Source organism: Megascapheus bottae, chromosome 13 (assembly GCF_031878675.1).
Source record: "Megascapheus bottae isolate mThoBot1 chromosome 13, mThoBot2.hap1, whole genome shotgun sequence".
Lineage (NCBI taxonomy): Eukaryota > Metazoa > Chordata > Mammalia > Rodentia > Geomyidae > Megascapheus > Megascapheus bottae.
The window spans coordinates 22099329-22225715 of record NC_143521.1 but is presented as its reverse complement, the minus strand read 5'-3'; the positions used below and the strand labels follow the sequence as shown (position 1 = coordinate 22225715).

At 36.4% G+C, this 126387-nt stretch overlaps 2 protein-coding genes and 1 pseudogene across 2 annotated transcripts; 2 read left to right on the top strand and 1 right to left on the bottom strand.

Annotated features, from left to right (window-relative positions):
• Positions 1-18305: 18305 nt before the first annotated feature.
• On the top strand, positions 18306-60507 carry Stap1 (signal transducing adaptor family member 1). Its single transcript, XM_090343501.1, has 9 exons — positions 18306-18497; positions 22095-22166; positions 28081-28194; positions 30313-30369; positions 41464-41636; positions 43937-44065; positions 52305-52374; positions 54476-54572; positions 60270-60507. Exons 1-9 carry the CDS (start codon positions 18378-18380, stop codon positions 60329-60331), a joined length of 894 nt encoding a protein of 297 aa, XP_090199627.1. The 5' UTR covers positions 18306-18377; the 3' UTR covers positions 60332-60507.
• Positions 60508-66926: 6419 nt separating this feature from the next.
• On the bottom strand, positions 66927-126122 carry Uba6 (ubiquitin like modifier activating enzyme 6). Its single transcript, XM_090343500.1, has 33 exons — positions 126024-126122; positions 123885-123947; positions 120268-120362; positions 119759-119787; positions 116967-117061; positions 116520-116631; positions 115761-115841; positions 113219-113341; positions 111751-111874; positions 107388-107491; positions 105795-105857; positions 104991-105067; positions 104178-104244; positions 101740-101883; positions 101030-101097; positions 99180-99258; positions 97685-97765; positions 96718-96795; positions 94517-94698; positions 93256-93361; positions 90602-90691; positions 90091-90171; positions 89249-89377; positions 87808-87859; positions 87654-87717; positions 86401-86470; positions 84459-84530; positions 82513-82630; positions 80989-81182; positions 80215-80342; positions 79050-79137; positions 76927-77021; positions 66927-68705 (listed from the first exon to the last, which is right to left on the bottom strand). The coding sequence occupies exons 1-33, from the start codon at positions 126092-126094 to the stop codon at positions 68570-68572; spliced, it is 3159 nt and encodes a 1052-aa protein (XP_090199626.1). The 5' UTR covers positions 126095-126122; the 3' UTR covers positions 66927-68569.
• Positions 73486-74278, top strand: LOC150055689 (prothymosin alpha pseudogene; annotated as a pseudogene).
• Positions 126123-126387: the final 265 nt, after the last annotated feature.

Genomic DNA, 126387 nt, shown 5'->3' with positions numbered 1-126387 from the left:
TCACAAAGAAACTTATGGGACACAGGCAAAGGCAGTTCTAAGGGGCAAATTCGTCACACTGGGAGCCCATATTAAAAGGATAGAAGAGCATGTAAATAACCTAAAAAAGAAACTAAAACACCTAGAGGAACAAGAAAGTTAATTCTAAAACAACTAGAAAGATAGAAATAACAAAAATAAAATCAGAAATATCAGAGACTGAAATAAGATCTACTGTACACAAAATTAATAAATCAAAAAGTTGGTTCTTTGACAGAGTCAACAAAATAGACAGACCCCTGGCAAGATTAATCAAAAAAAGGAGAAGAGACCCCACGGGAACAATCACAACTGGTATCCAAAAAATTCAGACCCTAATGAGTAAATACGACCAGGGCCTATATTCAAAGAAACAAGAAAATCTAGTAGAAATGGATGATTTCTTAAATAAATATAGGCTACCCACTCTGAACAACAAAGAGGTAAACATATTGAACAAACCAAACTCTTACATTGAAATTGTGGAAGCAATTAGGGAAATGTCAACCAAAAAGAGCCCAGGTCCAGATGGTTTCACTGAGAATTCTACAAGACGTTTAAAAATGAAGTAACACCTATACTCTTGAAACTCTTCCAAGAAATAGAAACAGAAGGAGCAATACCAAACTCATTTTATGAAACTATTACTCTCATCCCCAAACCAGGGAAAGACCCAAAGAAAAAAGAAAACTACATACCTATCTCTCTAATGAACACAGACGCAAAACTCCTCAATAAAATATTAGCCAACAGAATCCAGAAACAAATCTAAAAAATTATACACTATGATCAAGTAGGCTTCATCCCACAGATCCAAGGCTGGTTTAACATTCAAAAATCAATCAATGTAATACATCACATCAATAGAGCTAAGGATAAGAATCATATGATAATTTACCTGGACGCAGAGAAGGCATTTGACAAATTACAACAGCCATTCACTTTGAAAGCACTAGAAAAAATAGGAATAAGAGGTATATTCCTTCAAATAATCAAAGCTATATATGAAAAACCTACAGCCAGTATTATAGTAAATGGAGAAAGACTGGAACCATTCACCTTAAAATCAGGAACTAGACAGGGATGCCCACTCTCTCCACTTCTCTTCAATACAGAGTTGGAACCCTTAGCCAGAGCAATAAGGCAAGAAAAGGACATCAAAGGGATCCACATAGGGAAAGAAGAAATTAAACTATCCCTAATTGTAGATGACATGATCCTCTAACTGAGTGACCTAACAAACTCCACTCCCAAACTCCTAGAATTAATAAACTACTTTAGCAAAGTGGCAGGATACAAAATTAACCTTCAGAAGTCAGTAGCCTTCTTGTACACCAACAATATACAAACAGAAGACCAAATCAAGAAAATGATCCCATTCTCAATAGCCCCCAAAACAATGAAATATTTAGGAATATACTTAACCAAAGATGTAAAGGAATTATTCAATGAAAACTATAAAAGCCTAATGAAAGAAATTAAAGAGGACACTAGGAAATGGAAAGACATTCCATGCTCATGGCTAGGGAGAACCAACATAGTGAAAATAGCCATACTACCAAAATTGATATACAAATTTAATGCAATCCCCATCAAAATCCCAAAGACATTCTTTACAGAAATAGAAGATATAATCCAAAGGTTTATATGGAACAAGAAAAGACCTAGAATAGCCAAAACAATTCTAGGCAAAAAGAGCAATGCTGGTGGTATTACAATACCAGACTTCAAACTTTACTATAGAGCCATAAAAACAAAAACTGTTTGGTATTGTCACAAAAACAGACCAGAAGATGAGTGGAACAGAATAGAAGACCCAGAAATAAAACCACATACCTATAATCAACTTGTATTTGACAAAGAAGCCAATGATATACAGTGGAACACAGCCCACTCAATTATTGGTGCTGGCAAAACTGGGCAGCCACATGCAGAAAACTAAAAATTGACCCTAGCCTGTCGCCATGCAAAAGCATTACCTCCAAGTGGATCAAAGACCTCAATGTCAGACCGGAAACCGTGAAACTGCTACATGATAAAGTAGGAGAGACACTGGAACTCATAGGCACAGGATTCCTGAACAGAATCACAGGGTCACAATAGACTGGAGAGAGAATCAATAAATGGGACTACCTAAAAATAAAAAGTTTCTGCACAGATAAAAGCATAGCCACTAAAGTAGAAAGACAGCCAACCAACTGGGAAAAGATATTTACCAATAATACATCTGACACATGCTTAATATCTAGTATCTATAGGGAACTCAAGAAACTAATTCCCCCCAAACCCAACAAACCATTCACTAAATGGGCAAGGGAACTAAAGAGACACTTATCAGAAGAAGAGATTAAAATGGCAGAAAAGCATATGAGAAAATGCTCATCATCCATGGTCATAAAGAAAATGCAAATAAAAACAACCCTAATTTACCACCTTGCCCCAACAAGAATGGCCAAAATTTTGAACTCAATGACAATTGCTGGCAGGGTTGTAGAGAAAAAGGAACCTTACTGCACTGCTGGTGGGACTGTAAGCAAGTTCAGCCGCTCTGGAAAGCAGTGTGGAGCTTTCTTAAAGAACTGAAAATTGACCTTCCCTACGATCCCACCATACCACTTCTGGGCATCTACCCTGAACATCAGAACTCAAGACATGATAAGGACACCTGCTCAGCTATGTTTATCTCTGCCCTATTCACAATAGCCAGGCGATGGAAACAATCTAGATACCCTACTGCAGATGAATGGATACAGAAAATGTGGTATATATATACAATGGAATTCTATGTAGCCAACAGACAAGATAAAATAATGGCACTTGCAGGGAAGTGGATGAATCTAGAGTGAATCATGTTGAGTGAGACAAGACCAAAGGAACAAAAGGCACATGATATCCTTAATATGTGGCTATTAGACATGGTATTGGAAATATAAACATAACTGCATAGACATAAAAACCTATGACTCTATAGACATAATGTTTTATTTCATAAATTGATATGTATCTATGATATACAAACCCTTAGCCTAATTTTGATTATGTTCTAAATACTGAGTGCCAGTGAATGTATATAGATTCCCTTCTTGAACACGTTTGTTAAACATGTCATTTGAAATATGATGTAAAAATCAGTCTTAATAAATTCTTTTATAAAAAAAAACTAAGTGCCAGTGATTATATACAGAGATTCTCTTCTTGAACACTTGTTTGTTAGACATGTCATTTGAAATATGATGTAAAAATAAATGTTAATAAATTCTTTAATAAAAAAGCCAAAATTTTTTTATTTATTTATATATTCATGTTAGTCCTAGAGCTTGAACTCAGGGCCTGGGAACTGTCCTTGAGCTTTCTCAAGACTAGTGCTCTACCAATTGAGCCGCAGCACCACTTCTGGCTTTTTCTGTATATGTGGTACCAAGGAATCAAATCCAGGTCTTCGTGAATGCTAGGCAAGCACTGTACTACCAGGCCGTACTCCTGGCCCTTTTCTAGCTTTTTTTTTTTTTTTTTTTGGCTTAGGCTTGGGCTCAGGGCGCGAGCACTGTCCTTTGGATTTCTCAAGGCTAAAGCTCTAGCACTTGAGCCTCAGCATCACTTCAAGCTTTTTTCTGTGTGTATGTTGTACCAAGGAATCGATCCCAGGTCTTCGTACATTCTAGGCATGCACTCTACCACTAGGCCAAACTCCCGGCCCTTTCTAGCATTTTTATCTTATATTTTTGTCTACCCCAGCACTGAAGGTCAACTTTTTCAATCAGATAACTAGGCATCTTTTAAAAGAATATTTCTTATAAATCAGGAATTGTCTACTCCATACTCCACAAATGCTGTTCATATCACAGACTTACATCCTTCATTTTTACTTATCTATCATAAGTACTTGAAAGCTATGACTTCATAGTGATACCTACAATTCCAATCTGAAAATACAAGTCCATTCTATTTTTTTCCATTTCCATCATTTATAATTTCCTAGCCAAAGTATCAGAAACTGGTTTCCATAACTACACAGCTGGGCATTTTCCAGACCTATCAATCTATCTCTATTCACCTTGTTGATATCAAGCCACTGCCCTGTGAGTATGTCTTTGTAACCACTCAGGTTCCAACTCATCAAGTTGAAGCAATACTTCCCTTTCTGCGTAGATTTCTCCTCACTCCATACCAGATGGCTGCCTCTCCACTGGAATGCTTACTTTACCTCACTTGAACTAGAACATCTCATCTCCTACAGAAATGTATGTCTCCCCTCGAAGATACATTACAAGCTTCTGACTTATTACAAATACCACTCACACCACACCCCCAGTGTTGAAGATCAAACCCAAAAAGTCAGACATGCAGATACTATTCTGTATTGCCATGCCATACCTTAACCTTGCTATCATAGTATTTATAATCTCCCAATTTATTCATTTGATGAAAAATTTTAAATCAAGCATATAGGATATCTGTATCATGGTGAAATACTGAAACAACACTTAACTCTGAGCATATTTATTACACAAACTTCTGCCTCATTTATGATCATTCCTTAATTTAAGTAGTCAGAAATTTTGTATAGTGAAATGTCTTTGAACTTTAACAGGGAGTTTGGCCTAGTGGTAGAGTGCTTGCCTCGCATGCACTAAGACCAGGGTTCAATTCCTCAGTACCACATACATAGAAAAAGCCAGAAGTGGTGCTGTGGCTCAACAGCTAGAGTTCTAGCCTTGAGAAAGACCAAAGACAGTGCTCAGGCCCTGAGTTCAAGCCCCAGAAAAGAAATCTAACATCCATAAAGCACTATCTCTTCCTCTTTTAAAAAGTAGTTCAAAATGTCAAGAGGACTGAATCCTATGGTTTTGTTACTCAATGCAACTTTCTGCATTTACAACCTTAAGACAGATCTTTTTTTATGATGGAATTCCAGTGCACTCTGAAAATAATCTGTGCCCTTTATAGTCAATAGTAAGAACTGCCATAAAGAACAGAGGTCCACACTGACCATTCTCAATCCCAATCACATAATACCAAGGCCAGCATGGAGAAGCTGAATGCAATATTTGTCTTCTTCATGAGTATTGAATTCTATCTGGTCTGCCAAGTCCAGGTTCCTCTGGGGCTTTGATTCTGTTGACTGTGGGGACGGGTTGGACAACACAATAATTGCAAGCGAATATTTGTACAGCCAAATAACATCCTGGCAGGGCATTGTCCTACCATATTACATTTATTTTCCTTCATGTCTTAAAAAATAAAAGTAGTTCAAGCTGGAAAACAGTTCATTTTTTTTTCAACAAATATTAAGCACCTAGTAGAATGCCAAACACTATTTGGCACTCTAGAAAGGATGGCATGAACAAGACAAACAAGAATACTTCATTTTAAATTAAAAATCAGAAACATATCTATAGTTTTTAAAATATATACTCCAACTTCAGCGTAGTATTAAGCTGATTTCAGCTTCAGTTTCTTCCATTCATTCCGAGATTATGCTTCTCAAAGAAACACACAATACAGGTGAAATTAATGAATCCCAATCCTCTGGACCTATGGAGGGAATATTTTGTTGCTTTTGTTGTTGTGGATGTGGGGTCAGGGACCATGCAATGAGAAAATTTAGCAGCATTCTTGGTTTACTCACTGGGTGCCATGTAATACTCTTTCATCCTACCTCCCCTATCTCCATACCTTCGTTGGATAGCAAACTTTCCACCTTGAGAACCACTGAAGTACCGGAATAGTTGAGAATAAACTAACACCTTTTCCCCTCGGTTTTTAAATAGGTCACAAAAAAGTCAGTTATGAAAACTGAAAGGCTAAAAGCAGTTCTTGGGCAGGCATTTGAAATGAACTGCAGGCATTTGGTGAGTTTTATTCCTTATAGCTTCCTTAGGGCTTTTGATTCTGACTGAACATAACATAAATACACTTGGGCACCAAGTATCTCTCTGTGCACACTTTTTTCATCTTTTTATGCATCCAGACACACAAGCAATGTGCATATACACTTTTACATCTCTAGATCTAAACATACATGCATCTATTATATAAAAGCGGATCACTGAAGCTGAAGTTGTTTTGTTTTTTTAATGAGAAGGAAATGAGAGAAGAGCAGTTGAAGATGTCGATATAAATATATAGCAATGAGGGGAATGGGAAAGACAGATTAGTACATACCGAAGAGGCCAAAAGACACAGAAACAGAACTTGAGCTCTGGACCTCTCCAGTCATGCAAAGCTGACACTCAGGCTGCCTTAACTAAGACTTGGCCAGGAACAGATGGATGGCCCATGCACAGGAGCCTCCAACCCAGCCACAGAAAGCGACGGGAAGACGTCAGTGCTTTCCTGCGAGCCATTTGTTACATGTCAAGAATCTCTTCAGACCAGAAAAGTCTAAGGTTTACTGCTAGTATTCGCAGAAGAAAAAAAGAAAAAATATATATGTGTATATATATATTTAGAGCACATGAGAAAAATCGAGCTGAGTGAAAGGGTAGAAATCACCCATTTTCTGAAAAGGGCAACGAAAGAAATAAAAAGAAGAAGCTAGTGCAGCCGAAGTCCCGAGTAACTTCGTGAGGAAAACAAGGAACGGAAATAAACCCCGGTTAATTTCAAACAGATCTGCAGCGACTTCAGCTGACCGCCCCGCCCGCCCCCGCCGGCCCCTCGGAGACCCGAACGCCAACGGCCGCCGCTCCCCCGCCGCCTGCAGGGGCCGCGGCCCGCACCTACCAGCCCCGAGTCGGCCATGCTCCGGTCCGTCCTGCGCGAGCCAGGCACAGGAAGAAGCAGCAGCTCAACCCGCTAAGAGCTGAGGACTGCACACACGGACCGTCTCCTAACCCGTCGAGAAACGAAGTCGCACTCTTAAATCCGCCCCTCAGATGGCCAAGCCCTAGAAAAGAGGTTACAAGCGTCTGGCGAGCACTTCCGGTGCCCCCCCAATCCCCGAAAGGCTCCGCCCTCAAGAAACTCCGACGCCTGCGCGCCAGCCGATTTGAAACTCAAAATACAGGTCACGACATCCAATCGGAAGCCATCCTGACCCCGCCCTCTTCCCTGGACTCTCCAGTCCTACTCGCGTCATTCCACTCCTGTCCCCGCCCACCTCCCGCTGACGCTCACTCCTGACCCCGCCCACCTCCCGCCCGACTCTCCGGTCCCAGTCGCGTCATTCTCCTCCTTTCCCCGCCCATGCCCCTCCTGTCTCCGCCTACCTCCCTTTGGCGCTCCCTACTGTCCCCGCCCACCTCCCTCTGACGCTCCCTCCAGACCACGCCCACCCCCCTTCCGCCCCTGTTTTTCCTTCGGCCCGCTTAGCTCTCCACGTTCTGCTGAACCTTTTGCCTGTTATTTAAATAGGACTTTTATTTGGAAAGTACTGTCTTTATCCAATGTAAGATGCCTCCTTTAGTTCCATGGTGAAAGAAAAAGTAGTTCTGGAAAACATAAGAGGTAGGGGCTTCAGATTCACCAGCCACACAACTTACCTGTCCCTGCTCCTAAAAGTAATAGAAGTGACCATGGCTGAAATACTTTTTTTTTTGAAGCATGTGGATAGGGTTTGTGTGAAACATCGCCAACCAAACGGCCCGCTTAAAATATATATCATTAACCTGCTAACCCGCCCAAAGCTGACAAACATGACAAAATACAATTCTATCTTCACTTATTTCTGATGGGCAGAAGTTCACTTTGTATGATTACAATGTTATTTGTTAAGCAGAAATTCATCCTGTATATACCCTATATAGGATATAGGGTATATATAGGATATGTAGGATAGAGAGAGAATATCTACTCTCTCTATAGAGATAGATAGATAGATAGATAGATAGATAGATAGATAGATAGATAGATTAGATAAAATAGCCTGGAAAGTGCACTGTATCACTGCTTGAAGTCTCACCTAGAGCAATGTCAGATGTGGCTGTCCACAAGTAGTCATGACTCTTCAGACGCTCCTCCAGTTTGCCTCTCCTTTGCCTGGCAGTCAGTCCTTTCTGCAAAGGAATATGGGTATCACTGCAGTAGCATTTAATAAAGAATTCCATCCTGTACAAAGACTTCATGGACAGGATTAAGGAATACAAATCTAAAGCTGCGGGGTGACTCTCGCCTCTAATCCTAGCTACTCAGGAGGCTGAGATCTGAGGATCAAGGCTCAAAGACAACCCAGGCACTAAAGAATGTGAGACTTAATCTCCAATTAATCACTACAAAATTGGAAGTAGCCAGGAGTGGTGATGTGGCTCAGGTGGTAGGGCACTAGGTTTGAGAAAACTCAAAGACAGTGCCCAGGCCCTCCCTGAATTCAAGCCTCAGGACTGGCAAAAAACTTTTTTGTGGCTCATGGGCGGTAGCCTGGAGCTGAAAAGCTCAGGGACAGTGCTCATGCCCAGAGTTCCAAACCCCATGACCCAGAGGGAGGGAGGAAGGGAGAGAGAGAGAGAGAGAGAGAGAGAGAGAGAGAGAGAGAGAGAGAGAGAGAGAGAGAGAGAGAGAGAGAGAGAGAGAGAGAGAGAGAAAGAGAGAGACAGAGAGAGAGAGAGAGAGAGAGAGAAAGAGAGAGACAGAGAGAGAGACAGAGAGAGAGAGAGAGAGAGAGAGAGAGAGAAAGAGAGAGAGAGAGAGAGAGAGAGAGAGAGAGAGAGAGAGAGAGAGAGAGAGAGAGAGAGAAAGAGGCTAGTCCATACTTAAATCTATTTCCAAAGTTTAGCTAAAGTATATATCCTCCTGAGTAAATAAACAAATTATATTACTTTGGTACAGTGGAATATTACTCAACAACAAAAAAAGAAAAATGCAAAGATTTGGAGAAATTTCAAAAGCATTAAACTAGGGCCGGGAGTTTGGTCTAGTGGTAGAGTGCTTGCCTAGCATGCATGAAGACCTGGGTTCGATTCCTTGGTAACACATACATAGAAAAAAGCTGGAAGTGGTGCTGTGACTCAAGTGGTAGAACACTAGCCTTGAGAAAAGTCCAAGGACAGAGCACAGGCCCTGAGTTCAAGCCCCACGGCTGGCAAAAAAAAAAAAAGCATTGAACTATTACTTGAAAGAAATGAGTGATTCATCAGTGAGAAGATGAGAGTATATGAGAAGAGAAATGAGTATATGAGAAGAAAATAGATCAAGAGTCACCAAGGGATGGGAGAAGAAATGAACAGGCTATTGAGCATCATGAAAGAACGGTCTACAGCAGCAGAAATAGTTCATGTCACAATTATGGTGGGTAGTTTCAAGATTGCTTCTCAAAATACTTAGAACTGTGGTCCTAAGAAGAATGAGTTTTGCAGAGTATCCCAATAAATGTGGTGGGAAGGAAAGAGAATGACAAAGAGAGACAGGGAAAGAGGACAGAGAGATATGCAGATGCAGATATACTGTGTGAAAAGTAGATGCAATGTATGAATCCTCATCACAATCTGGTGCAGAAGAAAGTATAACAAAAACATTAAGCATTTGTCTAGATAGGCAGACATGAGTGTCTAATGATCACTGAGTGTTTATGGACAAATGGGTTAGTCAGACAAAGAATGGGCAAACTTGCTTTGTGGTAAACACATACAATGAAAACTTTAAACTGTGCAGCAGAGAACATTAAGCAGTAAGCAGACCAGAAAATGTGAATTACCATATGAATTTAGAGAATCATACTTTATTTTTGCCGGTCTTGGGGCTTGACCTCAAGGCTTGAGCTCAAGGCTAGAGCTCTACCACTTGAGCCACAGTACCACTTCCGGTTTTTCTGTGTATGTGGTACCTAAAAATCGAACCTGGGTCTTCGTGCATGCTAGCAAGCCCTCTACCACTAGGCCAAACTCCTGGCCTGAATCATACATTTTTTAAATATTATAATGTTACTGGGTATTGTGTAATGAATGTCCTTGTTCTTGAAAGACACACATTAAAATACTGAAGAATAAAATGTTTTGTGATGCCCAAAATTGCTCAGAAATAATCAAAAGATGATTGAGATAGAGAAATATGGTAGCAGGTGAATGAATATAGACAGCAAGTGTGTGGGTGGTAGTAATAACGCTATATCAACTTCTCTGTGTCTGGAATTTTTCTTAGTAAACCAAGAAGAAGAAGTGAGATTAATAAAATTTCTTAAGTTCCCTTAAAAAATTGTAAAACAAAACAAAATAGCTAAGAGATGGCTCAAGTGACAAAGTCCTACCTATAAAGTGTGAAGCTCTGATTTCAGACCTCATTTCTGTTAAAAAAAAAATACAAAATTGAAAGGGGAAGATTTAATAAGTTACTATCGTAATTTTGTCAAAATTTTGGTTTTTATTTTATGAATATAAAAGTTTAATTTGTTTTCTTAGTCTTTAATGCCAGATATTGGTCCCACACCAACTGAAATTTAAATAGGCTACTTTAGCCTTTTCTGAACAAATTATCCTCAAAAATGGTTGCTGTCCTTTATAGTGACTGACAAGTTAATAGAGTGTACTTGCAATGTACAGGTGATGGCGATAATGTTCATGAAACTCAATTGTTCTCTACACTTTGTTAGTCTTTAAGGGTTCCTTAACTGGGCTACAGTGTAGCCTAGTGGTAGAGTGCTCATCCAGCATGCATGAAGTTCTGGGTTCATTTCCTCAACACCACATTAACAGAAAAAGCCAGAAGTGGCTCAAGTGGCAGAACCCTACCTTTGAGCAAAAACTGTCTAAGGACAGTGCTCAGTCCGACTTCAAGCCACAGGAAGAATACCTTAACTCTAAGTCCAACACAGGTTAAATACATGATCTTTATAATTTGATGTCATCCATTCAATGCATAGGTGCAATTATCTTCTATTAGGTTCACATTTTTTTCTCTTAATGTAAGTACACTATTCCGTAAGTTTCCATTCTGTACCCTATTGTTGACTTGTAATTAAAATGAATTTTACAGAGAATTTTTGCCATCAAAAACATTTTAAGGGGGCTGGGAGTTTGGCCTAGTGGTAGAGTGCTTGCCTAGCATGCATGAAGACCCAGGTTTGATTCCTCGGTCCCACATACATAAAAAAAGGTGAATGTGGTGCTGAGGCTCAAGTGGTAGAGCTCTAGCCTTGAGAAAGTCCAAGGACAGTGCTCAGGCCCTGAGCTCAAGCCCAGGACTGGCAAAAAAAAAAACTTGAAGGGCCAGGCACAGTGGCTCATACCTGTAATCTTAGCTACTCAGAAAACTGAAATCTGAGAATTGTGGTTGAAAGCCAGCCCCAGCATGAAAGACCCTGAAACTTATCTCCAATTAACCGCTAGAAAATCAGAAGTGACACTGTGGCTCAAGGGGCACTGTGGCTCAAGGGGTAGGGCGGGAGCCTTGAGTGCCCAGACCCAGAGTTCAAGCACCATGACTGACAAATAATAAATAAATAAATAAATAAATAAATAAATAAGTTAGCCAGGCATCAGTGGCTTATGTCTATAATAGAATATATTATAAAGTATAATAAAATCTTAGCTATTCAGGAGGCTGAGATATGCAAATCTCAGTTCAAAGCCATCCCATATAAATCCTCCACATTCCAAGTAGCCACAAAAAGCCTTTAGTTTTTTTTGTTTTGTTTTGTTTTTTGCTTTAACCTTTACAGTGGCTGGAAGTACCTAAGCAGAAAAGATTTTTAATAGTAGAGGAATAAGGAAAATAAACTGGCTCCAAGACATAACAGAAATGATATGTTGTTGACACAGGAAAAAAAGGTCTGGTATTGAAAAGGGTTCCTATTCACAAAATGGAAAAAGAATAGGAGACACTTTCAATGTTAGAATAAATTCTATAATCTATAAGGAATGGTATTGATCAGCAGAGAATGCAACTTACAATCACTAGATCAAAAAAAAAAGGCATTATCACAAGGCATTTAACAACTTAAGAAGTATTGTGAGGGATAAAGAAACTTTACTTTGAGCTTTTAAGAATAGTTCCAAAAGATATACTGCAAAATGAAAACTATGGTTCAACAGTCAAATAGCAAATTGAATACTGGGAAATTGATGTTAATGCTGATAGACCTAAGACCACATTAACACTGCAATCAGGAAGCCACCACTATTACAAAACTGCCACGTCATGGAAAACACTACACATAAGAACTGTTCACTGAGCAGCAACCTTCTTCTTGTTTCTGAATCCAGAATCCACGATATCTAATGTGACAGGGTCCAGCAAACGAATGTCCCATGGTTTGGCTATTAACATTCTTCGAACTAGTGATCAGAACATTACCATGGGAAAAATATCAGATGTCTGAAAAACATTGTTGACTTTTCTTTGGTTAGAAAAACCAAAGGCTATGAAGGATGAATTCTACCTTGTGAGTCATATTGATATTTCCTAATCTCAAACAGAAAGACTTATGAAAATTTTAGTTTTTTGGTTGTTTAGCTTCTACAATAAAGGTAGATGCACTCAAAAGAATGCAAATGGATGTTAAGCACTAACCTGTTTCCTAAAGAAGCATTAAAAGACCTTAAAATGAATTCAAGTTCCAGCACTGGCAAAAAAAAAAAAGATGAAAAATACATACATATATATATACACATATATATATGTATGTATGTTAGTGCCTGATGATTTTGACGTTAACAAATTTCAAACACATTTCCTTGAAACAAAATATTTATATGAAATTGATTATCCTTCAACTCTCAAATTATATGCTTTTTTTTCCCCCAGTGTATGTGGTACTGAGGAACTGAACCCAGGCACACTGAATTTCCAGTTTCTATTAAAGCTAACATTTCCTTTTTCAATTTAGTCTGGAAGCTAGTATTCATCAGATATTTTTTGTTGTTGATGTGACAGAACACCTGGGGATATAATTTAAGAGGACGAAAAAGGTATTTTACACACAGATTTAGTTTCAATTCATCATGAGGGAGAGACTATGGCACAGTGTGCTGATCTGAGAGAAGAGACAGAGAATGTGTGAACAACCTGCCTTTATCTTTTCTTTCTTTATTTTTTTTTATTACATGTAGGCCCCTAGCCAATATGATGGTGTCATCGACATTCAGACAAAATATTTCCCCTTAATTAATTATCTCTGGAAATGCTTTCATTGATACACTCAAAGGTATATTTGACTGCTTCTGAGGTATTTTTTAATACAATCAAATTGACAATAAAGCTTACCTTTTACAATCCTCCCAAAGTACTTCCAAATACTATGAATAGAGCCCTTTACACAAAAATAAAAGGAATACATTACAAGGGAAGAAAAAATCCTCTGATCATCCCAGGAGCAACTCTTCATATTAGGTTGAAAATAATCATGTCAACAAGTTGAACTACTCCACAGGGCTTTTTGTGGATGTTTGGTGGAACTGGGTTTGAATCTGGGCCTTGAGCTTGCTTAGCATGTCATGTACTGCTTAGACTGTGTCCAGCCCTCTAATTCCCCATCTGTAGCAGTAATTCCATTTTTTTCTGACCGAAAAGCTATCAGGAAAACATATTTTGAGTAATAATGGCTCACCACATCCATAATTCTCAGGCAATGATGGCAAAAACGTTGATTAATGAAGGATTTCTGGGGTTCTGTTATTACATTTGAATTTTCTCTATTGAAAATACTATTTTCTTCTACCAATCATAATAAAAAGTTGACCTGTATTAAAAACTGTATAAGATACACAAGTCATCCATAGTTTATATGTTCTTAACATAAGAAGTAAACTAAAGCTTTTGCTTTACTTATGGGTTGTAAACATACTCCGTTCAAATGTCTCAAAAATCTATTGCAATCAACGTATATGCATATGGCAATATATCATCAATAAATATTAAGTAAGATAAGCATAAGGCTCACATGTAATTTTAGCTACTTAGGAGTCTGAGATCTGAGAATGATGGTTCTAAGCCAGCCCAGGCAGGAAAGTCCATGAAACTCTTGTTTCCAATTAAGCACCAAAAAATACTGTAAAAATCTAGAAGTGGAGCTGTGGCTCAAATGGTAGAAAGCTAGCTTTGAGCAAAAGGAGCTCAGCGACAATGCTTAAGCCCTGAATTCAAATCCCAAAACCAGCACACACACACACACACACACACACACACACACACACACACACACACACACAAGCCTAAGAAGTTAGGAAGCACTAGAAAAGGACTGGAATCTCTTTTCAGACATGTTGGCTGAAACAATCCTAGTCAAAGAGCCTTAATTGTTGCAGAAAACATGTAGTCATTTACATGAAAGACATTAAAACATAAATTATCTAAGAATGCTAAGATTGTTGCTTTATATATTAAGCTTATATTCCAGCCCAAAACACTGAATTTGCTGCATCACCTAATTTACAACAAATCTCTGTGACACAAGTGTTGCTGATTCACATAGGGTTCTCCTGTATTCCTAGTCATTTGGCAGCAACACAATTGCTCTCTGTGACAATTAAAGAACCATATGTCAGCCAGTGTCCACATATGTTAGGCAACAAGAAACTCCTGTCACAAGGTCAGTTAACTACTCTCCAAATGAAAATCATATTTTGTGAGCAAGGATTATTCATTAAACAAATTATATTGCAATCTACTTTTCATCAACCTCTACTTGGAACACAATCTGTTTCTCTGAACAGATTTCTTGTTGACACAGAATACAAACCAATAAGTGATACCTAAAAGGCAAATACTGTAATAGAGGCCTATGTAAAGGGCTATAAGAATGCAGAAGTAGGAACAATCAATTTAGAGATTAGGAATTCTTCATAGGCATCTTGAAGCATGAGTAGAATATCATCACATAAAGAAAGTGTACAGTAAGTGAAAACTATGAAAAGATAGGAGAGATCAGCAGTGTATTGAAACAACTTTGAGTAAGCAAAATTACTGGAACAAGGCTATTTGATTTTATTTACTTATTTTTTATTGTAATGTATAGAGGGGTTATAGTTATATTCACTGGATAGAAGGTGCATTACTTCTCACACATTGATACCCTTGATTTTAAAGGTCCTCTATGAAAGATGTGTGCACTATTATTATATGCATATTTGGTTCATCATACATACTTAATGTTCTCTGAGAAAAAAAGAAGGATTTTTCCAAAGAAATGAAAATCATTAAAGTGTATTAGAGAAGTATCTTGATTAGTGTGCATTTTTTATTCAAAATAAGGTGATTTATGAGACTTTCTGTAAGAGGATTTCTTTTATAATGATGTAGGCACATGATGTGATTGCTGACAGATCTGACTCATAAGGTTTACGCTAAATGTTTAATTTTGTAGTTTTGTTTTTGTTGGGAGCCAGAGTGGAATCAAACTGTATTTTGATTTGCATCAGATAATTGTTTTATTGTCTTATTGGTTTTTGGCCTTGTTCTGTTTAATTGATCTGAAGATTTACCATATGAATGTATCCCCCAACAGTTCCCTGATTTACCATCTGGATGTAACACCTGGCGGTTCCCTGGTTTCAAGAAAGGATATAAGCCTTGAGTTGGAAATAAACAGGGCTATAGTCTTTACCTGGGCTGCAGACCTCCTGGACCCCATCTGTTTGTCTCTTTTCTATTTTTTCCAGTCCCTTCCCCCCATTTCAGGAATCCTGGTTTGCTGCCCGCAGGCACCGGCATGTTTTAAATGGGGAAAGGACAAAAACAATTTGATACTTGATCTATAAAGACCAAGTGGAAATAGTACTGTTGCTCAAAGTGGTAGTGTACTAGCCTCAAGCAGAAAAGCTCAGAGATAGCACATGGCCCCAAGTTCAAGCCCTACAACTGACCAAAAAGGAAAAAGTAATTTACCGTGGCTGATTTACTGGCTGATTTGGTTATTTTAAGAAAAACATTTCTATCACCACTTCTCAGGAGGCAGTCTTTTTACCCTCCTGCAAACTCTGACCATAAAATCAGTGACTTCTTTTCTCATATTCCCACTTCCTGCATCTTTTTATTTCCTGTTCTCATGGCTTTTTCACTTCCCCCCTGTGTATTACAACAGCTGCCAGCTTCCTAAAAAAGAGGATAAGGTTATTTATTAAATCAGAAAGTTTTCCTATGTCATTCAACTCATTTTATTAGCATAATGAAAATTTAAACATAGCTGTCATTTTTTATTTTAATGTATAAAGGGGTTACAGTTATACTTGCCAAATAGAAGGTGCATTACTTCTCACACATTGATACCCCTTCTCATGTTTTTGTCCCCATTTCCCTCCTCCCACCCTCTCCCCTCATCTTTTTCTCCCTCTTATCTCAAATAAACAAATAAACATGTATATATATGCAAATATATACATATAATATACCAGGTAACAGAGTCAGATACTATAACAATATGTGATTAACCAAAAGGCAACACAAGAGAAGAGAAAAAAACATAGTACATTAAGAACAACAGTCACTCATAATTAACCTCTTGTTTCCATATCCTGGAGGTCCATTAATTTGGCCTCATCCTATATAGCCTTATGTATCTAGGGTTTGAGCTATTGTAACGCTCTCATATAGCTGTCATTTTTATCTTTTAAAAATTCACTTGGAGCCAGGCATCTGTAATCCTAGCTTACTCAGGAGGTTGAGGTCTGAGGAGCATAGCCCCAAGCCAGCCCTGGCAGGAAACTGATGAGATCCTTATCTCCAATAAACTATTCAAAAACAAAAAAAAGTAAGTGGTGCTGTGGCTCAAGAGCACTTGCCTTGAGCAAAAGAAGATCAGAGACATAACCCATACCCAGAGTTCAAATCCCAGGATAAGAGGGAAATCCACTTGGAATTTTGTGTTATCATTTGAAAGCTTGGGCAGTAAGCAGTTCTAGATACACAGGCAAATCTCTCTCCCTCCCTTCCCCTTCCTTTCCTTCCCATTCCCCTTTTCCTTCTCTTCCCCCTCTCCCTGACTCTGTCTCACACATTGCTGGAAATTAAATTCAGGACTTCATGCTTGCTAGGCAAATGATCTACACACTCCCATTTCCTTCTGGTTCAGTTTGTATTTCAGTTAGGGCCCCAGGATGCTTTTTTCCAGGCCAGCCTCCAGTATGAGCCTTTGGACTCTTTTTCCTGAGTAGCTAGGATTGAGGTGTGCTCCATCCTGTCCAGATTGTTTCTGAGACAGGATCTAGCTTTTTCCCAGACTGACCTCAAACTGAGTTCCTCCTATGCCTGCCTCCCAAGTATGTAAAGTTACAGGCACTTACCAGGCCTACCCAACGCTAGTAATTTTGGATCTTCAACTTTTAATTTCTGTTTCAAGCAGCTTTTTTCTTCATTAATGCACTAGAACACCCTTCTCTAATTTACTGATCCATTTGTATTGTTCCAGCCCAATTATAAACAAGTTGGCTTCCTATACCTAGAGCTATAACTTTTGTGGGACTCCCCAGTAAGAAAGGACGACAACCATGATTTGCTTTGAGTTCCTGGTTTACTTTGATTTCGAGAATAGTTGGCTCTTTCTGAGAATAGACTCAGGTTACCCTAAATTTAGAGCACTGTCAAATGCCAAGAGTATGATAGGGAGTGGTGAGAGTGTTCAGGACCCCTATAAAACAAATTAGAATTCTTCCAACCTTCCCTGATCTATACTTGGCCAAATGCAATCTCTCAAGGACCATTTGTCTCATGCATTTTGACCCAATGTTCTTCTATGACATTATCCAAATATTTTTGCCTCCACTCATGCATTACAGTGTCAGTGGTCCACGGCTTAGAAATCTGAAACAACAAATAAAAGTGAGAAAATTTACAACTTTATTTGTAATTAATTTTTTTGGTGGGGGAAATTACCCACTGCTCTTTCTCATACTTGACACATCTATTAACTAAGCAGCAAAAAATTCCATACTCACATAAATGATTTATATTTGGTGAGGCACGAAAATTGGCATGGGATAAATTAAAATCAAACATTTAAACAAAGCTTGAGCATGAACTATTCAACCAACAGAATTAGTACTAATCAACTTTACCCTCTGAAGTAATTTTCATGAGTTTATTATTTTTAACACTTTATTCAAATCATATCTTTTGGAAATAAAACTGAGCAGCAACAACAGCCCCCCCCCCAAAAAAAATGTGGGAAAAACAGGTGTGTCCTTCCTGTCTCCTCTAAAATCCCCATCTCTACACACCTGTGCTTTTGTCTTCAAGTGATGTTAATCTCTGTTTATATAGCTTATTGCATGTTTACTCAAGAGACTGACCTCTAAAAGTTGATCTATGCCTGTTCTTCACAGAAAGTAAAAGAAAAAAGTGTGTGTGTGTGTGTGTCCTGTTGGTGTTAGTGCTGAAGGTTTAAAAGCAAGTTGGGACTTCCTCTTTGAGCAGTTGCCTTTCCTCTCATACCAGGGAGATTTCATTTTGTTGAAACTGAATACAGTTGAAAGCAACCTACAAAGCAAAGAGAAGGTATGATGGCCCAGAAGCCCCCCAAACCAGCACCTCGAAGAATCTTCCAGGAAAGGCTGAAGATGACTGCTCTGCCCTTGTATTTTGAAGGTTTTTTACTAGTCAAACGGGAAAAATATCAGGTAAGTCCCTAGAAGATCATGTTAAACCTGCATCTTTTATCTTTTTTTTTTTAACTTTTGAAAATTTAATCTTAACATTTACCTCATGACAATGTGATGTGATAAAATCTTATTTTAACATTTTGATTATTCCTCTTTCTGTCCCCTGAGCCCAGAAATACTGTAGTTTCACCTAACTTAAATACAATGTGTAGCTTAAAGATATATACTATACATAATGTATAGTAAGCGTCTAAAAATATACCCCTAACATAAAATATTCAGTACATTTCTGAAGAATTTGTTTAAACATTAGGGAAGATTTGTCCAATTTTCAAGTAAGTTTCAATGAAGATATACACCACAGATAAATAAAATACTAATATTAAACCATCTACTAAAACTCCTCAGGTATATTGAAGTTTTTAATAATCACACTGTAAAAATGATAAATGTGCAAAAATTGTAAAAATAATAAAATTGATACTGATTACTATTGTCTTTAGTAATAAGAACATTTAATAATAAGAACACTTTTGAAAATAATGACTGTAAAAAGCTAATATTTAGAGGCTAATTTGAGTAGAAACACACTAGATTACGAAAGTACAGTTGATCTAAAATATTAACAAAGCACTTCTTGTACTTGAAATGTGAAATTTAAAACCTATCTTTAGTTAAAATTACTCCTCTAAAAATTGTAATTATTAATAACTTAAAACTAGAGAAATAAAGACAGACTTGCTTGCATTCTAAAAAGAAAGGGAATCATTAAGTCAAATTTCATGATATTTTAATATTGACTTGAAATTCCTCAAGTGTTTACTGATGATAATAAAATATAGTCTTAGGAGTTATTAATACTTATGGCAAAATTATGTATACAGAAACTATCCTAGAAAGAATAGATTCATATTATATATAGAGAGAGACCATTCATTATTTGAAAGTAAAAACATGCTAATTTCTATTGTTTTGGTATTAAGCATGCATTAGTCAGTGATATTGAAATTTTTGGTCACTTCTATATGCTCATAAATGTAATATTTTCATCACTATTTAGGGACATTGTGATACTTCAATGAAAATTTTAAAATGCAAAAAAGAATAATCTGTAATTTTAATTTGTTTATGCATTGAATGTTTGTCCAAAGTATCTGTAGTAACTGTTTCTGATAGCAACCTCTTCGTAATGTTTAAAACAGCCATCCCTTAGTGTGGTTAACACAGAGAACAAAAATCTTAGAGTATCAGTAAAACAACTCTACCTAATGGTTTTATCAAACATTAATTAATTTCCTTCAGACTCAGTTTCTTCAATTGTAAAATGAGGAGAATACAGACTATTTTCTCCAGTACAAATTATCACTTAAAATGTATTATTATGTTTGAGATAAATAAGTGCTGAGTCCATTTCTTCATTCCAGCAACATTTCTTGTTCATCTGTCTTAAATCAAATCTCACCTTCAGTTCTGGAAATGAATAAATAAAGCAAAAAGACCCTAGCATCAAGAAGAAGCTTACCCTGGTAGTGATGATGATGTTTACCCGATTCCTAGTTTGTTTTTTCTTACAAAGCATGCTCAGAAACAAAATACGTACACCACAGGAACAAGTAGTTCTTATGAGGATATGCAGCTCAATGATCCAGCACTTACCTACCACTTATGGAACCTACATTCTGTCTTCAGCACTGTAACACACATGTGCACACACACACACACACACACACACACACACACACACACAATTTCTGGCAAAATTAACTTGTTTTTCCTCTTGAATTCATAGCAAAGTACCTTCTCCTTGTATGTCAGGAAGGAAAGCCACAGGATGACAGTAAAGCCTAATTCATATTAAAGGTTAGATTCCCTTCCCATTTCATTTCTCATCATATTTCTGTTACAATAAGGTTGGAGTCCACACATAAAATGGTTCCAAGAAAACTATGGAGATGGAGAGGCTTGAAAATATAAACATCATGCTGAGGCTCTTTACTCTGGTTCTGACTACATTCTTTAAAAAATTTAAACTTAAAACATTGTATTTTTAGACATCCCACACTAATGTGAATATAAATAAATATTTACCACACAAATGAAACCTAATCTTCAAGTTAACTTTGATGGTATTCATTTTCTCAGTACCAATTTGTCACTTTCTTTAATCAATACCAATGCTCTACACTATTCATGGAGTCTGAACTGTGAGCCATTATACTCATCTAGGTAATTCAATCCTTGATCTGCTCTAGAAAGTAACTATCATACCCTTTCCTATACTAGGCCTTTATTTGGCCTCCTTACATATGTAATCTTCTACTGAAGTTGTGTAAGAAGTCCTAAATCATTCAGGAGAGTTTGGAAAATGATCAAATAATCAACTTATGAAAATCAGACACACTAAAGACCAATTTGAACAGGATTCAGTGAAGGATTACCTATAAAGGGAGGATTTTTGAAATTATGTAAATTGTTCAAGATACAGAAGAAGTTTACACAAACTATTAGGAAAGTTCAAAAGGAAAATTAAAAGAAAATGGTTGAATATGCACTAATAATGCTTATGATTTCTTTTACTTTGTGATCCTCTGTTAGGAGAATCCTAAATGTGTATTAATTATTACAAATGAGGGAAACCTTGTAGCCTATGCTCCTTTGAGACAGGCTTACTTCACTTAATATGATTTTTTTCTTTCTATTTCCTTACAAATGGGGTGATGTCACTCTTTCTGGTGGCAGCATAAAATTCCATTGTGTACAAATACCACATCTTCTTGATTTATTCATCTACTGAGGGACATCTGGCTTGATTCCATATCTTAGCTATAGTAAATAATGCTGCAATGAACATCGTTGTGCTAGTGGCTTTAGTATGTCCTTGCTTCTGGAAATTTGGGTAATTGCCAAGGAGTGGGATTGCTGGGTCATAGGGAGCTCTATGTTTAGTCTTTTGAGGAATCGCCATACTGCTTTCCCTCGTGGTTTACACTCCCACCAACAGTGTAGTATTGATCCCTCCTGGCCAATAATAGCCAATCTATAACAACAGTCTGTAGTTTGGTATTGATATTCTTCCTCCAGCACTGTTCTTTTTTTTTTTTTTTTTTTTTTGCCAGTCCTGGGCTTGAGCTCAGGGCCTGAGCACTGTCCTTGGACTTTCTCAAGGCTAGCGCTCTACCACATGAGCCTCAGCACCACTTCCGGCTTTTTTCTATGTATGTGGTACCGAGGAATCGAACCCGGGTCTTCATGCATGCTAGGCAAGCACTTTAACCACTAGGCCAAACTCCCGGCCCCTCCAGCACTGTTCTTTTTGCTAAGGATTGTTTTTGCAACTCAGGGACTTTTTTATTCCATATGAATTTTTGGATTGCTTCTCCCCTCATGGGATTTGAATTTTGGGCCTGGGCACCATCCCTGAGCTCTTCTGCTCAGGGCTAGTGTTCTACCACCTGAGTTATAGCGCCACTTCCAGTTTTCTGGTGGTTAATTGCAGGTAAGAGTCTCAAAGACTTTAGTGTCTCAGTGGATTTTGAACCTCGATTCTCCTGAATAGCTAGGATTACAGTTGTGAGCCACCGTGCCCAGCTAATACTTATGTTTTCTTTCCAACAGGAATATAAACATTATTGGACAGAGTTGAGAGGAACTACACTTTTCTTTTACACTGACAAAAAAATTACAACAGTAAGTGTTTGAATAAGTAAATAAGATGTTAGATAATTTAAAAAGTAGTTAAATACATTCAATTAATTCTTTTTTCCCAAAATGTCCTTTCACATCGTTTATTATTCAGTTTTTCATTTTCTGACATCCTGGAATAATGATGCTTTAGCAAAACCAATTCATATGAGAAAGTTTAAATCAGTGAAGGCCATTATTTATGACAGGACCAATAGTAAAATTAATTGGACAGTTCAGAAGCTTTCTTACTTAAATTTAGTTTAAAAGTAGAAGTCTTAGATAGCTGGATATACTACTTACTTACTTATTTGGGTCCTGGGCTTGTCCTTGAGCATCTTTTGCTTAAGGCTAGCACTCTACTAGTTGAGACACAGTGCTACTTCTGACTTTTTTGAGTAGTTTGTTGAGCATATCTCATAGAGCTTCCTCCCTGGAATCTTTAGGTTTCAGCCTCCTAAATGGCTAGGATTACAGGCATGAGCCATTGGTGCCCAGCTTATAGTATTTTGTTCTCAGTAATAAGTTTAATTTTCTCTACTTGTTATCAAGCTATAGTTTGCAGTGGTGGTGGTGGTGATGATGAAGATGATGATGATGATGATGACAATGACAACGACAACAATAATTTGAGTTGGTTTTACTATATAGCTCAGGATACCTTAAAACACATTGTCTAGTGTTCATGATATACCTGCCTCAGCCTTCTCAGTGATGTGATTATAGGTATATATACTCACTCCTGACCCAGGACGTGCTAAGTAACAGAAAAGAAGCTTTTTGATTAATTCTTTGTGTTTCTGGGAATCAAACCCAGAGCTTTAACTCACTAGGCATATTCACCACAATTGAGCTGTTATTTCCAGCCTAGCCTATATTTGTAATCTGAAGGGAATCTGAGCATCATAAGATATATCTATATCTATATATAATGTAACAATTTAATTTTCCAATAAAAATAAAAACATACTCCATGAAGGAGTTCTCCTTAGGAGCAATAACAGCAAAGTGATTCTGAGACATGTTTGCTTTAATTTAATTTGACTATGTATTTCATTTGTTTTCATAAATAAGAAATAATATTTCAGTGTAAATATTTGTGTTTCCTGGAAAACTTACAAGTGATTATGAGTCAGTAGTTTGTTTAAATGTAAACATTCTAGATCACGAAAACATTAACCTACACTTCTCTGAGCACCATTATTAGAATGACCATATTCAGCTCTAATGGACAAAAAGAATCTTGTGCCATATTGTACATGGAGATATCAAGCATATCAAGCAACATTCATGGTTAGCCATTAGAAAAAAATCAAAATTCCAATAATCATCTTTCACCAAAGTTCTGGGAAGACAACGACGTTTTTGAATAGTTAATAAATTAAAAAAAAAACTAAATTCTTTACTGTACATTCTAACTTCTCATGCAAATAAATTAGAATCAATTCTAAATCTTGTAAAGTAAATGAGAAAGACTGAGAGTTGCCATTCTATATGGAAAGATATTGGTGAGTGAAAGCCTGGTGTCTTCAGACTGATTGCTAGTTTTGCTGTGTTGATTTAATGCAGGTGCTGCCATTATAACTGGGATCTTGTATGAATTATCTCATCTATCTGTGTCGCTGTCGAAGTTTAGCACAGAATAGAGTGGTAGAAACTATAAAACATCTTTAATTTTTTTGCCAATCTTAAGCCTTGAACTCAGGGCCCAGAGACCATCCTTGAGTTTCTTTTGCTCCAGGCTATAGCTCTACCACTTGAGTCACAGTGCCACTTACAGCTGAGGAATGGAACCCAGGGCTTCATACATGCTAGGCAAGCACTCTACCACTAATCCATATTCCCAGCCCATAAAGCATCTTAAGCTGATAATTTGAAGAAAGTCTAACAAAGCTCAATAAACTGTACAGTGGAATGAATAGAAGTATGGTATTCAATCACAAGGATAGTCTTTAGTACTAATAAGAGTAACCTGTTGCCACATGTAGGCCTGAGAAGGAAGTGTGGGAGAGATAATACAGTTGATTGAGAGATCAACTAAACCCAATTTCACTTTCTTCACTCCTCTGTTCTGCCAGAGTTCCACAGTGGCCCAACCCAATAGGGAGGCAAAAGGTATGAAGAGGCCTAGATATTGTCCCTACAGGTCCCTCTCCTGGTGCACAATGTTGAGTGGTAAAATGATTAAAAAGGAAAAACAAAGGAATCTAGAGGAGCAGACAACACAAGCAGATGCTGAAGGAATCTTCAGTACTGTGTGCTTTCAAATTTCAAAATTTAGCATGCAGCTCATAGCTCATCTCATGAAACTACCAAAAATAAATGAAATACGGTCTGTAAAATCTCAAGAGAGTAGACTGTAGCACTCATATTCCCATTGATTCTCCTGTTCTAATCTCTGACTGTATAGATGATAATTGTGAAGGTTAAGGTCTGCAAAATTATACAAGATCTATGTTGTAAATAAGAAAGTTCTAATCCAGGTCCTGATGGTGGGTTAGCCTTTTCAGCCACTCTGCCATGAGAGGTTGTAACAAAGAAACATTGCAGAATTGCTCATCTATCCATTTTGATAAAAGAGGGTGAAGATCATTGGACAGTTTTGGGTGGTGGTTTTTTTATTAAGGGAGGAAGCAATTTTGGGAGGAAAGTTTAGCACAAGACCAAAACAGGTAAAAACTGAGATATTTAGTTTATAGCAGGGAGGAATTTAATGCTATCTTTATATATTTGAAAGACTATGGGGAAGTCATGTGAAAGAATAATTGAATTTTTTTGTGTGTTAGTTCAGAGAAAAGGAGCTAGGACCAGTGGATGGAAATTACTTGGTGGGGGTCGGGGGGAGCGGTGGGTGGAGGGGTGCAAACAGTGGTTCACTTTAAGAAAATAACACACACACCAAGACATGAGAAAGGGTATCAATGTATGTGAAGTAATGCACCTTCTATCTGGTGAATATAATGTAACCCTTCTATTAATTACAATTAAAATATATATATATAAAAGAAAATAACACACACACACACACACACACACACACACACACACACACACACACACCAAGGAAGCCCGAGTTCCACCTGTTTATAGATACTCAGGCATAAGCTGAAGTCTGTGAATGTCCTGGAGAAGACAGATGACCTTTAAAGTTCTTTATGACACTACAATTAGAAACATATAGCTTCCTTTTCCTCTAATCAATGGATCACCCACATTATCCTATCTAGCTTAGCCACCGCTTCCTCTGCTGCTTCCTCTTTGTTGCAGCAAAATTCACCGAGACTGATCTAGGCAGTCTATCAGACAAAAGATATGTGTTTCATTTAGAACTCTCTTAATTCTCTTGTACTTCTTCTATTTTTAGATAGTATATAGTTCATGGAAAACAAACAGCCAAGATAAAACAAACACTAAAGATCAATATAGAAATGACTACAGAAAAAGAACTATTTGCCCATTTTTGTATTGCCTATACTAAAAAATTTGTAAGACCTTTATGGTATTATACTTTCCACGTGGGTAACTGATTGTCCTCAGTATGAATTCCTTGATTTTTGCTGAATCCATCTCTTTGATCATCATTTTTGCATTGTTGAAGAATATTTTGTCATTTTCCCCCTCCTTAAAATAAAATAACTTCAAATGAAGTGAAGTTTGAAGTTCTGTCTGTGTTAACATTTTCTCCTTTATTTACTTAAGTCTAGACTGGGGGGCCATGGGCCAATCTGGCTTATTGTCTTTGAGTTAATTAATTTTATTTTTATTTTTTGCCAGGCCCATGGCTTGAGCTCAGGGCCTGAGCACTGTCCTTGGACTTTCCTCAAGGCTAGTGCCTTACCACTTGAGCCACAGCACCATCTTTGGATTTTCTATGTATGTGGTGCAGAGGAATCGAACCCAGGTCCTCGTGCATGCTAGGCAAGCACTTTATTACTAGGCCAAACTCCCAGCTGAGTTAATTTATTTTTAAAGTACTGGAAAAAAAAAAGGAAACAGCAATAAAGAAGCAATGGTAACTCCCTCCGTCCCTCCCTCCGTCCCTCCCTCCTCCCACTCTCTCTATATATATGCTTTATTATTTAGCATTATATAGGGAAAAGGGAAGTACTCCTAGGTCAATCATAAAAATAATAAATCATACCTTGATTAATAGAGCTCACCAGTTCCCATGATGTAAATATTCCTGCCATGGCTGATTCACCCTTTCCATGTGACCTCACTGAACATGGTATAGGAAGAAAACCATACTGGCACCATTATATAGTATTTTTTCCATATAAAACAAAGATATCAGCTGTTTAAAGAGCACAGAGAATGGTAAAATTTAGTAAATATAATTAGAAAGTGATAAAAACTAAAGTTTTTGGGGGCCGAGAGTGTAGCCTAGTGGTAGAGTGCTTGACTAGCATGCAGGAAGCTCTAGGTTTGATTCCACAGTACCACATACTCAGAAAAAGCCTCAAGTAGTTTGCCTCAAGTAACAGGTGCTAGCCTTGAGCAAAAAGTGTCCAAGGAAAAGACTTAGAAAAAAATCATATTAAGTGAAATAAGCCAGACTCAAAGGAACATAGGCTCAATGGTTTCCCTCATTTGTCATAATCAGTAGAAACCTTGGACTCTCCTAGCAGAGATTTACAATATAACAAAACCTAGATACATAAGGCCATATAGTATGAGGCTAAATGAAAGACCTCCAGGATATAGAAACAAAAGCCATATAATGAGTGATTGTTGTCCTTAATGTACTATGTTATCTCTCATCTCTTTTGCTGTCCCTTGGTTATCTCATATTGTTACAGTATTTCACCTTGTTATCTGATGTATTGTACATATGCCTATTTGGTTATTTAAAATTGGATAGGGAAGGGAGGAAAACAAGATGAGGGGTAGGGGTGGGGGGAGGGAAATGGGGACCAAGACATGTGAAAGGGTATCAATGTATGTGAAGTATAATGTAACCCTTCTATTAATTACAATAAAAAATATATGTGAAAAAAGTGTCCAAGGACACTGCGCAGGCCTTGAGTTTAAGCCCCAGGACTGGCAAAAAAAAAACGTTTAAATTTTCATTATAATTTTCTAATATCATTTATTTACTTCCATACTGATATGATTTAGTTGTTTGTTGTGCTGGTACTAAGGCTTTGGGGTCTTTTGTTCTTATTTGGCTTTTTCCTCGCAAAGTGGCTCTCTACCACTTGAGTCACACTCTCACCTTCATGGTTTAACTTTTTCTTTTGGTCAGTCATGGGGCTTGAACTCTGGGCCTGGACACTGTCCCGGAGCTCTTCAAAGCTAGTGCTCTACCACTTGAGGCACAGCGCTGCTTCCAATTTTCTGGTGGTTAATTGTAGATAAGAGTCTCATGAACTTCAATGCCCGGGCAGACTTTAAACTGCAATCCTCAGATCTCAGCCTCCTGAGAAGCTAGGATTACAGGGATGAGCCACCAGTGCTCCACATGATTTTTTTTTTTGAGATTGATTGATTGATTAATTTTGCCAGTCCTGGGCTCCAGCTTGGAGCCTGAACACTGTCCTTGGACTTTCTCAAGGCTAGAGCTCTACCACTTGAGCCTCAGCACCACTTTTGGCTTTTTTCTCTCTCTATATATGGTATACCGAGTGGTAGAACCCGGCTCTTCATGCATGCTAAGAAGGCATTCTACCACTAGGCCAAACTCCAGGCCTGATTTAATTTTTAATAATGGTTCTGTTCAACAATTAACTTGCAAAGTTCACGGAAACTTAACAATAAACTTTTGCTAGGCTGTCTGAGTCAGTTCTATCTACATTTCCTCACTGGAATTGAAATTGATGTCATGTAAAGTAAAAATGCATTGAAAATATCTTTGTTTTTGCTGGAACAAAGATATATCACTTATGAAAAAATTTGATGAGATTTTCCTTTACCTTTGCAGTATGTTGACAAATTAGACATAATAGAACTCATATGCCTTACTGATCAGATTTCAACTGAAAAGAATTGTGCAAAATTCACCCTTGTTTTGCCAAAAGAGGAAGTTCAGTTGAAGGTGAGTGAAGAGAATAATATTCCGTGAAGATTGTGATTGTAATTAGTATTTACTTCTTAAAACCTCGTAGTTGAAATAAAGAGGAATTACAGGAAGGTCTAAGTCTTTTATTTTGTTAATATTTATTGTTTCTTGCTATGACTTGGTTTTCTGAACTGGATTTTAGTTAAAACACATTCATTTATTTAGTATATAAGCACCATGAAACCACATATTTCCATTCTCTGACAAAAGCAGGGCTCCCACCTGGTGTTTTTGAAAAGTTGTTCCTTTATCAGTACACAAAGTGACTTAGTTAAATTCAATCAACAAACTACAGTAATAAACAAAAAAGACAATAATATGGACTTGATAAAGATGATATTGCAAACATTCCCAGATTACTCCACTTTTTTTTTTTCTAACTCAGGACTTTACTTGGCTGACATTCTACCGTTTGAACCATGCTCACAGCCCTGGTGTTTTGCTAGTTATTTGAAGGACATTTCTGCCCTTCCTGACTTCAAACCTCTATCCTCTGGATCTCAGTCACCTTGAATAGCCAGGGTTCAGGCATGAGTCAACAGTGTCAGGCTCAGAATCTATATTTTAAGCAAGTTCCACAGATGATTCCTCAATACACTGTTGACAAACACAGATTTCAATTTGGCTAATGTGTGCCTTAGCTGTGGGGTTGTAGGCAACTTATTTAACCTTTGTGCCTTTGTTTTTTTACTCAGAAAAAAAAAAGCCTTTGAATCCTCTTAAATCCCTCTAATGGGGACTACCCAGACCACTTTCTTAAAATTGCAAACATATCCCTTTTCTATCCTGTGGCAATACTACCAATCAGTCTTGCCCAGCTCTGTATATTATTTTCCAATTTATTTCCTTCTAGCACTATCAAATGTATTCATTATGTTTCATATACATTCTTACTTGCTAGACCCTAAACACCATGATAACATGAATTTTTGTCTTGTCAGCAACTTTGCATGATTGTTTTAAGTGAACAAATGTGTAAAAATAAAAATATCTCTTATAAGGACAAAATTATAAAAAGTTCATTTAAAAATCTTAATTGTCTTCATTTTCTATTTTAGAAAAAAGTAATTGTTTTAATGGGCTAAACAGAAAATTCTTGTCTATTTCACAGTGAGAGAAATGCAAAATGTGTCCAAGGACAGTGCCCAAGCACTCAGTTCAAACCCCAGGAATGGCAAAAAAAAAAAAAAAAAAAAAAAGTGAATAGGTTAGTAAGACAATAGAAAAATAACTAACTGGATAACATCAGATTATATCGGGTTCCTTTTCTGTGTAAAGATAAATTGTGCCAACTGAAGCTAGCCTATGTGAGAAATTTGACAGTTGTCTCTGGAGGTCTCAGGAAGGACTGATAGTTTTTCTTTAGTGATATGGAACTTTAACACTCATAGCTACATTCTGATTAGTAGTCCTGTCAGTTGGGCCTAAGTGTAGGAACTGGTGGCCTTCTATAATATTTAACCCTTTGCACAATATTGTTCTTTTTTTTCTTTCTTTTTTTTTGGCAGTCCTGGGCCTTGAACTCAGGGCTTGACCACTGTCCTTTGGCTTTCTCAAGGCTAGAGCTCTACCACTTGAGCCTCAGCACCATTTCTGGCTTTTTCTATGTATATGTGGTACTGAGGAATTGAACCCAGGTCTTCGTGCCTTCCAGGCAAGCACTCTACCACTGAGCAAAACTCCCAGCCCAACAATATTGTTCTTTGCACAGTATCTGTCATTATAAACTCTCAAAAGATGTTGGTTGACATTATTATTAGTAATAGTAATAATATTTAGAGCAAAGATTTGGAAGTTACGCCATAAAAGAAAAATATTATTAAATTGTTTCATAACAAATGTAATAGTCTGAGGCAAAGAAAGGAAAATGAATCCGTTTTTCCTTTCAGCCGATTTTAAGTAGTTTAAAAACTACATCTGACTTTTTAAAAGCAAGATTCTTCAAGAAGAATATATATTTTGTCAGTCTTGCTAGGTATAGATACTTTTCATGTCACGTTTTAAAATACCATATGAAATTCTAAAGTTATTTGAAGTTGATAGAAGTCTTGGGTCTTTTTTTCTTTGTCTTTGTCTGTTTTGTTTCATCTTTAGACAGAGAACACAGAAAGTGGAGAAGAATGGAGAGGCTTCATTCTTACAGTAAAAGAGGTAGGAGGATAATTACAGTTTAATTTTATGTTATAACAAAAGAAATTTTTTTATTGTATATACATTTATTTGTTCATTTGAATTAAGGAAGGGAAGGGTAAAAACAAGATGATGAGACAAAGAACAAAGGATGAACCAGTGTGACAGGGATATTCACAAGATAACATGTTGGAAGTAAACTTTACAACTTGGGAGGGGGCATGGGGAGGGAAAGTGGGAGAAAAAAATGGAAAGGAATAACAATGTTCCAGAAGTAATGTACTCACTGCCTTACAATTGTAACTGTAACCCCACTATACATCACTCTGATAACAAACTTTTAAAAATTTTCAGCAGGGTACTAGTATCTCATGCATGTATTCCTAACTGCTTAGGAATGAGATCAGAGGTTTGTGGTTCAAAGACAGCCCAGGCAGAAAAGTCCACAAGATTCTGCTCTCCAATTAACTATCAAAAAGAATGTTGAAAGTGGAGCCATGAGTCAAGTTGTAGAGCATCAGCCTTGAACAACTGAAAAAAAAAATCTAAGAAACAGTGCTCAGGCCCTGAATTCATTTTTTTAAAGAATTTATTAATGTTAATTTTTATATCATATTTTAAATGACAAGTTTAGCAAACGTGTTCAAGGAGGGAATCTCTATTTATAATCACTGGGACTTAGTATTTAGAACTTAATCAAAATTAGGCTAAGGGTTTGTATGTCATAGAAACATATTAATTTAAGAAATAAAACATTATGTCTATAGAGTCATAGGTTTTTATGTCTATATAGTTATGTTTATATTTCCATTACCATGTCCATAGCTTTGGGTATGCAGTTATTGAGTCCTCGCTCTTGTACTCTTTGGATTTAATAGTCACATATTAGGGATACCATGCGCCTTTTGTTCCTTAGGTCTTAACTTGTCTCACTCAACATGATTCGCTCTAGGTTCATCCATTTTCCTGCGAATGCCATTATTTTATCTTGTCTGTTGGCTATATAGAATTCCATTGTGTATATATACCACATTTTCTGTATCCATTCATCTGCAGTAGGGCATCTGCATTGTTTCCATCACCTGGCTATTGTGAATAGTGCAGAGATGAACATAGCTGAGCAGGTGTCCTTGTAATATCCTGGGTCATGCTGTTCAGGATAGATGCCCAGAAGTGGTATGGCGGGATCATAGGGAAGGTCTATTTTCAGTTCTTTAAGAAACCTCCACACTGCTTTCCAGAGTGGCTGAACTAGTCTGCATTCCCACCAGCAGTGTAGTAGGGTTCCTTTTTCTCCACAACCCCGCCAGTTACTGTCATTGTCTGAGTTCAAAATCTTGGCCATTCTTGTTGGGGTATCTTGGTGGTATCTTAAAGTTGTTTTTATTTGCATTTCCTTTATGACCGTGGATGATGAACATTTTCTCATATGTTTTCTGCCATTTTAATCTCTTCTTCTGATAAGTCTCTCTTTACTTCCCTTGCCCATTTAGTGAATGGTTTATTCACTAAATAAACCATTATTAGTTTATTAGCTTCTTGAGTTCCCTGTAGATACTGGATCTTAAGCATTTGTCAGATGTATTGTTGGTGAATATCTTTTCCCAGTTGGTTGGCTGTCTCTCTACTTTTGCAACTATGTTTTTATCTGTGCAGAAACTTTTTATTTTTAGGTAGTCCCATTTATCGAGTCTCTCTCCAATCTGTTGTGACCCTGGGATTCTGTTCAGGAATCTTTTGCCTATGCCTACGAGTTCCAGTGTCTCTCCTACTTTATCATGTAGCAGTTTCACGGTTTCTGGTCTGACATTGAGGTCTTTGATCCACTTTGAGTTAATGCTTGTGCATGGCGACAGGCTAGGGTCAATTTTTAGTTTTCTGCATGTGGCTGCCCAGTTTTGCCAGCACCAATAATTGAATAGGCTGTGTTTGTTCCGCTGTATATCTTTGGCTCCTTTGTCAAATACAAGTTGACTATAGGTATGTGGTTCTATTTCTGGGTCTTCTATCCTGTTCCACTCATCTTCTGGTCTGTTTTTGTGACAATACCAAGCAGTTTCTGTTATTATGGCTCTATAGTAGAGTTTGAAGTCTGGTATTGTAATACCACCAGCATTGCTCTTTTTGCCTAGAATTGTTTTAGCCATTCTAGGTCTTTTCTTGTTCCTTACAAATCTTTGGATTATATCTTTTATTTCCGTAAAGAATGTCTTTGGGATTTTGATGGGGATTGCATTGAAATTGTATATCAATTTTGGTAGTATGGCCATTTTCACTATAATAATTCGTTTACATCTTTGGGATCATTTTCTTGATTTGCCCTTCTATTTGTGTATTGTTGGTGTACAAGAAGGCTACTGACTTCTGAAGGTTAATTTTGTCTCCTGCCACTTTGCTAAAGTAGTTCATTAATTCTAGGAGTTTGGGAGTGGAGTTTGTTAGGTCACTCAAGTAGAGGATCATGTCGTCTGCGAATAGGGATAGTTTAATTTCTTCTTTCCCTATGTGGATCCCTTTGATGTCCTTTTCTTGTCTTATTGCTCTGGCTAAGGGTTCCAGCACTATATTGAAGAGAAGTGGAGAGAGTGGGCATAGGGATGCCCACTCTGGTTCCTGATTTTAAGGTAAATGGTTCCAGTCTTTCTCCATTTAGTATAATACTGGCTGTAGGTTTTTCATATATGGCTTTGATTATTTTAAGGAATGTACCTCTTATTCCTATTTTTTCTATTGCTTTCAACATGAATGGATGTTGTATTTTGTCAAATGCCTTCTCCGCATCCAGATAAATTATCATATGATTCTTATCCTTAGCTCTATTACATTGATTGATTTTTGAATGTTAAACCAGCCTTGGATCTGTGGGATGAAGCTACTTGATCACAGTGTATGATTTTTTAGATTTATTTCTGGATTCTGTTGGCCAATATTTTATTGAGGAGTTTTGCATCTATGTTCATTAGAGAGATAGGTCTGTAGTTTTCTTTTTTATTGGGTCTTTCCCTGGTTTGGGGTGAGAGTAATATTAGCTTCATAAAATGAGTTTGATATTGCTCCTTCTGTTTCTATTTCTCGGAAGAGTTTCAAGAGTATAGGTGTTATTTCATCTTTAAATGTCTTGTAGAATTCCGCAGTGAATCCATCTGGACCTGGGCTCTTTTTGGTTGGCATTTCCCTGATTGCTTCCACAATTTCGTTGTAAGAGATTGGTTTGTTCAATTTGTTTACCTCATCGTTGTTCAGTGTGGGTTGCCTATATTTATTTAAGAAACCATCCATTTCTACTAGATTTTCTTGTTTCTTTGAATATAGGTTCTGGTAGTACCTATTCATTATGGACTGAATTTCTTGGGAATCAGTTGTGATTGTTCCCGTGGGGTCTCTAATCTTGTTTATTTGAGTCTCCCCTTTCCTTTTTTTGATTAATCTTGCCAGGGGTCTGTCTATTTTGTTGACTCTTTCAAAGAACCAACTTTTTGATTTATCAATTTTTTGTATAGTAGATCTTATTTCAATCTCTGATATTTCTGATTTTATTTTTGTTATTTCTGTCCTTCTAGTTGTTTTAGAGTTAACTTTTTCTTGCTCCCCTAGGTGTTTCAGTTTTTTTTTTAGGTTATTTACATGCTCTTCTTCTGTCTTTTTAATATGCACTCGTACGGCGATAAATGTGCCTCTTAGAACTGCCTTTGCTGTGTCCCATAAGTTCCTTTGTGATGTTTCTTGATTGTCATTACATTCAAGGAAGTTTTTAATTTCATTTCTGATCTGATCTGTTACCCAGGAGTTATTCAGAAGTGTGTTGTTCAGTTTCCAAGTGATTGAATGTTTTTTTTTTTTTGCCTGTCCTGGGCTTGAGCTCAGGGCCTGAGCACTGTCCTTGGATTTTCTCAAGGCTAGAGCTCTACCACTTGAGCCTCAGCACCACTTCTGGCTTTTTTCTAGGTATGTGGTACTGAGGAATCGAACCCGGGTCTTTGTGCATGCTAGGCAAGCACTTTAACCACTAGGCCAAACTCCCGGCCCGTGATTGAATGTTTTTTAACTTTGACTGCATTGTTTAGAATTAGTCTGACTCCACTGCGGTCTGATAGAATGCATGGGATCATATCAGTCCTCTTGTATGTGCTTAAGTTTTCTGTATGAACTATATATGATCTATTTGGGAGTGTGTTCCATGTGCTGCTGAGAAAAATGTAAAAAGTTTCGCTGTTGAGTGAAAGACTGTGCATATCTGTTAAGCCCAACTGGGCTATGGTGTCGTTTAAGTCGATGGTATCTTTGCTTAACTTTTGTTGAGTTGACCTGTCGTTTGTTGAGAGTGGTGTATTGAGGTCTCCCACTATGATTGTGTTTGAGTCTATCTTGTTCTGTAATTCTAAGACCGTTTGTTTGATGAATTTGGGTGCTCCCGTGTTGGGGGAGTAATGTTTATAACTGTAATATTATGGGCATGGATTGTACCCTTTACTAATATGTAATGGCTGTCTCTATCTTTATGTACTGATTTTACTGAGAAGTTAATTTTATCGGAGATTAAAATTGCTACTCCTGCTTTTTTGCTTGGTGCATTGGAGTGGAAAATTCATTTCCATCTTTTCACTTGGAATTTGTTTCTGTCTTTGGCAGTGAGGTGGGTCTCTTGGATGCAACATATGGATGGGTGGTGTTTCTTAATCCAATCTGCTGCTCTGTGTCTTTTGATTGTGTGTCTTTTGATTGGATTGTTCAGCCCATTCACGTTTAGGGAAATTATAGAGAAGTGGTCAGTGTCCATTGTCATTATTTATTTTTACTTCTAAGTTTCTTTCTCTCTCTTTTTTTCCCCTTTTGTGTTTAGTGAATTATAGATATTCGCTTCTTGATGGGGGTTCTTGATGTTCTACAATTTGTTCTCGATTAATTAATAGTTTTTGTAACACTGGTTTAGTGTGCACGTATTCATAAAGCTTCTCTTTGGAGTGAAATATTCTTGTTTCTCCTTCAAATGTAAATGCTAGTTTTGCTGGATATATCAGCCTGGGTTGGCAGTTGTTGGTCTTCAGGACATTAATGATGTTTTTCCAAGCTTTTCTTGCATTTAGAGTTTGGGTGGAGAGATCTAATGTGATTCGATTTTTTTCCCCATTGTAGTATAGCTCTTTCTTTGTTTTTGCAGCATTTAAGATCAATTCCTTGGTATTCGGGTCTAGTGTCTTTACTATGATATGTCTAGATGAGTTCCTTCTAGGATCTTGCCTGTTTGGAGTCCTGAAACCTTCAATAATGTGAGTATTTTCCCTTTTGAGGTTGGAGAAGTTCTCTGCTATGATTTTGGTGAATAAGGGTTGCATTCCTTTGTCCTGAAATTCGGCCCCCTCATCAATCCCTATTATATGAAGATTAGATTTCTTTGCTGCATCTGCCAGTTCCTGGAGTTCTCTCTGGTGGATTCTGACTGATTTTTCCAAGGTGGCGATTCTTTGTTCCAGCTCTTGTGTTTTATCTTCCGTTCCTGATGTTCTATTCTCCATCTCCGTCAATCTGCTGCATAATGCCTCCATTTTTGCTTGAAGTGTGGACACTGAGCTGATCATGTCTGCTGAGAGGGTATTGAACTTTTCTTCCACTTCTCTTTTGAATTTGAAGAGTTCCTTGGAAATTTCTTGCTTTTGTTTTTGGAATTCAGCCTTTATTTCCAAAATCAGCTCATTGATTTGGGTCATGTTTTGTGTCTCTTCAGGTATCATTTCTTGGGATGGTGACATCTCTCTTGTCCCTTCGCTCTTGTTTCCCTTTGGGCTTTGTGTGGGACTTTGATTATTTATGTATGTCGTAATTCGTCTTTGTGCTCTTCTAGGCATCAAGAACTCTTGTTGTAGTTGGCTCTGTGGTCAGTAGGTGGCGGTCTTTACTTGGATTGGGACTGGTGGTTCTCAGCCAAATTGATTCCTCTGCTGACTAGGTCAGAGTTTGCCATTTTTGGAGGTGTTCGGCCTGTTCTCAGAGGCTGTGTACCACTGTACGACTAGGTCTCAGCCCAACCAATGGCCTCACAGTGGGCTGTGGGATGGGTCTGCACGCTTCAGTCTCAGCAGGCTGGGCGGATGGTTGGTTTTCCTGCGCTGCTTCCAGGGGCAGCCCCCGGCCAAGAGTCTGGAGTTTGGGAGTTTCCAGGGACTCTCAGGTAGGCCAGCTGGTGTCCTCTCTGTTCCCATGGGCGGGGCCCAGCTGAGGATGTGGGCTCCAAGGGTGGAGTCACGCCTTTCTGGTTCTCAGAAGGTGAGCTCGCTACTGCTCACCTGCTGTGTTTCCACCGCTTTGGCCAGGAGTCTGTGACTGTGGGGGGCCCCTCAGTGCTGTCTTGTTCAGGATTCCCAGCTGGAGGTGCCCAGCTCAAGATTTGAGTGGGACAGATGCTGGTTCCCAGACTCCCACAGACCCCACCCGCTGTTGTAAGGCAAGGTCTCAGCGCCCCCCACTCTCCAGACCCAGTGGCCTGGCAGAGGAACCTGTTGGGCAGGTGGGAGCTGGGACACCCATGCCCCCTTTGGTGGGGTGCTGGGTTTTTGTGTCCGCCCGCCTGTCAGTCTCTGGACAAAGGCCTGGGAGAGGATTCTGTTGGGCAGGTGCTAGCAGGGATAGCTCCACCCCCTTTGGTGGGGTGCTGGGTTTTTGCGCCTGCCCACCTGTCAGTCTCCAGTCCTACAGTCCGAGGCCTGGGGGAGGAGGCTGTTGGACAGGTGGAGGATGGGACACCTCCGCCTCCCTTGGTGGGGTGCTGGGTCTTAGGTAGCCTGCTTGTCAGTCTCCAGTCAATGGCCTGGGGGAGGGGGCTGTTGAGGGAAGGGACAGGATTCTAAATTCCTTGCCTCCCTGCTCCTGCCAGTCTTTCTCGGGCGGGGTGGAGGGGTCTGAGTTAAGTTCTGTAGCTTGGCACCAGCTCTGCTTTCCCGATTGGTTTGGGGACCTACTGGGCTACTCACTCCTCTGCGTTTGCTGTGGGTGCTGCACGGTGTTGGTGAATCATTCACTCCCCTCGGATCTCTGCCACCTCCTGTGGTCCTCTGGGTTCTGCTGCTTGCTGTCCTTGTTCGGAGTCTGGGTTCTGCTGCTTCTGTGGCTCGCTGGCCCAGTCCTATGCTGTTTTCTGAAGCGGTTGGGGCTGCCCAGCCCGGCGGCCTCCGCTGCTGCTTTTCGCGGCTTGGAGCATGCAGGGAGGGGCAGGGGAGGGGTCCTCGCATTCCGAATTCTTTGAGAAAGTTGGATGTAAGCTTTATCTGGATTTCTTTTCCGGTTTGAGTCCTCTGTTGCTTCTTGAGTTTGTTGTTGTGGATTTCTTAAGGTAGTTGGCTCATGGGACTCCCTGGTTCTCTCTTTTTGTGGGAGAGAGCTAGGCAGCGTCCCTATTGTCTCGGTGCCATCTTCCATCTCAACAAAAGAAATTTTTAAGACAGAGTCTTAGAAACTTGGCATGGTGGCTCATGCCTGTAATGCTAGCAACTCAGGAGGCTGAGATCTGAGGATCATGGTTCAAAGCCAGTCTGGGCACTAAAGACCCAAATTATCTTGAGCAATTAACCACTAGAAAACCAGAAGTGGCTCTGTGGCTTAAGGGGTAGGGCTGTATCCTTCAGCTGAAGAGCTAGGGACAATGCCCAGGCTAAGAGTTCCAGTCCCATGATTGACAAAAAAAAAAAAGACAGAATCTTAGTAGGTATTAGACCTAGCCTTGAAGTAGATTCCTTCTGAGCGTTATGATTTGAAGTATGTATCACCATGCCTGGCTGATCATTACATTTGATTATTATTCATTCAACAAACATTTGCTAAATACCATGTAGGGTAAATTTAGCTGAAGATACAACCATTGGAAAAATAAAAAATTAAGAAAACAACTTTAAACCGTTTTATTTTTTATCATGTGAGTGGAAATGGAAAAAGTAAATAAGTAAATGAATAAGATCATTTCAAATAGTGATGCATTCTATGCAGAAAATAAACTGGTGATATATACTCTGCTATCTGCACCTTATAAGGCATCTTCTAAAATAATTTCCAATCCTTTATTATTCATTTATACTTACAAAATGAACTTATGATGGGTTTTATGAAGAGCACAGACTATCCAAGGGAGAGACTATCAAAATGAAAACTCTCCTTTCAACATTTGTGTAGTGAGACTTAAAAGAGAGAGATTCATCTCTTTGACTAGGACACCTTAGCAGAAGCAGATAGCAAGATCTATTGCTTATGAGATAACTGCCATTGATTAATTAAAGTAAAGCTACTGGAACAACTGTCTTGGAAACATGAGATATGTTGACAACCAACACTCCCTGTTCTCTCATGCTTTTAAAGGATGTAAAATTTTTCCCATTTTGCTATGATCAGACTCTACACAAAGCTAATTCCTAAATAAAGCCTTCGAGGTTACATGAAATATACCCCACACTTTAACAATGATATTGAATGCTGGGTCTTTATTTTGACCAATAACAGGTAAAGATGACTGATTCAGTTTCCATAGGGAAATCATATGTAGGGAAGTCATTCGAGTCTTAGAAAGCAGCCCCCTGGAAGGTATGAAGGACATATTGTGTGTCGAGGGACAGGGGAAGAAGTTGTACTCTTTCCCTTTTTGTGGAGACATACCCTCATCTGCCATTTTGCTTCTCTACTGGGTTACAAATACTCCAATGGTATGACACTAGAATTCAAGAACATTAAATCCACTGCCTCTTTCTAGAATGCTAAGTATATGTGAAGTTTTGCCCAAACATTTTGTTCTTAGATATTTTCCTTGAGGTTAAGAAAAATAAGTCATTTCCAAGGGGGGGGGGTGGTTCTTAAAACATACAGATTCACCAGTCACTGGTGACTTATACCTATCCTAGCTATTCAGGAAATTGAGATTCCAGGATCCTGTTTTGAAGCCAGCCCAGACAGGGAAGTCTGTGAGTCTCTTCTCTCCAAGTAACCAGCAAAAAGCCAGAGGTGAAGGTATAGATGAAGTGGTAGAGTAGTAGACTTGATGAGGGGGGGAACCCCAAGTACAGTGCTGAGGCCCGGGACTGCTTCCAGAAAAAGAAAAGAAAAAGTAAAACAAAAACAAACTCACACATTTTATATTGAGTGTGAAATTAAAATCATGTGCATTTTCCAGACAGAAGTTGTCTCAAATTTTGACCTGTAAAAATGTGTAATGCTATGTTCCCAGAACACTCTGTCATGTTTGTTGCTGAAACTTCAGTAGAATGTAAGAAGCACAGACTGCTGTTTAAAGAGCTGAATCTTTGCTTACAAATCAAAGACTCTGAGTTGTTTTCTCAACAACCTATGCAACTAGGCACAACTTATTAGTCTTTTTGAGTATATTTGCTGGCTTTACTTAGATTGCTTTCATTTCCAAGGTGGAGAAATAATACCTCTCACATATCATTGCTATGCCTGTTTTCAATAACATGTATAAATGCTAGAGATAGTAATAGGTAATTCATAAGAAGTAGCTGAAAGAACAAATTACAATAAATAAAAGAGCAACTGCCTTACTAGATTTTCTACCATCATGTTATTTCCTCTGGTTTGGTGTATATTGGTGTACCTCTATTAGTAAATTTTTATTTATATTTCAACTCTATAGAAAATATATGAAATGAATACATATAAAATAAAACACAGGCCGGGAGTTTGTCCTAGTGGTTAAAGTGCTTGCCTAGCATGCATGAAGACCCGGGTTCAATTCCTCGGAACCACATACATAGAAAAAAGCCAGAAGTGGTGCTGAGGCTCAAGTGGTAGAGCTCTAGCCTTGAGAAAGCCCAAGGACAGTGCTCTGGCCCTGAGCTCAAGCCCAGGACTGGCAAAAAAAATAATAAAACATATAGGGCCATGAGTTTGGCCTAGTGGTAGAGTGCTTGTCTAGCATGCATGAAGACCCAGGTTCAATTTGTTGGTACTACATACATGGAAAAAAAAGCCAAAAGCGGTTCCGTGGCTCAAAGTAGAGCTCTAGGCTTAAGAAAGCCCAAGGATAGTGCTCAGGCCCTGAATTCGAGGCAGCATTGGCAAAATATAAAAATAAATACACAAATAAAACATTTAATAAAACTATATATAAAAACAATATAGGGCCAGTAGTTTGGCCTAATGGTATAATGCTTACCTAGCATGGACAAAGACTCGAGTTTGATTCCTCAGTACCACCTACATAGAAAAAGCTGGAAGTGGTCCTGTGGCTCAAGTGGTAGAGCTCTAGCTTTGAGAAAGCCCAAGGACAGTGCTCAGGCTCTGAGTGCAAGCCCCAGTACTGGCAAAAAAAAAGAGAAGAATGTGAAAATATATATATATATATATATATAATAAAACAAACAATATAATGAAATAGTAACTAACCAAAAAGTGAAATTGTATTGCTTACTTCCCATACTCAAATAAATTTTCTTATATAATCCTGTGAGGTATGCATTTACCGCTGGTTATAAACACTATCATAAGATATGGCTCCCTCCAATGTAGACTATCTAGTAGTGTGTCTAGAAAAATATTCTACCATTCAGACTACACCTGCCAAGAGAATATAGATGGTCAAACTGATGGATGAAGTTGGGATTCTGAAGACAATTCAAGAGGGCACAGACAGGCAATTCAGTCCAAAAGGCATTTCCAGAACACTAATGAGAGTAACAATAAATCTAATATGTAGGGAAGTGTCATGATTGCCAATGTAAATGAAATTTTCAAACACACTATAGACCTCTAATGATAGAACCTCTGCCATTGAGAATCCATGTTAATGAATCATAACTCATTTTACTGTGATAAAGTGAGTGGTAGTCCTCGTTTACTTGTGAATGAGACACCTTACAGGAACTGGTGAACAACTGAGCTCAGGATAAAAAGTGAGGGTTTTGCCATTCTTCCAGAGACCTGGGGGTACAAGGTGGGAACATATCAAAAGGAAGATTTGTTGGTTAAGAGGCATTCTAAGTCATCTATCATAGACTGAGATTTAGTTAAGACTCTACTCATCCATGTAGGTTAACACAAGCTCCTTACTGACCACTAACTGGCTCCTAAAATCACTACATTGTTTAGCTGTCTTTCTAGTCTGCCTACTGTCTTAACTGGTTTCAGCTATCAGTTCCTCAGCATGTGTCACTTCTTCCTGGGCAAGTAATTAGACTGCATGAAGTCCTAGAGAGAGAAAAGAAAAGGAGGACTGGCACAGTGCAACTGCCGATCACGTCTGTGGAAAGAGAGAAAGAACCGATTGAAGATTATGTGGATGTCCTGAGTCCTATGCCAGCGTAAGTGTGCAGTGAATGCGAGGGTACTCATTCAATTATGAAGATTTAATGTTGAGTAGCATTAGCACCTGACTTTATTAAATCAAGGACACTAAAACTTCTTGGGGAAAAACTTTGTATCTCTGAGTATCTGCCATCTTTCCTCTTCTGTGTCATCATCAACATATTAGAACCAGCTTGTACCACACAGGAAATCCTCTTCTACCCACACCTTTAGACCAAATATATATTCTTTCCGGAGCTTAGACCTAAGTAAGTTCCTATGAAGAAGGAAGTTAAAGTTTTTTTTTAAATATAGCTCTAAATTTGACTAATTTTCTTTTGATGCATTTTACCATTGAATGTTAAAAATGTAGAATGTTCTAGTCAATCATCCAATCAGTGGGCACTCATTGAAGTTATACTTTGAGAAAGATGTGGTATAAAGTCTATAAGAGGTACAGAACATGCTGAATTGAGCCACATCTTACACTTACTGCTATGCTATTGAAAGGATTACAGACTCTTTCCTCCTAGAATCTTGTATTCTTTCTCAGAAACTTGCCCTGGTACCATCTTTGACATTAGCTTCTGATTTAAAGTCTCTGTAATATAATCACAGAAACCTTGCAGGTCTTGACTCAGCTAAACAAACATAAATGACGGATCAACAGAATAAAACTCTCCCAGATTCCTTCCTTTTCCTTCCCTGAAGAATAAAGAACACATTTGCTACATGTAAATAAAAAGAACATGAAACTCATTCCTTGGCATGCCACACAGATAAATATTTGCCATTAATGTTTTGTATATTGCATATTCTGAAGAAATTGCACTTGCCTAAAACTATATATTTCATTGGCTACAATATTTATGATAAAAATAAGAAGCACTTATTTTATAAATTTTGTGCATAAAATATCACCAACAACATAGGAAGATGATACATCAAAAAAAGTAAGTTCAGACATATTCTTCATATCAGTTGTTTAAAATAGATCCCTCAAAGAGAGTATCTAGAAATATTTGTATGTATAGAGGAAAACCACCTACAAATATTTGTCCAAGATCCTATTTATCAGCTGATATCCTGGATACATTGTTAGTTGTCTTAGATGGTAATGGTAATCATACACTAAGTAGATAACCCCCTTCTCCTCCTCCTCCTCCTCCTCCTCCTCCTCCTCCTCCTCCTCCTCCTCCTCCTCCTCCTCTTCCTCCTCCTCCTGTCCTGAGGCTTGAATTCAGGGCCTGGGCACTGTCTTTGGAGACATTTCGCTCAAGGCTAGTGCTCTGTCACTTGAGCCACCGCACCACTTCCAGCTTCTTTTTTTTATGTGGTACCAAGAAATAGAAACCTGGGCTAGGCAAGCACTCTACGCTCCTGTCCCAGTAGATAAATTTGCTTAATAAGACATAAAGGGGCTGGGTGTGGTGCCCATGCCGCTGAATATATCCACTCAAGAGGCTAAAATCTGAGAGGGAAATTTCAAGCCAGCCTGGGTAGAAAAAGTATGAGGGAATCTTTTGTGTAGCTAAAATCTGGAGGTGGAGGTGTAGCTCAAGTCACAGGGTACCAGTCTTGAGTGAACAATCCATGCAGAGAGCTTGGGGGCACACCTGACATCCTAAGACTTGGGGTGAGGCTGAGACATGAGGTTTGACAACCTGGGCTACGCAGGGAAACTCAGTCTTAAAACAAGCATTCTAGGGGCCAGGAGTTTGGCCTAGTGGTTAAAGTGTTTGCCTAGCATGCATGAAGACCCGGGTTTGATTCCTCGGTACCACATGCATAGAAAAAAGCCAGAAGTGGTGCTGAGGCTCAAGTGGTAGAGCTCTAGCCTTGAGAAAGTCCAAGGACAGTGCTCAGGCTCTGAGCTTAAGCCCAGGACTGGCAAAAAAAAACAAAAAACAAAAAACAAAAAACAAAAAAAAAAAACCCAAGCATGCTAAAGGGAAACAGTCAAACAACAAGAGAAAAAACAGAAAAGGATGTTTGAGAGAATAAGGATGGAAAGGATTTCCTTGGAGTTAGCACAGTCATGATGTCTCAATCTTTATAATAGATGATTTCAATTATATAATTATTACCATAAAACTTGAAGTGCTAACAAAACAGTTATACTTCTCAAAGGTATTTTGTTTTTTGAGACAAGGTTTTGCTGTATAGCCGAGGCTGGCCTCAAACTCATGACTCTGCTACCTTCCCCTTACATGTGTGGGGCACCACACCTGGTTTGTCAAAGGTATTTTCCTTGTATTATTTTCAAGAAATTATCTTTATTAGTTAAATTATTTTTTTTGAAATCTTACCTCTATAGATGTTTTTATGAAGTTTCCCGGAAAGAAGCAACTGAGATGCTGGAGAAGAATCCTTCTTTGGGAAATATGATCCTGAGGCCTGGTAGTGACAGTAGAAACTATTCCATCACTGTCCGGCAGGAGATAGAGTATGTTTGATTAAGACATGTATAGAATTGTTAAAATCATTGTGTCACCTTAAAATCCAAGGCACAGACAATCACATCTGTGTCTGTATTTGTGATGTGTTTTATTGGGACCTATATATAAAAACAATATTAGGAAGGGAGTCCCATTATAAACATATAAACCTATATATGTATGTATGTATAATATATACATATGTGTATGTGTATATATATATATCACCAAAGGTGGTACTTACAGTAAGACAAAATTACTTCAGTCCTGGATATAGTTGTTTAGTCATTTAATTCAGCAAATATTTACTGAGAAGTTATTGTATGTCAAGTATTTCTCTAGGAACTGGAGATATAGAACTCAAAATAGTGTAATTCCTTAGGAAGGAAAAATCCAAATTCAGCTAAATAAAGCAACAGGTATTCAGAAGGGGTACCAGGGGGGTTAAGAGACAAAGTGTAGATAAATGGGAAGGGGAGAATGGAGTTAAGAATCCAATGTATAGCTTACCAAATTAAGAAGGGCGAGGGAGCCAAGCACGGTGGCTCGTCTGTAATCCTAGCTACTCTGGAGGCTGAGATCTGAGGATCAAGGTTCAAAGCCAGCCTAGGCACAAAAAGACCTGGGACTCATCTCCAATTAACCTCTAGAAAATGGGAAGTGGGGCTTGGCTCAAGGGTAAGGCAGTAGCCTTGAGCTGAAAAGCTCAGGGACAGCGCCCAGGCCAAGTTCAAACTTCGTGACCAACAACAAAAAAAAGAAAGGAAAAACAAAAGAGTGAGAGAATGGGTGGGTATGTTGTCAGGGGTGACACTGATCATGATATATTGCTTTCATATATGAATATATAAATATTTCATATATATTGTTAAATTGCAACTCTTTTGTACAACTACTTAAAGATAGTAATCAAAAAAGGAGAAAAAAAATCAGACAACCCCAATAGAGTTGACATTGAATTCACATGCTTATAAACCTACACAGGATAGAAGTAAATAAGTAAATATAGAACAGAATCAAATATATGTTGATTTTATGTCACAAAATAGAGCAGGATAAGAGGTACTTGTTATTATTTTAATACAGAGTGCTCATGGAAGACCTACTTCATTAAGTCATATTTTTTTCTTTATGAGACACTGTCTATGTAACCCAGCTGGTTTAGCCTCCCAAATGCTGAGATTACAAGAGTATACCACAATACTGGCTCATTAGTGTCTAAGTAGAGACCCAAAGAGAGTGAGGGAAAAAACCAGGCCAGCATCTGAGGCAAGAATGTTCCAGACAGCAAGTGCCTGTACCCTGAACCAGAAGAATGCTTGGTTTGTTCACGAAGCAGAGGCCATGTGTCTGAGGCAGAGTACGGAGCAAAGGTGTAGGAGTTGATTCCAGAGGTGGGCAGGAGGAGACTACACAAAGCCCCTCAGGTCACTGTAGGCACAAGAGTGACATGAGGACCCCATAAGTATTGATGCAATGTGATTAAATCTATGATAAGGACTGCTTATAACTCTCTTGCTAAGGTTAGTGCTTTTTTCTGATAAAATGAGTTAAATTTGATAAAATTAAATACTTAATTGTAAAATGTAGAAGCACTCCAGTTTTCAATAAGAATTCTGACTCAGTTAACATTTCCATAACTGATTATACAATTGAAACTATAGAGGCTTTTTTAAACTTTTGTACTAAATATTGGATAAATGTCTCATATAGAAGCATAACAAAGACTTCTACTCTTGAGTTTGCTATTCTTGTGGGGATAGCACACAATGTATTTATTATAACCCATCTACCAATAAATCAATCTATGCCATCAATATTTGTTATTCTAAATATACTAAATGTGTAGATTTTGAGAGCCAATAAAAACAGTAAAGAAATAATCATTTCTGAAAAAAATTAAAATGGTGGCTCAATGTATTAACCCTTATATCTAGTAAGTTATAACCTTATATTTTAAGAAAATTCATTGACTTGCCTTATACCATATAAATAGACATTTGTCTTTATATAGTTGGTATGTGCATTGTATCAGGCAACAAGAATATTAGATGGTTAAACCAGATTGTAGTTCTGTATGGATGTGGGTCTCTCTGGGTGTATTTTTCTACAATGAACATCTGTCAATCTTTTTGTGGCTTCATTTTACAAAATAATTTATCATCATCATCAGGTAGTTGTACTAGACTCAGAGATACAAAGGTTGCATGAATTTCCTCATCTGTGAAAGCTAGAATGTGTCTGTAACTCTGTACATAAACACACTGGGTGATATGCAAGCCCTTATAAGAATTAACTGAAGTTTAATCGACTCTACAGAGAGCTCAAACAGAGGCAGTTCTTAAACCTTGATCCTTTCACCTCTACTTCCTGAGGAGATAAGACTACATGTGTGCACCATCATGTACAGCTTTTTTCCCCAGTATTTAATATTTTTATTGTTATTATAAACGTGATGCACAGAGAGGTTACAGTTATATGCCACGTAAGGCATATAATTATTTTTGATTAGTGTCATTCTTTCTGTTGCTTTCTCCCAGTTTTTAGTTCCCATTCCCATTCATCTTTAATATAGTGTCCAACGACCAACTTTGTTAAAAAGAAAGAATTTAATTGGGTGAAAGCAAAATTAGGTCAGACAAAAGAGTGACTGAGTCTACCTCCCCTTCTGTGCATTCCTTTCTTGGTCTGTGTCTGATCTGTTTTCATGTGAACTCTGTGTTACAATTCTGCATGAAATGGACAAACCCTTCAGAATTTGGGGCATGTTAAAAGATGGCTTTTAAAATTCTGTTTATATTTTTGCACAATACTTTCTTTTTATTCCTCTTTATTCTCTGCAAGTGAGTTTACTTCTGCAAAAAGGTGCGCCATCACCCAAAATTCAACACAGCATGCCCTTTTTTAAGAAAGTAGTCTACATTTCATTTTTTGCACAATTAAGCTTAAGAGAAATGCTAGCAGTTTCTGCTACACATTAGATTATGACCAAATGCAATCAGTGTCTTTACTTGGGAGCTGAATTTTATGTCCAACTTTCAGTTTCATTCGTCTTGTATTTTAGTTATATTTTAAACTCATATGAAACAATGTGGCAGAGGAACGTGGCCCAGTGGTAGAGTGCTCGACTAGCATAAACGAAGCCTGGGTTTGATTCCCTGGTACCAGATACACAGAAAAAGCCAGAAGTGGCGTTGTGGTTCAGATGGCAGAGTGCTAGCTTTGAGCAAAAAGTGTCTAAGGACAGTGCTCAGGCCCTGAGTTCAACCCTCAGGATTGGCAAAAAAGAAAAAAAGAATGTGGCAAAGGAGTTCATATCAAATTTCCATCATTCCACTTTTAGTAAGCTCACGTCTAGATTGATGTCTGCTGATGGTCTTAACATAGTGTAATATTTGATAAAAAGTAACTCCTTAGTTCATATTTAGAAAGAAAGAAATGAGGTGTGATGGCCAAACAAAAGTCCTCTCACACTGGGGTCTGTATGTAACAATTCAGGTTTTAGAAGAGTTTATACACTGAAGTAGCTTAGAAATTCGAACTTATTATTTAACTCAATTTTTCTAGTAAGCCAAAGATAGCCATAATGGCGAGGATGATAATCTGTTTTCTCTGATGCACCAAGAGGCTTGTTTTGAATGTATGTCTGTATTTTATTTCTTCTTCTTCTTCTTCTTCTTCTTCTTCTTCTTCTTCTTCTTCTTCTTCTTCTTCTTCTTCTTCTTCTCCTTCTCCTTCTCCTTCTCCTTCTCCTTCTTCTTCTCCTCCTCCCCCTCCTCCTCTTCCTCCTCCTCTTCCTCCTCCTCCTCCTCCTCCTCCTCCTCCTCCTCCTCCTCCTCCTCCTCCTCCTCCTCCTCCTCCTCCTCCTTCTTCTTCTTCTTCTTCTTCTTCTTCTTCTTCTTCTTCTTCTTTTTTGTCAGTCGTGGAGCTTGAACTCTGGGCCTGGGCATTGTCCCTGAGTTCTTCAGCTCAAGGCTATCACCCTACCCCTGTAGCCACAGTGCCACTTCTGGTTTTCTGATGGTTAAGTAGAAGTAAGTGCCTCAAGGACTTTAGTGTCTGGGATGGCTTTGAACCATGATCCTCAGATATCAGCCTACTGAGTAGTAGGATTACAGGCAGTAGCTACTGTGCCCAGCTTATCTTCTGTATATTGGCTCACTTCATTTTTTTTTTTTTTTGCTAGTCCCAGGGCTTGAACTTAGGCCCTGAGCACTGTCCTTGGGCTTTCTCAAGGTTAGAGCTCTACCACTTGAGCCACAGCACCACTTCCAGCTTTTCTATGTATGTGGTACCAAGGAATTGAATCCGGATTTTTGTGCATGCTAGGCAAGCAGTATACCACTAGGCCAAACTCCCGGCCCAATCACTTAATTTTTAAGGACAGCACAGGAAGGAGTATTAGCATTCTGGTTTGTTATGGTATGATATTTAATACCAAGAGCTGATAGAATTTAGTCCTTTCACTCAAGCTACTAGCCAGCACCTCTATTTCCCACAAAACCAATTTGTCCTCTTGCATCAGAGGTTATTGGAGAAATGATCAGCCATGCAAGTTAGGGGAGTGTGACTGGTAAAACACTGACTGAAAAGGACAAGTTGGTTTACAAAGCAGAATGTTGCGTATGCCAACAGACCAACTGTGGGAGGAAGCTTGTTCTCAGGAATAAACAAGACTGGCAGTGCCAAATTATCAAGTGACTCCTCTCTTCGTCAAAGAATGCTATCTATCTTTATTTCCCAGGGCACATGAATTTATAAGACATAAAACTATTCTCATTTATGATTAAATGCCATAATAACTTTACAGACATTTTAGCCATTGGCTAAAGCAGAAGTAGATTGTATTTATCCAAAATGTATTTTTCTGCAAAAATTGAGGACAGAAGTAAAGAATGAGTACTTATAACCACAGTTAAGGCCACACAACATTCACTTCAGTTTTGAGAGTATAGTCAAAAATTTCAAAGTAGCAAAGTTTATCAGTCTTGATGTTTCATGTCTATTTATTCTTCTGGAACACCAAACCAAAACAAAGTGTGAAAGAATAAAGGCCAAAATGAGAATTAAAGCCAAAGTGATTTTAATGGAATTTCCTTTCTTTCTTTTTTTTTTCCAGCCTTGGGGCTTGAACTCTGGTACCTAAGCACTGTCCTTGAACTTCTTTTGCACAAGGCTGGGCCTCTACCACTTGAGCTCCAGAACACTTCTGGCTTTTTCTGTTATGTGGTCCTGAGGAATCAAACCCAGGGCTTTACATATGCAGGGCAAGCAATGTATCAGGAAATCACATTCTTAGCTCCTTAATGGAATTATGGCTATCTGCCTCAGTTTTGCTTCAGAATTTAGTCCTTTTACTCAAAATGTTGAAGAGACTTTATGAATCTTTGTCATTTTTCCTCCAAAAGTTTCACCATAAAGGATGATGATAAGGAGGAGGAGGATTATTATCATGATCATGATGATGTGTGGCTGTTATTAAGAGTCATTGTCCCTCTGGGCACTGGCTGGAGTGCTAACAAACATTTCTGTCAAGTACAATTTAAAAAGCCAGATTGACAATATTTTTAATATTTTACAATGAATTACCTGACACTTATAAGATCTACCAAATTCAAATAATACATTTAAAATATAATTTTAAAAAAATCTGGGTCTGGGAGTTTGACCTAGTGTAAGACTGCTTGCCTAGCATGCACGAAGACCAAAGCTGGATATCTCAGTATCACATACATGGATGTGGTGCTTTTGCGTAAGTGGTAGAGCACTAGCCTTGAGGAAAGCCCATTGAGAAGGGCCCAAGCACAGTGCACAGTTCCTGAGTTCAAGCCCCAGGACTGAAAAAAAAAAAGAATTAGAATTTACTGAGAGCTTAAGTGTGCAAGAGGCCCTGTGAAGGGCCCCCATGTGAAGTTAGCCATCCCATCTCCATTCCACAGATTTAAATATGGAGGTTCAGAGAACATACATAACAGAACCAGAATTGGAGTCAGTTCCTGAAAGCTGTGATCCCAACTATTTGGGAAGCAGAGATAGGGAAGCCAGCCCAGGCAAAATGTTAGCAAGATCCCACAAATAAGCTAATTGTGTTACATCTCTGTCACAATGTCTGCTCTGTGGGAGTTGCAGGTAGAAGTGTAGTCAGATGCCAGCTGAGACAGAAACTGTAAAACCTTACCTGAAAAATAACTTAAAGCAAAACGGGCTGCAAGCTTGGCTCCAGGGATAACATCCAGCCCTGGATGTATGAGGCCCCGAGGTCAACTCCCAGTATTGAAAAACTAAAAAGAACTTTCTGAAGACTAGCAATGACATTACTTTAGAGGATGCAGGAATTGCTTTAGAGGATATGGAAATTGGGCAGTTTGTGAATGGTAGGAAAGAAGAGGGCTTTAACTTATGTTTTAGAGAGAGACCAAATTAGCTCATTGTTTCCTAACATGATACGCAGTTGAGAGGCTAAGGAGAGTGTCTATTAAATAGAAGCATCCCATATAGTTCAGCTCTATGAATTGGGAATGGAGGAACCTTTTTTTTTTTTTTTAAAGAAATGTGAGAATAATCCGGGTGCGGTAGCTCACACTTGTAATCCTAGCTACTCAGGAGGCTGAGATCTGAGGCTCAAGGTTCAAAGCCAGCCTGGGCACTAAAGAATGTGAGACTCTTAGCTCCAACTAATCACTAGAAAACAAGAAGTGTGGCTGCAACTCAAGGAGAAGGGTGTTAGTATAGAGCTGAAGAGCTCAGGGACAACACCCAGGCCCAGGGGTAGGGCAGTAGCCTTTAGCTGAAGAGCTCTGGGACAGTGTCCAGGCCCAAAGGTCAGGCCCCATGGCTCCCTCCCCCCCCAAAAGAAGAAGAAATAGGAGAACAAATGAAGAGGCCCTTGGTGGATAATTTTGGGAAAGTTTCTGAAACATGGAACAAAAGTTAATTTATCATTCGAACAAATTGTGTCAAAATAAAACCTATTAAGCTTTCACTATTAGAAAAAGATTTTGCTCTAAATGTTCTTGCCATCTAAATCAAAGCAATTCAAGAAAACACACAATTTTTTTCAAAGCAAGGATACTGATTTCAGCATAAATTGGTTCAGTTCTAGCCGATAACACTACAAGATGAGCTATCCATAAATTCATAAATCTTTATTGTGCGCTTAATGCTGGAATGCAAAGATGAGTAGAATGTGTTCCTTTTTACTTAAGCAGGTTAAAAATTAAGAAGATGCTATGTGCTTAGGCTGGTAATAATGAAGAGCTATGGAACTGTAGAAGAGGAAGACATAAAGACCCATCTATCACATTTATTCTCCCACCTGTACACTATATTGGGCTTAGCGTTTTTCTTATCTGTGAGTCTCCAGATAAGCAGTGGTAGATGGTGGTACATAAGTTATCAGTAATAACAGATAGGGGATGCTGTCTGGTTGGATGACTAATGAAGTAATATAGAAACCATTTTGCCTCAAAAATATATTTTTTCATTTTCTCTTTTAAGATGAATGCTATAAATGTACTATATATAATATATAATTTGATTTGCATACTCCTATGAAAAATTTTATGATATCTACTTTATAGGTTGCTGACATTTAAGAAAATTATTTCTGGGGGTGGGGAAGGGAAAGTGGGGGAGAAAAACATGGGGAGGGGTAACAATGTCCAAGAATTCATGTATTTACTACCTGACAAATGTAACTATAACCCCTCTACACATCGCTCTGATAATAAAATAATTTTTTTTAATGTAAACATAAAAAAAGAAAATTATTTTTCTTATTTTTTTTCCAGTCCTGGCATTTGAACTCAGGGCCTGGGCACTGTCCTTGGGACACTTTTTTGCTCAGGTCTAATGCTCTGTCGCTTGAGTTACAGTGCCACTTCTGGCTTTTTCAGTATATGTGGTACCTAGGAATCAAACCAAAGGCTTCATGCATGCTACTCAAGCACTCTACCACATGAGCACTCTACCACTAGGCTACGCTCCTGGGCCCAAGAAAATTATTTCTTCCTGAAAGATCTTTAGTTATTTCTTTCTCCTTTGGTGTTTTTCATTCATGTATTCTATGATGTAGATTTGCTCCATCCTGTGGGTATCCCACTTCTTCCAAAGAGACATAGTAAACTAGACCAAAAATCAAAAAGGCTGCTAAGGATTTCTTTTGTCAGACTGTAGTCACAGGCATAGAGTCTTACTATATGGGTCCAATGTCTGCTCCTTTTAATTTATATTCTTGTTCAATTTTAGTATGCCAAGAATCAAGCACTACAAAGTGGTGAGCATGGGAAAAAACTACACCATTGAACTGGAAAAACCTGTAAGTAACTATTTCTTTGTTGATGAACCTTCCCTTTGTGGCAAAAAAAAGCTGGAACTAGAGGCTTGACTCAAGTAGTGAAACATCATCCTTGAGGAAAAAAAAAAAGGCTTTGAGTACAGGCCACGATACCTGAAAAACAACAACAAATATAGCTTGTGATAACAGGTGCAGTGATAAGAAGACTGAACCAGGAAAGATGTTCCTGAATAGCACTTAATAGATCTAGTGGATATTGAAGGTATCTATATTTCTTTAAAATTGATCTTCTGGTTTCTTTCTCTATGCCTACTGTGGTGATCAAATTTCTTATAGTTCAACTTTAACCCTGGAGAGTCGGTAATTTTTCAACTTCCAGCTTTGCCAGGGATGCTTTTCAGAGATTCTTGGATCTTTTCTCTATCCATATTAGAGCAAAGTTCTTCCCTCCTCCTCCTCCTCCTCTTCCTCCTCCTCCTCCTCCTCCTCCTCTTCTTTCTTCTTCTTCTTTCTTCTTCTTTTTGTGGGCCATGGTGCTTGAACTTGGCCTGGGCACTGTCCTTGAGTTCTTCAGCTCAAGGCTACCACCTACCCTTGAGCCATCCCCACTTCCTATTTTCTAGAGGTTAATTGGAGATAAGAGTCTCAGGTCCTTTTATGCCCAGGCTGGCTTTGAACATTGATCCTCAGATCTCAGCCTTCAGAGTAGCTAGGATTATAGGTGTGAGTCACCACCCCTGGCTGGAGCAAAGTTCTAAGAAGAAGGCAAAGAACAAGTCTAAAGGATTGTCCAAATAATCAACGTGTTAGGAGCAACATCAGAGAAGAATGATGTAGTTGCTACACCTTTTGTAACTGGTGTACTGGGCTCATTTCTGTCATTAACTTGTATAGTAAACCATGGAAAGAAAATTAACTCTTCACTTCTTACTTTCCCTTTCACAAGCTCTCTACTAAATTGCTTTATTTATTTATTTATTTATTCATTCATTCATATTTATTTATTTATTTTGGTGGTTATGGGGCTTGAACTCAGCCTGGGCACTGTCCCCAAGCTCTTCTGCTCAAGGCTACTGCCTAACCCTTGAGCCACAGTGTCATTTCCAGTTTTCTAATGGTTAACTGGAGATAAGAGTTTCATGGACTTTCTGGCTTGGGACGGCTTTCAACTATGATCCGCACATCTCAATGTCCTGAGTAGCTAGGATTACAGGCATGAGCCACTAGCACCCAGCTTGATTGTGTTTTAATGACATTTTTCCTATACATAGTTGAAAAGGAAGAAGAAATCATTAAAATGATTTATACTTAGGCTTAAATTTTACTTTTATAAAAGTAGGAAGGACAGGTTTCAATTACTCTTAGACATAAATTATCTTGTTTGAAATATTAAACTACGTACATTCTCTAGCCTTAAGGGTTCTTTGGCTTCTGGTAGAGGAACTCAACTGTGTCGAACTTACACAAAAATGAACTGAGTAGCTGAGCGTGATGGGTCATGCCTGTAATCCTAGTTACTCAGGAGGCTGAGAACTGAGGATGGAGTTACAAAGCCAGACCAAAAAGTCCGACTCACTCTCCAATTAACCACCAGAAACCGGAAGTGGTGCTGTGGTTCAAGGGGTAGGACTGTAGCCTTGAGCTGAAGAGCTCAGGGGCAGTGCCCAGGTGGGGGGTTCAAGTCCCACAACCAAAAAAAAATTTTTTTTTGAGTGTAAGAATACTGAATGCTCCTATAATAAACATTCAGAAAAGCTAGCAAATCTCCAGGGACTAGGAAGCAGTTACAGTACCAACAATCATTTGATCACAAAGCCACTTGAGCCACAGCACCACTTGAACTTTTTCTCTGAATGTGGTTCTGGGGAATAGAACTTAGGGTTTTGTGCATGCTAAGTGAGCACACTACCACTAGGCTACTCCTGGCTTATTATTTCTACCTCCAGTAACTGAGATAATAGGCAGGTACTACCATACTTTGTTTGTTTGTTTGCCCGGGCTGGTAATAAGCCATCATTCTCCTATCTCCACTGGCCTAGTAGTTGGAATTGCTGGTGTGTGCCAGTATGCTCTTTCTTTCTTTACCAGATGACACTCAGCCTTTCATTTCCTCTGTATGCAGGTGACACTCCCAAATCTGTTCAGTGTCATTGATTATTTTGTGAAAGAGACTGGAGGAAATTTAAGACCATTTATATATGCAACTGATGAAAACTTTGGTAAGTTCTTCCTTTGCTGTGCTTAGAAAAACAAAACAATCCACTCTCCCTACCCCAAATGCCTGAGGTATGATTTGTAACACCAACCACATGGGAACTGTAAATAACCTTTTAAATTATCCATTTAGAACTCATTTTGTCATTGAGTGAGGGAAAATAAGGGAGTACCAAGATATTTTCATGGATACAAGGCATGCATTGTAGCTATTAACTTTATTCTAACGTTTTATTGGCTTTATTAAGAAGTTCAGAGATAAGAGAAAATAAGCACTAAAGACTGAGACACTTCTCTCCAATTAACCACTAGAAAATCAGAAGTGGCGCTGAACCTCAAGGGGTAGGGTGGTAGCCTTCAGCTGAAGAGCTCAGGAACAGCGCCCAGGCCCAGAGTCCAAGCCCCACAACTGACCAAAACTAAATAAATAAATACAGAATCATATTCAAATAGTCACAGAAACCAAACAAGAAATGTACAGGGATGGTTTGTCAACAGTATGTGATGCTTCAGTCAAGATAAAAAAATGTGAGGATTGAGGAGAGACTATTCAATTGGTTCTTAGGTGTTAGATGATCTGTGAATGAGTTTTATTTCATTATAAAGATAAAATGTAGCAAGAAAGGAACAGATAGTGAAGGCTAACAGATAGTGTAGTTAGGATCAGCTACACAATTTGTGAGCCTCATGGTTTATAAATTAAGAATTTCAAAGAAATGATAGCAAATCATTAAGCTGAACACAGGACCCTATGCAACTGCACAGTTGACCGCCCCATGGCATGGGCTGTCCGCATGCCAGTTTTTGGCCAGAGCAAGGCTAGTTGAGCATAATGGTTTCTCATTATTCTTTTCAACAATCCCTAGTTACAAGGTCTTTGGGCAAAATGTAAGTAGGAAAGATAAGATATCTCCAGCTTGTTTGGCCTTCTGTTTCAGAGTAATTTCTGTTCCTACATATTATAAGGAGAAACAAGTTTGTTTGGCTACTTACACCAGGGGCTTATCTGAAAAGTCTCTTTAAAACAACAGTGAGTTTAAAAATCTAAGTTTTGGGGGCTGTGAGTGTTGCCTAGTGGTAGAGTGCATGTATGAAGCCCTGGGTTTTATTCCTTGGTACAACATATATAGAAAAAGCCTGAAGTGGTGCTATGGCTCTAGTGGTAGAGTGCTAGGTTTGAGAAAGCCCAAGGATGGTGCCCAGGCCCTGAGTTCAAGCCCCAGGACTGGCAAAAAAAAATATGAGTTCTTAAAACATGAATCTAATGAAGTCACACAAAATAGAAAACCACAAAACCCAGACTCTGAATTTCCAAAAATGATCAGTACAGCATCCTACTTATTCATTTAGGGCATACTCATCTACTCAGTATAGGAAACACCACTAAGATGTGACTATTTGCTTTCTTTAAAATTTTCTAATGTGAAGAGGCCCATTGATTATTTTTTTTGCAAGTCCTGGGGCTTGAACTCAGGGCCTGGGCAATGTCTTTGACTTTCTCAAGGTAGAGCTCTACTGCTTGAGCCACAGCACCACTTCTGGTTTTTTTCTGTATGTGGTACCGAGGAATTGAATCCAGGTCTTTGTGCATGCTCCACAAGCACCCTACCACTAGGCCAAACTCCCCAGCCTGGCCCACTGATTTTTTTTTTTTTTTTGCCAGTCATGGGCTTGAGCTCAGGGCCTGAGCACTGTCCTTGGACTTTCTCAAGGCTAGAGCTCTACCACTTGAGCCTCAGCACCACCTACGGCTTTTTTCTATGTATGTGGTACCAAGGAATCGAACCCGGGCCTTCGTGCATGCTAGGCAAGCACTTTAACCACTAGGCAAAACTCCCGGCCCAAAGGCCCACTGATTTTTGAAACAGCAAATTTCACTTTTGGTCAGATCTTGCATGTGAGAATTCTACCTTTATTGAGTCTGAAACATTTATTCATTTAACTTGTACATATGAATCTTCTGACTTTAAAATACTATTTAAAAATGTATAGTGTATCCTGTTAGTGTATTCCATTATCCAAATACTGGTTCATAGAGCCTATTTATTTACTCTTATCTTTGACCTACCTTGTATTATCTCATATCTGAGCACCACTCATAAAAATGACTAATGGATACCCACATATCATATGTAGTAATGGGGTTTGAACTCAGGGTCTTCCATTTGGTTAGGCCATTGGTCTACTATCTGAGCTAGGCCTGAAGCTAATTTTTGGCTGGTTACTTTTGAGATCAGGTCTTGCTTCCCCTACATCATTAGTTCTCATACTTTGTAGGATTACAGGTGTGTATGTGCCATTATGTTCAAATCTGATTGATGAAGATAGACTCTCACAATTTTTCTTCCCTCATTGGCCTTAAACTATCAACTTCTGGCTTGAAATCCACTCCTTTTTGGTGTATAGTCTTCTAAGTGTGGTTGAAAAGCAACACAAGCAAGATAACTGACAAAAAAGAAATCAAATCCTGCAGAGCATTCGTGGCTCACTCACCTGTAATCCAAGCTACTCAAGAGATTTGAGAATTGCAATTCAAAGCCAGCACAGGCAGGAAAGTCTATGAGACTCAATCTCCAGTTATACATCAAAAAGCCAGGAGTGGAGTTGTGGATCAAGTGGTAGAGCATTCACCTTGAGCAAAAATTTTTGGAGACAGCACCCAAGTCCCGAATTTAAGGCCCAGCTGTACCAGCATGATAAAGACTTATGTTCTTAGCTAGGCTGGGTGGCTCATTCCTGTAATCCTAGCTACTCAGGAGGCTGAGATCTGAGGATCACAGTTCAAAGCCAGGCTGGGTACTAAAGTTCTTGAGACTCTTATCTCCAATTAACCACCCGAAAATGGGAAGTGGGGCTGTGACTCAAAGGATAGGGTGGTAGCTTTGAGCTGAAGAGCTCAGGGACAATGACCAGGCCCACAGTTCAAGCCCCAGTGACCCACACAAAAAAATATTTATCTCTAGTTCTGCCTTTCCAATTCTGGAAAACAACATAAAGCATCATAAAGGAAATCTGGCTTTCCCTGGATGTATTTTTTCCACTCAGCATGCCATTGACATTCATTTGTTTACAGTATTTCCTTATTCTTGCTTCAATAGCAGAATGTTTCCCTGTACAAAGGTATCCTTTTTTTTATCCATTCAATAATTAGAATGTATTAGTTTTCAGTTTGGGGGAATTATTATTAAAGTATATAGTCATTTGTGTGTGTGTAAACTTAAGCATTCAACCAGGTTAAAAAAAAAACAGGCCGGAAATTTAGCCTAGTGGTAGAGTACCTGTCTAACATGCATGAAGACAGGTTCGAGTCCTTGGAACCACATAAAGAGAAAAAGCTGGAAGTGGTGCTGTGGCTCAAGTGGTAGAGCACTAGCCTTGAGAAAGCCCAAGTCCAGTGCTCAGGCCGAGTTCAAGCCCTGGGACTGCCGGGTGCAGTGGCTCACGCCTGTAATCCTAGCTACTCAGCAGGCTGAAATCTGAGGATCAAGGTTCAAAGCCAGCCTGGGCATTAAAGAACAGTGAGACTCTTATTTATAATTAATCAGTAGAAAACAGGAAGTGGGGCTTTGGCGCATTTGGGTATCAGAAGTAGCCTTGAGCTGAAGAGCTCAGGGACAGTGCCCAGGCCCAGTGTTCAAGCCCCATGACGCACAAAAAAAAAAAAAAAAAAAAAAGCTAGATATATCAAGAAATTGCTGGCTTATGGTAAATAGCTACCTTAGTAAGAAATGGTCAAAACTGTTTTCAAAGGGTCCCTTTCCTTTTGTGCCAGTAGTGGGGCTAGAACTCAGGGCCTGGGTACTGTCCATTAGCTCTTTTGTTCAAGGTGTTGTTTTACCAGTTGAGCCATAATTCCATTTCCTCATGTATTGATTTCTAATGGCTTTTATTTTGGTGAAAACCTTATAATTCTCTATGTAGAATAAATCATATCATCTGTAAAACTTTTCACTTTCTAATGTGTATTTTTCTTTTTTTGTTGGTCATGAGGCTTGAACTCTGGGCCTAGGGTGCTGTCCCTGAACTCTTCAAGCTCAGGGCTACCGCCCTACCCCTAGAGTCACAGTGCCATTTCCGGTTTTCTAGTACTTAATTGGAGATAAGAGTCTCTTCAATTTTAGCGCCGCAGGTGGCTTTAACTGCGATCCTCAGATCTCAGCCTCCTGGGTAGCTAGGATTACAGGCGTGAGCCACAGTGCCTGACTCCAATCTGTATTTTTCTTGCTTTATTATGTTTACAACATTCTGAGTAGAAGTGGTGAGATTAAGCATCTCTTGCCCACTTACAGTGGGAAAATAATACACCTTTTATTACTACATATGTATGGACAACCATTTGTTTTTAAATTCTAGATGGTTGTTGAATAATTTTCTTCATCTGTAGAGGACTGTTTTTTCCTCTTGTTGACATTGCATTTTATTTGTATTTTTTGTTAACATGTTTTTTTTAATTATTTGCATTGCTGAAGATAGAACTCAGGCAGGCCCTCAGGATTCCAAAGTGCTCTTCTATTTGAGCAATGCCCTGAGGCCTTGACTGAATTTTTAATCAACTCTGAAATCTTTTTACATATTATTAAATTTGATTCGCTAATACATTAAGAATTTCTGCATTTTATGTCTCAGATTTTGTTTTGAAAATGTCAGTGTGGTTTTTCTTCTTTTTGGCTGGTCATGGCTAGACACTATCCCTGAGCTGTTTTTGTTCAGGGCTAGCACTCTACCATGTTGAGCTACAGCTCCACTTTCTCAGTTTGGTTTTTAAGTTTGTGTTCAGGACACCTGTTTGAATCAAGAGTATTTAGGAAAAACTCAAAAAGCATATTACTTTAAAGTCTTTGGCATTTGTTGTTTTTCCTGTCGAGAACTGGTCACATTTTTTGTTTGTTTGGCTTTTTGTATACTAAGAAATTCCTCAGTCAAGTAATTCTGATCTGTATTTTGGATATTTCAACTCCTATTGTTATGGACTTTTGGATTCTGTTAAAATCTGGTGGCACATTTATTTTTAAAAAAAAAAAAAAAACGTTGATCACTGGGAGTATTTTTATATTAATTCACCCTTTGGGGAGACATGAGTCTTTTTTGTTTTTCTGTCTGAAATTGAAACTCAAGACAGGAACTTGAACTCATTATCTCATGCTCTTGCTCATTAGCTGGTGCTCTACCATCTGAGCCACACCTTCAACCTACAGTCTTTTTTTATTGCACTCAAATTTGCCTTTAGCTGAGAAATATGGAAGAATTATAGAGCATGTAATTATGGGTCAAATCTGGAGATGTGGAAAAAGTTTATGTGATCACATAAAATTCTTAGTAAAAGAAAAGGTAATTTTTTTTGGCCCTTGTTAACTGGTACCAGTAGTCAGCCTACTCTGACAACACGAAGTAAGAGCAGTGATGGAATTAGAATTGTCCAAGACATTTTCTTAATTTATTTGTCTTAACTTTGGATTTTAGTGGTTTAACGGACACCCCAAAATACAGAGCCTAGATAAAGAAAACATTCACATTAACACCCAGGTCCAGGACAAAATACAAATGAAAAAGAAATCTGAATATTCAGCATTTACTCACTTAACATTTATTACACGCACTACACCATGTCCTAGGCACACATGAGAAATCCCCGTGGAAAACAAAGAACCATTTATCCCTCTATTATTATTAATTAATCTGGCTTTTCAACTCATAATTTCTAGGCCAACAACCCAACACAGAAGCAAGAAGTGAGAAGCTGAAGAAAAATCCATACATCCTGTGAAATAAAACATAAAAAATCAGTTGTCTATTTTGGTAATTTATATTTTCAAAAGGAGGATTTTCAGTTTTAAACCAAGTTACCTCTATTCTCCTCATCTTAATTTCTAAGTAATTTGCTTGGGTACCAGAAATAAATTATGTAGCATATAAACTTATCAGAATGAAACAAATTCACTGGGAAGCCACAGACTATGACTGCAGGGATAAGGATAAATACGCTCCCACATAAAATGAAGAGGAAGTGGTGCTGTGGCTAGCCTTGAGCACAAAAAGGCTTAGGGACAGCACCTAGGTGGTAATTTCAAGACACATAATTCACCCCCCTCTGAAAAAAATTTACAATGAAAAGATACCAAATAATTTTGTTTTCCTAGGCTGATTAAATTCATCTCCTCTGTCCAATTTCCACCTGAACATTGGTTCATTAGTTCTCTTAAATCCTATCAATTCCCCAAAATCTTATTAGGATTTTGTTGAAATTTGATTTGACTAATTTGTCAAATGTCAGTTATTTAAACTAGTCATCCAGTGGCCAGACATATATGAACTAGGGGATATCCTTTCCAATGGAAATACTGTGTATTATGTAATTAATATTGGAAGTAAATAGAAGTAATGAATTTTCATATTATTCACTTATATTACTCTTTAGGAAGTTCAAAAGTAACCAATAAAATCTTTTTTTTTTCCCCTTCTGGTGCCAGTGGGGTATGATGATGTCCTTGAGCTTTTATCATCAAGCCTAGTGCTCTACCGATTTGAGCTACAGCTCCATTTCCAGCATTTTGGTGGTTAATTGGAAGTTAAGGGTAGCACAGACTTTCTTTCCAAGGCTGGTTTTGAACCCTGATCCTTGGATCTTAGCTAAGAAGGTAGGATTACTGATGTGAGTCACTGGTGCCCAGTGACCTTTTAAAGAATGGTGAAAGGCTATACATCTATTTCCTTCACAAATATGATACTGTACATAGTAACTGTAATCATTCAGCCCTATACTAGATCTAGTGAAACAAAGTCTCAGATACTATTTCACCATTTTTTCCCTTGGAAATAAAAAAACTTTTGTATCTATTTTGACGGTCACATAATCTGCAAATCACTTATACAATTAAGAATTGTAAGATACAGCCTATATTCTACTCTTGGTTCTAATTACTTGGATGTTTTGCTTTCTTCATCTGAAAAAAAAATGTCAAGAAAAGATTCCTAATGTTCTTTTAGCTTCAATGTCTTCTAAAAATGCTGGAAGGATTGGATACGGTAGCACATGGAAAGTTCAGAATTTGGGAGGCCAAAGCTGGATGGTAATTTTGAGAATGTCACCTACATAGTGAGAAACGCTCCTAACACCCAATGCACATGCACACACACACACACACACACACACACACACACACACACACACACACGGGAAGGCAATGTTAAGTACTCAGTAATCATCAATATGATGAAAGTTGGGGCATAAATTGTCAATATGATGAAAGTTGAGGCACAAAGTTTGAGCTTTAGTACTGGAGGCATGGCTTGATGCCAGCTGAGAAAACAAGTGAACATGCATGAGGTCTTGAGTTTAAGCTCAAAAAATGTTTGAGTGTTAGTGTATTTATTGAACACATATATACTTCTTTGTGCTGATATCCAAGTGACTAATGAGTTTCAATATCTTACTTACTACCTCTGAATATTTAATGTTCACATTCTGTAAAAAAAACATTTAATGTAAGAAAACTTCCAAAGTCGAAATTGGAACTCTATATGCAATAAAATGTATCAACATAAGTCTCTTAGTGATTATTATTACTTTTACCTTTTAGCTAGTACTATGACATGAACTCAGGGTCATATACTTTTGCTCAGTTTTTGCTCCTGGCTGCTGTTCCACCACTTAATCCACACCTGCAGTCGGGAGATGTGTATTTCCCAGTTAATTGGAAAAGAGTTTTCTGGTTGGGCTGACTTCGAAAAAAGGTTCTTAGGCATCACCTTCCTTGAGTAGGTATGATTATGAGTAGGTGTGAGCGACAGGCATTGGGCAACATAGTGGATAATTTTTAATACACCCCTCTCTAAGACTGACATAACAGTTTTATTAAAATCAGTAAGGGATTAGAAGATTTAAGTTATACAATTAACAGACTGATAACATATACAACACACTGTCCCTAATAACTAGTTTTCATATGCATAAAATTATCATACTCCAGGCTATACAATGAGGCAGATGTAAATTCAAAGGATTAAATGTAAAAGACCATTTTTTTCCATCAGAATTCAAATAAACAGCAAATAAATAAAAATCAAGATGAAAAAGGTTATTACAAAGGTCATGTTTGATAAATACTTGCCAAAATAAACGGGGGCTTAATACTAAAAATTAAAAAAATTTAATTAAATATTACCATTAAATACCCAAACTAGAGATATGTAATCATATTATATAACAAAAATAAAATTTCAAGTGCACAAAGGTGAAAATGAAGTAACCCATTTCTAACAGAAAAAGTAACAAATATTGGGAGGGATGGAAATTATGACTGGGATAACAAAATACTGACCTTAAGAAACTGGATTGTTCCTTATATTTAAAGTTAAAACTTTTTACCTTCCTAATCCCCAAGTATGAAGGCTTCACTGGATACTTTGTTTCCAGAGACAAAAGCAATAGGAAAAAGCCATCTATATTTCATAATAGTCAACTTGAGAATTGTAAAGAGTTGATAAATTTTTTTTTTTAATTTGAGGCATCAGATAATTGATGTTAGCAAATAAATTACCTGGTTGACATGTGAGAGAAAGCAGAAACTGAGAATAGTGAACTTTACCTATGACCACTGTATCCTGGACCATTTATAGACATATCTGCAAGGGATCAGTGAGAAGCTGTCTAAACTCACAGCATAGGAATTCAAAAGTAAAGCCTACAGTCAGTTAGCATATTTGGGTACTTCAAAGTGCTGAACCGTGAGAGTAAGTGAACTGGAAATATTAGCACACTTGGAGGCTCAGTTCTGACTCACACAGAAGGCTCAGAAAGTCAAGAGCCTTTGAAATTTAATCAAAATAATCCTAAATTACCAGTGCCTAAGAACCTGGCAAAATCAAATGAAAAATCTTGGGGAAGGATATCCACGGCAATTTTAAGTTTTCAAGTGTAATACTGATGAGGAATTATGGGAGAAAAGAATGAAGCTAAGAAACAGCAACCAAAAAAATAGATGCACAGGAGGGTCTATTTTGTGAAAAAAATTATTAGACCCAGTCATGTATATTCTATATGTTCAAGTAAATACGACAGCTGGCTGCCTGTCATCCTAGTTACTCAGGAGGCTGAGATCTGAGGATCTAGGTTCAAAGTCCATGAGACTCTTAGCTCCAATTAACCACCAGAAAACTGGAAGTGGTACTGTGGCTCCAAGTGGAAGGGCGGTAGCCTTGAGCTCAAGAGCTTAGCGACAGCTCCAGGCCCAGAGTTTAAGCTCCAGACCGATTAACAAAACAAAACCAACCGAAAAAAAAAATTGGGACAACTAAAATTTGCAATAGTGACACATCTGTATGATTATAATTAGAAAATTGGAAAGGGAAAACGTAAAGGGTTAAGAATAACCAAGACACTCACAAAACAGCTGAGAGGACTAATTTTTAATCACGTAATAATATATATATCTGCTGTAGTAAAAACAGTATACTAGCACTAGAATATAGAAGTATTTTTGTCTTTGAAAATTCAGAGATATAGTCACTAGACTAGTGCCACTTGATAGTGCTTAAAAGATAGATTTCAGTAACAAGTGGTTAAGCACTATCCATCATATACAGAATTAATTCTTAAAGAGTTAAGAAGTTAGGCTGGGCAGGCATGAGGTGGCTCACACCTGTAATCCTAGCTATGTAGGAGGCTGAGATCTGAGGATGAAGGTTCAAAGCCAGCCTGGACACAAAAGGACTTGAAACTCTCATCTCCAGTTAACCTCTAGAAAATGGGAAGTGGGGCTTGGCTCAAGGGTAGGGCAGTAGCCTTGAGCTGAAGAGTTCAGGGACATTGCCCAGGTGCAGGGCTGTAGCTTTGAATTGAAGAGCTAAGGGACAGTGCCCAGGCTGAGTTCAAGCCCCATGACCACCCTCAGCCCCAACACACACACAAAAGAATTAAAAAGTTAGGACTGAAGAAGATGTGGCACAAGTTGGTATAACACCAGCCTGTAAAGTGTGAGTCCTTGAATTACAAGTCATAAATTAAATGTCATGGGAAAAAAAAATTGAAGCTTTTAGGAGAGATCAAACAAAACATTGATACTACTGAACTGTGTACCTAACCCTTAATAAACTTTTCAATCAAATAATATAATGAAGGAAAGGCACAAAGATATCTATAATTATAGATGTACAACTAAAGATTTTTCATGAGTTGGTAAGGAAAAACTGCCAACACAAAAGAAAAAGATGTGTAACACACTTGACATTTTCACTGATAATTAGAAAAATATAGAGTAAAACCTTACGAATACATAATGGCACATCCAGTAGTATGGATAGAAATGCAGAGGAATGGCATGTGTAGTGCTTAGAAAAACATCTGTAATCATCTAATAGATTTGTTTTTTGTTCCAGTCCTAGGACTAGTCCTGGTCTAGGTGTTGTCTCTAAACTGTTTTTGCTCAAGACTACTTCTCTACCACTTGAACCACAGCTTCACTTCCAGCTGGTAAACTGGAGGTTATGTCTCATGGACTTTGCTGTCCAGGATGAGTTTGAAACCACTATCCTTATATCTCAGCTTTCAGAGTACCTGGGACTATAGCCATGAGCCACTGACAGCCAGTGGTAGTTATCTAATAAAATATAAAATACTACACATACCTTATAACCAAGATACCATATTTGCAATAGGAAACACAAAATAATTCACACAGTGAAACTGGAATTATTCCAAACTAAAACCATCTACCGTCAATACAATGAATAAATTGTGGTATGGGAACACAAAGGTCAATTACACAGCAATGATGATGCAGTATAGCTATGACACGGATGAATCACGTTGATTGAAAAAAGCCACAAAAAAGTATGATTCTTTTTACTAAGCTTCAGAACAGACAAAACTAAACTATATTGTTTAGATTTACATACAGACGTGCTAATAAAATAAGAACAAAGAGATAATGACCACAAAAGGTTGGAGGGTAGTGACCACCAGAGGGTATGTATAGGATGGCTGGAACTAGGGAGTACTTCTTGGGCAGATTCTGGGTTCCTGTCAATTTTCTATTAATTTGAGTTCTAGTCATGTGAGTAGTACCTTTAAAAATATACTTAATTCTACATATTTATAAAAGTAAATATTTTCTGTTATAATTTACATATTTCCCAATTAAAAAAATTTTAAGGGAAAAGTGAATACAAATCATCTGATACTACTTGATATATCCTAAGACTTAACCTTCCTTGATTTGGTCTTGAATTTATGAAAAACATAAGTTTATACCCATACCTGGTAATGTCATACTAAATGATTAGATATTTGCAGTCACAATGAGATCATGATTATACTCACTGTAGTTAAAAAAAAAATCAGGTGAAAAGGTATTTTTCTCTTCAGAATTTCAAGAGAACTCTTCTTTCTGTCTTCATTTGCAGACTCTAAATATAGCTGAATGTTTCATGCTTTGACACTATTACCACCAGCACGTGCAGTAACAGATAAAACAGAAAAATACACACATATATTTCCAAGTTCTTGAAATATCTATAAGGAACTTGCAAATAAGCACACACCTAAATTCTAAAATGGAATGATTTCTCCCTGTTGCATTTGCTTATTTTTACTGCTGCTGTTTAAATTCAAGGCCACAAATATACTCCTGTATGACTAAACTACATCACTAAGTCTATCCCTGGCTATTTGTTGCAATAGAGTTTCTAAGAGCCAAAAACATTTTGACATATCATTCCTCCACAGTCAATGCTGAAGCATGATTTCAAAGCATGAAAACTAGAGAACACAAAACCCAACATTATACATTAAAATGAGTAGCAAAATCAGAATGTCTGGGGACAACTATGGAACATGGCTATACAGGTATTTGAAATTTTAATTCATTTTTAGTAAAAAAAAAATCTGATCCAAGGAAATTTTACAACATCATGTCTGCATCTTGGATTTCAATCACCAACAGTGATCTTAGTGATCTTACTGTACTGAAATAAACAAAATAAGAATAATTGCTATTAACTTTACTCTGGCTTTCTAGCTTAGAACTAAGATGTAAGGGCAATAATAATTATCTATAGGCACAAAAGTAATGATAATACGCTTGCAAGTTTTACTCAGGAGACAGAGGTAGCAAAACTGAGGTTATGAGGTAAAAGTGCAAGAATCTATCTGAAAAATGAAAAAGCAGAAGGATAGGAGGGGCGATGGCTAGCAAGTACAAGACCTTAAGTTGTTTCTACATGATAAAGTAAGGCTGTCTCTAAACTACAAAGTGGCAGCGTGTCTCTAAATTTACTTTCAGAGATGTAGAGGCTAAGCTATTTGAAGTCTGCTTAATGGATACCTGAAAAATATCTTTTGCTGTCAAAGAGCAAAAGGGGAGGGAAAGGTTCTCTTGTACAAAAGTCCCTTTTCTTATCTCTACCTTGTAAAGTTCCAGGCCATGGAGCTTGATATTATTCCTACTTTCAATTTCATATAACCATATTTTTCAGTGTAATATTTGGAATACTGCCATGGGAGAGGATAGGATTTGATGAGCAAAAATTTTTTATTTTTAATGTTATTTCTTCAAACTTGTCCTGTTCATCCTTCTCTAATCTCTAGGTGCATAAGCAGATTATCCTTTAATTATACAAATTTTCCTTCTACTCTCAAACATTTCCCAATTGGGTAAAATTTCTTACAAAAGTATACAAATCACCTGGTTGACAGAATAATTTAAAACTATTTAAAAGTGGGAAAAGTAAGTAAATATGCAGTACAAAGATACCAAACTATAGTAACACTGGTGTAAATGTAGTTTCTGATTTATCAAAATACAACTAATGGAAAGAAGACAAAAAGCTGGAGGAAAATGACTTCCTGAGGTTGTAAAGTGTCAGTGGTTTCAGAATGCATGACGGCTCTAGTAATAACCATTTGCTGTTTCCATTGACTTTACAGTACTGAGTATAATTTACATCATTTTTATAAAAGCTCTTATATCAGATTTGCAATCATTCATATCGTTTCACATCAGAAAACGAAGTTTCTCTCATTAAGGAACTAAAAAAATAATTATTATCTGTACTGACTCCAGTTCTAAGAATGGGGAATAAAATGACATGTTCCCCTTTAATGTATTAGTATTTTCTATTGGGTTGCTGAAAGAAAAAAAAATCAAGACTTTACTAGTGATCATTTTTTAATTGCTAATTTTCATCTATTTCTAAGGACAATCTCTTTACAAAACCTTTTAGTCTTATGAGTACTACAATTGGGCTTAGAATTCCAAATAAATAAAATGCCAAATTAGAAGTCATATTTAAAAATTAAATGATAAGCCACATATATCTATACACATTCACAGATTTTTTGATGAGGGTTGTCAGAATCCATGTAATACTGTTCACATTAAGTGCAAGTTAACATGTGTTATCTGACCTACTGCTCATGGCTTACAACACTAATATCAACAAAAATTCTGATTTGGGGGAGACAGTGATAAAAGAAACTCAAACTAACAAAGTTTTCAGGACAGAAAACAGTAACTATACAATTTAAAATCTCTACTCTTCATCTGCCAGTACCTTTTTCCTTTTCCCAATGGTAAAAAGTTATCACAGCTTAGTCATGTAAGAGGTACAGCGTACCAAACACGGTTTTGAAAAATGGGTCTCAGATGCCAAACAAAAAAGAAATTAAATACTATTAAAACTTTCTGAGTAGTTATATCAACTATTTTCAAATTTTTTGATCCTTATTTCTTCTGGTCATAGGTAAGTACTTTGTTCCTTCTTTTTATCTGAGAGCTTACTATATAAATTTGTTGGAAGCATTAGAAAATGTTATTCCAGTTCAAGTTGCTTGTGATCATTGTCACATATTCCACTTCAGATTATCTTACAATTCTTCAGTTTCTTACTGGTTTCCCTTAAATTAAGGCTTCATCAAGGAGAAATCCATAGTAAAGAGCTGATTTTTTTTTTAGCTTCTGAAAAAGTGCAAAATGAAGTAGCATTTGAGTAACTAAGACGACTTCTATTAATCAGTGCCATGACCGAAGTAGTATCTTACTGGAGGTCCAGGCAAGTCTTCATCTCCATCAGTGTCAGGGGCAAAAGACACAGTAAGATCCACATATTTTTTTTCAGTAGAAGGTTTTACAAGTTTGTGCATTCTAAAAAAAAAAAAAAAAAGCAATAAAGAATAAATTCTTTGGTAAACACTGTAAACTGAAAGCATGATTTGTTAACTGATGCTATCTAAACTACTGCCTAGGCTTTACTTTAAAATTTATTTATCCATTTGCTCTTACATATACACTACATTGGGTCAGGTGCCAGTGGTTCATGTCTGTAATCTGAAGATGGTTATTTGAAGCCAGCTGGGGCAGGAAAGCCCATGAAGATTTTTATCTCCAATTAACTACCAAAAGAACTGGAAGTAGAGATGTGGCTCAAATGGTAGAGTGGACAGCACCCAGGGGTCCTAAGTTCAAGCCCCATACTGGCCAAAAAAAAAAAAAAATATATATATATATATACACACATATACATACATACATATCTACACACATGCACATGTGTGTGACAAATACATTTGTATGTGTATATATACATATATTCACACTTACATATATATGCCTATATATACATATATACATATATACACATATATATAATATATGGAACTGTGAATCAATTTACATCATTGTGGGAAATGATAAAGAAAACTGGCAATTCAATCTGATTAAAGTATTATATATATATATATATATATATGTGAAATACTAGTTTAATTCCTTTGAACCATTAACAAAAAGACAAGAGTGTAAGAAAGGTCATGTTCAGGGTGTGGGTACTAGTAAGAAAGGAAGAACACAGAGAGTCAAGGAAGGCAAATTATGGTCAAAACACTTATGTACATGTATTAAAATGGAACAATGAATCTTACTGAGCTTAGTTTGGAAATAAGGAATAGAGAGGATGTGAGGCTGATCAGCATACATTGCTATGCATACATGGACATATCAAAATGAGCAGCCACCTCCTTACCATGTATTGACGCTCATATAAAAAATACAGAGGACACTGATTAATACTAAAGGATTTAAAACAATTCCCCAAATGTTAAGCAATGATTTTAGAAAATGTTCTTTCTATACTCCTTATAATATTTGAAGGCATTCTGTAGCATTTTTCTCTAAAGATTAAAAAAGTAACCTACATTATACCCTTAAAATACAGTCTTCAGTTGTACTTTCTCTCTCATCTATACCACTGTCAGAATTATCATGAAATGTATGTCTGATGTTATTCTGTTACCTGTAACATCTAGTAAGTACCTAGTTAATGTCAGGCTCAGGACTATGGAATCTATTTAATCTTCACAAATAGATCTTACTAGTGTTAAAAGATTTTGTCCCATACCTATCTTTTCATTCTTTCTCCTATTCACTTTCAACACACCACCTTTGAGTTTAATCTTAAATATATTTTAAAATTTAATTTTATTGTCAGTGATGTACAAAGGGGTTAGCTACAGAAGTACGGTAGTGAGTACATTTCTTGTCCAACATTGTACCCCCTCCCTCATTTCCTCCCACATTCCCTCTCCCAACCCCCTCTCCCAGGTGTAAAGTTCATTTCCAACATATTGTGTTGAGAGTATCGCTGCTGCATTTTGTTTGCCCTTTGTCCTCCAAAGTATCTTAATTCCCACCAGACCATGCTGTTGTTTAGCTGCATGTGTTTGAACAAACTGGTATTTTTTTTTGTCCAGAAACAGTCCTTCAAATATAGCTCAAATGAAACCTGCCCCAACTAGAAGACTGAGTTATTACAATCCATGGTGCACTGCAAAAATCTTCAGTATAATGATCTGATTACTTTAGTTCATGATTAACATGTTAATTTCCCTCAGTAGACTGTGAACTCCTTAACAACAAAGCTATCCGTACAATAGAAAACAGTTAACAAGAGTAATATTTATGGTTTTGTTACGCTTTACTACTATTATAATCCTCAACAGACATGGCATAATCATTCTTAACTTTGGATAGGAAACTAACATGACATGAGAATAGCTGCCCAACTATGCAAATCCAGGTCTTTCTAAAGCTAAGCTATGTCCTCAACCACCACATCCAGCTACTCACTTAAAATACCTGCTAAATGAACAATGTAATACAATAAGAAATTGCATTCACAAAGCAAAGCCATGATGAAGGTATCAAATATCAGCCATCTCTCAAAAACTTTTCTTTCTGGCAACAAATTTTAAGCTATTCTAGGTAGCATACAACATAATTCTAATTATTATTCTTTTTATCGGGGTAATGTACAGAAGGATTACAGTTACATTGATCAGGCACTGAGTGTATTACTTACAGCACAGTGATAACCCTTCTCATGTTTTCCCAGACCCTACCCTGATCATTATTCTTAACTTACCCAAAAGACACTTAGGGATCAAATGAGAAATAATGCAAGATAAATTATTACCTTAGGTAATTAGAAATCTTCTATCTCTGCTTCCCAAGTACTGGGATTATAGGAGTATGCTACAATGCCAGGACATAATTATTATTTTTTTTGTAAAGATAATTAAGAGGGCCAGGAATTTGGCTTAGTGGTAGAGTGCTTGCCTAGCATGCACAAAGACCCAGGTTCGATCCCTCAGTGGTACACACAGAGAAAAGCTAGAAGCGTGCTGTGGCTCAGATGGCAGGGCACTAGTCTTGAGGAAAAAGCCCAACAACAGTATTGAGTTCAAGCCCCAGGACTGGCAAAAAAATATAATAATAGTCAAGTTGTTATAAATTATAAGTGACTAACCTCACTTTATAATAATTAAACATTACAGGTTTAAAGTTATTCTCAGATTCATTTAGTTCTACAATAAACATTTATTGATAGTTAATATGCCAGGTCTAAGTGCAAACATAAAACACAATCAAGATCAAAGAAACATTCTTGGCTTAGTGGACCTTACTTTCTAGTGTGGGATGAAAAAATACAAGATAATAATTAACTATGTAAGCACAACATAAAGTAGCCATAGGTAGTGCTAAGTGCTATGAAAAAAGACAAAATGCAGAGCAGAGATATTTGGGCATACTGACTGAGGCAGGGTACAGGCTTCATTATTAATCTCTCTGTACATCACCTTTTCAATAACAATAAATTAGAAAAATTAAGAAAAGGCTTTTTATACCAAGTACAAAGACCAGAGGTGAAAATTAGCCAGGCTCCTAATTAAGGAACAATTATAATCTGAGGAAACAAGCAAGAACAATGAAAGGCCCCATGTTAGAGCATGACAGGAATGTTTAAGGAAACATAAGGAGGTTGGTGCACCTGGAATACAGTGAGCAAAGGGAGAAAAGTTTGGGAGGAAACTTAGTAACTAGGAAATAGGTCATATAGTCCTTGAAGACCACTGTCAAAATTTTGGCTTTCTCTGGTTCCTTTTCTGTCTGTTTAAATGCTATCTTACTAGGCAAAGGGAATATCTAGACTCCTAAATATAATAACCTAACCTTGCCTTTCCATGTCTTTCTCATCTTTCTTATTTTCTCCATAGTATTTACCACCAACTGACATACTTTTCTGGTTGTTACATAAACATCTTTTAATAGGTAGTGACTTGGCTTTGTTCACTGATACATATCTAATCCTTAGAAAGAACCAGGTCACAACTATAGAAAGAATCAACAAAACAAGGAGTTGGTTCTTTGGAAAAATTAACAAAATTGACAGACTCTTAGCAAATCTTACCAAAAAAAAGAAGAGAGCATACCGAAATAAACAAAATCACAGACGAAAATGGTACTATCACAACAGAAATTACCAAGATCCAGAGCATCATGAGGAAATACTTCTCAAAGCTTTACGCCAACAAATTTGAGAATCTAGAAGAAATGGATGAATTCCTAGCCAATTTTAACATACTCACACTGAACCAAGAACTAACTCAACTAAACAGGCCTATTTCAAGCACTGTAATAGAAAAGGTAATAACAGACCTTTCACCTAAGAAAAGCCCAGGGCCAGATGGATTCACAGCTGAATTCTATAAGGTCTTCAAAGCAGAGCTCACACTAATACTCCTCAAGCTCTTCAACGAAATTGAAAATGAAGGCTCTTTACCAAACTCACTCTATGAAGCCAGTATAACCCTCATCCCCAAACCAGAGAGAGATTCATCAAAGAAAGAGAACTATAGACCCATTTCTTTGATGAAGATTGATGCAAAACTTCACAACAAAATACTGGCCAACGGTCTACAACAATTCATCAAAAAAATTATACACTGTGATCAAACAGGATTCATCACAGGGAGGCAAAGCTGGTTCAACATACCCAAATCAATCAATATAATTCAACACATCAACAGGAGCAAGGACAAAAATCACATGATTGTCTCAATAGATGCAGAAAAGGCATTTGACAAGATCCAACACCCCTTTATGTTAAAAGCTCTGGAGAAATTAGGAATCCATGCAACATTCCTCAATATAATAAAGGCTGTGCATGACAAACCCACAGCTAGTATTATACTTAATGGCGAAAAGCTAAAGCCATTCCCTCTAAAATCAGGAATGATTTTAACGTAGTATTAGAATTCTTAGCCAGTGCAATAAGGCAAAAAGCAAGCATAAAGGGGATCCAAATAGGGAAAGAGGAAGTAAAACTTTCCCTCTTTGCAGATGACATGATTCTGTATTTAAAGAATCCTATAGACTCTACTCTCAAGCTCCTTGAACTGATTCAAAACTTTCGAAGGGTAACAGCGTATAAAATTAACCCTCAACCCCCCCACTGGCGGCTCTGAAAAGCCATCTTTGCATTGTTCCTGGGTCCTGCTCGCCGCAGTCTCCTCCTCCGCCGCTGCGGACTCCGGCAGCCTCCTCGACCGAGTCCTCCAACTCTCGCATTCTTTTTTTTCCCTCGCTGCACCGGATTACCGGTGTGCCCCACACCCCCACCACCATGCCAGATGCGGCCGTGGACACCAGCTCCGAGATCACCACCAAGGACTTGAAGGAGAAGAAGGAAGTTGTGGAGGAGGCAGAGAATGGAAGAGATGCCCCCGCCAATGGGAATGCTAATGAGGAAAATGGGGAGCAGGAAGCTGATAATGAGATAGATGAAGAAGAGGAGGAAGGTGAGGAAGAAGGTGACGGCGAGGAGGAGGATGGAGATGAAGATGAGGAGGCAGAGGCAGCTCCAGGCAAATGGGCAGCTGAAGATGATGAGGACGATGATGTCGATACCAAGAAGCAGAAGACTGATGAGGATGACTAGACAGCAAAAGAGGAAAAGTTAACTAAAAAGGCCACCGTTACCTATTCACCCTCCACTTCCCGTCTCAGAATCTAAACGTGGTCACCTTCGAGTAGAGAAGCCCGCCGCCCTCAGCGGGCAGCATCACCAAGCTCTCCACTACCCCACAAAAACCACCACGAGAATTTGCAACAGGGGAGGAAAATACCAAAACTTCCAAGGCCCTGCTTTTTTTCTTAAAAGTACTTTAAAAAGGAAAATTTGTATTTTTTATTTACATTTTATATTTTTGTACATATTGTTAGGGGTCAGCCATTTTTAATGATCTTGGATGACCAAACCAGCCTTCAGAGCATTCTGTCCTACTTCTGACTACTTGTGGTGTGACCATGTTCATTATAATCTCAAAGGAGAAAAAAAACCTTGTGAAAAAAGCAAAAACAACAACAACAAAAAAATCTTATTCCGAGCATTCCAGTAACTTTTTTTGTGTTTGTACTTAGCTGTACTATAAAGTAGTTGGTTTGTATGAGACGGTTAAAAAGGCCAAAGATAAAAAGGTTTCTTTTTTTCCTTTTGTCTATGAAGTTGCTATTTATTATTATTTTTTTTTTTGGCCTGTTTGATGTATGTATGAAACAATGTTGTCCAACAATAAACCGGAATATTATTTTACTGAGTTGTTCTAAAAAAAAAAATTAACCCTCAAAGATCAACTGCCTTCCTCTACGACAACAGTGAGAGGAATGAGGCAACAATCAGGAAAGCAACTCCTTTTGCAATAGCCTTCAAGAAAATAAAGTACCTAGGAATTATCTTAACTAAGAATGTAAAGGACCTTTCTGATGAAAACTTTAAAACCCTGAAAAAGGAAATTAAAGCAGAACTAAGGAAATGGAAAAACCTCCCATGTTCCTGGATTGGAAGAATCAACATTGTGAAAATGACAATCTTGCCAAGGGCTATCTACAAATTCAAGGCAATACCCATCAATATCCCAATATCATTCTTTAAGGAAATAGAAGATGCAATCCAAAATTTCATATGGAATAATAAAGACCCCGTATAGCAAAAACACTTCTTAGCAGAAAGAACAGTGCAGGAGGAATTTCAATACCAAACTTTAGACTCTATTACAGAGCTATAATTATCAAACCAGCTTGGTACTGGCACAAGAAAAGTCCTGAAGACCAATGGAATAGAACTGAGGACCCAGATATTAAACCACAGACCTATTGCCATCTAATCTTTGACAAGGGAGCCAAAAAAATAGACTGGAAGAAAGACAGCCTCTTCAACAAGTGGTGCTGGCAGAACTGGTTAAGCACCTGCAGAAAACTAAAGTAAGATCCTTCTTTGTCACCCTGCACTAGAATTAACTCCAAATGGATCAAAGACCTCGAGGTAAAAGCTGACACAATGAAAACTTTACAAAAAGGAATAGGAGATACACTAGGCCTCCTTGGACAGGTTGAAGCTTTCTTAATAAGGACCAAGAATCACAACAAATCAGAGAAAGGCTGGATAAGTGAGGCTGCATTAAACTGCAGAGCTTTTGTATGGCAAAGGACATAGCTAGTACACTAATTAGGAAGCCTACAGAGTGGGAGAAGATCTTCACCAACCATACAACAGACAAAGACCTCATATCTAAAATATATCAACAACTCAAAAAATTGAATCACTCCAAATTTAATCTCCAAAGTAACAACCATCCCATTAAAAGATGGTCCAAAGACTTAAAAGAGAATCTTCTCTGAAGAAGAAATAAGAATGGTCTATAGACACATGAAGAAATGCTCCACATCTCTGGTCACAAAAGAAATGCAAATCAAAACAACTCTAAGATTCCACCTCACTCCAGTTAGAATGGCCAAGATCAAGAAAACTAATAACAACAGATGCTGGAGGGGATGTGGCCAGGAGGGATCACTACTACATTGTTGGTGGGAGTGCAAACTCCATCAACCACTATGGAAAGCAGTATGGCAGTTCCTCAGAAGACTAAACATAGAGCTCCCCTATGACCCAGCAATTCCACTGCTTGGCATTTACCCAATTATCCAGAAACAAGGACATACTAAATCCACTAGCACAATGATGTTCATTGCAGCACTATTTACCATAGCAAAGATATGGAACCAACCTAGATGTCCCTCAGTTGCTGAGTGGATTAACAAGATGTGGTATTTGTACACAATGTAATTGTATGCTGCTGTCTGAAAGAATGACATCGCCCCATTTGTTAGGAAATGGAAAGACTTAGAAAAAATCATATTAAGTGAAGTAAGCCAGACTCAAAGGAACATAGACGCAATGGTTTCCCTCATTTGTCACAATCAGTAGAAACCTTAGTCTCCCATAGCAGAGATTTGCATTAGAGCAAAACCTAGATATATATGGCCAAATAGTATGATGCTAAATGAAAGGACCTCTATGATATAGAAACAAAAGCCATACAATGAGTGATTGTTGTCCTTAATGTACTGTTATCTCTCATCTCTTTTGCTGTCCCTTGGTTATCTCATATTGTTACACTATCTCACTTTGTTATCTGATATATTGGATATATTTGTATTTGGTTATTTGAAATTGGATAGGGAAGGGGGGAAAACAAGATGAGGGGTGGGGGTAGGGGGGAGGGAAATGGGGACCAAGACGTGAGAAAGGGTATCAATGTATATGAATTAATGCACCTTCTATCTGGCAAATATAATGTAACCCTTCTAATAATTACAATAAAAAATATAGGAAAAAAGAAAGAAAAAGCATCTGGAACAAAAGTCACTTGAAATAATGACTTTCTGGCATTTGGTATTATATCTCAGTTTCATAAATCCCCTTCTAAAGTTTCTACATAAAAGGTGGATCTATGTTTACTTCCTACATTTACCAAATCAAGCTTCTAAGCCTCTACACCTGGAAATCTTAACTACACTAGATTTCCAAGTATATGGTCATCTTAGGAATCTATTTTGCGGAAGCTTGTAGAGAGCTCGCTTAGCATTAGATAAGAGTAATCCTTTATCTGAATCTCAAGAACTTCTACACTTAATTTTCCAGTATATGTGCAGCTTCGCTTGGTTCTTGTGAATTATTTAAGATACTTACGTTAGCTTTAACCTTTTTGCATGACCAGGCATTACAGGAACATAAAGCATTTTTACTCCCTGTACCACCATTGTTGGCTCAATTCCATATTTCTCCTACAAGTAAACACCCAAAAGAGAAACATTTAAAACCTTCAAACACAAAATGCTTGAGAGAAAATGCTTTATAATAACTAGCAAAAAAAGCAAATATATGAAATAATATTCATTTTACCTTAATATCTCTAACTTTAAATATTTATACTTATAATCTTTGATATATAGTTTATAATGCTAATTTTTACCGATTAATAATGGACAAAAACTATAATAGTCCCCTTTATCTTTGTTCTTAATTTTTTTTTTTTATCAGTCCTGGGGATTGAACTCAGGGCCTGGGCACTGTTCTTGAGGCTAGTGCTCTACTACTTGAGCCACAGTACCACTTCCGGTTTTTCTATGTATGTGGTACCGAGGAATCAAGCCTAGGTCTTTGTGTGTGCTAGGCAAACACTATACCATTAGGCCAAACGCCCAGCCCTTGTTTTTACTTTTTTTTTTTTTTTTTTTTTTTGGCCAGTCCTGGGCTTGAGCTCAGGGCTTGAGCACTGTCCTTGGACTTTCTCAAGGCTAGCATTCTACCACTTGAGCCTCAGCACCACTTCTGGCTTTTTGCTATGTATGTGGAGTACCGAGAAATCGAACCCAGGTTTTCGTGCATGCTAGGCAAGCACTGTACCACTAGGCCAAACTCCTGGCCCTGTTCTTACTTTTTATAGTCAACCATGGCATGAAAGAATTTAATAGAAGATTTCAAAGAAACAATTCCTAAGATTTAAGTAGTATGCCACTCTGGGTAGTACAATGAAACCTCAGGCTGTCCTCTAACCCTCTTGGGTGGGAATCATCTCTTGGTCCTGCATATCTGCAGTGTACACTCATCCACTGGTCATTTAGCAGCTGTCTTTTTAGCAAAATGCTGCAGTAGCACATATGTTAATAATAGTCCTAAAGCACAATAGTGATTCTTACACAAACAGACACGCCGAAGTGTTTCCTTTGAAAAGGTGAAAGTCCTTGAATTTATAAGCATATAAAATCATATGCTGAACAACCATGTTCACTGCAGCATTATTAGCCACAACCAAGATAGGGAATCAGTGCAGACACTCCTCATTTAGTGGATGAATGGATCAAGAAAATGTGACATATATACACAATAGAATTCTACTCATCCATCAGAAAAAAACGATATTCTACCATCCATAAAGAAATGGAAAGACTTGGAAAAAATATATTAAATAAAGTAAGCCAGGCTCAGAGAAGTACAGATTGTATGTTTTCCTTCATTTGTGGTAACCTGAATGTGCCTATAAAGCTACAAGTAAACATACTGTATCGTGAAAGACAAAAAAAAATACAATGGAACATGATAAGTCATTCATATACACTGAGATCAAAGGAGGCAATCCTTAGGACAGGAATATAAAAGATGCAAAACCCTACATGTACCTGATTTTATACAGTGGTATTTATTAAAATGAACTCCAGGAAATGGAGACATTTTGTTGTTATTGTTGCTGTTTTTGTTGTCTTTTCTCTTACTTTGTTCATTCATCTGTGTTTGGGGGGGTTAGGAGGAACACAGAAATGACATGCAGCCGTGGTACTCACCAGACACTCCATGGAACTGAACTATACAACTTGTGGGTGGGGATAGGAGAAAAAAATAGAGAGCGAGGGAAGTGGTGACACTGTTCAGAAAGGGATGTAGTCTTTATCTGACTTATGCAACTGTAACCCCTCTGTACCTCAGCTTTATACTAACAGTAAAAAATGCATAAAAAACATCATATGCTTAAATCACTAAAAATCTCCCATATATTTTATTCTGTCAGAAGTATTTTTTATCATATTGTTTAATTACTCTGTTTCATTGTTGTTGTTACTTTCTGTGGCTAATTTATGAATTAAACTTTGTTATAGATATACATATATAGGAGAAAACATGGTAGATAAAGGGTTCAATACCATCTGCAGGTTCAAGCATCACTGGGAGTCTTGAAACATATCTCCCATGAATAAAGACCAATATAAACATAACCAGACTCAAAACTACTAATGAAGTAAATAAAAATATCTTACTTTGACTGCATTTATAAAATCCAATAGAGTGAAATCTTCTTTTCCATGTACAGTCCATCTGTCCCATATTGTAAATGATATTCCATTTCTATTGTAGAAAAATATTCAGAATAGAAATATTTAAAGTATCTTCTGTTTAGAAATAATACAAAAAGTTTCTGAACTCCATTATTTGTGATTAGTAATATGTGAGAAAAAACAACTTCTATGTATTTCATTATTTATTTCCCCATTACATCAAATAGGTAGTCACTTTTATAATTTTTTTGTTTCTTTTAGTGTCTCACTATAAATCACTATATCTTTGTTTTTTTCTTGCTTTTAAATGGCAGGAGGGGTTTCATGATGCAATATTCCAGTTACCCATTACAGGACAATTTGGACTGTCCAAACCAGTGGCTATTTTTATTAGTTTCAGAAGGATAACCTTGTATGTATGTATGTGTATATATATATATATATGTATATATATATATATAACGAAATATATGCAGAGTCCTCTGCAAATCTAAAATACAATGTCATATTTCCACTACTGTAGACCATGGCATTTATACTTCTATCAGTTTTGGCTACTACCAATCTAAAAAGTGAAAAATTTGTGGAATTAGATCCTAAATTTCATAATCCACAGCAACACAGTGTAAAGACTTCTAATTTATTTGAGTAGACAGATGAAATCTATGTGGAGTATAATACATATAAACTGTGATAAGTGCAATCTGAAAGTATAACACAAAAGAGTGTGGCCAAACAAACATACAAAAAATTATTTGGCTAGTTTAGTAACAAATGCTTTAAGAAGATGATGTCTGAATTGGTCCTGAACTGAAAGCAAAGACATAAAGAAGAGGTAAAGTCAATACTTCTCCCTTTTAAAGGTACTTTTTTTTCCTTTTTCTTTCTTTCTTTTTTTTTTTGCCAGTCCTGGGCTTGAGCTCAGGGCCTGAGCACTGTCCTTGGACTTTCTCAAGGCTAGAGCTCTACCACTTGAGCTTCAGCACCACTTCTGGCTTTTTTTTTTTCTATGTATGTGGTGCTGAGGAATCGAACCCGGGTCTTCGTACATGCTAGGCAAGCACTCTACCACTAGGCCAAACTCCCGGCCCCAAGGTACTTTTTTTTTCATTCTCATTATACAAGAGCAACAGACCTTCATGCATACCTGATTTCAGTTTTTCTTACTTCAGATGTCTCTGTAAACACTATAACTGGAATGGCTAAATTAAGAAAACAATTTTTGTAAGCTTCAAATGGATAACCACCAGTTACTTTGATCATCTCCAAGGCAACCTAGATAAAAGGAGGTGATATGATTATATTGAGTTTAAAAAACTATGACTTGAATTGGATCTATTTAGTTTTTCTCTAGTCCTTCTCAAACATGTTTGTATAAAAAGTAAAAGTAGTTATAGAGCTGGAGTAATATAATTTTCTTATTCATAGGTCTTTACAGAGTTTTGGTACAGTTTACCTTCAAATCTTTAACTTATCTTCTATATATAATAAACTAAGTTATTTCATCAGGTAATCTCTATACTTTGAAAGCTACAAAGAATAAAGTACTTGGCTACAATCAAAGAATAAAGTAAAAAAAACCCACACACTCAAATCAGAGGTATAAAAAAATACCTTTAGAGAAATTAACATAACTAGGGCCCCACTAAAAAGCTTCAATTACAAAAAAAATGAGGACAACTCATTTTATTCATGAAAAACGTATCTATTTGAGGGATACAAAGATGACTGAGAAAATTGATAATTTTCTCCTGTGAAAAGCTTTATAAGCACAAAATTTCAAAATGCTTGCTATGTTTTCAGAAATATTTTAGAATTTTAAACTATAAAATCCCACATTTATTTCTCTATATCTCAGATAGTTTGATGGAAAAGCCAGGAAAAATGTAGTAAGAAGTATTTTTCATTAGATTAATCTTACCAAGCCAGAAACTGCAGCAGTAGATGTTGCTATAGCAGGAATAATTTTACCAGCAATGCGCTTTGTTTTGAAACGATCAGTTGGCTCGATGCTATACATTTTGGCACGAAGATTTGATGCAGCTGTGATGAAATCTATGTGTCCATTACTATCATCATCTTTTTCAAATGAAAGTACTGCCATTTGAAGGTCACCTGTTCAGAGCAACCAGAATAAAGGTCCCAAAGTAAGTGATACAGATTTTCACTATATAAAAACAATGTTAGCTCTTCACCACCACCAAAGTATGGAATCAGTCCAGATGCCCCTCAATGGAAAAACAGATCAAGAAAATGAGGAATACATACACAATGGAATGTTACTCATCCATAAGAAAGAATAATATTGTATGAATTGTGAAAAAATGGAAAAAACTGTTTAGTGAAGTCAGGCCCACAGACAAAGGTTGCATGTTTTAACTCAAATGTGGAAGACAGAATTAGCTTATAAATATAACTCACAAATGAACATTAGGAAATGGGTACTTGAAAGGTGCATGGTGGGGCCAAGGAGAGAAAGATGAATGAAGAGGAGAAGGGAATGAGGGGGGATGCAGTCAAGAATCCAGTGTTTAAGTAAGGGAAGAGGTGGGTTGGGAGACTTAGGTGAGAAGGTTGAAGGGGGTGACAGCGATCAAGATGAACTGTGTTCATAAACTGCTTTGTTAAATAGCAACTCCTCTGTACAACTACGCAAATAATAAAAGTGATGTTGGCTTACCACTTTTAAAAGACTCAAAAAAACCCTGAGGAATATAAAAAAATTCAAGGAAACTTAAGCTATACCAAGATATGAAAATGGCTGTGATACCACAACAAAAAAAGTGCTCCAGCAAATAGCAAAAAGCAAAATAAAACTAAGTTTACTGAATTACTACCAAGCAGTTATAATAAAACAAAAGTCTACCTGGTATTGCTCAATGTTTATTCCTTAAATCCTACCTACAAATAATGGGATCAGTTGTTTAAACAAAAATGTGTTATCTTTTTTATCAGTAGTTTCTACATCACTATAATGATAATTATTCTCGATTACTTTTCCTGATATTTTATTGGTTCATGCAACTGGAGGTTACTCACTTTGTATTTCAATGTTAACACAATTTTGCAAGAGTGTATAGTTATATTCTGACAGTAAGAACCGAAGAGGAGTTCTGTAACTGAAATCCATCTGTGTAAAAATTAGTCTCCACGAGGACCTTATTATCCTTACATTTCTAACAACAGAGCAATTTGCTCTCTTTTAAACTTTACTATCAACTACAATAACAGCAGTCAAATGTAATTTGGAGAAAGAAGACTTCAACATTTGAGGACAGAGACAGGTGAAGAAAATGATGAACTTAGTCACAAGTTAAAGATAAAAAGTGACTTTCATAGGATGAATTTATTATTATTTTTTAATTCCATAAACTTTCCCGTATGAAGCTTAAATAAAATAATAGTCAATCCAGTTCAAAACACTTTTGAAAAGAAGTTTCCTTACTTCTGGTTGCTTCATTAGATGAAATGGCCTTTTCTAGTTGGTAAACAGCATTCCTTTCATCTTCACTGCTAATAGGAACTTGGTCAGGTTTCCTTGCAGTTTCATCTGTTTGAACTACCTTAAAGTATATGCATTAAATATTTATTAATATTATTATATACTGTATCTAAGTTTGGTTACCATTTGTTTCATCAACACGTCACAAAAAGAAAAACATTTGCTCCATATATTTTAATTGCATCATGAATCATTAGACTCTAATGTATTTTGTATCTTCCTTCAATATTTTTATCACCTATTTTATCACACTGTATATTCTTCAAGAATATGTCTCTTATTCACTGAGAAACTGCCAGGGAAGTACAATTAAATTTTTTTATATTGGCTGTGAAAAAAATTATTAAATAACTTACAAAGATCTTTTAAAATTCGATACAAATATTAAATGTTTTAATTATGACAAATCTACTTTCAACAAAATTGCATACTTCTAGTTGGTGTAGAAATGTTCTATGTAGTAAAAGAAACAGGAAATTAATAAAATATATAGATTGGGAATTCTTTAATTGCTTGCCAGCTGCTAACAAAGTTTTTCTTTCACATACAATGCTGAGCATGATAAAGACAGAATATATCCACAAATACTTGTTTTTTTCCAAGACCCAGACTCAAACTTGTTTTTGCCCATTGGATGGCACTTTACAACTGGAGCCATGCCTCCAACCTCAATCTTCAAGAAATTAACTTTATCCATATTTAGATTTCTTCTTAAGCACATTACCTAGGTGCTCAGTACTGTCTTATAATTCTACTACATTAATCAATCTACTTTCTGATTTTATTGGGTAATTATTTTATTTTTTATTTTTGGGATCATGGACCTTGAACTTGGCCTGGGCGCTGTCCCTGAGCTCTTTAGCTCAAGGCTATATAGCCCTACCCTTGAGCCAAGCCCCACTTCACGTTTTTTCTAGAGGTTAATTGGAGGTAAGAGTCTCAGGGCTTTGTGGCTTTGTAGTGCTGGGCTGGCTTTGTATCTCGATCCTCAAATCTCAGCCTCCCAAGTAGCTAGGATTACAGGCATGAGCCACCGTGCCCAGCTTTGGGTAATTATTTTATACTGCTTGTTCTCTGTTCTTTACTTTCCTATGTCTTCATTCTAGGCTAGTAAGCTTGCTTACTATCTCAACCAAAATGTAATCTTTTCTCTCATTTTCTGATTTTCAGTCCTTTAGAAGTCCTGTCAAAACCATATTGAAGTATAAAAGGAATCTAATTGGTTCTCATCACTGTGCTTCAAATCCCCATCACCTTTTGTCTATAACAAGTTTTTAATGTTTCTGAAGGTTTGAACTCAGGGCTTCACACTTGCTGGGAAGGTGGTCTAGCTTGAGCTATATTTCTAGTACTTTGGGCTCTGGTTAATTATTGAGATAAAATCTTACTCTTTGCCAGACCTGGTTTGGCCCACCAACCTTCTATTTTGCAGCTGGAATGAGGGAGGGTTGCTACCACAGCCAACTCTTTGTGTTAGCCTTGAATTACAACCCTCCTGCTTCCAGTAGGTATGATTAATACCTCAGGCAAGCATGCCCAGCAACTGCCTCTATTCTGCTTCTTCTTTATGTTCCATTAACTCATTCTTAACCACAGCCAGTTATTCTTTTAAATGTAAGTCATATTGTTACTCCTCTGCTTAAAAGTCTCTATTAGCTTACCTCATAGTATAACACAAAATACTTAGTATTACTCAATTAGCTCTCAAATCTCAGCTTAAAATTACCCTCCTGCACATACACATATTTTCTTCTAAAAAGTCTCTAAAAGCCTTCAAGGGCTCTCCCTACACCAGGAATTTTGTTCCTTGTATTATCCAGGTTTAGAATGGCATGTCACAAGTAGCAGTTTAATAACTAATAGCTGAATGGATAGATTTCTAAACTTACCTTGTTGGAAGGTTTGAATTCCTGAATCTTTACTTCTGAAAGAATATTCATGAGGGAATCTGCTGATAAATCCTATTTATTAAAAAAAAAGTAACCTGATCAAGGTTCATCAAATATCAAATGCTAAAATAGTAAGAGGTCATTTATCATTTGAAAATAATTTTTCATTTAAATATTTAGACTACTATTTGACACATTCGCCCTTATTTTTGTAAGTAGTCACAGAAAGACTATGATAAAAAGGATTAGGGGAAAAAAATGATTAGTCCACAAACAAAATCTTAGTTACTTCTAGAAGTTTTAAGAAAGAAGTCTCTTTTTTCACTTACATAGTTTCTCAGTTTTATAACAGTCTGAACAATTTAATACTCAATGAATTTAAAAGGTTAACATAATTTTTTCCTTGAGAAGCAGAAAAACAATTCAAGATGGATTTAGATGAGTTTAAGACCATTAAAATGTTTGATATATGATTTTTAAATATATTTTTTTATTGTAATTAATAGAAGGGTTACATGATATTTGCCAGATAAATGGTGCCTTAATTCCCACACATTGATACCCTTTCACATGTCATGGTCCCCATTTCCCTCCCCCCCCAATCTTGTTTTCCCTGTTCCCTATCCAATTTCAGATAACCAAATACAAATATATCTGATATATCAGGTAACAAAGTGAGATAGTGTAACAATATGAGATAACCAAGGAACAGTAGAAGTGATGAGAGATAACATAGTACCTTAAGAACAACAATCATTAATTATATGGCTTATATTTACATCATATTTTAAATGACAAGTTTAACAATTGTTCAAGGAGGGAATCTCTAATTACATTCTCTGGGACTTCGTCTTTAGAACTTAATCAAAATTAGGCTAACGGTTTGTATGTCATAGAAACATATCAGTTTATGAAATAAAACATTATGATTATAGAGTCATAGGTTTTTTTGTCTATATAGTTATGTTTGTATTTCCATTACCATGTCCATTGCTTTGGGTATGCAGTTATTGAGTCCTTGCTCTTGTGTATTTTGGATTTAATAACCGCATATTAGGGATACCATGTGCCTTTTGTTCCTTAGGTCTTGATGATATGTGACTTTTAAAACCAGTACATAATACAGCAACCATTCTAAATGCCACTTGTTTTATTAGACTTTTTTGGGAGAATTTTGTTTGTACCAATTCCAAAAATGATTAATCAACAGAAGGACCAGACAGTATTATTTTGGATCTACAACTAGGTATGGTGGTTACATGCCAGTCATTCATGAGGCTGAGGAAAGATCAAGAGTTCTATGCAGTTTTCCTGGAAGCACATAATTTATTTAGCTTTGAAACATATACACAGAAAAAAGCAGGAAGTGGAACTGTGGCTCTAGTGGCAGAACTCTAGCCCTGAGAAAGTCCAAGGACAGTGCTCAGGCCCTGAGTTCAAGGCCCAAGACTGGAAAAACAAATAAAAAAACTAGGAAAACAAAGCATATTCAGTAATAAGAAATATGTTAAAAATATTCAGGTTTTATTACTCCTTAAGTGAAAGAAAAATTTAACTTTCTTTTACTGAATAATGCTGTAATAAATGTTAGCTTTGCTATGTCAGACTGGGAACTACAACAAAATTTTATGTTTATATAAAAAGAATCATTCCTGGGCGGGGAGTTCAGCTTAGTGGTAGAGTGCTTGCCTAGCATGTACAAAAGCCCAGATTTGATTCTTCGATACCACATACATGGAAAAAGTTGGAAGTGGTGTTGTGGCTGAAGTAGAAGAGTGCTAGCCTTGAAGAAAGCCCAATGACAGTGTTCAGACCCTGAGTTCAAACCCCAGGTCTGGCCAAAAAAAAAAAAAGAATCATTCCTGTGAAAACAAATTTTGATTCAATTAACTAATTACAAGTTGTTTTTATATCATGTAGTAAAGATTGAAAAATATTTTACCTTTTCTGTAAAAGCAATGTGGTATACAGTAGCATATAGTTTTGCAGCATTCTGAAGGAAACTGAGGTGCCTTGTGAAGTTAAAAAAATAAAGCAAAGTTGAATCATCACTTTAAATTCATAATTTCAAGATGTATAGCACATTAAAAATGTGGCTTTTAAGATGATAATCTAAATGAGAAAAAGTCACAATTTTTTTATTGTTCCTGTTATTTTTATTATTATGGACAGAAAATCCCTTCCAGAGGTCTCTTTTTTTAATTAAAGAATTTATTAACATTGTATCATATTTCAAAACTTTTATTATAGATTTAAATTTTATATTACTGGATTATATGTTTTAAAGTAGAAAATGCAATTCTAGTACAAATCGAAACATGGCAAAAGTTAAAAAATATCAAATGCTTATCAACAAACTCCTTCTACTGTTCAAGAAATCATCATGACTACTTTTGAAGACAGGTGAATGCTAGTAGTAGAAAAACTATACTACAAGAAAGTAATAAACACCAGGGACTAAATAGTATAGATCAATTAAAGCTAAGCAAATTCATTTCTTTTGAAAACAAAGAAATCAAGGAAAGATTTTTTTTTATAGTCTATGTACTAAAATTATAGCATTTTGTATAGCAAAGACATGTAGGCTACAAATTTATACACACACACACACACACACACACTGGCCAATGGGCCTATGTTTAAGATTGGGATTGAAAACAAATATGGCTTAAAAACAGTTGGCTAGGAAAGACTACTAAACCTCCCCACCCCCCCACAGTTACGTTTTTATAGAAAAAGCAGTTCATGGTATTGTCTCTGTGGGCTTAAACATGCAGCAGATGAGAAAATTAGGCAAGAAAGATTAGTAGAAACAGCCCAAGTTATCTCATTAAAATACAGACAAAAGTGTAAATATAATATAATGGATCCAAGTATTCATGTAGAAATCAACTCCTTTGAAAACTTATTTAAGAACAATTTAGGGAGCTACATAGCAATAATCACTTCTTCCATATAACAAGATTCTTAGCTTTATTAAATATATAACCATTTATTGTCATTTGACTTTTTCTGGTCAAAATCAAAGTGGTAAATTTATAAACTTGCAAAGTACATAATATACATAAATGGATTCACATTTGTGTGAAAAGGATTGTGAGTGGTTTTGTTGACCAGAATGACTTCTATTTTTTGGACTAAGAAAACTGTAATCGTTTTGAAATCACAATTAAAAACATAGATACACACACTTACAAAGGTTCATTTAAATCAAATTTTATTGGAGATGGTGGCCTCTTTGGTGACTGCCAGAACAAACCTAACAAAAGACACAAATATGATTTTCAATATATGATTAACAGTAATCAGTAAGTTGTTTTTTTCTTTCTCAATACTTGGTTATACTCACTGCCATCTTTTAATCGTGTGTCCAGAGGAAAACAGTGAAGAAGCTGAAGTGCCTAAAGAAAAAATTGAATTAAAGATAAATTACTCAGTGTTATCTGAAAAAAAATAATTTTAAAATTTGTTAATATATATGCTTTATTCATAAAAACATAAGTACTCTACACGTGAACTACACAACTATACCTCCAGTCCTAACTTCAGTTTAAACAATATAAGAGGTTAGAACTCAAGGCTTTGTACTTGTTGGATGGCCTGTTACCCATGAGCCACGATTCCCAGCTCTGTTTTTCATCAGTTATTTTTGGACAAGGGTCTCACTTCTTGCTGGCTATGGTGCCTGATCCTTATTCCACCTACTAAGGTTTGCCATCCATGCTGGGATAACTGGGACACACTACCATATTCAGTATCCCCAAATCATGACAGAGTTTTGCATCATTTTCTGATTTTCCCCATTTTTGCCTCTATCACATAGCTTGGGATGACAACAATGCACCAGTGTGCCCCAACGATGGGTTGAGAAAGGATTTTTCAGAATTTTTTTTTTTTTTTTTTGCCAGTCCTGGGCTTGAGCTCAGGGCCTGAGCACTGTCCTTGGACTTTCTCAAGGTTAGAGCTGTACCACTTGAGCCTCAGCACCACTTCCAGCTTTTTTCTATGTATGTGGTACCAAGAAATTGAACCTGGGTCTTCGTGCATGCTAGGCAAGCACTCTACCGCGAGGCCAAACTCCGGGCCCCCAGAATTTTTTTTTTGGCAATGTTCCCTCAAGATTCCATCTTGCCTTCTCTTGCTTCCATCTTTCTTTTATTACATAAATGCTACCTTTTACACAATCATTTTGCTCTTTTTAAGGAATCCTCAAACAATGAAGCAATTAAACATACATAATATATTTAAAAATTAGTTTTGATATTTGCTTAAAATTATATTGGGGAGGGTAAAAATTGAGCAAAGATAAAGCAAAACAGTAAGTTGATGATTAAATTTATGATCCTCAGCATTACCCCATGCATTAAATATCTATTATCCTCAATTTACAAAGAAACAGATGTGTTCAAAAGACATGGTAAGGAAAGGCAAAATTCCTTCAAAATTACTGAATCATCTCTAAATTAACTGGAGATAGAATATACTCCTTATTCCAAAGGGAGCAAACATACTTATATACTTCTTATTTCACAGTAGGAAAAGATACCTAAATTCCATTTTTGCATGCAAAAGACAGAATAAAACTAGCAATCTAATAAATGCAGTTTAAATATTTAAAGTAATATTCAAGCAGACATTAGTTGTGTGGTCTGCCTTTGTTCTCACTTGTTATTCCTTATTTCTCAAAAGCCTGATAGACTAAAAGCAGACATTTCAGATCAATGAGAGTTAGAAATAACTGAATGGACCCAGGTAAGATATTTTCTTAATGATTAACAATGCATACTTACCTTATGGTTAAAATATTTCTCAAATTTTAATCTTGCTAATTCTACACATTGGAACCAATTTCTAGGTCTTCTGTTCAGTAACTTAATAACCTGAAAACAACCTTCTAAACTCTGTCCATTTTGTATCTTCTAGAATGGGAAAGGAGAATAAAACAAAAATTAAAATACTTCAATTTTACACACACATGCCTGTAACTTGCACACATACCCCAAAAGTATAAAGCAAAACCAAAGGGTAGATACTGTTTTAGATTTTTATTCTTTACATTTTCACTTTTAAATTTCTTATTAATGTCTGTTTCTCTTCTCTATCCTTTTTTCTCAGTACTGAGGATTAAACTTGCTTCCTCATGCTCTCGGCTTGCTTTCCACGCATGGCTGGTGCTGTTATTTGAGCCACACAGCCAGTACGGAATTTTTTGCAGAAGAATTGGAGATAAGACTCGTGGGCTTTTCTGCCTGGGCTGGTTCTGAATTGTGATTCTCAGATCTCAGCCTCCTAAGTCACTACAATTACAGCTAAGAGCTAGTTTAAGTACCCAGTTTAGCTTTAAAGTTTCTTAATTCATAAGCTACCATCATATTTTTTCCTTAAGTTATTAGTACCATATATGAATTTAATATATGGAGTTCTATAGGTAACATTCAATACTAAAAAGTTAAACTTTTTAACAAGATTAAAGAATGCAAGATAATATCTCTGAAGTTACCTTTATTACACTTGACATTATTGTCTACTCATGATATTTTCAACAATTTATATCAACTTTCACCAACTTCAAAATACAATTATACTAATATAAACTGTGACATCTGTATTAAAAAAAAACATTTATTTTTACCTTCAAGACTTCTTCTGCAGATTGATAGGTTTGCCAAAATTTGTTAAACAAGGAAGGCTTATGGGAGAAGGAACTTTCAAACTGAAAGGAAGAAAAGAAAAATGTTACAAAAGAAAGTATTTAAAAATCTTCCTTTCTAAGGAATTCTAGGATATGGAAACAAGAGCTTTATCTTGTGTGATTGTTGTTCTTAACGTACTATGCTATTTCTCTTCTCTTTTATTGTTTTGTCTTATGGTTAATCTTATATTGTTATTGTATCTGACTTTGTTACCTGGTATACTGTATATACACTTATTTGAAATAGGAAAGGGAAGGGGGAAAAACAAGATGATTGGGAGGGGGTGAGGGGAGGGAAATGGGGAGGAAAACATGAGAGGGGGTATTAATGTGTGAGAAGTAATGCACCTACTACCTGATGAATATAACTGTCATTTCTCCATACATTATCCCGATCCCCCCCCCACAAAAAAAATCTTCCTTTCTAACTGACCTTGAGAAGATTTTTTACCTTATCTCTTGCCCACTGAATAGTATGTTCAATAGCAGCTGGAAAGGACTTTAGAGTACAAAATGGTATTTCCTCTTCAGGGGGGTCTCTCTATTATAAGATACAATGACAGACATATAATAAAAGCAATATCAAAGTTTTATTTAATCAGACTGAGTTTTAAGACCATTAGTAAGTTTAAAAAATATCTATTTTTATATGCTCTCAGGCAGTAAAAGGCAAAGTTATTTCTTTTGACACCTCTTTGTTAACAGCGAGACTGAAAAATAATTATAAATGTCATGTTTTATCTGTGAAGTCATGTGACAAACATCGTATTAGTCATGACAAATCACCAAACATTATTCATTTCTTTCTTAAAAAATCCACTTAAAACTTTATAACATTACTCCTTACTTTATAGTACACACAGTTCCATGGGTCTTTCCATGGATAAAAGCATTTAGCATCAAGGGTGCTTGTTACAGTTTTTGTAGAGAAACTATGCACTGAATAAATGGAAAATGACTAATGCAGTACTATTGAAGAAATTCATCTACAGTATTATATTTTATAACTTAGGCTTGCTTGTTACCTATCTAAAACAACCCAATATGTTTCTCTTAAGGAATATGTGTTTCAGGGCCGAGAGTTTGGCCTAGTGGTAGAGTGCTTGCCTAGCATGCACGAAGACCCGGGTTCAATTCCTCGGTACCACATACATAGAAAAAAAAAAGCCGGAAGTGGTGCTGAGGCTCAAGCGGTAGAGCTCTAGACTTGAGAAAGTCCAAGGACAGTGCTCAGGCCCTGAGCTCAAGCCTAGGACTGAAAAAAAAAAAAAAAAAAGAAATGTGTGATGTGTGTTTCAGTTTGTTGACATATGTACTACTGTTGAATTTTTATAAATTAGAAGGGAAGCAAGGAGAATATTATTTTTGCTTTTTAGTTTAAGTAAAATGACAAGAAAACACACAGCAATGATACAGTAGATTGCGAGGATGGGAGAATTTTTTATTTATTTCTGAATAGTCATTACTTTGAAAATCCTCAAGTAATTTGTACTATTGTGATTTTTTCCAAATAATTGTCTTAAGACTGAATCCTTATAATTTTTTCTTTTTTTTGGCTTAAAATTTTCTATTAAACAATTTATTGTTTTTTTTTTTTCTTTTTTTGCCAGGCCTGGGGCCTGAACTCAGGGCCTGGACACTGTTCTTAGGCACTTTTGCTCAAGACTAGTACTCAGCACCACTTCCGGCTTTTTCTGAGTATGTGGTACCAGGGAATCAAACCTAGGGCTTCATGCATGCTAGGCAAGCACTCTACCATAAGGATATGCTCTCGGCCATAAAGAATTTATTAACATTGATTTTTGCATCATATTTCAAATGTCATGTTTAGCAAATAAGTATTCAAGAAGGAAATCTCTATATACAATCACTGGCACTTAGATTTTAGAACATAATTAAAATTAAGCTGAGGGTTTGTATGTCATAGATACATATTGATCTATGTAATAAAACATGTCTGTAGAGCATACAGCCCATCATAGATTTTTTTTTGCCAGTCCTGGTCTTGGGCTCAGGGCCAGAGCTTTGTCTTTGGGTTTTCTCAAGGCTAGAGTGAACTTGTCATTTTATATTGTCATTACAAAATTATTTCATGAGTACACCTGAGAAGCAGTAGACTTTATGAAAAAGATACTGATGCTTTCAATTATCTTACTTGAGTTGACTTTATAAACTTTAAAAGCTATATATCAGAGCAGTGGTTTAAACTTAAAAGTCAATATCTTAGAATCACATATGGGGCTAAGAGCTTATTTATATCAGCTATGTAGTATACACACATAAACAGCTTGGCTCTACCTATGAAGAATCTGATTCTCCAGTGAGATTTCTGGAAATCCCGTAGGGTTTGTACAAGGTTCACAGGTACTTGTGACAATGCATGCTTGGGGCAAGAATTATTAATGAAAATAAGTACTGCACATTGATGAGAGTTGACTTCTTTATTCTTTACATTCTAGCTAATATTTGGCATAACAAAATAAAATTATCAGCAGGTGAGTAGAATTTTATGTTTCTTGATAGTTTATTCTTAATCTAAAAGCTTGCTTCAATACAGCAATCTTCACTGTTTTTAGAAAGCTAATCAAACTTTGAGAAATAGTTAAAAAAACAAGGAATAGCACTATGATGACTTCTAAATACTTCGTTCAGTTATATTTTTTTAAAAAATTATCATGTTGTATGTTAGCTCTTGCTTGTAATTCTAGTTACTCTGGAGGCAGAGATCAGGAAGACCATGGTTTGAGGAGAGCAAGCAAATGATTTGTGAAACCTGACCTCTAACAATATGCTTGGTGGTATGGTACACAGCTCTCAGCTCAGATATGTGGGAGTATAAATAGGAAGACTGTGGGTCCAAGGCTGGGTCAGGCAAAAAGTGAAATCCTTTATGAAAAATAACAGAAGCAAAGAGGGCTAGGGATATAGTACAAGTGATAGATGAAGCCCTTAATAATTGTTAAAAAATGCACACGTACACATATATGGACATAATTAAGAAAACAAAAGGATTAAGAAAATTAAATTTGTTGGCTCACTAGTAAAGATAAAACTGTGAAACACAAAGAAGATAAGAGAGTACCTTCAAAATATTGATCTACTTACATGACTATTGTAAGATTCAGTCAAGTGAGGTACAATAATTTCTGTGTGTCCCTTGGTACCCATTGTTCCAGAATCTAAGAGAGGCCTTAGGTTTGCTACACAACGGCTGTTTGAAAACATAATGTATACAAACACAGAAATGAGCAATATCAAGTAAAAAATGGATAACCATCAACTCTCTACTTACCATTTCACACATTGATAATTTCTTGAATGCACTATTTTATAGGAAATAGAAGCATTAACTGTGAAACATTTCCACTTTCCAGATAAAATTTTCCACGCACACAAATTCTGTTTCTCAACCTAGTCATTTTTATTACTTCTTCTTACTATTACCACAAAATCCTGAGCTTTATTAACTTTTATTTTCAGGTTAATTTTCAAGCATGTTAACCTTTCTTCTCATTTCTACTTAATTTTTGGTTATTTTTTGACAAATGTCTACCCTTTTAGATCTCAACATTTTCTTCATCTCATACAGTATTTTTTTCCTTAATATGCACATTACCTCAATTTTGTATACCTTAATTTCTCCAAATTTTATATAAATTTTCTCTCTCCTACTCAAGGTTATAATCTCTTCACAGAATTTCTTAATGGGTAAAACTTCCTGTCAATATATTACTTTTAGCATCCTAACATTAACAAGTTATTAACGATGTGAAAAAAGACTATGCAAAATGTACACATTATAGTCATTCATTCCACTTTTTTCACGATTTATGGAACATAAAGTGATATGTTTGGCATTGAAGATACACTGATGAAAAAAAATGGTCTTTAGGTAAATGATTTAGTGAGGAAACAAATATTAAATAAATATACACATCAGTAAAGTAGGTGTCATTAAGGAAAAATTATTGAAAAAAAATTACAGGACTTAAACATGGAAAACCTAAGCTGGAGCAGGTAGATAGAACAGAGTTAGGAATTTTGGAGAACAAGAATACCCCTTCTTAAGGCTGGTGAGTATTTGAGAAGCCTTGAGGTAAAATGTGAAAGCCTTGTAAGAACCCAAATAAGGTAAATGTAGCTGGCTATAACAATAGAAACCAGATTGTAAGATTGTAAGAGAGTGGTGGACAGGCAAGCACTGAATGAAAACCATTTAGGCTCATTTTTTGAAATCATATATGAGTTTGAGGGGTACAACTGGAATATAAATAGTGAGAAAATTTGGTAATATTTCAATTAATTGGCATGAAAAATGAAAGTAAAAATAAAAGGTATTTTATAAACCTAAATTTCAAAAACATACCTGTCTACATATCTCCTGGCTTCCACATTATCTAATGCTGTAATAATTATATCTTGTTTAGAATAAAACTCATCATTGTAAATGATCTCAGTGGCCGGACATACTTTGTTCAGGTGTGCATCTATCTTTAATTGAGGATTTATTTTCAGAGTTGCATCAGCAGCAGTATAGCTTTTAGGTTTCTAAATAAATAACAAATACAAACAGAAGAAAAAATGTTAAACAAAAAAGATGAAATATGATTGAACTCACACATCCTTATCACTTGGAATATATAAACATGAGTGAAAGGAAAATGAGGCTTTTTTGGATGGAAATTACAATCATTGTAAGTCTGTATTTTATCACTGTAGCTGTATCTAATAATGCATGTAAGTCCAAAAATTCATCTATTATGAATAAAAACAAAAATCATCTATTTCATAGCTAAGTGCCTCAGAATTCTCACAATATCATCAGAAATTGTTCTGTTTTGTAAAAAAGAATATAAACATAGTTCAGTCTTCTTCTAAAGGTTTTTTAATTATTAAATCTTTGGAGTCATTTTAAGCATTATCGAAGTTCATTTGTAAGTATTGCTACTGACCCTAAATTTTTCTATAACACTTTGAGTTCATGTAACTAATTTTAATAGTATTTCTGTTCTTTTCACACTCTTAAGCTGATATGTTTCACATCTATTATTAATAGTATAGAAAGAAATCATAAACTTCATTAAAACTCAGAAAAATAAAAAATAGGTCTTTTTGATTGTTTTATAGATAAAATCTAAGCTAATGATTATTGTCATACATTTGAGCTCTGGAGAGGAGATTTTGGTACTTGATATTTGGATAAGCTAGGCAATTATACTAGCTATATTCCCTGCTTTACAGTGATTTTCTGTGATCTGACATTCTTAAGCTTAATTTAGTTTACTACCAATGACCTACTGAATAATAAAAGGAAAAATTCCTAAAACTGAATCTGTTTGACTAAACTGCTTTTCTTTCCTAGCTTAAATATTTGAAAACAAGTATTACTTTTTAATAAAAGGATGTTGGAAAGTTAAAGTACAGATGGACGAAGTGGCTCACACCTGTAATCCTAGTGACTCAGGAGGCTGAGACCTGAGGATCAAGGTTCAAAACCAGCCCAATCACAAAAGGACCAGAGATTCTTATCTCTAATTAACCTCTAGAAAATGGGAAGTGGGGCTTGGCTCAAAGGTAGGGTGGTAGCCTTGAGCTGAAGAGCTTAGGACAGTGTCCAGACCCAGGGGTAAGGTGGTAGCCCTGAACTGAAGAGCTCAGGGACAGCACCCAGGCTGAGTTCAAGCCCCATGACCCACAAAAAAAAAAGTTAAAGTATATTAAAAATACAAAAAAAATGAATTGCTAAACTTTGTTGTTTTTTTATAACAAGGACACAAAAACATATTTCCAAATTTGTAATAGGAATATCAGAAATTGTTTCAGTATATTTACTTTCTGGAATCAAGCATGGAGATTTAATCTGGTGATCAAAAATAAAAATGCTATATGAGATAACCAAGGGACAGCAAAAGAGATGAGATATAACATAGAGATATCTCATATTGTTACAGTATTTCACTTTGTTATCTGATATACTGGATATATTTGTGTTTGGTTATTTGAAATTGGATAAGGGGGGAAAACAAGATGAGTGGTGGGGGTGGGGGGGAAGGAAATGGGTATCAATGTATGTGCATTAATGCACCTTCTATTTGGCAAATATAATGTAATCCTTCTATTTATTACAATAAAAAATAGAGGAAAAAATAAAATAAAAAATACTGCTTGTGTTTCAAATATTAATGTAAAATTAATGTAAGGCAATTTTTTTCTGCCAGTCCCGGGCTTGAGCTTAGGGCCTGAGCACTGTCCTTGGACTTTCTCAAGGATAGAGCTCTACTACTTGAGCCTCAGCACCACTTCCGGCTTTTTTCTGTGTATGTGGTACCGGGCAATTGAACCCAGGTCTTCGTGAATGCTAGGCAAGCACTCTAACACTAGGCCAAACTCCCGGCCCCTGTAAGGCAATTTTTAAACTCTTTCTTTTGACCTTCCAATGACTTGATAATTGAAGAGACTGTAAAAAAGAAACCAAACTTTTTCAAGCCTAATTTTCCATTTATAAAAAGAAAACTGCTTTTTGTACAATGCACTGATAATTTAAATATTTTAATAGTAGACTCATACCTGTATATGATGAGGACGAAATAGGAACTGTCTATTTAAGTTGGATTTTTCTATCAAGTCAGGGTCTGTAACTGTAACCTAATGCCAAGAGGAAAACATAACAGATAACTTATTTTGTGTTTCTCAGTATGACTAAAACAATCACCACAAATGTTCTAAGTTACTTTAAAGGTTATAGAAAGTCAAAATTAGTAGGTTATTATGATCTTCTAGTGACAGAGTGTACTCTGGTCAACTTTTCACAGAGCTAGTATTTTCCTTAGGGTACTACCAACAAGACAGACATCAGGGCTGCTTCTTATCCTTGTATAAATCTCAACAGACCCCCTCAAATCTCTTAACACTAGATAGGAATGAATACAGTCATTCCTGTTAATTTCCACCAGGGAAGCCAAATGTGCTGGTCAGGTAAACTGCAGAAACTAAAATTCAGACACAAATGGCCCCAAATAGCAAAGTTACAACTGAAGTCTTTTAATTCCAATTATGGGACATTTTAATATCAAGTTTGGCCATAAATTATTCCTTTTAATCTTTTGTTAACATTCCAATATTTGGTTGTCTCTTTAGTGCAGTAGGCAGAACTCATGCTGAGAGAGAAGTTAAGAATTCTGTGCCTCAAGCAGAAAAGGCAGAAACTATGAGCACTAATCCTCTGAGAATCCTTTTCTCAGTGCTCATTGGGAAATCCCCTTTTCATTTGGCCCCTTCGGATAAGATGTAGTCAATAATCTAACTTCATTTTGTGGGGCAAAAGTACTACCATTCAAAAAGGTAAGCCAGCACCTTATTGGCCCTCTGCTAAAGACAAACTAGGATCAAGAAGGAATGGGATCTTAATTTGCAATGGACGCTGGCTATCAAAGATTAAATTTACACTCCAGAGCCATGCTTTCAGCACCAATACTCTGTATCAAAAAAGGCCAACCACAGAAATATATGCAACTCTTGAAAATTTGTATCTTACCATTCCCTTTTCTTTGCTGGTACCAACACCAAGTAATGCAAGATTTTTTAACATTTCACAGCCTATGGCTCCACATCCTACCTAAAGGGGAGATAATTGAGTGATATAAATATCAGATTTCATAAAACTAGAATGTCTACTTAAAAAAGAACAATTTCATTCTAACTTTCTCTGAATACTAAGTTACAAAACAAGTGCATATTTTAAAAGTTTACTTTTATCTTATACCTTATACATCTCTTAACTAAAGAAGAAACTATACACCACATAAGGAAAACCTAATACTTCCAATTCCTATAAAAACATATCTAGAGATTTGAAACAAAAGTCAAACAGAGATAATTTTTTACATAAGACAAAGCACTCATGCTCATCCTTGTAATTCTAGCTACATAGGAGGCTGAGATAAGGATAAGATAAGGCTTAAAGCTAGCCAGGGAAGGAAAGTCCATGACTCTTATCTCCATTTAACAGGAAAGCCAAAGCTGAAGCTATGTCTCAAGTGGTAGAGTGCTATCCTTGAGCAAAAGATGCTCAGAAACACAGCTCAATTCCTGAGCTCAAATACTAGGATTGGCACAAAATAAACAAACATAAATATATGAAATAGAAATAAACAAAACATTAGTATGACATTTTAAAGAAAGATGTTTTGTAATTTTACACATTTCTAATGTACAAAACTATCTTAAGAGAGACTTTCCCACTCTTTGGAGTAAAAAGATAATCAAAACTTGGTAAGAGTAGACATAACATGTATATAAAAGCAATAACTTTTGACCTTCAAAACATTACTTAAAAAAATGGTTAGTAAAAACCAGCCATAGTTTTATGGCTGATTAAAAACAATAAAAGCTTTATGCTACTGAAGTTTTCCTATCATGTCCTAACATATTAAGATATATATTAAGAATATAACTATGTGTTCTTCATTTACAGAAGAAAGAATACTTCTAGAAACTCATTTAATGTTCAAACTTTTATAACATACTCTAATTTAAAATGTTTGTTTGCTTGCTTGCTTGCCGGCTTCCTTCCTTCTTTCCTTCCTCCCTCTCTCCCTTTTCTCTCTCTGTCTCTCTTTTTTTTATCTGTGCCTTATCCTGGGCTTGAAACCAGGGCCTAGGTGCAGTTCCTGAGTTTCTTTGCTCAAGGCTAGCTCTACCACTTGAACCATAGCTTTACTTCTGGCTTTTTGGTGATTAAGTGGAGATAAGAGTTCCATGGATTTCCCTTCTGGCTTTGAACCACAATCCTCGTATCTCAGTCTTCAGATTTAAAGGCATGAACAACTAGTTCCAAGGATTCTTTAGGCCATGAGTTGGCCAATTTTTTACGTGAAGGACCAGATAAGATAGCAAACATTCTCAGTTTTGCAGACTATTTTTGTCTCACAACTATTCTCTTAAATTCAAATTTACTTCAGAAAATTAGCATACTATTATACAGCAGCAGTTTGAATGTACTACTTATTATCATTAGTAGTCACACTTACTAAAAAGATATTCAACTTTTGTAGTTTCTGACACAAAGTATCTCCAATGCAGGCTCTCAAAGCATCATACCTATCTCCTCTAGAAAAACAGTAAGGCAAAATTAACATTAGTTTCATTATCGTAATATAAATTTAAAATACACATTATTCCCTCACTTGACTCTGAAGAAATTACTTTTCCCTTTGACATATGAAGTTAAAATGACAAATGATGATGACTTAAGTTTATGGCAGGCCCCATTTGCCCAAAGTGAAATGGTCAAGATCCCTTGTATGTATCTGAAACTTCAGATGATCTTAATTCTGATGTAAACTATAAATTTTATCCTCGGCATATGCATATATATACACACACAAAATCTTGGTGCCATTTCATCATAACAAAGTACTAGTTACTAGACACTGTGGCAATAGCTTTTATAGGCTTTGAGTTACAATAGAAAAATTGGCATGAATTTCTTTTTCCTTCTTCCTCATTAAATAAATGAAAATTTCAGGATTTTTTCTTTTATTAGTTTTAGTTCTGATTCAGCTTTGTTTTTAAAGTCCTGCTATGTTTCTTTGGGCTGCTCTTGAATTCCCAAGTGAAGGAAATCTTCCTTCAGTCTCACCTTGCTGGGACTACAGATGTGTGCTACCATACCAAGCTTGATTTCTTCTTACCATACTCTTAGTATATTTCCTTTCCTTTCCTTAGACTGGTAAGTTTGTACTTCTTCATTTAAAGAGAGTTTTACTTTTTTCTTTTTGGAATATTAGAATGTTCAAAGTTCTTATTACTCTTGCATTTTTTGATTACTACCTGAACATGAGTAACTGTGATAGTTGAAGAGCTATTGTGATAGTTGATGCGGTAAGAGGAAGGGCCTACAACTGACTGAGAGATAATAGGCATAGACGGAATGTTTCATGTGCCAGGAAAGAGAATTTGAGATTTCATAAAGCTATTCAGAATTTCAGGTAACTTGAAATTTATAAATTATTCCTGCAATTTTGTAAGTGAATAAAATCTCAAAGTAAAACTTCAGCGGAGAGATTAATCTATCTAGGAAAAAGCTTTTTTTCTAAGACAGAGACCTTTAGAAAGCTCTTAGGGGGACAGGTTTTAAGAGTTATTAATCCACTAAAACTAATGACAGAAATCTGGGTTATATGTACTTAGGAAGAATGAAGTCCGTAAATCTTTTTTTTTTTGCCAGTCCTGGGGCTTGAACTCAGGGTCTGAATACTGTCCTTGGGTTTTCTCAAGGCTAGAGCTGTACCACTTGAGCCACAGAACCACTTGTGGCTTTTTTCTGTGTATGCGATACCTAGGAATGGAACCTGGGTCTTCGTGCATGCTAGGCAAGCACTCTACCACTAGGCCAACTCCCAGCCCAAGTCTGTAAGTCTTTATCTGATTTGAAGTGATTTCTTACCCAAAAAGGCAAGAATGACCAAAATAAAGATTCCAGATAGCACTTTTTTTTTTTTTTGCCAGTTCTGGGGCTTGAACTCCTGGCCTGGGCACTATTCCTGAGTTTCTTTTGCTCAAGGCTAGCACCCTGCCACTTAAGCCACAGTGCCACTTCCAGCTTTTTATTTATCGAACCCAGGGCTTCATGCAAGCACTCTACTACTAAGCTACCCCAGTCAGCACTTTTCTTTATGTAGTATCATTATGATATTTTAAATGCTAACCATTCTTAAGACATATGATTTAAAACTTTATATCCAGTATTAAAAAGCAAAATAAGGAAAAAGAACACTTAAATTAATGCTTAGACAAAAAACAATTGATATGTGCCTCTCATAAACACATTAGTAATAAGAGTACATTAGTAATAAGAGTAGCAATATTTCAGTATTACCGTGGGAGAAATTCTTCACGGTCAGGTTTGCCTAGGGATTCGACAATATCTGCTGCTTCAAGATATAACTTAAAGAGAAACGATTAAAAACACAATTTACTATATATTAAGTTTAAACCATTATAAAACTGTTATTCATAATAAAAATACTATCAAATTTGTGTAAGATAAAAATGAACTATATTTTCCAATATATTTTCTCTTGAACAATGACAAAACATGAATAAACTATGAAAATGTATGCTACTCAACATTAGAGGAGTGGCTCAAGTGGCATAGTGTCAGCCTGGAACAAAAAAGCCAAGCAAGAATGAAGAAAGGTTCTAAATTCAAGCCATAGCACCAGTACTAGTACACATACACATACATATACTTGTCAAGAGTTTGAGAGTTCCAAGAATTCTAAGCTAACAGTACTGGAGAACAACTAAATAAATGAAACAAAAATTCATGTGTTATGCATTACCCCTACAATACAGACATCTATATAGACAATTTTTGGTGATTTCCTAACACATGACATTGCTGGTTTCAAATACAGAGTTAAATTTTTGAATTTCAATTATAGAATTAAGTCACTCGTCTTTTTTACAGATCAAACATCTTACTATTGACTTTTACATAAACTGTTGAATATTAGAATATATATTCATTTTTTGAAGGGAGAACTCTATTTTAAATATAAAGAAATAGTAAAATATAGAACTAACCCACTGGCACAAAGGAGAAAATTTTCCTGTCACAGATTTTAATACTTCTTGGCTAGTAACACCTCCTACTGCTGCAGCAAGTGGGGGTAAAAATCCTTGGGCCGTCCAAGAGAGCCAATGCACAACATTAGCATTTATTTCAGGCTGAAACATAAACCATAGGAGATAAAAATTTTAACAGTATGTACTTCATACCCTTAAAATTTAAACACTGTAAGAAATATAGAACATACTCCATTCCTTATTAAATAAATATTAAATAGTCCTAAAAATATTTCAATCCCATGAATAAAAAGACATAATTCCAAATTAGTTTGAAGAGCAATTCCCTTTATCATTACCTGCCCAATTTTTTCTTTTTGACTGAATATATTAGTAGTCTAGGGCATCATTTACAGTGGAAATACCTATGATTCATAGTTTTTGTTAATGCATAGCTGTGATGCCAGTCATATTTACAAATAACCAGAATGATTAAATCACATATTAATGAAACTATGGCAAGAACTTCATCCTTGATAAATGAACACATACATACATTCACATAGACAGACAGACATACACATACGAATCCAGGAAAGAAAAAAAAGGTTCTGTTGGGGAAGGCAAGGGTGAACAGAAGAGCATGAATGAAAAGAAATACGGTCTTTGGTTGAAGTATTTTATTTGGATATATAAAAACAAGAGCTGAGAACTGGTGGCTTAAGCTTGTAATCCTAGCTACTCAGATATAACTAAGACCTTAGGATCAAGTTTTGAAGACTGCTCAGGCAAGAAAAGTTTGTGAGAGTGCTAGCTTCAATTAAATACAAAAATGACAGAAAGGTAGAGTGCTAGGTTGAACTTAAAGGCTAAAGGACAGTGTACAGTCCTGAGTTCAAGCTCCAATGCCAGTACTCATAAAACAACAAGGGAAACAGAGTATGGCCTAAATCAATGTCTTCACCTACACTCTATACAGTATGAAAAAAATGAACTTACAAAATTGCTGAATTGAAAAATTTCCAGAAGAATATAAGAAGAGGTTTGTGGCCTTATGTAAAAATAAAAAACAAGCTCATTAGGAGCTGGTGGTGATGTGGCTCATTCATGGGTGTTTACCTAACATGCTTAATGCCCTAGGCTTGATTCCCAGTAGAGTTCAAAGATAAATAAAATTTTCATCTCTTTTGTTGTCTCTTGGTTATTCTCGTATTGTTACAGTATCTTACCTTGTTATGTGGTATACTATATGTATATTATTTGAAACAGGAAAGGGAAGGGGGGAAAATAAGATGGGGGGGAGGGAATGGGGACAAAAACATGAGAAGGGGTATCAATGTATGTGAAGCAATGTACTTTCTATCTGGCGAATATAACTGTAACCCTTCTATTAATTACAATAAAAAAATTTAAGACAAAATGGGCACAAACCACAGGAATAAACTTAAGATTTAAGTGAGATAAATGTAAGATTTAAAAAACATGTAGCCTATAAAAATCATATACAAAACTAACATGAAGTATATATCAAAGCTGCAAATATGAAACTTAGTTGACACTGGTATCCTAACATGTATGTTAGACCTGAATGTATATGTATGAGAGATACATGCTGAAAACCTGATGACTTTAGTAACTTTTAGTGGGTTAATAATCAGGTAAATAAGACAAGAATTTTGTCTTGTCTTTATGTCTTTGAGAGTATAAGGGAGGCACAGAAATGGAAGGACAAAGAGTAAACAAATGCAGTAATGGTACTCATTGGACGCTATGTTGAAATGAATTATATATATACAACTTTTGGGTGGGATGGGATGGAAAAAATGGGAGAGAGCAAGGAAAGGAGTGGCACTAACCAAAAGGAAATGTACTCTTTATCTGCCTTATGTAATTGTCAGCTCTCCAATTTTAGTATTTTAAAACAAAACAAAACAAAAAGAGATGAAGTAATCTGGAAGCCAATGATAAAGAAAATACCAACAGCAGCAGTGGCAAGTAGTAACTATTACCTATCCTAGAATACTATAAGTACTTTACAAAATCAAATTCTTTTTTTTTTTTTTTTTTTTTTTGCCAGTCCTGGGCCATGAACTCAGGGCCTGAGCACTGTCCTTGGACTTTCTCAAGGTTAGATCTCTACCACTTGAGCCACAGCACCACTTCTGGTTTTTTTCTGTGTATGTGGTACCAAGGAATTGAACCCGGGTCCTCGTGCATGCTAGGCAAGCACTCTACCACTAGGCCAAAGTCCTGGCCCCCAAAAATCAAATTCTTTAATGTTCACAATAACCACAAGAGGTAGACTAACTTCATTTTTAAACTATAGCAGAACAAAGTGAAAACATATAGCTTTACAGAATCAACTGTTGAAAAGATGGGAATTAAAAGATAGGAAAATACTGACATTAGAATATCTCTTTTACAAATTAATATTTAATACAGCTACAACTATTTACCTTCTCTTCCATGGTTTCACTTATAGATGTTGCTAGTTTTAACAGTTCTTCCAAATCTTGCTGACAACTACAATTAAAAAGAAACCACCTCAAATATATGTGTATATGAGTCACAATGTCACAATAAAAAGTAAAATATAAGACACACATATACAACACACAATCATGCCAACAGATAACACCAAGTGGTTCTTTCATTGACTGATATGTAAATACATACATTAAAAGCATAATCTTATATCTAAACAAAATTTATTTTTTATTTTGCAAGTCCTGGGGCTTGAACTCCGGGCCTGAGCACTGTTTTTGGGCTTTCTCAAGGCTAGAGTTCTACCACTTGAGCCACAGCACCACTTCCAGCCTTTTCTATGTATGTGGTACTGAGGAATCAAATCAGGATCTTTGTGTATCCTAGGCAAGCACTATGCCAAACTCCTGGCCCCAACATTTACTTTTAAATACACAAGGTAAGAACTGCTCTGTAATAGTATTTGACAGGATGGAAAAAAATTATCATGAATAGTCTAGTAATTCTCAGTTTTTTTTTAATGTAAGAAGTTGTAGCTTTGAAAGGCTTCAAAATAAGAAAATTCATATTTACTGTGACTTCATTCTTATAAACTTATCTTTTCACTTTCTCCAAAACTACAAAATAAAACCTTAGAAAGTCTTAATGAAATTTTTTATAATTTTTCATATTTACTGGTATTGCAATAAGTGCTGCAGGTTGTTTTCCTCACTTCTAAATCTGTAATTCCTAAAATACTGTTTTAATGAAAAGGAAAACAGATATTTTGAAACAAAAAGCATTACCCAATACTTGGCTTGCGATTGTAGTTCTCCTGAAATTGGTCCAAAGCAAGCAAGGCTGTGTGAATCTGCAAAGGTGCCTATATAAGAACATGAAGGATTGGTCAATACTTATTGTGTGCGTAACATAATATGATACACATTGTGCTAAATGCTTTTTTCAACATTACTTAACACTGACAAACAACTGAGTGCTGCATGATTATCACTAAACATCACTTTACTTCGAAGTCATGCATGTATTTTTAAGAGACAGTCCTAAATCCCAACTATTAAGTGGTACCAGTAGTGTTTACTAGGTTATTCATATGAAATGAAGAGCAGCATCAATTAAACAATAGTAACAAAGTGTTTATACGTGAAAGGATTCCTTTCTAATCACAATTACTGCTACAAAATGATGTCAAGTGATTTAAAAGCACACAATATAGTATTTTTTTCTTTAGTAATATCCGTAAATATTTTCCTTAAGAAAAATATTTAGTAAAAGCAGTGTTACTGAAATTAATTTTTAATTAAGAAAGCTAGCAAGTCATTACAAAATATTTTTCTCTATAATCCTGGCTATTTGATGAGGAGGATCATAGATGTAAGTCCCTGGAACTGGGCTAGTCTTGAAATTTTTTTTTTTTCCCAAGAAACAAATTCCTGTTTTTAACACCCTGAGAGTCAATTTTAGATAGCTGAATGCAGTTAATTAAGAACACCTAACAGCAATAGATACATAGTTACATCATAATTACATCTATAACTCTAACCAACTTGTATTCCATTCTTCTACCTCTTTCAAATCTGTAAAATATTTACCTCAGGCTTGCCAAAATCTGCAATAAGGTACTTTGGATGTTTAATCTGTCTCTCCAATCGTTCCTAATAAGAAAAAAAATTATTACTTCACAACTAGTTATTACTTGACAAATAAACAAGTCAATATAGTTAAAACAACTGATCTTTCCCAAATGCTTAAAATAAACAAGGTTGGGCTTGTTTTAATTTTGTTTTAGTGACAAAATATATCACTAATAAACAACTGTTTACACATTCAGCTATTTTTGACAAGAACATGTGAAAACATCTCTACATTCCATTTATTTCCAGGTACAAATAATTAAGCCTGCAATACTCATAAGTTAAAATATTCTGTAGGTGTGTACACAGAACACAAAGGAAAAACCAAGAGAAGCCAGTGAAATAACACCAAAACACAGTCTGAAATACTAAAAAAAATAAGCAATCCAATCCAAGTAAAAACTGGTAACAGGATAAATAAAAAAAGGATCTGTTCTGATCTTCTGTTCTATTTTATGACTTCAAGTTTGGTATGATCCATGGTTTAGAGAGGATGGCAGTGCCAACCATTCTGGAGGAAAAATAAACCAAACAACCTGTTACACAGGTTTCACTGAGAAATAGTTTAAGCAACATAAAATTCCTTAGTCTCAGGACAGTAATTTTTCCCCCTTGCAGGAGGAGTTTCTGTGAATTACATCTTACACATATACATTATTTTCTGAAATTTAAAATTCAAAATCTGGATTAAAACTAAAGGATATAAATGTCCCCATGGCTTAAAACAAATAAGATGAACCTTGATAAATCTTTTGAAAATATATTTATTTCTTGTCTTAGGAAGTACATAGTAAGTATGAAATAGTTATATTTCCTTTTGAAGTATACTCATATCTTAATTATATGTATGTGATATTCTGTGTTTTGTTTCAGAGCAGTGGGAATTAAAAAAGAACATTTTTTAAAAATTATTTTTGTCGGTTGTGGGGCTTGAACTCTGGGCCTGGGCGCTGTCTGAGTTCTTCAGCTCAAAGTTACCGCTGGAGTACCATATTGAGCCACAGTGCCACTTCCAAGGGCTTTGTCTATACAGTTAAGCAAGCATCGGCTAGTGAGCTATCTACCTCACCTGTAAATTGTATTTTCCTAAGAATCAGTTTATTTAGTACCAATTTCCTTAAAATGGGTATAAATTAAAAAAATAAATCTGTTTAGCCTTTATGTTAATTGTTGAACATAATTCCTTTCTCCTAGGTTATTCTTAGGTTATTTTCCCATTAAATATTTTTTTGTTTTTAAAATTTACTGTTTATTTTGAAGGTGACAGAGAAGGATTACAGTTACATAACCGTTAAGTATTTTTAATTTTAATTCTTTTTATTTTTGCCTGTCCTGGGGCTTGAACTCAAGGCCTGAGCACTGTCCTTGGGCTTTCTGAAGGCTAGAGCTCTACCACCTGAACCACAGCAAGCATCACTTCCAGCTTTTTTTCTACATATGTGGCACTGAGGAATCGAACTTGGGTCTTCATGCATGCTAGGCAAGCATTCTACCACTAGGCCAAACCCCTGGACCCCATTAAATATCTTTTTAAACAGAAAAAGTACTTACAAAGCAAAATGTTTTAGGAGTCTTAACTTGTACAGCTATACCTCCATGCAAATATGGTTCCAGGTGTGTTGTATCACCAACACTAAAAGAAAATGGTGATACCACTAGGAAAAAAAAAGAACATTATACAGAGATACACAGTTATTTAAATAAGAAGACAATGCCAATAAAGCTATTCTAATTTCAAAATAAAAAGATTTTAGTGTTGATATTTTAAAAGGTACGAAAGCTATGTTGCGGATTTTTTTTTCAATGTGAGCTTTAGGACTTAAGTAGGGAAGAAAATTCAGAGGAAAAAAGGGGGAAGCAGAGCCTACTACAAATTAAAATTAAAAGAGAAGTAGCATTTACTAAAAATGAAAATGAAAAGAGTAGTATTTACTGCAAATTTAAGTTAAAATAGTACTTATTAAAAATTAAAGCCCAAATAATACACCGACTCTAATTATATTAACTAATATAGTTATTACTTTAACTCATGAATAGATAAAAGGACTAGAGAATTAAAAAATACAGTTGATGGCTCAAGCCTATAATCCTAGCTACTCAGAACCTGAGATATGTGGATCATGGTTTGAAGCCAGCTTGGGCAGGGAAGTCCATGACAGAAAAAGCCAGAAGTGGTGCTGTAGCTCAAGTGGTAGAGTTAGCCTTAAATGAAAGGGCTCAGGGACAGTGCTCAGGTCCCAAGTTCAGGCACAAGGACTGGAAGCTCTCCTACCCCCCAAAAAAACAACAACATAAAGCCCAAACACCAAGAAACACAATAAAGGAAGGCAGCAATAAACAAACAAACAAACAAACAAATAAATGGTACCTGAAACTGAGCAAAAGTTTAGATCACTCAATGTGTCTTGGGGAAAGAAAATTATCTGGGGAATAAATTCCAAATGGATGACAGCCTTAAAGACCCAAATAATATGCCCCCAAATTTAATATAAAAATGTGAGAAAACATTTTTTTTTCTTGTGGGTCATGGGGCTTGAACTCGACCTGGATGCTGGCCTGGGTACTGTCCCTGAGCTCTTCAGTTCAAGGCTACCACTAAATCCCTCGGCCTGGGCATTGTCCTTGAGCTCTTCAGCTCAAGGCTACCACCCTACCCTTGAGCCAAGCCCCATGTCCCATTTTCTGAAAGTTGATGGAGATAAGAGTCTTAGGTCTTTTTGTGCCACTCTGTCTTTGAACCTTAATCCTCAGATCTCACCCTCCTGAGTAGCTACGATTACATGTGAGGCACGGGCGTGGTGAGAAAACAATTCTTTTAAAACCCGAAGAGCCTCTTTTAAAAACACTCAAAGGACATAAGAGATTGAAAAATTTGATTATATAAAACTAAAATGCAAAGCTAAAAGAAAAATGTCATATTAGGAATACTTATACTCAAGAAATCCTTTGAAAATATGCTGTATTCACTAAGAGTTTCTGGGACTGGTTAAGAATATAAGCATGTATTTAATAGGAAATATGGCACACATACAGAAAAACAAAAAGTCCTAAAATAAGACAGAATAAAACTATAAATAAAATATGCCCTGATAACATTCTCATTTATGCAAAAATGTTGCTATAAAAAGTGCTGCTTTGTAATAACTGATGTGAAAAACATGACCAATATATTTGCTTAATGAAAAGGTAAAGAGCACTAGTATTTATAATATACTACCTACTGCATGAAAATCAAGGAAATCATGAAAGGTTATATAATAAACTAAAACCAGGAAGAAACCTATGATGCGTAGGTAACAGAAAGTAGGTCCTAAATGCTAAGCATTTACTCTTTGTTGTTTCTGAAACATAATAGCAAATGACCTTAAAGAAGTACTAATAAATTTAAAGACAAAAGATTCATAAGCAACTGCTCTATTTTATTATCATTATTACTACATATTTTTGGGGGTTAGTGAGCTTTAAATTCAGGGATTCAAACTTGCTTGCTCAGCTGGCATTCTACCAATGGAGTCATGCCTCTAGCTTAGCCTTTCTCAAGTTACAGTAGAAGTAAGGGTCTTTCAAACTTTTCTGCTTGAGCTGCCTTTGAACTGTGACCTTGGGTCTCGGCTTCCTGAGCAGCTAAGATTACAGGTGTGAATCATTAGTGCTTAGCTCAAAAACTATACCTTAAAACCCCTTATCCTGCAAAGAATTTTTCAGCAAAAAAAATGTGCTTTAAAATTTTCATTATTTAATATTCAGTAATTTCCTCTTCTTTGGGCAGCTACAAGAATCTATCATAACTCATTAATATATGAACTTCCAAATTAGTCAATAAGAATCCCAACAAGTTTAGTCTTTTTAAAAATTATTTTCTTCTTTTTCTTTTCAGTCTTGGCTTGAACTCAGGGTCTGAGCACTGTCCTTGGGCTTTCTAAAGGCTAGTGCTCTATCACTTAAGCCACAGAACCACCTCTAGCTTTTTCTATGTATGTGGTATAGAGGAATCGAATCCAGATCTTTGTGCATGCTAGACATTCTACCACTTGGCCAAACTCCCAGCCCCTTTATTTACTTATCTTGTTAAAATGCTATTCTTGGGGTTGAACTCAGCTTCTATCCTTTAGCTATTTTTGTTGTTGCTGCGTTTAAGGCTAGACCTCTACTACTTGAAGCACAGCTCCACCTCAGGCTTTTATTTATTTATTTATATTTATTTATTTATTTGGTGGATAATTGGAGATTGAAGTGTCTGTGGATTATCCTGCCTGATCTGGCTTTGAACCTTGACCCTCCAATCTCAGCAGCTAAAATTACATGTGTGAGCTATTGGCACGGGTGAGTTTAGTCAATTTTAAGACATAGTTCCTTTACTATTATGATCTGAACTTGTATTTAAGATAGATGCAGTTAGTAAACAAAATTAATCATTTTGTTAGAAAAGGTACTTAAATATGAATCCAAAATTGTTTTTCTATAGTCTGCAAAAACATGTTTTTCAGTAATTTAAGAGTAACAAAAAGGCTGAGAGTATGGCTTAGTGGTAGAAAGTGCTTGCTTGCTTATCATGCATTATTCCTAGCATACTCTATACAAAAATGTCTTCAAGTCTTTATGCTATTAGATCTTACTTCCTGAACTGCCATACAATTGAGCTACATAAGTTGTCTAATAAAGTCTTAAAAGTCTTTTAAACATGGCTACAGGAAATGCAAACTAATGGTGTTATAAATTCATTAGTCCTAACATCAAATATGATACCCGTTAATCTTTCCTTTTTTTTTTTGCCAGTCCTGGGGCTTGAAGTCAAGGCCTGAGCACTATCCTTGGATTTTCTCAAGGCTAGAGCTAGAGCCCTACCACTTGAGCACCACTTCTGGCTTTTTTTCTATATATGTGGTACAAAGACTAGAACCTAGGTCTTTGTGCATGCTAGGCGAGCACTGTACCACTAGGCCAAACTCCCGGCCCTCTTTCTACTTTTTGAAATGAGCACTGTCCTTAAACCTCTGGCCTGGGAACCTTCCCTATCCCTTCACCTTTTTTTTTTTTGGGCGGGGGGGAGGTGGAATGAGGTGGGGTGAGGAGACAGACTCCTCTAGAGTTCTCTCCAATAAGCTTACAAGTTTGTGGGTGCTCACAACAACTTATCTTTTGTATTCAAGCAGCTGAACAAGTTCATGCATCCAACCAACAACTAGTTATCTCCACTTGAATACTTGACACCTTCCTCAATAAGCCTGAGTCATTATCTTTTCTATAAAGCCAACTCCCTTTCTTTTTTTGAAGTTGTATAAGCAGATACGGTTGTTTAACAATGTTTCTTCTAAAATGTCCTAAGACTCTTGTATTTTTGATTCTCTAATCAGCTCTACCTTAGAATATGAGTTCTATCATGAAAATGAGATTGTCTCTGAACAGAACCATCCTTTATAACCCCTTCCTAAGCAATGCAACCTCAGATCTGAATTCAAACACCCTGACCTCAATTACAGAGGTTCCTAAAACTAGGTAAGTGTGCTTGCTGGGGATGGAATTCTAAGTATGCCTGTACTTAAAAGCACCAATAGCACCACTTTTTTTTTTCTGGCCAGTCCAGGAGGGCTTGAACTCCCGGCCTGAGCATTGTCCTTGGACATTTTTGCTCAAGGCTAGCACTCTGCCACTTGAGCCACAGCGCCACTTCGACTTCTTCTGTGTATGTGGTACTGAGGCATTGAACCCAGGGCTTCGTGCATGCAATGCGAGTACTCTACCACTAGGCTATGCTTCCAGCTCCTAGCATCAGTTTTTAATGCATTCTGAGTAGAACTGAAAGTTTTGAAGCCAAGAGCTACGGATTAGGTTTGCTGAGTTATTGTCTTTTCAACACCAGTCTGAATTACAAATTTGCTGAATAACTATATTTAAATAAACCACAGGAATTTACCAGTTATTTGTTGTATAGATCCGTTTAAACCTGTCATTCCATTAATTTCTCGAAATGTTAGGAATTGTCCTGTCTCAAGTTTGTGAGGATGATTTTCAAGACAAGTGACAATGCCAGGATCAGCCTGAAAATAAAAGTACATATTAAAAGGTCAAGTTTATATATTCTGTTTGCACAAATTCTGCCACACACACACAGACATTAGAAAATTCTCAAACATTCTAAGCCATTCTTTTATTTCATTAGTTAAAAAAGCCTAATGAAACTATCAAATTATTACTTTTTAAAATTAAATGTTAAATTTTAATTAAATGTTAATTAAAATTAAATGCTTAAATTAAAATCTTATGTTTAGTGAGAGGTTTTCATAGAATCCAAAAAGGAGGTTCACATATTTCATAGATTTAAAGATTTTTGTGACTTTTAAAATACATGTAAAGACTGATAGTGTTTGAAAGTCATGTTAGGCAAAGTCTATAAAAAAAGAGGATAACTTTGAAAATCAAAGAAATATATGAAGGAAGGATTAAAGATGGGAATCTCTCAGTTTACACTGCCCAATATTTAAAGTAAAGAAATATTCCATGGCTTATTAGCTTATTTCCTGCAATATTCCATTAAAGAAATTCCATCACAATATAGAAATCTATTCTATTACTTACAGCTTAATCTTAAAAACAAAAACCAACAGAAGATAAAATGTCCACTAAGTAGTAATATATCTGAAAGATGCACTATGCAGAAAGATATGCAGAATGCCTTTTCACTGAATTTTACTTAAAAAGGCAGGAGAGAAAACTGATGTCACACTGAATTTTAAAATAAAGCTTAATACTGGGCTTTAAAATAAAGCATAAAGTCAAAGCACAAATAACATTATGTCAAAATATATTATCTTTCCCATGTATTTATTTTTTGTGATCTTTTACTATTAAGACTACAAATAAAGTAAATTACTTAGCTAAAAGAAAACTATAATAATTTCTCCAGTTCTTTTAGAGAATAAAGTTTACAAGGAAAATCGGACAATATAGCATTTTTGTTTTTAGTTGAAGACTGTTACTTTTTAAACTTTTTTCATTTTTTAATTATTGCTTTAGAACGTAACAGATTAGAAAAGATTTTGTCTGAGATGACTTTAAGTCCTTTTAGGATACAGTCAGTAGTATATCTAAGATCTGACACTGTAAACATTCAATAAACTGTGAATCACAACTCAAGTCCCTCAGGAATAGTACACAGAACAAAACTGAAATTAAAATTTATGGCAGCAAATGTTGTTCTGTAATGTTAGAAGTTTCTTAATAATAATAAAATTTTATGTTAATCTTAATACAACTAAGTCAACAAAAAATATTCAAGAAATTATAATCACATTATCTTTAAAACCCCACAGGAAAAATATTGCTAGCATTTTGCTAGTTTCAGTTAAAGATCTTTATTAAGAAGTTCATTAATATAGTCATACTTGCGTTATATTTGAAATAAAAATTTCTTTTGATTCTTCTCCTGTTGTATCTGAAACTTCAAATGTATCACCAAAATCACAAAACAACCGTGACCAAATTCCATGAACATCTGCACTGATGAACTGTGAAATAGCAAAAAGAAGTCCTTTTATTCATATGAAGAAAACTATCTTAAGTCCTTTTATGTAAGTATATACTCTTTAGAATACATGAGCATAAACTGCCTATGAATCAGTTTAGGAATCAAGGAATTTATATTTGCTGAGTGGACATTTAGTGTAAGACTATTAGAAGCACTATCTGTGTACTGCTATCCCACCCAGAATGCACCTGATGTCATCTGACCTTGGTAGCTAAGGAGGGTTGGTTAGCTTTTAGGTGAAAACCTACTATTATCGGTGTATCATCATTATATGTTTTATGAGTTTTTAATATAACAAATGTCTGCTCTTGTCATAAAATACAATTGCAATACATATGAAACAATTACTTTTTTTCAATAGTCTGTAAGTGAATTCTTACTTGCTATTTTAAAATAATAAATGAGCATGTCCGTTTACCAGAAGAGGTAGCATTAATAGCTAAAAAGCAAAGAGCACTAAAACAAATACGTTCACTTTGTCCTCAGAATACAGCATAGTCAGAATCTATTTTTATCATTTGTACACGACATTTTTATAGTTATAATTATTGTTTCTACCTCACTACATTTTAAGCATCATTGTATTTTTCACTTTGATTACCAAATGTTAATATTTCTATAGCTATTGATGATTCATCAGTGATCATTTCTCCATGAAAATTAACTTTTTAAATAAAACTTTCCTTTTTTCCAAAAATTCATAGACAATGTTTCTGTGCTTAAAATTATTCCTAGAGGTACTAATAAAAGATAAATTCTTGTTCTGTAGTATGTCGTATCTAGCATAATGTGATATTTTTCTGACAAAACTAAAATATAGTTGTATTTGGATATAAAACCTACTTTCATCAAAATAAACTGTAACTATTACACAGCTCATATTATACATATTAAACAAAGACTATCTGAAAGTTCTTCAATCTTTTTGAAAAACAAAAACAACAAAATATGCAACAATTTCTTATCCCTACTCTCCCCCTTCACATCTAAGTTACCAATGTCTTTTAGCTGGATAACTACAGAAATTCCTAACTCTTCTAGCTGTCTCTTACCGTTACAACCCAACAATTCTTTTTCTTTTGTGTATCTTACATGACCAATTCCTACTTGAATCAAGGGGCTCTCGCTTACATTGTTTAATAATACATATTGACTTAGGAATTTAAATAGAAAAATATAAAATACAATATAAAAACATATTCCCCAAGCAATCAGAGCATACATTTTATAGATTCTGGGAAACTGTACCATGCTTTTTAAGTCTAGGGAATTTCTAAGACAAAAGGAATTTTGTAATATGACAAGTATTTTTCTATGTAGATCCTCTCAGAAATGTACTCAGATCACTTTAAAAACTGTTGCTATAATCTCTGTATACAGCAAGAACTTTTAAAAATACATCATATCAGAATTCACAACCTTAAAACTCAAATATTCGCAGAGATATGATATGGTCCTATCTCTACTCTGACCTGGGATCATTTACTTCTACTTTTTCTTTCCTTTTTTTTTTTCTTTCCCCTTTTGCCAGTCCTGGGCTTGAGTTCAGGGCCTGAGCACTGTCCTTGGAGTTTCTCAAGGCTAGAGAGCTACCACTTGAACCCCAGTACTACTTCCAGCTTTTTTCTATGTATGTGGTAATGAGGAATCGAACCCGGGTCTTTGTGAATGCTAGGCAAGCACTCTACCATTAGGCTAAACTCCTGGCCCTACTTCTACTTTTTCAACTCCATTTTCATGCTAGTTTATTTCCTTGTGCTGATCAAATATATCATGGTAACTTTTATACCTGTTTTTATATATGTTAATCCCTTTGCTTTGAATGCTTATTCCCAGATCCAAACGTATCTTTCTCATATTTTAGCAGACTATTCAAGTATCTTCTCAGAATGAACTTGCTCAAATTTCAAACTTAACAGAAATGGCATCAGTCTCTTTCCCTACTTCAGGTAAGTTTTTTATTCTTTGTTCATTTGTTTTCTTATGAAATAAAATTATTTAAAAATATATCACATATTTGTTAGTGTCATATACTTTTCTTATCAAATGGTAATGTTCCTAACTAAGAAAATCTGTTTGCCTTGTTCATTAAACTGGCATGTTTAAAGAGTATTCATCAAATGATAAAATAACGCTTAACATAAGAGAGGAATCACATGTTTATCATCCTTTTCAGGTATAGCCTTAACTTCCTTAATTTTAGCATATTGCTTAAAAACTTAGATCCTAGTTTAAAAATTTTTTAAATGATATTTATACCCAAAGAAAGGGTAAAGTTTTGCAACTGTCCTTATGTAAAAAGAACTTCTTACATAAACTTAATAAATAGCTAAAAGTTTTAAGAGAAAAAGTATTAATTTTTTTCCTTAGCTGCATATCATGTAAGAATTAAGTACTACCTTAATTGGAGGGAAATGAGAATGGCAAAAGTCATTGATCTTCATCTGCAATGCAAGTTTCATCTCAGTCAACACTACACACTGATGAGAATAAAAGAAAAAAGTGCACAATTACTTTGGCAAAACACAACTTATCCCTTTAGAAGTAAGAAATGACAAAAACAAAAGTAACACATTAGGAGAAAATTGTTCACTTTGAATTCATTCATCACCAGAGGCTTCCCATATGGCTTCTTAGGAAGTATATACTTTCCCTCTCCTTGATTATGGGCTTGATAATCTGACTTGCCTTGGCCAATGGAAAATTAGTGGAAGGAACATAAATAGGGAATTTAAACGTGTTTCAATGGTTGGTCTTGTTTTTCTTGTGTTTTTGTTCCTGTCAGAGGATACAAACTTTGTAATCTGGTCCCAGATGTGACATGCAGACAGAATGAAGAATCTGGGGTACAAGTCTAGCTAAACTGAGCCTAGAACAGCCAAATCACCAGTTGACATGGAGATGGAAAACGAAAAAACATACATATTGTTATCATCAGTTCTCAGTTTCAGGTAGTTCTTTATGAATATCACTGTTCTTATAAACAACTGATATAAACAACTGTTATTTGGATTTTCCTCTAAAAAATATTGATATGAATCCAGTAAGTCTTCTAACTTGAATTTTTTTGTTCTATTTTATACCACATCAGAGGTTACATCAGTTTTGCTGTATTGCCTTCATGTGGATTAATATTTAAAATGTAATGATATACTAACCTGGTATTGTCCTAAGAAGGAGAGATCTGTGTTTTCATTGAAAAAAACAGATGATGCTGACACATTAACATATGGATTTAGTTCTGCAATATGGCATAGTACAGCTTCAGCCCTAAAGAAAATTTAAAAATTAAGTACAAAATATTAAGATATATTATCATATTCCACATACTCTTGATACAAATCCAAGTTCAAAGGTCTCCAATCTTTTAATGATTTTGTAATACTAAAGATTTCCTTTAGTAACTGCAAAGAAATTCATTTCTGTGCCAATGTGCAAATGTATCAAAATTTGAAATATGTAAATAAAATGAAATACTTAAGTTATGGTAGAGGAAAGGTGTGATCATTTAAGCCACTAGAATTAAATTGGCGTTTGGATAAAGAATATTCTGAATAATCTGAGTTTAAAAATAATCTTATGACACTATATTAAAATATCTTCACCTATTTCTTCCCTTAATAACATCATCTTCACAGAGAAAGAAGTTGGTTCCTAGATCCCAAGCTTGGCATTTTTCTGTATCATGAATTGTAAGTGCCTTCAAAAAAAGGAAAATAAAAATTTGTTAAACTCTAGAATACCATAAAGATATTATCTTACATTGTACTGAAAATATACGTAAAAACATTTAATCTCACTCTGGATTAAGTATTGTTTCTTTCTACTCAAATTTACATAAGTCCAAAAGTTTGACAACGAGCTTCACCAAAGAATCATGTAAATTAGCCACACTTACAAATTACTAATGACTATATGAAGTAAATAAGGTTTACTTAGCAATTTCTATCAAGGAAACATGCGCTTTTACTTTGACATAGTAATCCTACTTTTCAGAATCGATTTCAAAGACATTCTTGAAAAGATACAAACATATCTACCTACAGAAGTACTACGTATAGTACAACTAGAAATAATCAAAATATCCAACAATAGGGAAAACAGCATAGTATATGATCTACATACACAATGTATATACATGCAACTCCTCCAAACATGAGATAGATATTTATTGTTATGCAGTTATTTATTTATATTTGTGGGCCATGGAACTTGAACCCTGGACCTGGACACTATTTCTGAGCTCTTCAGCTCAAGGCTACAGCCCTACCCCTGGAGCCATAGCCCCACTTCCCCTTTTCTAATGATTAATTGGAGATAAGAGCCTCAAGGTGGTTAGTTCTGGGCTGGCTTTGAACCTCGATCCTCAGACCTCAGCCTCCTGAGTAGCAAGGATTACAGGCATGGGCCACCGTGCCCAGCAGCTATACAGTAATATTAAGGATAATGTTAATTGAAAAAAACCAAGATGGAGAAAAGTCAAGATGGAGAAAGGCAGAAATAAAAACATACACAGGCTGGGAATGTGGCTTAGTGTTAAGTGTTTGCCTAGCATGCATGAAGCTCTGGGTTTGATTCCCTAGTACCACATACATAGAAAAAAGCCAGAAGTGGCACTATGGCTCAAATGGTAGAATGCTAGCCTTGAGCACAGAGAAGCTCAGGGACAATGCTCAAAGCCTTGATTTTAAGCTCCAGGACTGGAAAAAACAAAAAATACACACACAGAAAGAGAACAAGTACATATGCTTGCATTAGCTTACACTGAAAAGTAAATAAAAAAGAGGTGACCTAGAAAGAGAAAGAAAAAAGGGATAAAGAAGAAAGGCTTATTCAATTTTCTTTTTCTAGTCCTGGCCTTGGGCTGAGGACCTGAACATGTCTTTGGGTTTTCTGAAAGCTAGAGCTCTACTAAGTGAGCCACTGCACCACTTCTGGCTTTTTTTCTGTGTATGTGGTACCGAGGAATCAAACCTGGATTTTCATGCATGCTAGGCAAGCACTCTACACTAGGCCAAACTTCCAGCCCTTATTTGAAATTATTTTGTTTCATAAACTTGAGTGAAGTAAGTCTCACCTAACTAAATTTAATAGAATCCTTAAAAATACAAAGCCAAATGAAAAAATAGACTAAACTATTTACTGAGTTTTTACATGAATACCTAGAAGAATTAAAGTGACTTAAAACAGTTGCCTGCCAAGTTTGTATGGATTCTAAAACAAGATAAAAAAATTATATTAGTTCCAATAGCACACTGTAATTAAAATACAAGTTGTTATTCTGAATGATATTACGTTATATATAAAGTAGGATAAATAAGTAAGTAGTTAATAGCATTAGAATTTAAGATGCTTAAGAGTAAGGAAAACAAGATAAAAATACAAAAACAAAATAATAACACATGTGAATTTGAAGTTTGAGATATTTTATAATCCTACATATAAAAAATCAGAAATTTCTGAACTTACTCATGATGAATGTTCTAGCTCTGTTCATTAAATTAGAGACACTACAGGAGCTATTAAAAAGATGCTGAAACTTGAGGATGCTAACAACCAAAAATGGAAAAATTTTAGAATCAATGGAAATAACTAGAATGAATCAAAACAAATTCATGAATTGTGTGGATCCACAGGTTGTGAATATGTATACATGTGCACACAACATAAATACACAGAAAGTCAATCCACTAGTCATTGATTTTTGAAAGATGGTAAACTAAGGAGAAAATAATAAAAGCATTTATCATGCCTTTTGTACATTTATAACCTAAACTTTTGTGCAATTATCTGGCAAATGGAAATTTTCTTTGAAAACGTTATTTCATCTAACAAGAAGGGCAAGAATGATGAATATAACAATGTTGTCTAGATAATGATTACTAAGAGACATAATTAATAACAGTTAAGGTTATATAATACAATGTCTGAGATTTACATAAAAATAATTTGGCAGTTGCCTGAGTACCAGTAGCTACTTGAGAGTTGGGGATAGAAAGGAAAGCTTCCAGTTTATGGCCATATCTCAACCAATAGCTGGGCACGGAGGGGGTTTTATCTGTCATTCTAGGTATTAAGGAGGCTGAAATTGGTAGTAGGGAGACAGGGGCAAAAAATGTTATATGATCTAAGAGCAAAAGAAAAAGCAGGCTCAGATACAGCAGGAACTTAATATAAAAAGATTATAATCCAAGCAAGATGCTAACTCAAAAAAAATGAACCACTTTCATGTACTTTTCAAATTTCCAGAGATTTTTTTAAAAGAAATAGTACAGTATTAAAGCAATTTTGGTATAAAATGATGAAACAGTAAGTTCAAGTGTGAACAATATTATTGATACAAATGGGCACAAACAAAACAATTCCTTTCAAGTTTTCATGGCAAAGACATACTTACTTTAATTCCCGCAAGAACAAGATTCTTTGCTATAAAGGAAAAAGAAAAAAGGTATAACACTAGGAATCCAAATTAAATATGGTTTCATGGAGCTTGGTCATCATTATAGGATAACTTTTTTGTAGCTACAAGAAATACAAATACCTTGTCTTTAGAAAGTCAGAAATACAGATTAAAAAAAAACATTTTGCATAATTAAACCATCCAGAGACAACTATTCCTAAAATATTAGTGTAGTCTTCCAGACATGTTTTATGATTGTACTTTCTACCATAACAAATTAATGAATATACAGAAGTCATTAATAACTATTATTATCACCAAATATAGAAAATAAAGGCATTATTGCTTCCTTCTGGAAGATCATATCATTACCATTAAAGTCTAAGCTGAATATGATCAAGGTTGCAGATCTAATTTCCTTTATAGGAAATAAAAGAAAGTTAAATTTTTAAATTACCTTACGTTATAAAAATGTCACACGAAATCATGACTAAAATACTACTTACCTATTTCCAAACCAAGGCCACCCATACCACTTAAGAAAACATGGGACTGAGCCATCTTCTGCATTGCTGTATCTCCAAGAACATACCTCTGTCGACTGAGACACAATGAAAAACAACAAAATTATTTTGCTAAAATTATATATAATCCATAAGGTTGTCTGGAAATGAACAAAATTATTCACTAGATCTGCCCAGAGTTATTTTGGATCATCTGTATACTTTTAAAATGTTCTAATTAAAATTTGAAAATTCAGATAGTCTGATTTGCAATTTCCATTTTCTCAAGGCAACCAACTGTACTGACTAATGTATCCTCTTAAAATAGCAAGGATTGACATTTCTTCCTGCTCCTCACACGTATTATCATCGTGGTTACTACAGATAATTAAATTTCCAATCTTTGCCTTAAAACTTTTAATACAGGGCTGGGAGCATGGCCTAGTTGTACAGTGCTTGCCTAGCATGCACAAAGTCCTGGATTCGAGTCCTCAATACCACATACACAGAAAAAGCCTTTCAATAGAAACAGAATTTATGAGGCAAAAATCTGGTTCATTTAGAATTGAACTGATTTAAAATTTCTGAATACTGCTTTATAGGTAAAAGCTACAAGAGTGTTATTTAGAATTGTTAGGTTATATACTAGTAGCATTATTCAGTTAACAATGAGATTAAAAATACATACACATTTGTAATTTTTTAAAGTCAGTATTTAAAAAGGTAACACTAGTGTTTATCTGAATGAACTCTGAAAAACTTGATGATCTTCCCAAGATAGTATAAATTCTAATAAATTCTTATAATTTGAAAATGAATTCAGTATAAAACAACAAATAACTTCAGAAACCACTGTGTATTATTTCCTTCTGAAAGGATACACTTATTTGAGAAACTGGTATTTTGTTTCTATAGTTCAGATTTTTTTTTTCTGTCAGTTGTGGGGCTTGAACTCAGGGCTTAGGTGCTGTCTCTAAGCTCTTTAGCTCAAGACCACCACCCTAACCTCTTGAGCCACAGTGCTACTTCCAGTTTTCTGGTGGTTAATTAGAGATGAGTCTCATGGATTTATAGTGTCCAGGCTGGCTCTGAACTGCGATCCTCAGATCTCAGCCTCCAGGTAGCTAGGATTTTAAGTGAGAGCCAACGCATCCGGCTATAGTTAGAATTTTTATACTCAGTTTAGAATCCGGAAAAAGTGTTCCTTTCCTAGATGAAAACTATCAAGTTATTCTTGCTATTTCCTTACTTGTTCACTAACAGAATAAAAGGTACACTTTTCTTTTTTCTTTTTTGTGCTAGTTCTGGGCTTACGCTCAGGGCCTGAGCACTATCCTTTGGCTTTCTCAAGGCTAGTACTTTGCCACTTGAGCCACAGCACCACTTCTAGTTTTTTTCCTATGTATGTGGTACCGAGGAGGAGTCAAACCCGGGTCTTTGTACATGCTAGGTAAGCACTCTACCACTAGGCCAAAATCCCAGTCAAAAGGTACACTTTTCTTTTTCATCCACTATTCAAGATTTGTTTTAGGAAGTAAACTATCCAGTATTAGTATTTATCAAATATCTATTGAAGCCTGTTTTTCTACTTCATATAACTAGAAATGTTTTGTGTATTTTACATTTCTTTCATGTGTTTATTTTCAAGTGAGCAGTACCTCCTGTTTCCTGGTACTTAGCTGGAAATAAGTCTCACAGATGAATATTCGTCTAAAGTGGGGCTGTGGCTCAAGGGGTAGGATGGTAGCCTTGAGTTGCAGAGCTCAGGGACAACGTTCAGGCTCAGAGTTCAAGCCTTACAACTGCTTAAAAAAAATTGTCTTAGGGGTGGGGGGAGGGAAATGGGGACAAAAACATGAGAAGGGGTAGCAAATGTTTGTTAAGTAATGCACCTTCTATCTGGCTAATATAATGTAACCCTTCTATTAATTACAATAAAAATATATTTAAAAAGAATATTCATCTAATACATATTAGTATATAAATTACCTTTAGCTACACTTCCTTTAATTTTCACTTTTGTCAAGAAAATGGTGGCTCACCTTGTATGTGCATTCCTAACAGCATATTGCAATATATTGTAACACTATCACAGTAACATAGTAACAATAGACATTAAGTAGGTAGGCCACATTAGTGAATACAGCCAGTATGAAGAAATCACCAAGGCTGTTTCAGAAAGTCCTAGATAAGAAAAAAATCTCCCTTTTTTTGAAGGAACAATATTTCTCTATAGTTTTTATCTATGAGTCCTAGTTTAAGTCCTTGGAACCACAGAAAACTCATCTAAGGTCTCTTTGATGTAACAACTTTCCAAACATTTTGGTATTCAGAATCCTGTGTTCCTTCTCAAGGTCAATAACCCCAATTCTTAATTCCAAATATGGCATCATTTTGAATCACCATCAATTTTCTCATCACTTTTTTCTGGAAACACATCAATAATCTTTGCTATTTGCATATATATATTTATTAAAATAATTGATTTGGGTCAGGCACTGGCTGAGTTTTCTGTATACAGAGATCACAAAAACTTTATATGGGACTCTGAAGGTATATATTAAATAAGATAAAACACAAAATAGTTAGCAAAATGGCATTAACATGCTACTACAAGAGATAGATCATCAAATAATAATTCTAGAAGGTAAATAAACTAAACAGAAGTAACAGAAATCATAGGAATCTAAAATACAAGAATGATTATCTATGAAAGTGAGGAAATGATTTTCATCTAAACTGAGTTCTGAAGAATATGATTTCAAAAGTTGATAAATAAGATGGTAAGTTCCCTAGACTTCTAGGCAAGGGGAAAGCATGAAAAAAGGATGGTTCATTAGAGACTCATACATATTCTTAAGACTGCATAACAAGGACCAGATTTAGTCTCTTGCTTTAGATAACTGAACACTGGCTAAAACAACTGAAAATGGCAGATTTCAGATACTGGACAATAGGCAACTCAAGATAGTAAGTGCTGAGAAGAAGAGCAACTGATGTATGCCTTATTTTTGCTAACATTTATAGTTTCTGCTGCAGTGATGGGAGGGAAATCCAGACTAAATTTGGTGGTCTACTCGAATTAATGAGACATCTGTATATTGAAGGAAGTTAGGATTTGTAATTGATGTACCAGAAAGTAGAGAAATTCAGAAAGCATACTAGAGATCTACAGACGGTTTTTCTTCAATTTTCAGCTGAGTAGGTTATTAGTACATATATAGGAGGAAACAAACTTCAAAGAATCACCTGAAAGAGTGAGAAGAACTGTTTGGTACTTAGAGTTGGAAAAGTTTTGTGTTCCCCTTTAGCCAAGCAGGAAACTACAATATAAAGGGCATTGGAGAGAAAATTAAGAAGGGTATTGCTCCAGTAGTGGAAAAAAATTAGCTCTAAATTTAAGTCTCCACTGGTTTTCAGCAGAAAACCAAGCTGTGAAAGAAACAATCTGTCTCCAAGTAGCTTGTGTCCTTGAGCCAAGCTCAAGAGTATTTAAAGGAATTCAAAATTTTTCAGCATTCCAGAGTGCCCTAATGATATTCAAATCGACTACCCAATTACTTAACAATAATAACCAGAGAGAGAGAAAAAGCAAGTTTCAATATCTGCATGGTACTTACCTGTATAATCCATCATCAATTTCCACAGTTTCTGTTGTCATGATGGGCAAACTTTTACTTGTACTGGAGGAAAAAAGGAAATATAGGAAACAAGTATAACTACTAAGTATTCATATTCTATAATATTCAATAATAACTCAGAGAATCCAATTGTCCCTGCTTCTTGCACTCAAGAATATTTACAGAATGAATTTTGCAATTAAAATGAAATTGAAGGTAAACACACAATTGTGATAAGGTATACTTGTAGTGATACACCATTTGCAGAAGTGTGTCACAATTTTTCTGCACCGTACACAAAGAAAAATGATGACATTTGTAGGAATCACAGAAAGCAGAACAGCTTATGAGCGGAATGAATCATCCTATGATGGGAGTCCTGAAACCACCATCATCTTGGCAAAAGCACAATCTGAATTAGAATGTGCACTGCTCAGTCAGGTGCCCGTGGCTTAAGCCTGTAATCCTAGCTACTCAGGAGGCTGAGATCTGAGGATCACAGTTCAAAGCCATCGTGGGCACTAAAGACTTAAGAGACTATCTCTAAGCATTAGAAAACCGGAAGTGGCCCCGTGGCTCAAGGAGTAGGGCTGTAACCTTGAGCTGAAGAGCTCAGGAACAGCGGCCAGGCTCAGAGTTCAAGCCTCATGACCAACAAAACTAAACAAAACAAAGGAATATGCACTACTCTAATGCTAACTGCAGATTTAAAAATAATTTGAGTGTAGACTAGTGGTAAGGTGCTCTGCTAGCATTCATAAACCCCTGGGTTCCATTCCTCAGCACCACATACTAAGAAAAAGCCAGAAGTGGCTCTTTGGCTCAAGTGGTAGTGTGCTAGCCTTCAGCAAAAAGTGTCCAAGGACCTGAGTCCAGGCCCTGAGTTAAGCCCTAGGACTGGCAAAATAATAATAGAAAATAATGTGATAATATGAAATTTAAGTATGTAGCTTAAACTTCTAAGCCAGATATCAACAAATAAGAGGACTAAGAGACCATCTAAAAAAAAAAAAGCACACTTAGAACAGGCCTTGTCATTTAAAATATAAAAATTCCTTACACGTGGCATAGTCTAAGTTTAGTGAGTACAACTTTTGAGTAAGAGTATACACTCTTCTTTAAAATTATCTTTAAATTAAGAAACCAGTTACGAATTCAATCCGTCTTGGTCAGTTTTACCCCTTTCAACATTAACTCTCCCAACTCGGTGGTATACCCACTGAATCTTTTGTTGCATTCCCCACTATCTCCCAGTAACTTTGCTGCCTGATGATATGCCTGAGACTGCTCAGAAAGATGTGCCTTACTGAATGCTTCAAGTATAGGGGGAAATAAAAAATCCGATCTATGAAACAATAAAAATGCCGTTCAACTAAGAGGGCTGTTCTGTCGGTATTACGTCGTAACTTCCAAGTAAATGTGGCAATATTGGCTAAGGGCAGACAGCAACGATCTCTTCTCTCTCCACCGACAGTGTCCTAGGAACGGAAAACAATAAAACCCACCGCGTCTATTTCTGGTAGACAGTCTCCTTACAAGGAGCAGGATGTAACCACCAGCTTTATTTAAGGATGCGAGGACCGAAGAGGGAACAATATGCCAACCCTGGAAAGTGTCGAGGGAACTTCCAAGACCCACTAGGAAAAGAGGAATGGGCACCCCGTATTGTTCTCCCTCCCCCCATTCTCCCCATGGTTCACAGACGTCTCCGGGATGTCCAGGCTCTGCCACCGATTTCATCCTTACTAGTCCCCTCGGGTGACAGTTTTCCGAGGAGGGCCCCGGAGGAGGAGGGAGCCCGGAGACACGCGGGGAAATCACGGCGGAGGCCAGACTGTCTGGGCCGGAGACCCTGACCTCGGGGGGCGCTGGGGGAAGGAGGATGCGGGACGCCTCCCGAACGGGAGAGCCCCGAACGAGAGGCGGACTTTCTCCTCAGGAGAGCCCGAGGCGAGGGAGGCCGGAGGCGGAGGAGGCCCGGAGGCCCGCGCCCCGCCGCCACACCCACCCCGCGCCCCGCGCCAGCCCAGGCCGGTGCGCCGCTCGCAGCCCGCCCGGGAAGCGGGAGGAAATTAGTACAGCCAGAACCCCGTTTCTCCCGCTAGCTCTGGCTTCTTGGCGCCCACACCGTCCGGTCACCTGCTGGTCCCCCAGGAAGAGCAGGACGCTTCTTCTCCCCGAAGCGCGGCCACCGGCTGGGATCCCGCCATCGTCTTTCCCCTACCTCTGCTGCTACTCCGCCAGCTACGGAGCGAGGAAGGGGGCGGGGCGGTAGGGGTCAAGGGGCGGACCGCGACGTCACTGGCGGGGCGGACCACGCCACGCTTTCCCGTCAACCCCGGGAAGACATGACTTCCGGTTTCGGGGTGGCTGAGGGCGGGCTCTGTGGCAGGTGAGTAGAAAGGCGGGCTTTAGCCGACCGGAAGTGAGGCACAGAAGGAAAGCCTGGGGAAATTTGTGAAACCGGAACTGAGGTACCTAAGTGGCCGGAAAGCAGGGGCAT

Bases quoted from the DNA above. Each gene is read 5' to 3' on its own strand.
- Stap1 (XM_090343501.1), top strand. From the start codon at position 18,378: ATGATGGCCCAGAAGCCCCCCAAACCAGCACCTCGAAGAATCTTCCAG. The intron at 22,167-28,080 runs GTAAGTGTTTGA...TTACCTTTGCAG, and splicing joins CTGACAAAAAAATTACAACA to TATGTTGACAAATTAGACAT. The intron at 41,637-43,936 runs GTAAGTGTGCAG...TTACCTCTATAG, and splicing joins GTCCTGAGTCCTATGCCAGC to ATGTTTTTATGAAGTTTCCC.
- Uba6 (XM_090343500.1), bottom strand. From the start codon at position 126,094: ATGGCGGGATCCCAGCCGGTGGCCGCGCTTCGGGGAGAAGAAGCGTCC. The intron at 115,842-116,519 runs GTTAGTATATCA...TATTCTCATCAG, and splicing joins CCTTCTTAGGACAATACCAG to TGTGTAGTGTTGACTGAGAT. The intron at 82,631-84,458 runs GTAAGTTTAGAA...ATATACTTTAAG, and splicing joins AATTCAAACCTTCCAACAAG to GTAGTTCAAACAGATGAAAC.